The 142382-nt window shown below is 45.7% G+C and overlaps 4 protein-coding genes across 8 annotated transcripts in view; 2 read left to right on the forward strand and 2 right to left on the reverse strand.

Annotated features, from left to right (window-relative positions):
• Positions 1–638, reverse strand: part of CLDN1 (claudin 1) — a 10455-nt gene extending 9817 nt beyond the window's left edge. Inside the window, exon 1 of the mRNA XM_068200670.1 lies at positions 373–638. Coding sequence (XP_068056771.1) covers positions 373–595 — 223 coding nt within the window. The 5' untranslated portion in view covers positions 596–638. The remainder of the gene's footprint in view (positions 1–372) is intronic.
• Positions 639–12592: 11954 nt separating this feature from the next.
• Positions 12593–22656, forward strand: CLDN16 (claudin 16). Of its 2 annotated transcripts, XM_068200672.1 has the most exons (6): positions 12593–14360; positions 19045–19147; positions 19391–19555; positions 20611–20802; positions 21126–21272; positions 21351–22656. In XM_068200672.1, the coding sequence occupies exons 1-5, from the start codon at positions 14247–14249 to the stop codon at positions 21263–21265; spliced, it is 714 nt and encodes a 237-aa protein (XP_068056773.1). In that variant the 5' UTR covers positions 12593–14246; the 3' UTR covers positions 21266–21272; positions 21351–22656. The 2 variants fall into 2 exon arrangements, with proteins under 2 accessions (XP_068056773.1, XP_068056772.1); XM_068200671.1 differs by having other exon boundaries at positions 21126–22656.
• A 5887-nt stretch (positions 22657–28543) lies between these two features.
• Positions 28544–36273, reverse strand: TMEM207 (transmembrane protein 207). 2 transcript variants are annotated; one of them, XM_068200673.1, is made up of 6 exons: positions 35472–36273; positions 33212–33381; positions 31441–31478; positions 30977–31021; positions 30391–30530; positions 28544–29460 (listed from the first exon to the last, which is right to left on the reverse strand). In XM_068200673.1, exons 2-6 carry the CDS (start codon positions 33305–33307, stop codon positions 29312–29314), a joined length of 468 nt encoding a protein of 155 aa, XP_068056774.1. In that variant the 5' UTR covers positions 33308–33381; positions 35472–36273; the 3' UTR covers positions 28544–29311. The 2 variants fall into 2 exon arrangements, with proteins under 2 accessions (XP_068056774.1, XP_068056775.1); XM_068200674.1 differs by lacking the exon at positions 35472–36273 and having other exon boundaries at positions 33212–34596.
• A 20701-nt stretch (positions 36274–56974) lies between these two features.
• On the forward strand, positions 56975–108311 carry IL1RAP (interleukin 1 receptor accessory protein). Of its 3 annotated transcripts, none has more exons than XM_068200676.1 (11): positions 56975–57168; positions 74572–74639; positions 86204–86489; positions 87241–87433; positions 89158–89323; positions 90263–90334; positions 91479–91608; positions 92530–92678; positions 94948–95097; positions 95952–96095; positions 105701–108311. In XM_068200676.1, exons 2-11 carry the CDS (start codon positions 74573–74575, stop codon positions 106417–106419), a joined length of 2076 nt encoding a protein of 691 aa, XP_068056777.1. In that variant the 5' UTR covers positions 56975–57168; position 74572; the 3' UTR covers positions 106420–108311. The 3 variants fall into 3 exon arrangements, with proteins under 3 accessions (XP_068056777.1, XP_068056776.1, XP_068056778.1); XM_068200675.1 differs by lacking the exon at positions 56975–57168 and adding an exon at positions 58110–58930; XM_068200677.1 differs by lacking the exons at positions 56975–57168; positions 105701–108311 and adding exons at positions 58714–58930; positions 98792–102892.
• Positions 108312–142382: the final 34071 nt, after the last annotated feature.

The raw sequence follows: 142382 nt of genomic DNA on the forward strand, positions 1-142382 counted from the left end.
AGAGATGGGGGACCCCGAGCCCTGCACCTTCAACCCTCAAGGGACAGGCTGACTAAATTCAACGGGACAGAGACCGTGAGCCCCGACAGCAGCGGCATCCCCAACGCGACAGGCAGCCGGGCAAGGGTGAGGGGTGTGGGGACGACACGGACGACGAAGTCGGAGATAGGATACTGGACGTGCAATAGGACTGGCAAACCCAGTCCAAATATTTCAGCCTGAACTTCGACAGGACCGACTCTGACGCGGGGCAATGACCCTGCGGGACCGGTACCCCCCGCCCCGACCGAAGCAAGAGGCGCTGGGGCGGAGGGGACGGCCCCGACGGGACGGACACCCCGACATCCCCACCACCTCCCAGCCCCCACTTACCCTCCAGCTTGAGCAGCGAGTCGTACACCTTGCACTGGATCTGCCCCGTGCTCTGCATGGCGCACGACATCCACAGCCCCTCGTAGAGCGCCTGGGCCGTGACGATGTTGTCCCCCGCGTAGGATGCCATCTTCCACTGGGGCATGGCGGTGCTGATGATGATGCCGATCCAGCCGAGGAAGGCCATGACGAAGCCCAGGAGCTGCAGCCCTCCGCTGGCCATGTCTGCGGGCGGGGGGACGGAGGGCGCGCGCCGCTCTGCCCCGCGCGCTGCTCTGCCGCCCGCGCGCCGCCCCGCGCGCCTCTTGAGCCCGCGCGGAGCGCGCCCCCTGCCGGCCGCGCCCCGGCCCCGCCCCGCGGGGGCCGCGCAGCGCCGGACGCGGCCGGCAGCGACCGCTCCCAGCCTGCCTCCCTCAGCGCCCCGCAACGCCCCTCCCTGCGGAGGAGCGATCCCTTCTGCCCCCCACGGGGGGCTGCGTTGGCACCCCCGGGTGTTTTGGCACGTCGAAAGGGTGCCCCGGTTGCCGCCTCGTCGAGCTGGGGGTGCTGAGAACGTGAACCCCCACTCGCCTGCCTTGGGACCGGCAGCCCGCTGCTGTCCTTCACCGGCTGGAGCTGCAAACTTGGCTCTCCGGCTCTCCCTCCGTCCCTCCCGGGGCCAGCACAGTGGGCAGGGGAGTGGGGACAGGGCTGTGCCAGTTGCACCTGTCCAGCTGCTGTGTGTGTGACCCCGTTCCGCAGCCCCCTCAGTGCCGCCGGGCAAGGCAGGGGGCATTTCCCCCGGCAGGTTCGCTGCCTGCCTCCTGGACATGCAGCACACGTGGGATAACCAGCTACAGAGGAGGCGGCAGAGCAGCCAGGGGAAATACGAGTGCTCTGATTTTGAAGGGCTTTCAGAGAGGCAGCTGTGCAAACACTCATCATCCACGAACAAATCCAAACTTTTGAACCTACCGTTTTCATAAGGACAGTACACCTCTGCATTACTGGGAGAAATTTAACTTCAGTGACTTGCTAATGTTTTTTGAACCAGGGGATTACAGACCAGGAAGGAGTGCCCTCTGTCTTGGGTGTGTGTTTGTCCAGTTACTGTAGTTCCCCTTTCTCCTGCACGAATATTTGAATATTGACGCATCCGGACTCAAAGCAGGTTAAGTGAGGAAATGATGTCTCCTTCAGAGGGCACAGCATGGGCTGGGTGGTGCTGCCCGCCCTCACCACAGGCTGGATGGAGGGGTCCTTCAGCCTAGACCTGCTGTAATCCCAAACTCTGAGATAAACAGGTGATAATTCCCGATAAAGGTCCTGCTAGAGGTAGGGATGGGGTTGCATTGTTTTGACACCGTGTTTTGCTGCATTCTGATGACTTAGGAGATTTTGCTGGAGCTGCTTCCTGAGATTTGCAAACGGACAAACAGACCCGTGATTACCTGACCTGTCCTGTGCAATGCCAGGGGGGTCAAAGGGGAGAAAAGCCACTGCAATCTTGCTCCACCGGCCAGAGACAAAGCAAGGCTGGTTTGCTCTGAAAACACTTGTGGCTGCAGGTCTCCAGTGTCCAGGCTGCAGCACTGGTGTGATGAAATCCAGCCCAGTTGCCTGGTAGCAAACTTTTCCAATTATGTCTTTTTTCACTTTTGAAGGATTAGGGAACTGTGATTCTGCACGTGAATAAATGGTGTTTTCCTGTGTCTCTGCGGACCACAGTTTTATACTTCTGGGAGTGAAGAAGAAGAAAGCAGCAAAGGTTTTTTTTGGCAATGCAGTGATAACAAAGTAGCTTCGTTTATCGGTGTATTCATGAAGAACTCTGATACAGGGAGCAGGGAAACCAGCATGGTGCTGGCTGCTGGAGCTGATTCCTGTGAGGAACCATTCCTTGCCTGGTAAAGAGGCAGGGCAGAAACTCATGTGGACCTGAGGAGAGCGGAGTTAGGAGTGTCTGGATTTGATCATTGACATCTACGTAGTCATTTCAGTCCAACAGTGTCCATCTCCAAAGGAATGTGCAGTGTTCCTGGTGCTTCAGAGCACTGAACTGACTCACCCCTTTCCTGGCCCTCCTGCCAGCCTCTACCCCGACAGATTGGGCAGCTCCTCACTGACTCCTGCAAGGTCAGCTCTGGACAGGGTTAAAAGTTACCAAGACACTTTTAGAAGGCTTAGATCCTTTGTCTACAGGTTCTGAGCAGCCAGGAGGGGGAACAGAACCATTCTGTATAGGAAGGTCTTGGACTTCATACTGAACCTTCTAGGAAAGCACAGGGAGGAGTCCTGGGTACCAGTGATCTGATTGCACTGGTACTGGGAGGCACATCAAGACTGATCTTGGGGAAATGCATGCAACCAGCATGTGATGCATGTTGCAGCACCCTGACCATGCTGCTAGCTCTTGGATGGACTGAAATTCGTGGCCACTGTGTCCTTGGGAAAATTTGACTTGGGATTTATCTTAGAATTTATCCTGGTGGCACTCTGGGGACAGTTTGTGCCAAAGCTGTCTGTATTGTGAGTCTGACTGCTTGCTCATACCATAGGACAGCATTTGTGCTCAGTGTCTTCCCCTTCCAGAAGGACATGGAACTAAGACTGGAGGCAGCAATATTCTGTGAGGATTACTGTGGGATTGCAGCCTACACCTGCCTGGAGATGGATGCTGTGCTCCTGGGGGTCTGTGCAGCCATCCCGTTACTCTGTCCCTGATGGTGCTGCACTGGGCAGTGCTACTGGGTGACAGAGTGGCCTTGGGTCAAACAAAGCCAATGAAAGGCAATAAGGACACATATCCATGTGCTCTCAGACCTCCTGCAGCCCTCATAGGCTGCAGCACAAGTTGCCAGTGCTTCTTTGACCACTGAACATCTGTACACAGAGTTTACACAGTCCCCTCATGCACAATGCCAGCCTCATGAACACCCAATTTGTATTTTGCTTTCTAGGGACAATTTGAGGTTGATACTTTTTATTCATGTTTCATGAAAGGTTTCAAAACCCAGAAGTTATTTCTGTGGAATCATCACAAGGAATTTACATAGCAAGATAAACACTGAAACTCCACTTTTCCCCTTCATCACTCATCAATGTTCTCAGTGCTCTGGAATTTGCAGTGGATTTTACAGTATCCCTAAAAGCACCTAGTCTCCTCTTCTGAACTTCCTTCCTTTCTTTGAGTCATGAAATATCTGATTTCTTTTCTTGGATGATTTTCTGCTCTGCCTCAATGGGCAAAATAAAACTTCTTTTTACTCATAATCACTGTCTTTCCTCCTCTGCCTGAGGTTCTTTTTTTTTTTTCTTTCCATTGGAAGTCCCAAAGAGTTTTCACTCTATTTTCAACTAGTTTTTATACCTGACTTTTGGGAAATGCCATTCCTTCAGACCATTAATCTCGGCTGAAAGACCTGGGTTTATCCAAGATGTTGCAATCTCCTCTCTATTCTTTAGGCTAAAGGTACTCCCCTAGTGACAGTCCTTAGTGATTGGCCTGCTCTTAAAGTAAACATGCAAGTTGAATTTTTGTCCTTTATAATAGCATGACCAAGTGAGAAGAGGCATGTGCACAGACTGTCCCTGAAATCAAACTGGGATGTTTCTGTCTGCTGGTAGAGAGACTCCTCTAATTGTTCAGGGAGATTGCCCTCGTGTGCCACAGCCCTGGCTGCACCGGCTAAATGCTCAACACCTTGGTCATGTCGCTCCCTTGGGGGGTGTGAGTCAGAGAGCAGCCTCAGCGCTGTACTCAGCAGAGATCTCAGCTCTGTGGGTAGTAAACGATACCTGTTTCCTTTTCTGGCAAAAACAAGCTTTAACACTTGCCAGGACTTGCAGCTTGAGCAGCTTGGTTTCCTCTTCTCAGACATTTCTCGGGGAAGGTCTCACTGTGCATGCCTGTGTTTGTGAAGCACGGGCTCACCTGTGGTTATCTGTCCTTGCATACACTAAAGCTTGCCCCCAGACTCTCCTGAATTCATCCTTGAGCCAAAACTCATGTATGAGGGTAAACATCTGATTGTAAGTTATTATGAGTATGGTGTGCAGGTGCGCAGAGCAGCAGGTGTGCAGAGCAGGCACAGCTGCATTACTCTGGTTTCAGAGTGAAGGCACAAGCTTCACAATTGGACCAGAAAATGGGAATGGCCAGACAGCAGCACGCCAGCCCATGTTTCTGGTGGCAGCTGGTTGTAGAGCCAGGAAATAATGCAAGAACAATGACCCTTCCCCAAAATGTGTTATAGCCCATCCTGATCCATGTCTGAATACATCTTGAGCCGATGCCAGTACTTTTAACTTAGATTTTGTTCACTCGTTTTTCCTTTCATAAATTCAGCTGTTTGGTTTTTTAAACTTCTGGCACTTGCAGCATTCTGCAGGAAGGAGTTTTACAGATTTACTCTGTACTTCACAGGAAAGTGCAACATCTTGTTTCTTTTGAACCCTGTGACTTTCTGTTTTATTTGAAGTCGCCAAGGTTCTGGAGGAAAAGGGCAGACTGGTAGGACCACATGTGCTTGGCTCAGATTTACATTGTCTAGAAAAACCTTAAAAAGACTTTGTTGTTTATCTGCAGGCTGCTTTTTCTTCTCTCTCTCCCACTTACTCCTCCATCCATCCAGGAGAAACACCCCTGCTGAACATTAGCTCCAAGCTCTGTTTTGCAGGCAGCGCCCAGATGTCTTTGCCCAGATGTCAGGAGGATCCAAGACCTCTGCAAATCTTCCCTGGGATTAGTCAGGATTGTGTCCAGCCTGGTCTGCAGTGAGAAGCAGACTGTGTTTGACCATGGTGGCAGCTGAAGCAGCCAAAGATCACAGCTTTCAGAGCTGGAGAGGGCAACAGCACATGGAAAGCTTAACCCTTCATCTGCTGCTCACTCCTGCAGGACTGCTGTTCAGTACAAAGTTTTACAAAAAACTTGGAGAAGACTTCCTTCAAATGACTCCCATTGCAAGCACAGGGCAGTGAACAGCACCAAAACCAGAGCTTTTACCCACACAGATTAATTGAAACCATCATTTCCAGGAGCAAAACTCAGATTTCCTACTTGGTACTGAAATTTGTGATCAATGGAGGCAGCATCCATTGGAGGCACTGATGGGACTTATTTGATACTGATTACACACAGGGAATATATTCTGAAAATATGATTTAAAATAGGCTGTAGTAATTATTCATTCTCAAATAATTGGGACAGAAAAAGCATAAACCTATCTATGTTTGGTCAGCAGACATGACCTGGAATTCCTAATCAGCTGGAGATAAACCAAGCTAATAATCAACCCTCTTCTTGCCCTATTCTTGCAGTCATTCAAACATTCATATTTTCCCACCAGTTGTAATAAGGTTACAGTTTTGGGAGTAGTTTAATTCCATTCTTCACATGATGGATTTCATCTGGCTTTAGCTAAAATATGTTTATATGTATCACACTGAAGTTGTGTGAGGCTGGCTGAACTCCTGACTTCTCCTCCAAACCTCTCTCTAGTGAGGGCTCTGAAAGGAATCATGTCTCCTCCCTGGCTTCTCAGTTTTCACCTGTTACCTTTGTTTTTTCTTCTCTTCTGAATCAGCAACCAAAAAATGACTACAGGACCTGACACTGTGGCTCAGAATGTCCCCAAAACACTGGAATCTTTCTCGTCTGTAAGTAAGTGGTTTTGGCATGTGTAAAGCTGTACTTTGTGTGTCATTACCCACATCTCTCAGATCTCAGGGCTTGCCTGTGCAAGGCAGTGAGTTGCCAAGGAATAAAGGTGGTCCTGCACTTGGCTGCTCATGTGTTGTTTCCCAAAGCAATACTGGAAGCTCTGATGGAGATTCCATGGCACGAAAATCAACCCTTGGAGACCAAGAGATTGACCCGTATGGTAGGATTTATTTTGTTTTCAATTTTTCTATTTTAGTATTGTTCTTTCACTGGACATTCTGTACCAGAAGCCAGATAGAAAACAAAAGCAGACACAATCAAATTCCTGGAAACAATGAGTTTCATAGTACTAGAGAGGTAATGGTGGGAAAAGCAGGGAGTTAAATGTTATAGATAGAGGGTAGCTTTACATCATATCAACAACAAATGTAATTTTCAAAATGCATGAAACTAATTAGGGTGTCATCTTGGGACAGCTGTGGTGAGGCACCTGGGGAAGAGGTTCAGCAGTGATGTGGCAATTGGAAAGTGTGCCCTGTCAGAAGGGTCAGCCACAAAGTGTGGCCACTTTCCCCCTCATGTGCCACAAGGAACACATGGAGGACAGCACACTGTTCCTGGTGTCACAGTTCCAGGGCAAGAGCGGGGAAACAAGGAGAATAAGTGAGACCCAGGCTGCAGTGAGAGTGAGGCAGATCCATGTGTGTGTGTGAGTGTCATGTTCAATCCATGAGCCATGAGAGAAGTGCACCAAGGTCCTGACAAGATAGAAATCGTCCCTGGTACCATCCATGGAAGAGTTTTCTAAGTGCATTTCCAGGAGATGGGCTCTGTAAAGACCTAGTCCTTTCCATCTACCCATCCTGTTTGCTCTCATCATGTTCCTGATGCTTCCAAGGTCTTGGTCATGATCCTCCAAGACCAGTTATAGCAAGAATCACTTTTCTACCCAAATCTTACCAAGTGTCCACCAGGAACTCAGTGATAGATGGTGCACATGCTCATTTATGAACTTGATACCCTAGTTATGAAATGAACTTCCTGGGACTGGCAATAATCTGATCACCTTCAGAATCACCACTGAAAAATTTTCCTCTTTGGAATAACCTTAGGTTGTTCTTGTTGAAATCAGATGAAGGGAGGAAGAAGGCATTGGAATGATATTACAAAGAGATGGGGAGGAGAAAAGATGCCTAATGACTACATCTGAGGTACTCTACCACAGGAACTGCTGTTCAGACAGTCCTGAAGACAGAGTTACCTCTGTGAAGTCAGAGTTGCCACCATTTACGTTGCCCAACCACTGACCAAGTGAGCCATCAAGTACCTGTGAGTCTGGTTTTGGGGGCAACCTTCACACCAAGGAAAAGCCCAAGCTGTACTCAGCACTTTAGAAATTACTCAAAGATTCTCATCTCAGGGTACGGCTATGTCTCACCTTTTTGTGCCGGGACCACAACCTCTGCCTTTTTCCTAAGCCCTTATTACATGTCAGATAATTTGTGCTGGGAAGATAAAGTGATCCAGTGTCCTTCCTAGAAAGGCTCTGCCATAAATGCTTGCCAGATTTCTAGATCAGACTGTTAGGGCAATGCAAAGATTAGGAGATGAAGTTTCACATCTTTTTCAGGTTGCTGAACTTAGTCCCTTTCACATCTTGCTAGGAATTCCTCTGGGATAAGACCAAACCTATTTGTGCTGTCCTTGGACATTAGAAACATTCAAGATACACAGATTACTGCACTGTAGGAAATCTCATGACATGCCAGAAACAGTTAACAACTGCTCAGCATCCTCAGAGGTACCCTGGCCTTGTACAACCATTTTCCAACCAGTAGTTGTCTCTGGAAACTGAGAGGAGCAGAAGGATGGGATTTGTAAGTATTGACACTTAGTGTGGTCATTCCTCTTTAAGACACCCAAATCAGAGGCAGGTATTTCTGAAGCACTCAGTAGCCCCTGCCATGATACACGTGGCTGGATTTTTCAGTGGGGTTTTCAGTGGGGAGCAGAGTTAAACACTTAGAGAGTATTTAAATGTGGCCGGTTATTCTAATGCCTGTAAGGAAATGAAACTCTTGAAAAGCCTTGGCTAAGTGCAAGACCCATCTGCACTGAAAGCAGAGCTGTGTGTTGGCAGAGGAGGAGGGAAGGAGTTTCTTCCCTGGACTTTCCAACACACCCTTTATCGCTAGGACTGGGAGAGCACATTGGAAACCCAAGGTCATATTTCAATGCCTGGAGGGAGTTTAAAACCCAGTTATCTGGCTGGAGGTCAGAGGCTGGGGGTTTTTCTCTCACAGCTGTGTCCCTGCTGGTGAAACTCTCCCTTAAGCCCGATGTACACAGAGGCTTTGCCGATGGGTGTTTCGGAGCGCTCGGTGAGCCCACGCCCTGCGCTGTTGACAAAGAAGGTGCAAATGAAGCTTTAAACCTGAGAAGAGGGAAGGGATGATCTCCTTTGGGAGAGCATGGGTGAGGAACAACACATCTTCATAAAGAACAGAAACTGGGCCCTGCATGAACCAGGACCACCAGGGCAGAAGAGGGGCAGGTAAAAGAAAGAGGGAAAGGACGTGCTGTGCTTTCTTTTCTTTGTGCACAGAGAGGCTCCAATGCGGAGGAGAGACAGGACAGTGAGTGTGTCGGTAGGGACAGATGCCAGGCAAGCGGGCAGACACTGATTTTAAGAAAGTCACAAACCCAGAGCTCTGCAGGGAAAGTCCTTGCAGATCCTGCACCCAAACCTGGCCCCCACTCATCTAACCAGATCTCAAAACTCTCTTGTGTTCATGGTCTGTGAATCACAGTAGCAACTGTTCTCTCTGAGCCTCAGCTCTTGTCCTCCTGGGCTTTTTATAGCAGACCAAACATCCTGTTACCAAACGGTGCATGTCTAACCCCCTAGTTACTTTCATCCCTTTCTCGATGAGTCTTCTCGAGGGTCTTTCGTCACTCTGATAAGCAGGTTGGGGAGTATCAGCGAGAGGCACAGAGGACTGAAGCGGATGTTTCTCGTGAAGTGAGTCACAGGAGGGCTGGATTCCAGCCAGGAGAGCGCTGCAGGGCCAAGCGCACCTACGGCCCCTCCCCTGCGCTAAGGTGTCCCTGAGGCGCAGCCGCCCGAGCACGGACACCACACAGACCCCTTCCACCGCGACACCTTCCTCCTGTGCTTCTCTCTGGTGCTCTGGAGAGTGCCAAATGCCCACGCTGCTCTCCCTTCCCTTCCCTTCCCTTCCCTTCCCTTCCCTTCCCTTCCCTTCCCTTCCCTTCCCTTCCCTTCCCTTCCCTTCCCTTCCCTTCCCTTCCCTTCCCTTCCCTTCCCTTCCCTTCCCTTCCCTTCCCTTCCCTTCCCTTCCCTTCCCTTCCCTTCCCTTCCCTTCCCTTCCCTTCCCTTCCCTTCCCTTCCCTTCCCTTCCCTTCCCTTCCCTTCCCTTCCCTTCCCTTCCCTTCCCTTCCCTTCCCTTCCCTTCCCTTCCCGCACGATTGCTAGTAGTGGCACAGAGGTTGTGCTTCCCTTGCGTTTAATCACCCTGGTATCAGCGCACGGGAAAGTTCAGGCTCATGCTGGGAAAGACACGCTTGGATGAGGATGACGCCGCAGGGACGTGGCAGGGCATCAACAGCCCCCGGCGTGCCTGGGGACGAGGGCTGTGGACTGGAACTTGTGACATGCCGAGAAAAGGTGTGTCTGATCCACTACCCAGCTCCTCTGCCAAAACACACCTGCGTGGAGCTGGTATGCAGTGACGGGCACCGCGCATTCTCTGGCGGCTCTCGGGAAAGCCGAGTGGTCACACACGTTTTCACTGATAGGCATCTCACCACGCCCGGGCTGGGAGTCCTGCCCCGGTGCTAAAGAGGAGCGGGACTCCTCGCTCTCCATCTAAAGGCACTTAGTCAGGGCCTCGTTTTCCCCAGCTCTAAAACGGGGTTAGTAATACATCATTGAGATTATGTGTTTCTCAGGTGTGGGATTTCATAGGCAGCTATAAAACGAAATTTATTGTACTGAGGAGAACATGGTACTTTGAGAACCTGAAAAGACTGTAATGAAATGCTTGTTTAACATTTATTGATTTGTACTGACTAAAAAAGCTGTTTTAAAGCAGTGTGTGCAAGCGTCATGCCTGTGTATATAATATACAGACACACACATGTACAAACACGGTTTTTACTTAGCAATCCTTTAAGCTCTCATCTACCAGGACATGCCTTTGCTTTCCTATTTTCCTTTAATCTTATACATTGCCTGCTTGAAAAATCATAGGCTGCTCAGAAGTCTTACTATTTTCCTTGGGGTTACTGAGTTAAAGCCAAGCTAAATCCCAAGGTTTTGTGACTGTATGAGCATGGCTGAAGGGGTGCATTACACACTGCTCTGTAATTTATTTGTGTACACATCTCACATCCAAGGAGCACTGCTCTGGAGCTGAACACACTTAGAGGCCATGGATGGTAGTGTGTGAAGCAAGAAAATGGAGGTGGTACAACCAGGAGGGAGGAGTGGGAAGGGTTGGGCAGACAAGTCCATGGAGCAGAAGAGCTCTTGGGGAAACCCCTTCCAAAGTTCTCCATCACCTCTGACTCCTGAGCCCTTCCTGCTGGACAAGCCCCTGGCCCTGAACACAAGTCACCTCATGGGCTGCTTGCTGTTTGCAGAGAGGTCTGTATTTCATGCATGAACACACAGCATCACCACTTCCTTCTTGCTCCAGGCCCTCTGCTACACTACATATTAGACACTGAGGAAGTAAAGGCAGAACACCACCCTTCTATGCTCATGGGACTGCAACCTCAGTGGGGTGTTGCTGCAAAAATGATTTTGTCAGTAGACTGGTGACAACCACCTCCCAAGACTGGCAGTAGTTTCTCTAACATAAATAGCTTGGCTTTAACAGAGAGCACAGACCCCCTTGTGTTAATGAGTAATAAAAGCAATCGACCCGTGGTGCATTTGTCCCTGAGCTGGGGCTGAGTGTAGTCAAGGTGATAAAACTCTTACATTAGCAAAGTTTTGCTGCATTGATCCCACACTGAGTAAGAGCCTGACAAGGCCAAGCTCTGACAATCAAATATTAGGATACCCTAATGCTTTTGTTAGTGTCAAAGCATAGTTAGCATATGTAGTACAGCCTACAAATTCACTGGAAAGCTACCCTGCGTCATGCCAGCCAAGTTTTGGGTTATACGAAGGCATCTTGGGAGGTTATTTTGGGAGAGCTGTTTTCTGAGGCTGAGGGGACATCTGTCATGCAAGTTAGGAAAGCAGACCATGATGAGAAACTGCTACAGACTTTGCTTCAAGAAGATGCTGACTTTTTCTAAATAAAGAGTATTAAACATGTACCTTGCCATTTTCTACTAAATAAAGAGTATTGTATTCTTTCTAGTAACTACAGCAGATTCTATGGGTGTGTTTGAAGACACAGACCTAAAGAAGGACCAGATATTGGATTGGTCTCTCCACCAGGTGAAAAGCCACGAACCATCTTCATTATGCTGCACACTCTGGAGCAGCCTTACACCAGGGAAAACTGGAGGATCCTGATCTGCTCTGCTGTCCAGGCCAGGATGCTCCAGAGCCCCAAGCTAGATGCAAATGGCTGAAGCCACTTCCTGCCCCCAGTGACTCACGGCCGGGGAAGCACTGGCATCCTGCTCTAGGAAGGGTCACTCACCTGCCCTGCCCCAGAGGGAAGGTGAACACAGGGAGGTGGAAGGAGCTGGGGCAGCAGCACATTGCTGGGCATGCGCAAAATAAACAAGGCATCACCAGGATTACAATAACAGCCGTGGAGAGATGGAGTGAAGCACAGGCAGCACTGGTGCCTCCACTCCTTAGTGGAGTTTGCCTCTTGGTCTGACATCCATGGACATTTCATGGGCTGGGCTGGAAGAACAGAGTATGGTGTGCCCAGCACAAAAGCTTAGAAACACCTCTCTGGCTATTATCATGGGAGATTTTCACTTTCTACCTCTGTCATGCTCGTATTGAGACACTTTCACCATGCACCAAATAAGAGAAAATGTCCCCTTTCTTTCCACTGGGCTTATCCTCTCTGAAAGTGGCTTGCATTTGGGTACAGGACAGAAGGAAAAGGCAATGGCTATAATACATTTCATATGGCTATAATACATTTCCTGGTTAATCCAGGCTCTGTTGCTGTTAAACTCTGATCTTGACACTGCTAAGGACTTAATGCTGATTGTGGGAAGGATGTCTCAGATTTTTCAGGCCTTTTCTAGCTCACCACACTGCTTTTTCTGGGTTGCCAGTAATAACAACTTACTAGGATGCTTTTCAAAAATGAGTGCAGACAGAGGTTAATGAACTCAGAACAAGACAAGTATAGGAAGATTATGTGTGTTTTCATACCTGTCTCAGACAAATGCAATCTATATACATGTTTGTGCTAATGAAAGTCATGATCCTTTATGGGACCTGTGTGGCCACTGCCATGTCCCCATGGGTCAGAACTGTTGAAAACATAAAGCTACCCTTGTCACAGGGAGCCGTGAAGTGAAGATCATGAAGGTTTCTTTGACTTACCTGGACATTTGGATATCATATCCACATAACCACATCAAGACCTGCATCTGGGAAAGATGGAAGAAGAAAAGTTCCTCACTTGTCAGCTTCTACAAATGGAATTAGGAAACAGAAATCAGAAAGCAGAAAGCTGTAGCAGTAGAGCCTCCTGCATACCGTGGCTTTATGACCTGGGACTTTTGTTCTCCACTTAAGCCTCCCAAAGCATGTTCTGAGGACCTTTTCCACAGGGTGACCGCTGAGGAGTGGAGTGAGGTGAGCCTGGCATCGAGGGTAAAAGTTGTGATGTCTGTCAGCAAAACCGCCTCGTGAGGTTATGATTGGAATTATACGGGTTATCTATTGTGAGGATAAACTTCTCATTGCTGTGGTATTTGAAGGGGAATCCCCGAGAAGCAGAAGCTTTGAGCAGTGCTGTAAAGGTGCCGCTTGGCTCCATCTGGAGGTGACAGCTCAGATGACAGACACCGCCAGCTTGGGCAAGCAGCTGGAAGCAAAGCTGAACGCAGAGCAAGAGTCTGCTCCTCTGCCCTGTGTTAAATATTTGCCCATTCAAGGCAGGTCTTCAGCCTGTTACTGCTTCTCTTTATATTCAAAAATAATGATCATTGAGGATGCGATGGTTTCTGTGCCTTTGTACCTTTGGGGCGGGAGGAATTTCTAGTCCCACTCCCCTTTGGTTTTCCTGAAAGGTGCTCTGGAGCCCTGATGGCTTTCTCAGCACTGCACGAGAGGAGACACTGAGAAGCCTCTTACAGAGAGAGGCCCCAGCCTTCTGCCCCTGGCAGCCTGTGTGACCCCCTGCTCACCTGCAGAATCTGGCAGGAAAACAGAAGTTTGCAATCAGAGTAAGCAAGCAGGGAAATTCCAACCAACTGAAATCCTTCAGACTGGCACTAGTCTGAAAACTTCAAGATTTGCACATGGGACTTGTACTCATGCCGTGAACAAATTGAGGCCTAGGGCATGAGAGGTATTGAGGTTTGACTTAAATTCAGAATATAGAGTTCTGTATCTGGGATAGGAGTGGATGTTGTCTCTGAAAGCTCATGACTGCTGCCTTTTCCTTTTCCTCTCTGGTGACATTTCTGCATTGAACTAGATCATCACTGCACCAGAGACCAACAGGGTAACAACCAAGGGGTCTGGGATCTACACCAAGACACTTAATAATTGCTCCCTCCTAAGGCATAAACCACTGAACAGGAATAAATGTGTGTGTGTACACACGAGCGTTCCTCTCTGTGTCCCTCAGCAAGGCTCAAGACTTCTGCCCTGGAGAACAACTTTTGATTCTTTTTTCTAATCCCTATTTTGACAAAACCAGCCATGATACCTGCCTCCCCTGGCAGTCCAGGGCTGCAGTTACCTGCATGTCACTTGTGCACAGCCCCATTTCTCTTCAGTCAGGCATGACAAGAGCTGTAGCGGTGCAGGGCGGATTGGCTGCAGCAGCTCCCGTGGGTGCTCTCTCCCTCCTCCTGACCCCTGGCAGGTGAGCACTGCCCCTGCAGCCATCACTACCAGATGGCATCTGCACCAGAGAGGAGGTCCTGCTCTTCATGGTCACTGCTGGGCATCTGGGACACTGACACTCTGTCTCTACCCTGGCTTTAGGAACAAGGCTGGGCACTGTCGTTCGCACTCCCCTGGATGTGCTGAGCACCTGCTGGCATGAAGTTTTTCCTCCAATATGTGGGCTTCTTTTTTGCTTTTTTCTCTGCTGCATTTTTGGTAATATCTACCTGGACAGACTGCTGGATGGTGAATGCTGATGACTCCCTGGAGGTAAGACTGGGGTGAGGAGAGCCTGATCACCAAAACCAATGTGTCCTAGAGAGAGTTTGCTCCTGGTATCATTGCTCCACTCCACTCTCATGTTCTTTCTCCCTGTTGTGCTGGATGAAAGTGGATGAGAATGAAAATAACTACTGTGGCAAGAGCAGGAGAAAAGTGGTATTTTGTGAAATTCTCTTTGCCAGACTTTTTTATCCAGACTGGGCTCTTACTTAGTAAGTTAAGGAAAGATCTACAGGCTCTAGTTTTAAATGTGCATGAACTTGAGAAGAGTTATCCTGTACCTCCAGCCTTCATGGATATTTTGAAGATGTTTCTAGTTCTATAGTTCAGACTTCTTGGTGGAGACATCCAGCATGTACAACAATGCTCTTCAAGTCTTTTTCTGACCAGCCATTGAGCTACAGGGCTACCAGAAATTTAAGGGGAGCATGGGGACTCAATATCTCCTGGAACTCCTGTGGACAGTAGCACTCTCATATTAGAGAAAGGTATTGGCAAAATATAATTGCAATCAAGGGAGCAGATTGCTGCTTACAGGCAAGGTGTGCCCCAAAGCCTCCAGGCCCAAAATCATCACTGTTTCTCCAGCACTGAATGCTGCAAATTTGTAATTTTCTTCCCAGCACAGCCATTCATTTCTGTACATTTAAGCTGCAGGTCCACAGTGTAGGAATCTGCTCTCTAGCAAGTTGGATTGGTTAGGCAGTGAAGGTGAAACACCTTCCTGGACAGAAAGTTTGACTGAAGGTATCAGGAGGAAACTTTCCATCTGCTATCTGGCATATGAAACCATGAGCTCCTCTGCACTCAGTGATTGCAGTATTTCACAAGCTAGCCCATAACTTTTGTGCTTAAGACCTCTGTTTTGCTTGGAGGGTGACAAAGCCTGGAATCCTGCTAGTCTCCTTATAAATAATTTAGATGTAGATGCTGCTTGTAAGATTTAAAAAACAGTAATAATATAATACAGCATTTAGCTGCAGCACATGAAGGGGTGAATTATCCAAGAAGGATAAAACTAATAACAAGAAAAACTTTTTTTTTTTTCTGTATGTCACAAGAAATCGTGACAATCTGACTGTCAGAAACCCTGAAAGGTGGATGTAAGTGCCAAGATGATGATCCAATGCAGTGCAGTTCCTGGTGGTCAGCATGTCTGCTCAGTGAGCCTCTTTTCAGGACAAATAGAGTGCACCCAGTGATGCTGGATGGGATGTGACTTCGTTTGGGAGATATTTCAGATTCCTTTCAGGAAGTACTCAGATGAAGGTATCAGTGTACTCAGAAGAGCCAAGGGAGTCCAGTTGTGGGGAAAACCAGATGAGAGAAGCCCAGCTTCTGAGCAAAGTGAGTCTCGTAAAGAGCTGGTCCATTACCCTGAGGCTGTGTAACCTTGTCTTCCTGGCGCAAAGGCACCTGCGATGGGCTGTCCGAAGTGCTCCATTAACACCCAGTTTGGTCATTAGCAACCACTATTCTCACATTCCGGCTCTGAGTGTGAATACTAAATAATGGAGCAAAACGCCCCCAGCCTTAATACCTGACCACTGATCTTAATGACCCTAATGACTCACTGCCTCTCTAAACAGGGGAATGTCCACGGCCAGAAAGGCTAGAGTCCGCAATGACTCCTGTTTTCAGCTGGAAAAATGGTAAGTTAGGCAACTTTGACTCCAGGAGAAGGGAACTCCATCCTTCAGCAGCTGCTGGATCTTGGCTGGTTGCTTGGCTTTGACCCTGGCCCCCCGCAGCTGGGGAGGATGAAGCCCTCACTGTGGTCCCACTGGAAAGGAGCATCCCAGGAAGAAGAGGCCGATGAGTGCCAGGAGCAGTCACCCCCAGAGAGGCTGCAGGGGCCCTGACTCAGCTTTCACAGCCCCTCACCTCCCTTGAGAAACAACAGGTTACAGAAAGTTGTTTAAGTTAGTGACTCTCTGTGAAGCATCAAGACAGGGCTGGGTCAATTTTTGCGGTCGTTTGTAGTGGAAAAAGCCCATAATCTGCTTCTCAACGAGTGCTGTATTGTGTAGACAGTCCCTCCCTGTTGCAGGTGGATTATAAATACCACCACTACTGTTAAATGCTGCCTGTTTTACTCTCAAGCTGGGCTTGTAATCATTGTCTGCTGGCACCTTCTCGGAGTGCGGTAAAACACTGTGACTAACATCGCTTATATGTTTGTCTTCTCCGCTTTCCCCAGAAGGAGAAGCGTGTGCTTGTTCTGTAATTTTCCTTTTTTTCTGTATGAGAATCATTTTAATATTAATTATACATTATGAATAGGGTATCATTATATGTATTACAGTCATTATGCAGTTCATGTTTTACATGCATTCTTGTGTTAGGGAAAGCAGGTCGTGGCAATGTGTTTCGTAATCGGAGTGGGGGATGAGGAGCATGGCTGTGGTGTTTGGCTGCTCAGGGAGTCCTCAGCTGGGCCCTGGGAAGCTGGAGCAGATCTGCTACGGGGGGAGAGAGGTGATGGGGAGTTAGTGCTACCAACATGGAGCAGGAGTCCAGCCATGGGATGGGGAAATCCCCACATGATGCCCTGACCCCTGTCCCCTTTCCAGCAGTGAGTTCCCGTGTGCCTGAAGGTCTGTGCTGTCAGCGCAAGGGAAGATGCTCAAGGGTGGCTTGGGAGCAGATTAACAACCAGAAGGATCAACAGTGCACAAAGCAGAGGGGAGCAAGTGTTGGACCCTGGCAGCAGAACCCAGAATAGCTCAGCAGCAGCTCAGGGCAGCCAGAGGTCCCCACGGTGACACCTGTTCCTATCCCTCCTGCACCAGGCAATAGGACAATTAGCCCTGGCTGCACACAGGCCGTGTGGAGATGGGCTGGCTCCTGCTTTGCCTGTGCGGCTGTAGCAGGAGTAGTGACAACTGAAACATCCCAAGAAGCGAAAAACATTAAACAAGTTTTTGTTAGTCTGGGAAGGGGGTTATTTCACAAGCTAGACCATAACTGTTGTGCTTAAGACCTCTGTTTTGCTTGGAGGGTGACAAAGCCTGGAATCCTGCTAGTCTCCTTATAAATAATTTAGATGTAGCTGCTGCTTGTAAGGTTTAAAAAACAGTAATGATACCAGCAAGTGAGGAAGTAAGTGACATTATTAGCTGAATGCAGAGTAGTATAAATAAGCCTATGGTGGTTTGGGAGGAAAGAGAAATTATATAAACACAAGTGGAACAAAATGTAATTTAATAAAAATATGCTAATTTCAAGCACAGTCTGAACAATGGTGAGTTAAGACAGAAGAGGACCTGCAACTGCATTAAGAGGGCCATGGTGAAAATACATTGAATGTAAACACAGCAAATTATTTTACGATACTCTTTTTTTGAAAAGCACAGAATCAATGAAATTATTTTTTTCCATCACTGCTTCTCATTTTTCATCACATTTTTCATTAAATATGCCATGAAATTCTCAGAAATGTTAAGCACTTCTCATCTTCATGAAACAAAACATGTAGATTATTTTCATTCAAATATAAATAGTATCTCTTCTGCCAGTCTGAAGTAGCAAGTCATTTTTCCTCACCTTTGATCCAGACAGCAGTATCAGAGAGGAGGTGCACAGCTTGGCTCAGACATTGTGTAGTGGAGAAAATATTACATTTGGCTACAGACCTCAGTACATCCTGAATAAAACTTTATTATGTGTCCAAGATATGTTATTATCTGCTTTGTGATTTACACAGTGCAAGAAAAATGAATTTATTGCATCATCCAAGCAAGCCTGGTCCCCTTCCCCTGTGTGAAACTCATTTACTGGAAGAGTTTCTCTTTCCATTAACTGCAGCGGGTGTCGCTGGCAGAAGTGGGCGGGCTGGCGTCCAAAGCTGCACCGACATTAACTCTACTCCTCGTATGAGCAATTCCAGGAATATTTTAAAGGTGCTTGTTGCCATATTTGCATTGGTAATGGAAACGCCTCCCGTATTAAAGTGATTTATGGAAGGCTGGGCTGGGAATGGTATCTACGGCTCGAGGACAGCAGAGACGATTAACCACGATGCTGCTGCCTCGTCTGCCCCAGTCTGGATGTCTCAGTGATGACTGTGGCTTGGGCACACGTGGTCCCACGGCTGGCAGCACACCGGGAGCCCCAGGGCCGGGATCAGCACCGGCTGCCTCTGGTTTTCCAGCCAGTGTTTACAGCTGAGTCATTTGGGGGCAGCCCTCCCCAGGTGTCTGCAGAGGGGCTCACATCCAGACTCCTCTGCACTCCTCTCCCATTCTCTGAGCTGCTCCTCCTCCATCGGGAGGATGGTGTAAAGAAGGGGAGCACAGGCAGCAAAATCTCGGGTTGTTTGGTCCATGGCCCTGCCCAGCTCAGCCTAGACAAGAGTTTGGCAATGAGTGAGCAAACCTGCTCTTAGATCTTTCTGGTCAGCCACCCCCAGCTCCTCCCAGAAATTTCCTTAAAAATTTTTATCCTTACTAGTAGGCAAGGGTTTTTTCCTAATGCCTAGTCTGAATTTTTTTGCTCTAATGTAAAAACATTGTCTTTTTCCTCCATGCTTATGCTTTTTCTCTTCAAGCTAAACACTCGGGTTTGCCATCATTGTAGCTGGATCGGGATTTCTGTTGAAGGGCTAAGAAGACCACCTGCTGCGTTGGTGGATATTTTAACCTACGGTCTTTTTTGTCTTCTCAATCCACAGGTGAGTACAAAATGCCGTGGCCTGTGGTGGGAATGTGTCACAAACGTTTTTGATGGGATCCAAACTTGTGATGAGTATGACTCCATCTACGCTGAGCATTCTGGTATGTAAGAGTCAAAGATGTTTCTACAAGTGGTGGGGACACTTGAGTGCAGACTAAGAGTATCTGTTCTACTCAGTGACAGATAATTAGAGGCATGCTTATTTTCTCAGTCAGGTATTACTCCCAAGGGAAGCTGAAAAAAGCTGAACATCAGAAAAATAAATGTTCCTCTGGGATCTGACCCCATTACCTGCCCACTTTTCCATTCCTCGTGCACTGGAATGATCTTCTTTTGTCCTGCAGTGAAACTGGTGCTGACCCGAGCCATGATGATAACAGCAGACCTCCTGTCAGGATTTGGATTTCTCTTCCTGGTCCTGGGACTGGACTGTGTGAAATTCCTTCCCGATGAGCCGCTCATCAAGCTGCGCATCTGCCTGGTGTCTGGGGTTATGTTGCTCCTTGCAGGTATTTCCCCACTGTGTCCCCATTCTGTAGGATGCCCTTTAGCAAAGTGGGGAAGCGTTAAAAGCCTTTTATTTTGGCTGGTGATTTTCTGTAGGGGGAAGGATCTTTATTTGCTTTATTTGTGTAATGCAGCTTCTTCTGTTCACCACCTGCCTCAAACAGCATGTGGTTGAGTTTATCTGCTTTCAGTTCATGTTTTGACCAAGTGAGTTGGCTTTGAGTTGACTGACTTCCATTGATTGCTAGGTCACTGTGGAGCAGTTTAGGTTGTTGATACAGCAAAGAGACCTTGCTGTAGGTCTCTAGACCAATTGCTGAAAGACTAGAAAATCCTGGCATCCTGGTTTGGTTCCTGGCTCTGACACAGATTGTGTGACCTTGGGCAAGTCACTTAGCCCAAAATCTCTGCAGCTGATCTCTAATAAAATAATAATAACACGTCTGTCCCTTCTAGGTGATAAATACTCAACTGGATGAGGTGCTTTGCTGTTACAGCCAGTGGGAGAATTTTAAACACAAAAATAAATAGCCAGCTAGGTACCAAATAATATAATTTGACTTTATGCCAATATCAAGCAGCTACCTCTTCTTCAGTCTAAGCGGATTTAATAACTCACCCCAGCCACTGAGAGCACATGTAAAACACGTCAAGAGGCTCTTTTAAACATCTTCTAATTCACTTATCAAAGTTTGTCTGAAAAGCATCATCAACGTTCTTAAAATCACAACAGATCAGAAAACTGAATTCTGGAGACAACTTTACAAACAGCTGAGAGGGGAGGAGCTTCCTGCCTTTTGCTGCAGAAACCTGAGTGCTGCCAGTGTGCTGGAAGTGTGTGTGAGTGCCAAGCCATGAGGTGCAGCCTCTGCCTGGCAGCACAGGATATCAGCAGGAGCCAGGGTGAATCCACCAAAGATGGAGCATGGACGGTGGCCAAAACCTGCTGCCCCAGGAAGGTGTTCCCACCCTGAAGTCTGACCCAGCAGGCAGCAGCTAGAGCTTTAGATCTGATCCCCCATGGTTCTGAGTGTGGCACCTCTCTCCTGCCCTGCAGGTCTCCCTGGCATCACGGGCTCCGTGTGGTACGCCGTGGATGTCTACGTGGAGCGCTCCTCTCTGCTCTTCCACAACGTGTTCCTGGGCATCCAGTACAAGTTTGGTTGGTCCTGCTGGCTTGGCATGGCGGGCTCACTTGGCTGCTTCTTGTCCGGGTCCCTGCTCACCTGCTGCATGTATCTCTTCAGAGGTGAGGAAGCACAGCTGAAGCACAGCTCAGGGATAGAGCCATTGCTCAGGGTGTGCTACAGGTGCACAGGGTGGGGAAAGTCCTTTGGCATGGCTGCTCATCTCCAGTGGCGATATTTTCAGCTGTAAAATTGGAATAGTCTTAGGCAGCTCTAGAAAGCACATCAAGGTCTTCATGTGGGAGCTGAGGTGTAAGGATGACATAAAGTGTGGTGTTACTATGTCACATCTTGGAGTGCTGCTTTCCCTGAATAACAAAACTTTGCAGCTGAAAGCCACCAAGCACTCATTAGCAGTTCCTATGTCTCTCCCTGTGCCTCACAGAGACCAGTTCTGGAAGATTCCATTCTGCCTACTCCTTGAGGAAAGGCTATTCCTCAGCTGCGACCGTCGTGACAAACGTGCATTTGCCATCCTCGCAAACAGCCACCTCCAAAATGTACGCGGTGGACACAAGGGTGTGAGGAGGAGGTAAGTGCCCCAGAAAGAGCTCTGCTTTAATTTGTAGTGGATTGCACAGAGACTCAAGCTCTTGTGGTTGTGATACAGATGCAGGTGAATTTCAAGGATCTACCGTGTGCTACAATGTTTGCATTATGAGAGCTTCAAAATACTTTTCCTTCAAGAAAGTAAACTCTGAGAAGATCCTGCTTTCTGGAATCCTCTTGACTTGAGTACTGAGACCACTTGTATAAGCACAGACTGAAATAACCAACGCAAACTCTTTTCATCATGTGTCTCAACACCATTGGTGGAAGTGAGATAAATCAGCCATTCCTGAATCAGACCGCAGTGTTCTGCATGAAGACCCCCAAACTGCAAGATGGATCTGTTCCATGTCTGGCAATGTGTCAACAGAGTGTACAAAGGAGAAAATCCTGGCAAAGGGAGGGACTGACTGCCTGACCAACATCTGGACCCTGTGCACTCAGTAAGGGGGGTCTGCCCCTCTTACAGGCAGCTGGGGAGCTTTTCAAGAGATAAGAGCTGTGTTAAATGTCTGACCCTCTCTTTGGTCCATGAATCTGCCCTGAGAAATGATTGTAAATGTAGGTGCATTCTTCCCTGAAAAATACATCAGTCAGTGTTAAAAGGTACACTAATAAACTCAGTGAAATCTGGAAATTGCCAGCTTCATTCTGCTTAATAAAAACATTTATTGGACAAAGTGAACGAGGATCCAAAATCTGAACTTGTGCATTACAATATATCTACATTAACTGGAAGCTAGGATAAATGATACTAAAATCTATTGTCCCTTTCCATCAAAAGGTATTTAAACCTATTTCAGGACTGCTGTCCCCAGCTGCAATCCAGGCTGCCATAGGCTGGATGAAGTTAGGGCATCAGCCAGGTCTTCACTAGGGTGGGGGAGGAAAATCCCTGCATGGCTTAACATGTTCCCTAAGGATGGATGTGAACATTTTTTCATGCCTTTAACTGAGAGGGAAGCTGAGACAGTGTTTTCTTAGGGTTGGTAGGAACTGTCCAAATTCAGTCTTTTCTGACCATGGGCACCACACCATATCATGGCCACTGAAGGCTGAGAAAAGTCTCTCAGCACAGAGATTTATCTGCTTAGGAGCAGTGGAGAAACAAAGCTGGAGTCTCAGCTGGGAGTGCACAGCTGTGGGTGCTGAAGCACTACCAGAGGTAGGCTTCCTCCGTGGACTGCTTGATGGGGAGGCTGGATTTCCTTCTCCCAGACAGTATGAAGTGAAACTTTATGTTAAGTGGGCCAGAGGGAGATGGGCTGGCTGAGGTTGGAGTGAGCTGTATCCCAAGCAGCACTTCTGATAACTCCTGTGATGGAAAATGAAGGGCTGAGTCCTCTGATGGGTTACCCTGGAAGCAGCACCTTTGCTGCAGCACAGAACTGACCAGTAAGGCCAAAATATAACCCAGCCCTGGGGTTATGACCACCTATGACCACCTGGGGCCCTGGCCAAAACATAACCCAGCCCATAACCAACCCCTCCACATCGAGAAGCACCCAGGGCCTGGAACAGACAGGACAACAGCAGGTCCACATGGATCTGCTGCAGGCCCAGGCACCTGCACAGGGCTCAGAGCACAGCACAACCATCTCAGCAAGAGCCCTGGTGGCAGCTCTGCTGCCCAGGCCAGGGAGGCTCGTGCCTGCAGAGTTTGTGCTGCTTGGGCTGGCAGACGTTTATGTCAGCCAAACTGAGAGCAGGTTACTGCCAACAGATGAGCTATATCAAACAGATGTAAACACAGTAGGAGGGGTGATGGAGGCTTTTTTACAAGGTCCTGAGAGACAACGAGTACAAGAGTTATGAGCGATGTGATGAATTCACAGATTGTACCAAGAATGCACAAAGAGATCAGGAGGTGACAGGAATTTTTGTCTGTTATTGCAGGAAACTGAATTCAGAGCTTGGCAGTTGTTTGTTTTGTTTTAAAAACTTTTTAAAAGCCCCATCAGAAATGTGTTTTCTGTGGGTCTTTGGGGCAGGAGAGCTGACACTGCTGATGCTCTCTGCCAGGGCAGGGAAACTTGGGAAAATTTTTTGGTCTGCTTCCTGGGCTGTGTCCCTACTCCCCTGCTCCTTCAGAGACACAGTGGGAAGGAGATGGAGGGTGAACACACCCCAGAGCTCTGCCCAGAGGCAGAGCTGTGTTCAGTGACTGCTCCACTGCCCACATCCCCGCTCCTGCCCAGAGAGGCAAATGCTCCCTCAGCCTCCCCGAGGGAGGAGGGATGCTGCAGGCAGCCTCAGCCCTGCTCACCCAGCTCAGAGATGCTCCTGGGGAGGAGGTACCCAGCAAAGACATCAACTCTGAATCAAAAACTCCCCAGCCTATGCAGCCAGCACATCATCCCTGCCCACAAACTCTCAGGGATGCCTGCAAGCCTCTTGCTGCTGTTTTCCATAGCTTTTTCTGAGCACAAATGTTATTTCTTGCTGTGAAGATTTATTTCTTGTTTAGCAGAGAAGAAACGAAGGTGTAATTACAAATCTCAGCTCACTGATTTCTCCTGCTCAGTGATTGAGGAGAATTCTGGGCCTTTGTCCTAAATGGTCTTCAGTTTGTTTTAAGGTGGTGGGAGCTGTTTTGTGACTTGCTTTGTGACCTTGTGGGTCACACCAAGCAGTGGCTCAGTGGGCACTGAATGTCTATACCCTGATCAGGGGTGAATATCAAGGATTCATTTCTTTGGTACCTCCAGGCCTGTGTTCCTCCTTGGGGTACACAAATAGAACACAAATACTGCCTTAACTCATCCTCTTCAAATACACTTCACATGCAAAGAGTTTATGTACAGATATTCTTTGTATATCAAGAATATTGCATCAACACTTGTGAGCCTTTCTTCTTCAGTATCTGTATAGAATAAGAGTTAATGCCTTAATCATACTTCTATTCTAGCCAAACTCTATGGTAGGTTTTGAGGACCTATCTCCTGCACAAGAGGACCAGGAAAAGGTCACAGCAACTTTTAGTTTTGCTAGGTTAATGTTTTGTAACCAGTCCAGTACTACATTGCTTCATTATTCAAATTCTGCTGACAGCCTAGCTGATGTTTTGATCGGCTGTTAATATTTAATTGTTAATTCCTGTTTGATTGAATACTGACACTGGTTTCATGACTGCAGGATTCACTCCTCATTAGTTCATTATCAGGTCACAATGCAGATCTATTCTAGTTTAATTGTATATTCATTTGCAAGAAACCTCCCAGAAAGTAAACAGGACTTATTTTTTCTTTCAAGATCACAACCAGTCCCTAAGGCTAAAGATGTATCTGGTGAGCTCAGTTATTAAGTATTTCCTTAATACCTACCTGCATTCCATTCAGTAGCAGCTCACTAGGAATGACAATAGACTGATTTTCCCCTCTTGATATCCATTGTTGGCTTACCAAGGCTTTTTGCTCAATTGCAATTTCCAGCTGAGCTGAGGCTGAACATTTAATCCATCACTTCCGACAGCTTTTTAGGTTTCTCCATATTTTCACTAGCTTACAAGGGGCATTTTTCTATGTTTGGGCACCTCTGTCCTCATTTCCCAGGGCATAGGGAGAGTCAGGGATTTAGCTCAGAGCTGGGAGTAGCACCTTTCCTGCCTGTGTGCCTGCCCCAGGGTGCTTCCTTGAACTGAGGCTCCCCGTTGTCCTCTCCCCTGACATCTCGGTGCCCTCTGCCAGGGATGTGGCTGGTTGCAGGTTATGGAAAACAGTAAAATGTTTAGGTAAGATCTTTGCTAAGTCGATTCCATGCCTTACAGATAACTATTGATTTCCCATTTTGATACAGGCAAGTGAGGGAGATAAAATAATGACACCTGCAATGGCTGTCCTTTTCTGCCTGCAGCATCTTGTCCTCTCCCTGACTCGATCAGCCTTGCTCATGAGGGCTTTTAACATCTCCAGCTGTAATTAGTGCTCACTCTTACTGTGACCTTGTGAACTAGGCTGCCTCCTGCTGCAGCTGCATCAATGTTTCCCAGGATATGGATTTCCTGCCTTTTCACAGATATTGTCATGTGATTTTGGTGTGACTTCAGTGGATGTGAACAACTATTTCCAGTAGACAGGAGCAGCAGTGCAGAACTGTGCTTTTCTTACCCGGTGTAACATCAGTGGGATATAATAAACACAATTGCCTTTGAGTGTCGTGTCTCTAACCCGCATCCAGGTTCTGCACAGAAGGTGTTTTGCCTAGTGACCTGCTTTGGCTCCTGTGAAGGGAACCACTGCTCGCCTGCAAGGACACACAAAAGGCAGCAGCACAAATAGGACCAGCCCTTGGGCATGGGGGATTGATTTTGGAGGATGCCTAGACCTTTGCTGGTAGCTACAAAGCTCAGACCCCAGTGTACACCTGCAGCAATGCATCTTCAGCAGCTGAAGACTTTGTCTCAGCTTAGACACATCTACTTAGAGTAATTTTCTAAACTTTCCAGGCGAAAAAAAGTAAAATCCACCAAGAATGCAAGGTTTTCTCTCTCAGCTGGGGCCGGACTCCTACAGTTTGCTCTTCTGTATCTGTTAAATATTGTGGGCAAGTGATTAATGACTGAAATACTCTGTCCAACCGCTGTTACGGCAGCGAGAACTATTTTCTCCCTGTAGCTGCTGGGTTCCTGCTGTAAAATGCCTTTGAGCAAGGAAGAAAAGAGCCAGAATTGTGCCATCTAGTGACCCAAAGAGAGCGGGCATCTGTCCCCAGCTCTGTCCTCACCCTCCCTGCGCAGAAGTCTTCAGCCCATAACGCAGAATTTTGGATGACAATTAAAAAAAGAAAATTAATGAGCATATAGATTGTTTTCCCATCTTTCATGTCCAACCCTCCTGGCATTCCAAACTGATGCCCTGTTGTGGCTCAGCTACCTCTGGTTTTGCTTTATTTTGCCTGAGAGCCACTTTATGCCTTTATTATTCAGCCCTTAATCTGCAGACGTGAAAGTCCAGCCGTGTGCCTCACCACGCTCCCTTTGTATTTTGCTTGGTCACCAAGCAATTGTCTCCTCTGCACCACTCCCATTTTCCCCCTCAAGTCTTGCTGATGCGAAGTTCCCCCAGAAACACATCTGCCTTCTAGTGTTTTCTGCTTTTTTCTAGAGCTGTTTACCATTTCTTCTCAAAGTCAGCAGGAAGCGTAAATCAGAGGATGAGTGGCAGCCAGAGAGTCACAGCAGGACAAGTGCTTTTCCAAGGTGAACCTTATTCCTAAGGTGACGAATTATAAGGAAATGGTTCTTCTTTCCTTGCAATTCTGGAAACATCAGCCAAACTGCTTTACCTGCCCTCATTAAGAGCTGAGTACTTATAAAAATATCAATTACCTAGCAAAATCTCTGCTTGTGTAAGAATGGGAACACAGGTCTGGAGAAACCTTGTCCGTTCTGCTGGAGAACACAGGAGTGAGGTGGCAAGCTGGGAGAAGCAGCTTCCATAGGGAATAATAGGTTGGTGGGGCCACCCAAAATGCTTTTGTAGAAGAAAGAAACCCATCCTCTTCTCCATTCCAGTGATCAGGAAGCCAAGGGCCAGGGCCCTGAGCCCCTTCTCAGGGTACTTCCCTTCCTTACCCCAAGCCAGCAGCAATATTATTTTATGTCCTCCCCACAGCAGCTCTACATGAGCTCTTTCTTGCAGATACCTCCTGGCTTTCAGCAGTTTTTGGAAGCTCCTGTGGCTCCTGTCATGTCGCACAGGTACCACAGCACACAGGTTCTCCCACGCTGGTGACTCCAGATGGAGCCTGATCTTGTGACAGCCACTAGCTTACTTTACTGTGAGCCACTTGTCACAGTTCTGATGGAAAAAATTGATTCCTTTTGTGCATAATTAAAGCACCTCAAACATGAAGCTGAACGCACTTGAATGCACACAAGCAGCAGGGGAACAAACCCCTTCCCTCGAATGTTTTGCGTGCTAGAAGTCTTGCTTGCCCTCTGTTGGGTGGCTGGGGAAGGATTTAGCACCTCGGGAATCACTGGTCCTCCAGAAAGAGGGATGCAGAGGGAGTGGAGGCATTGAAACCTGAGCAGTCCTTGCTTGTTAGCCTCTCCAGCCATCTGATTAGAAGGTGACATTCAGTGAAATTAAAGGCAGCAATTTATTTAGAGCCAAGCCATTAATAAACAGGAGGCAGTAATGTTTTATGCAGCACATAATGCAGACAACCTGTGGAGTTCTTTGCCATGAAGGGGTCACTGAAGCTAACAGTGTGTAGGTGGGAATCAAGTGACAGCTGATTTAATGCCCACTAACAGGCTATGCAAGCTGCAGTGACAAACATAATCAAATCTCATGCTTCAGGGCATAAATTGAAGGGGTTGAGTGGTGGAAGCAGTTATGTACATGAAAGATCTCATCCTGAGAGGTGCTGATTACCTGCAATTCTTACCAAGATCAGCCAGCAAAAGGACACTCGGAAGTTGCTCGATTTCTCCCCTGGCTGAGTCTGTACTTGTTAATTTTCCTTATTAATAAACCCAGTAATATTTTAGCCTGCTGGCACAAACATTCATTTGGCTACAAGTGCCATTTATTTCCTTTCACACAAGAGTCAAACATTAAAGCTTCTTCTAAAATAAGATTTTAGGGAGATAATTTGCAGTGGTTTTGGCAAATATTTTTTTTTTCTCAAAATATGTTGTAATGCTTTATCTAACAAATGTACTTACATAGAATCATTATAAGAATATGATAACCTTTAGTGCATTTATCTTCCCAGTTCCCTTCCTGAGCACGGGAACTGGTGCTAACCTCACTCTACAGGTGGGGAGGTGCTCCATGAGGCAGCCTGTGGTCTCCCATTAGTCTTTTGGGATTTTAATCCCAGATGGACCCAGCTGCCCAAATTGGGCTCATGGCTCCATGGGAGTACAGAGCGTGGGACCAGGGCTGACATTACCTTCTGCAGCAGGAGAGGTCTGACTGCACCCCCAGCCCTTGCCACTGAGAGAGCAGAGGCAGAGAGGTCAGACAGGCTGAATTCAGCCTTCAGTGACCTGCCCACGACAAAGGACAATCTTTGCTTTCATCTGGAACCCAGCTAAGGGAAAAATTCAGCTTCTTTCTTCAGTAATTTGAGAACTAGTTGGCTAATATTTCCAAGGAATGACTTTGGTTGAGCTGATCCTGCTTGGGCACAAGGCAGTCTGGATGGCTCCTTAAAGTATTTTCCATCCTGTCTGCAGTGATCACCTCAAAGAAAATGGCATTCTTTATCCTAACAGATTTCTCCAGCTAAGTACTAAAGTACCTAAGCCCCTAATTCACGTCTCTGTGGAACTTCCACGTGGGTTCTGGGCCATTCAATGCCTTCTGGTCTGCAATGCTAGGGCAAGAGTAGCTGAGAACAGTCATAATGAAATTAAGAACAGCTCAAATGAGCAAACTCACTTTTTTTTTAAGGCTCTGTAACCAGCTCCTGCCACTGTTACTTCTACTTAATCCCTGTCTCTTGTTTTGTCTTCCCTGGCCATAAATTTGCTGCCTTTTGCACTAGACAAATCTGATATGCTGTGCTAAATATTTTAAAAGTGGCAAATGATCTTTCATCACAGAGTGCCATGATTGCATTGCAATGTATTAGAACAACATGACTTTGCCAGAGGGTGTTTCTTGGCACAGTGCCGAGTGAAGGAGGCAGCCCAAGCTTGAGAAGTAACTACCAAGTCATTTATCAACATTTGGTCCTAAAATACATGGGGTTGCACCAGCTCAGCCTTAGAGAGATAAATCTAGAGGCTGAGCCAGAAACCCCAAATGCCGACAGGCCTTTGAAGAAGCTTCTTGAAATCCAGAGATATCAAAATGTCAAGCTGAACTCCTGTGACAGATTCAACACATACTTTTGGCATTTATTCTGTTGCATTTAGTCTCGTCTTTCAGGTTCAGATGAAATATGTGCTGCTTTTCAGTCTCTCGGCCAACCTGTGGAAACGGCTGATTTGATCTCACACCCCTTTGGCACGATGGAAGATCTCTGATGAACCAAGTAGGATCACTGAAAGCCAACATGTGGTGTCTAGAGCTTGTTTTCCTTCATAACATCCTCGTAAGATGGAGGCAATTCAGTTTCCCCAAGGCTGAAGCATGGGACAGGAGAAGAGGAAACCTCTGAAGTCATGCAGGGGCTCAGGGATCCGGAGAATGGGCACGGAGGTGCTTCAGTAGCTGGGGAAAAAGCAAAGTCACAACTGTACAGCAGACAGGCGTGAAGGGCAAGTGTGGGAGTGAGAGGGGTGAGCCCAGGAGGAGCTGCCAAACCACTTGGAAACAAGAAAGGCACGGACGTAATTTTTGAAGGATGGCATCACAAAGTCTTTCACCACAAACTCCAGATACAAGAAGTTGGGACAGAGGAATTTGGGTTGGTTTGGGCGGGTCCTTCCTGTGGAGACACTGTCTATGACCACCCAGAAAGCAGGTAATATGTCCTCTGGGAAGGGCTTAGCCTAATGACAGGATTAGCTTTATTTTTCTTGGAGGGATGTTGTCTGGCTCAGCCTGCTGATGCTGCTGGCCATACTCCAGATAATTTCTGTTTGCTACACAGTCATTATAGTCCAGTCCTCAAAATCTGGGTGCTCCTGGGGGAATGTTGAGGGTGGCTGCCACAATGAAGAGCACCCACCAGGACAATCTTTTGACAGACCAGGGTGTGTTAGCCAGTCGAGCTGTACTGGGGTGGCTCAAGTTAGACCAGTACAGTTTTGCCTGTGAGAAATGAAGGACACATGCTGGAAAGGGCTGCCTGGCCCCAGAGCCTGTGGCTGCATGTCTTGGGCCACTGAGTGGCCTGGCACCAAGGAGAAAGTCCCACACACCTCCAGTGTTTGCCTGGCCAAGTCCCAGCTAGGCACCTTTAGGACACATGGACACACAGGGACAGCACCAAGGTACGGCTCAGTGAAAAGTGGATGTGGCTTCAGCCCCCCAGTCCATGGTCTGGACATGTCCCCAAGATGCCAGAGCTGGGCACCCCACCATTCACCAGCAATACAGCCCCTGGCTGTATCCCAGCTCCCAAGCCTGACTGCCTTTTACTGGGCCACAGGAAAGCCACCAGGGCCAGCAGGACCTTGCAGCAGGGACAGGACTAACCACAAAAGGCATCCGAGCTGCTGAGGGCAAAGACAGCCATGGTGCGTCGCGGGAGGCAGCTCCGCCACTTCAGCCAGCACTGCAGGCAGCAGCAGATCCCGCAGGACAGGAGCACGGCCAGGAAAAACAACACCAGGAACCTAAGGCAGAGGCAGCAGGGGAGGAACAGTACTGTCACCATCTGCAGGCAGCACCGACAGATGGCTGCATGTCTTCAAATTAACATATTCATTAACATCTTTTGCAAATAGCCGTTAAATGTTGTGGTTTCCCCACCAGCACACTGGACATGATCAAAGTCCCCAGAAACCAATGTCTCACTCCTGAGTGCTCAGCAGTGACTGCTGGCTGGAAATTCAAACATTTCTCCCTGACACAATCCATCGTTTTTTCCCAGCTCAGTTGTCAGCGTACAGTGAGGAGGATATGGATAAATGATTTCCATTAGTTTGTAAAGACAGAACATACGGACAGCCCAGGAGCAATGCTCTTTAGCTATCAGTCCCTCTTAATGCCTTTCCCTCCATATATCCATCAAAGAATATTATTTGCCAGTTTTTCCCCTTAAAGCGGATCTGAAACTTACCACACATACCAGCTGCTAAAGTTTTCATTGCTCTGTCCAACACACCTAAAAAGGAAAGAATAAAAGGACTTCCAGTCCAGCGTGAGGGGGCGGCTGTACCCACCCCAGCACACCTACCAACACAAAGACAAGCACCATCAGTAAACAGGAGATTGAGAAGTTTTCTTCCATGAAGGGAGCCATTAAAAATTTCTCTATGTGGATGGGAGCAATGCAGATGATGCAAGAAGCAGAGTGCCACTTGTTTTCTTTTCAACACTGGCACCCGCCACCAGCATTCTTGCTGAAAACCCAAAGGGTTGCCAGCCTCTATTTCCTCTTTTGGAAAAAAACCCAACCCTAAATGGCCTTGTTCTGGAATTCCTCATTCCTCTGCTGTGCTGGTGTGCCAGGCAGGAGCAGAGCACCCCTGAAAGAGCCTGGGGTGGGGGCAGCCGTGGGTGAGAGAATGAAGCCACACTCACCTCTCGCCAAGCTCACAGTCCGACCCAGAGTCTGCTGACTGAAAACACACATGTAAATGAGAGAGGGCAGGTTTTTTTTTTTTTTTTTTACAATTTACCAGTATAATTACTGTTCTTAGAGTGGGAAGTTGGAGGGGAAGAGCAAAACGAGTGCTGATCCTGCAGGGTTGAAAGCAGACCTCTCCTTAGGGATCTGGCTCTGTGGGTCTCTGCTTTGAGCTAGCCCAAATTGAAACAAGCAGAGAACCTCACCAAGAGCTCAATAAATTCAATAGCTTGCAGATGAAAGCTAGGCCAAGGAGAAAGCATTCCTTTTGATATGAAAGAGGGAAAGACAAGAGCAGGGAAACACCAGCTGGAGTCTGAGACCTGCTTGATGCACTGGGCTTTGCTATTCAGAAATACCTGATGAAAATGCTCATAACCAAATTCTTGTTCTGTGGCTCTTTTTTTTTTTTTTTTTGGGAGCTAATTGTGAATGCAGCAGTGAGAAGTTGCAGGTATTGCAAATATGCAAACCTGAAACTTGTTTTTCAGGTATATTTTCTATTCTCAGCTTAAGCCAGTTTATTTTTGCAAGTCTTGTTGATCTTAGCCTCAGTTTCACATTATCTGTGCAAAAAGTAACCAGAGCAGTTCATCAGTATAATTGAATCCAATTCAATAGATTCTTTTGGCTGACTGGTGTTAGGTGTGTTATTACAGTTGCCCAATGTTGCTACAAAAAAATTCAGATCGGGTATAGAATTGTGATAACACTGGAAAGCAGAATGAACCAGATAGAGGAATTTAGATTTGTTTCTCAGAAAAAAACCTATTAGAATGTAATTTGTAAATAATTACTTTGGATTTCCTTCTGCATATATACAAAATACTTAGAGATTTTTGACTTTGAATCAAACTGGAAGGCTCTGTTCTGAACTAGAAATTCGTATCAAATATGCATAACTGAAAAATCTCTTTTAAAATCTCTAATTAACAGGTTATTTTTGTTATGCAAAGCTCAAGCCACTGTAAACAGCAAGAAATCCCCCCTGAGATCTCTATAATGTGTCTGATCCTGTGCACACACTGCCTTCCAGTCCCTAGTTTCACCAGAGGTCTTTGGGTATAGTAAGTCTTTCATATAAAGCATTATCTGTGAAATTTCACAAGTGACTGAAACTCAAATGAGGAATAGAGAAAAAGACAGAAGCTTCAACTCTTCCAGATGTGTCCTTTTAAAACTGAGATAATTTGCCATGTCACACATGCACCCTGATGCATAATATTTTAATTATTTTGGGTTTTTTTTTTTGCATTTCAACTGATTATTAAATAACAAGTCAAAAGCAGATAGCTGATTGCTGTGATTACATGTACCCTGAGTATTCTTCATGGCTGAATGACAACCTCTGGCCTCTCTTTTATCATCCTTCAAACCAGCTCAACAGAGCCACCTTAGCGTAGTTAAACTGCAGCAAAGTGCATCTGCTCTGAGGCAGGAATCTATCACAGCAGCCAAACACCCACCCGTGCTGCTGAAGCCCCAGGCTCTTCCATTTCAATAGCCACAGACAGAATAAAGGACAAAGGCAGTAGTGTTTTCTCTGCATTAACTGGAATTTTTGTGAGCATTAAATCTTCCCCAAATTCATTAGGTCCTCAAAAAAAATCCTTCACAAAATAATAATAAAAAAAGAAAGATGATGACTAAATTATATAAAAGTTGGAACCTTCCCCCTCCCAAAATCCCTAAAATCAGCCTGGCCCCAGTGAAGGGTTTGGTTACCTGGAAGAAGGTTAAACACAGAACTCCAGTTCCTGCTGTGATCCATGAAGTTAAACACAAAGCTCCACGTCTCCGCATCATTAGTGTGAGAAACATTGGAAGAGCTTTGTTTGCAGCAGTGTTTTATCCTCTGTAATTTGGTGCTTTTAAAACTTCTCTGCACATCGTGCCTGCAGCCAGAGAACACGTTACCCAATGGCTTCCTGCGCCTCAGAAATTACCGCTAGCCAGGGAGGGAATCTGGGTTTGCAGGGACACAAACAGCTACCAGAAGTTAAAGGAACACTGGTTTAAGGTCAGCACCTTGCAGTTGTTTCGGTATTTTCCTAGCTGTTCACAAATTCCTGCTGCTGAGGCTTAGTTCCATATTAACCCACGGCTGCATTTAACAGGACCTGCTACAAATAGAGAGTCACTGGTGTCCATGCAGTGGGGCCACACTTTCATGGCATGCTGCCTTCAGATGGAATATTGGCGTTACAGAAAAAGCAGAGTTAGTTCTAAGCATGTCCTGTGCACTGAGCCTACCACCTCAAACCTGCACCAAGGATGAAGGAAACCCTTCCCAGCCAGAAACCTACCACCAGTACCAGTACTGCTGTTATGCAGCTGTCAGGCTTTGCCAGGAAAATGCAGCTTTAAAAAACCCATACATCCCCAATGCTTCTTACAAGCGACACAACATTTCACTGCACATTCAATTCCTATAGAGCCATGCAGGTGATGTGGTTAAACAGGGGTAGAAGATGGTTTGCACCATAGCTCTGATCCCCTTGGAAGGGACAATCCCAGTTTGTTCAGCAGCCAGTAATAGGTTGTCACTGAAGTTTACAGCCCGTGGCTGAAATGCACCATTAACTGTGGTTCTTCCAGATTTTAACACAAACGGTGTTGCCATGAATATGTTTAGCTGTCACTCCAGAGTTAAGTATTATGTTGGGATGCCATTACTTCTGTAATGATTGACAAAGCCAAGCTGCTCTTGAGATGTACCTCTGTGGCTTTGCTTCAGCTGAAAGGTCAAGAATCTAACCAGCTGTGATATACATGCACAACACGGTTTGTTATTTAATGTTCAAGTTTTGCATAAACCCAGGCCAAGCCCTGGTGTTCTCTAATGTTTACTTTCAGCTCAGCACTAATGAAAGGCGAGCTCCTGAAATGATGCTCGCTGAGAAAGCATCTCTCATGATGGTGCTAAGTGCATGTGCTACACAAAATAAATGGTCTGAACATGCTGTCCTGCTTCAGACCAATCCTTTTCAGTGCTGTTCAACAGTAAATTACCAAACCAATTTTTTAGCTGTTTTCTTAAAGAAAAAGCTCCTGCAGTATAAAAATGTGCACAGCCTTGCTGGGAACTATGTGACTCTTACAATTTCAGGCTTCAATGAGGTCATCCATCATTGAACTAATTTCAGTTTTCTTCCTCTCACAATTGCTTCCCTCATGTCAGCACCCAGGGTACTTTCAATTTAGAGCCACCAAATGGATCAAACCCAGTATTTCAGAGGGCAGGTACCTCGATGAGCTCCTGGTACTGAAAAATAACACGTGGCACCTGTTCTGGATCTATTTCCAGAGGAAAAGGGAAAGAATTGAATTCTATCACTGCTCAGCTCCTGGTCTTGAGGCAAACTTTGATGTTTTCTGCTGGTTGGACCCATACAGGATTCCAAGGGATGATGGCAATTTCTGAAGCCTGTCCTGCACTCTCTGTAATGATGTCAAGAGGAGAGAGAGTTGGCTAAAAGGGGTCTGTGGCAGCAGCTCTCTGGCCACAGAGAGAAACACACAACTTTCCCAAGCATCACCTGAGAAACTTGTGTGTTTCTCTCTGTGGCCAGAGAGCTGCTGCCACAGGGGTCCATGAATAGCCCAGTCTTTTGCTTCAGGAGTGATTCCAATGCTGAAAAGAGCTGCTGCTTCAGCAGGAAAACTCTCTGTGTCCATGATCAGCTGAGCAGCTTGAATACATGAGCCTCAGCACTTGCTCTAAGACAGTCAGGACTCGACACCAAAAACCCAGAGGGGTTTTGCACTGAAATTCACAGTGGGCTGGCACCCTCCTGCTGCTCCCTGCCTGCTGGGGCACTGCTGCCTTTGGGCTTTGCAAAACTGAGACCCATCTTCTGCACAGCTCTGTGTCCGAGGGCTAGCTCCAGTCTGAGGGATTTCTCCAGGCTTTTTGTCACCCCCCCATGAGGAGATACATGCGCACACACTTGCACACACACACGAAGACTCCTCCTCTACTTACTGGATGAAAAGTTTGGTATCTCTTTCCTCCTCAATTATATTCAGCTCATGGGTGGACTTGGGAGGCTGCTCCCTGATAGATGTTAACTCGTGGCCATTAGATTAACATGCTGTTATTTCCTCATCACCTTATGTCGTTGCTAGGTGACAAATGCATCTCCCGGGAAGCAACGGGAGCTACCGAAACATTCGGCAATTTATGACTGTCCATTATGGCTTTCCTTAAAGTGCCTAGTCCTTTCAGTGGGAAGATGTACAGTTCTAGGATCACTCTGAGGGTGACTTCTAAAGTTGCCACAAAAACCACCTCCGCTGGGGGCTGGCTTTTGCTGGGTTTCATGAAAGGCATGAAAGGGTGAGCAAGATGGGAGACAGGAGGAATTTGGGAGGAACTGATTTAATTTGTCAAGTCTGAGAGGGCCAGGGTTGCATCAGGGTTCTGAATTTCAGGAAACGGGCTCCAAACTGTATTTGTGTGCACTAGAACTGATGGCCTATGTTTCATTGGGTGTCATACAATTAATTTCAGACATGCTGTTAGATTAAGCCAAAATTTCAGGAAACATCCTGGGGATTTCTGGATCTTGGTAAGAGTGGGAGGCAATTAACTGGCAAACAGAAGCCCACATAAAACACCTTGCAGCCTGTAAGCACAGCTAGCAGCTTAAACTTGTTTCAAGCTCTTCCCAGGCTGCCTTCAGAGTGTTTGATGGTTGCTGGGGATGACTTCTGGGAAAGCAATCACCTTGCTAGGTTCCGATCAGCCTCCCAGAACAGTCCAGAATTAGACTGTCAAAGACTCAGAAAGAAAAGGAGACTGGCAGCAGGAGAGGTGGGACATGGTACAGAATGGAGAATACACAGAGATGTGGAAGAGAGACAAGGAACATCAGGGCAGTCCCACTCTCTACATTACGGTCAACTGACAAGTGTTAAGCATGTGTTCACTTTTTTATGCTGCAGTGTTTTCCCATCACCGCCACAATCAATTCTTGCTCCAGTTCAAGGCCACTGGGATCTCTCCTCTCCCTACTTGACTGCACCACCACGACCATCTCAGTCTTTGCTTCTGCAGCTACATCCTTGGCATCAAGGCTCCTTGAGGCTGCCACCTGGCCTGGCCTGGGATGGCCCAGCAGGCAAAGTCAGTTTAGCCCAGGAGAAGACCAGAGCAATGGGGAGGACTGAGCATTTCCTCTCTGCAACGGGAGAACTAAAGCAGCTTTGGTCTCATCTTCTGTAAATGGAAGCCACAAGGAGCTGCTCGTTCCCTACACACACACTGAGATGACTAAATCCAGCGCTGGGGAGAGCTTTTTAAGCTAATGGCCAGTGCTGGCACGGGAACAAATGAGAGCAAACCAACCATGAATAAATTGAGACTGGAAATGCAAAGAAGGTTCACCCCATCCAGAGCAGCAAGGTTGAGCAGCAGCTTGGCCGTGGGAGGAGTGTGGGCATGAAACCAAACAGCTCCCGGGACATAAGTCAGCGAGCTCCCACACGAGATGTAACCACTCCAGCTTGCTGACCCTGGGAGCCCTTTCCCCATCCCATGGAACCATCTCAGTGGGTTCTTAGACCCTCAAACCCCTCCACGTGCACAAGAGTCAGCCAAGGTGGCCCTGGGCTGGAGTAAAAGAGGAAGGATGAACATTTTAAACCAAGGCCTCGTAGAGCTGGCACGGCCTGTTGTCTTTCAAAAGGATTATACCCAGTTGCTGGTCCCTGATGAATGCAGCCCTTTGTGAGCCTGTGCGGGGGGATGAGCTGCACAGGGGAAGGAGAGCCTCGCGCACGGATTGAAATGAATGCCAACAAGGATGGCATTGTCCTGCTGCATCCTCCCCAGGAACGAGGCTTCGGAGGTCACCCCTCAGATCTGAGGCAACTGCAGCTACCTCGTCTTGTTGGACGGTCCAGAGAGTGTTTTTGTTTGCCTTGGTGTATCAGTAGGGAAAATCCAGCAGAGAATGGGGTCAGTGAAGGCTTCTGCCTGGCAGGAAGATAAAGAAAAAGGCATCTCCTCTAGGTTACGCATACAAGATTTCTCCTATATATGCATGCATATCCCTTGCTGAGAACTACAGAAAACTGAACTCAATAAACAGGTGTTCATATATTCAGGGAAGTCAAAACTTTACAACTCTCTGAAGTCCCAATATTGAAGTTTTGTGAGAAAGCGTTGTGATTTGTCCAAAAACTGCTGTTCCAAGCTTATAATGAACACCTGTAATAAATACTGTAATAACTGAAATATTAAGCTTATCTAAAAGGACTGAGGCAGGAGCTTTCTTACTCTGGAATTCTTGCACTTTGTGAATGTATATTTCCAGCAAATATTTTGTGTGTGCAGATGACTTTGGTGCTGACTCTGCTCTCACCATTAAATACAGAAATCAGTGTGCAGTGATTTCCTGTGAGCTGTGTTGTGGTGGGGCGGGGTGAAGCTGAAAGAATATAGAGAGGTGGCTATTTCCTTTTCTCTTCCAAGTTGAGTTTTATCTTTAAAACTCCAGTTGGAGCCTAAAAAAATAAAAGGTGCCAAAATAACAGGATTTGGGTAAGCCTAGCAGTTGTTTTGTTGTATGAGAATTCAGAGCTCAGAATTACATTTTAAGATCTATTGCACCTGAATGATAGTTGGGCTTCTCTTATTTCCAGCTTGGACATTAGGATGTGAGATAATTCTGAGTTTTATCACTGACTTCCCAAAAACCCATGAAATTCTGTGTGTTACAGCCCACCTGGAAAAAGAGTTTAAGAGATCTTTCATCTCAGTCTCTCCAGATACCACTGTACCTCACACAGAGCATATCAGAAATCAGTTCAAAGGGCTGGATAATCCTCAAGAGTTAAGAAACACAAAAGCAGAATTAAGGTTAAAGCTGATATAATTAAAAGCAGCTTGAAAAAAGAGAAAGATGAAGTATACCAGAAATACAAAGTTTTCACCAGCAGAAATTTTTTTCTTTTCATTTTCTACTATGAAATTGAAGCTGATCACAGCTACTTGAACTCTGAAGCCTGCTGCTGTTCCTTTGTACTCGAACAGGTCCTCTTACTTTTAATCAGTTAAAATTGTACGTTGATTTAATCATTAAAAATTATAGTTAGGCTTTTGTACTTTTTCATAATATGGTTTTTTTTTTTTTTTTTGGTTATTATTCGGTTGCTAGGGGCTAAGAAATTACAGTGAAAAAATTAAAATCCTTTAGTATTTTCATCCCTGTAATTTACTTAGCTGCTGGATGTAAAAAGACAACAAGAGAATAAATTGCTTGAAAGCAAATAGAGGCTTCATTTACCCCTGCCTTTGAGTTACTGATATCACATTGGACACCACATGGGAGGTTTTGGCTGAGAAATTAGCATGAGACTCTCTGGCACATCCTGAAACACATTTTCAAGGCAATTTTCCAGGCAGAACCGTTTAGCAATGAATGCTGAAATACAAATGAATGCTGGTCATTATCAGCTGGCACATGTGCTTCTTCAGCAGGAAACCCCGTGGTCCAGGGGCTTGCTCTGCAAGAGGGGTCATGTGGGCACAGGGATAGGGACAGGGACATGCCTCCTGTGCCCCCTGCAACAGCTGGGCTCCAGGCTCCACAGGAGCACTCTGTGCTTGTCCTTAAGTGTAGGCACCTGCTAACATTTCAGCCTAAGATGACAAGCCTTCCTCAGATGATCCAAATACCTTTACCACACTTGATTGCTTACCAGCCTCCCCTGCATCTTGAATTCCTTCCAGGTACCCTTTCTGGGTTCATTTTGAATTGTTGGGTCCTCAGGTGCAGCCTGTCCTCTGCCAAGCACCCCCAGCCCACCTGGGTCCATGCAGGGAAGGGCAGTGATTTCAGACCCTTGTTCCTTGCAGGCAGACTCAGTTCAGAACAGGCTATAGCCATGCTCCTGTGTGCCCAGAATTAGTGAGGGCTGACACCAGCACTTATGGATTCAAGAAACATGGAATCAGCAGGCTGCTCTCCAGCTTCCTATTGAGACAGATAAAATTTCAAATGCTCTGCCTAGGAACAGTGAGCTGATGCTTGGGGTGAGATGCTGTGTACATACCCACCTTGCGCTCCCCAAGGATGTTGGAGGAACATCTCTGGGATCAGGGTAAGGATGAGACAATGAGGCTCCTCTGGGTTTGCTTCCCCTCCCCATGAGCCTCCAAAGCCCTGTACCATGGCCAGGCTGCCCTCTGGCCACCCAATTCAGAGCTCACCTCCTCTCCAGGCTGGTACCAGGATGAGAAACAACGTCTGGAAGACCAGATGGAGAGCTTGCATCTTCCTCCCCACTCTGAAGAAGTTTTCTGCATGTATAAACACAGAGAGATATGGGGGAAGCTTCCAGGGCAGACAGGGACTGCAAATAAGACCACGCAATAGGAAGGCTTAGCTTAGCCCTTTCTCCCCCTCAACAGCTTTACTGTTTTACTTAATCTCCCACTTTTACATCTTCCCCAAGAATATATCTGAAAAACACACTCCTGTTTATAATTTCAACACAAACAGCCAGGCTCTTCACACTCCTTTCTTTTAACTCACCCTTTGATTTCCCCACTGGCTCCTGCTTCTGCTCTCTCGATTTCCCTCTGGCCAAGAAAAATTGTCCTAGCAACATGAATCTTCCCAAGCTCATTTCCCCTCCTTAGAGACCTGCTCAAATATACCAAAACCCCTTATCTTACTCTAAAGCAGATTTTTATAACCCCTCCATCTCCCACAGGTCTTTGCAGCTCTGGGAGCAAAAGATGCACAGTCAGAGCTGCCCTTGGAACAGGTGAGGTTAATCCTGTAGGACCTGTTCAATAGGAAGGGAAAATGAATTTCCCCTCCTCACTTGCTCTAATGATAATCTGTCTTCTAGGGCAAACTCCAACTGGCCAACTCCTTCCTTGTATTTGTGGGGGTCCTTTTTGTGCTGCAACAGCACTTAGATGTGCAGGGTGCCATGGGCTGCATAAATGTAGGGATCCTGGTACATATGAGTGCAGATGTCAGAGAGGGACACTTGCCAACTTCCACCTGGATGGCAATCAGAATAGATGCAGATCTATTTTGTAAATCTCCCCATTCTTACAAGGTATTACTCCTGCATCACCTCTTCTCTGTGCTACAGATATCAATGAGCTCTAATCCTATGAGAGGGGAAGAAAACACTTAGCTTCATTCCCAGCTGTGGTCCATGGACACACGGTTTGTGTGACAGAACGGAATTCCAGGGTCTCAGTGGGAGTGCTGAGGCTGGAACCCAGCAGTGCTGAGGTTCAGCTGTGTTGTGTGAAGTATAGCAGCTTCTACTCCTAAAAGGTATCCCTGAGGAAGGTTTTCTAGGGGAACAGCCTTACAGCAACACCAGTACAAACACTGAAAATGGCAGCTCAGACACTCACCTCATCTCCTGTGCACAGACCTCTTCTTCCTTGATGTTCTCATCCACACTCCTATGCTCTCCTTACTCTGGCAAGCCCTGATGTCAGGGACAGAGAGATTGAGCCTAATCCCATGAGATGCAGAGTTCCCAGAGCCTGCAGGCAGGGTGGATGGTGCTGGGTCATCCTTGGGATGAAACGTGGGCAGTCCAGTCCTGCCAGGCAGGATGTTGCACCAAGGGCCCAACACCGTGCACAGTGGGCCCTGAGTGGAGCATGACCATCTGTGAATTTACTATTCCTTCTCAAATGCTAATTAGTTATTTACATAAAACTTTGGAACATTTTAATTAGTTGTGTTAATTTAGAATTCACAGAAGAGAGCTATATAAGTCTATTATATGGGACGCTTATTCAAATGAAGCTTGAAATGGCACATGGTGATGTACTCACAAATCTCCTGCCAACACAGTGAGAAAAATGAGAGGGTGGCCAGGCTTTGAGTGAGACAGCAGGAGATTGGCATTTCTGATGCACTGGGTAAAGCTGAGAAGCTGGTCCTGGTTAGGGAGATGGTCCTTTCCCACTTGAGGTCTCAGTCTGACAGTTCCAGGTTCATATTGTCCCAATGTTGTTGCATTTGATGTGTCCTCCTCCTCCTCCTCAGGGGAGGATTAACAGTTCTCTCTTTTCTATCTTTTCTATCTGTCAACTACTTTTTTTTTTTTTTTTTTAACTTGTAGGAAGTCATGATTAGGTTTGAGTTGGTTTGGGATTATTCAAATCAGGCTACAAATGGCCGACAGTTTATGGAGCCAGAGGAATCAGACAGATGGACATCAGTTCATCAGTCATGTGTCCAAACCACCTCTTCCTTTAGGAGACTAGGTGATGCAAACAAAAGCACCTCAAATACAGAGTTGCCAGGTCTAGAAGCACCCCTTGCTCTGCTTCAGCTCAAACTCTGGTGCAGGCACCACAAGGGAGCAAACCTCCCTCCTGCTCTGCACAGGCTGTGAGCACTCCCAGACAGCATCACTCTGCCATCCCACCTGTGGGTCCTGCACTGGCAGTGAAGGCTGGTCCTGCCTCATCTGGGCCTTTATTCTCAAGGCAAGTGCAAAAGGCTTTCCTTCATCAAGTTCATCATTTTCACAGCACTAAACCCAGTTAAAGCAAAGATGCCTGTAAGTGGCTGGATTGATAACCGTAAATCCAGCTGTCTCAGGTTGCTACAGCATCTAAATTACCCCATCACCATTAATCCCAAGATAGAAGAAATATCCAAGAAGCTATATAAAATTAGACACTCTGCCTTAAGATTTCATCTTGCAGGGAAAACCATTTTCTGTATAAAATACAACCCACTTTACCTCTTGAGGTTTAAGACTTGATTCAATAAATCTGGAATTACAGTATGGAAAATCATCTTCCTTGATGGAAGGTAAGTGCCAGTATCACATCCAATTGTGACAGAGCTGCTGCCTGCCTGAAGAGCTTGAGGACAGCATGGAGCAAGGGAAACACAGTGGTCTATCTAAAACCTTATAAACAGAATTCTTGGGTGGTGACATTAAAAGTGAGAGGAAACAACAAGCTCTCGTGTAGTCCATGACAAAACACCTGTTTTCTTGGTGCTCACAAGATGTCTAGGAATATTTTTATGTCATTTTCTGAAAACAACAGAACAGTAGGAGCATTGCACTGAAACAGACCCACTCCACCGAAATCAGTGTGTTAGCTGGGCTTCCTGTACTCCTCTGGGGGCCCATAGTCTGGTGTTGTGCAGACTGTTGGGCACGTGATGCTAGAAAGGCCATGTTTGCCAGACAGAAAGAAGGTTTGGGCTGCATAGATTCCATGGATGGCTATTATTCTACACAAACACTGGAAAATGTGATTGTGCATAGCAGGGAGAGATCACAGAGGACTGCCATGAAAGGCAAGAGGAGACTGCCAGGAGCAAGTGACTGGTTTGTTGGTATGAGGGTGACGCTCGCAGAATAAGAAGCAGAGATAAGTCCTGCTGTAAAAGCTGTTCAGAAGGGGAGTGGAGAACACGTGGTGAAGTTCAGCTTTATGTTGTCTGGGAAAGCAGATGGAGCAACCTAAGGATGAACTAGTTCACCTGGAGATGAAATAATTAACCTGGAGGGGTGTGCTTCCATCTCTAATGGCTTCAGAGGAAAGGATCTGGTCACACCTCAAGACTGTGCAATCCTATGAGAGTAATTTGTTGATTTGATGGAGGCCAGCCTGGGATTGTTCAGTCTTTATCAAAGAAGATACTTTGAGAATCATTGCCATGATCAAGGCAAATTGGAAATAATCTCTAGGCAAGAATTTGCTTGATAACAACAACAGAAGGGAGTGAAGCTGGAAGGCATGGTCAGCCAACTGGCAGGTAGTTCATGGGTGTCAAATCCTTTAATCCATCCTTTTAAAACTCATCAGAAGATTTTACAGCAAGTGTATAAATGCCCTGTGAAATCCAAGGCTGCTGGAAATTGTTTAGGACAAGAGCCAAACATAATTCAGAAGAAAAATTGGACATCACTATGGAAAATTTGCAGAACAATATTTTTTGGAAAGCTTTTCTGTTATGATGCATAAACTAGATTCACACTAACAGAGGTGCAGAAGAAACATAACTCATAATTACTCTCTTACTTTCCTCTGGCTGTAGTGGGAGCCAGGACACCAGAATTGTGCTCAGCAAAGCAATCCCTGTTTCCAGTTTTGAGCTCTTACTGTTTATTCAGAGCTCACCCATTGACCCATCTTCCTGTCACAAGCTGATTAAGTGCACATGTCAGAAGGATTGCCAGCAATCAACAGCAATCACTGGAAAAGGAAAGGGAGCTGGAGGGTATAAAACAAGCAGCTTTTCACTAGTGACTTCATTGTGAAGGAGCTGGAAGTCATGGCAGGCCAGTGGCACATGTCAGGATAGTCCAGAGGAAAGATGAAATTGTTGGGGAGCTCAGTCAAGAAAAAGTGCCTGCAGCCTTTCCTTGACCTGAGCATTGGTCCTTATCTCCAGGTTCCTAAGGGCAGGCTCCCAGGCTGGGCTTGGGATCACAGGCACAGCATCACCTCTCTGTGCATGAGATGCTCCCCAAACCTCGCTCCTGCTGCCTGCACCCCAGAAGTCTGCCTCACACTACCCAGCATGAAACATGGAAGAGCAGCTTGTAGGAGTGACATGCTGCCTGTCCCCCTGAGTGGATGGAACAGGACCTGTCTCATCACCAAGAAATGAATAGGCTTAGTCTCAAAGTCTTCCATCTGCTGGATTAAAACTCTGGTTTTACTTAAACCAAGGAGGAAAAGACAGAGGAGGAATGGTAAAAGAGAGTTTGGGGTGTGGAGGTTGTACTTTTCTTTTGTTTGTAAGTTCAGTATTTTGTGCATGAGAAGAAGTGGCCCAGCATGGTAGAAACAGGTGCTGGAGCAAGTTTGTCATAGCATCAGAGCTGGGACACAATCTCCTGATGTCCCAGCCCTGAGGGCTGATCTGTGCCTCGAGTGACAGCTTTGACATCTCCCAGCCTGGCCAGGACTTCCCAGGACTGCAGGCAGGGTGAAAAAAAAAAACTTTCACAAAGGGGTAGATCTTTCCTCATCAGCTGGAAGGGTGAGTAGATCTACTCTACACTTCATCAGAAAACAGTTTTTCAAAGCTTGTGTACCCAGTTGATGAAGAACTGCACTTGGCAGATAGAAAATGCACAACACATCCTGTAAACCTTTCCTAAAAGGTCATCACAAATTAATCACTCTGATTAAGTTCTTATTTTTTTTTAGAGCATCATTTATCAGTTTCATTTAACATTACTTCAGTTGCTAGGGAACAATGATTGCAAACCTCCACCAAACAGGAATTTTGAACACTAATGTCTGGTCATCTAATTGGAAAATATTACAAAACTCAAGCTGAGGTCTACCCTCTCCAGCCATACTGCACAGTGAGACATGGAAATGTTCTGTATTATATATAATAACACTGTTTATTAGTCAAGACTAGTAAATGTAGGAGAGAACAGCAAAATCACAAAAGGCTCAGTAGAAGAGACTTGCAAATTAGTCTCATTACTCTTGAAATTGAACTGCTTTCCATGCTCCTGGCAGAGATACCTCAAGGATACTGAGATTGCCTGTGTATTGCATTTCAGATCATGATCATTCTGCTTTACACAGTAATGTACTAAGTCTCCATCAGGCCAGTGATGGGAAGGGGGATGTTTACTTAGTGATGTGTGAAATGATGAATAAATCTTCAGGAATTATTTTGGGGGAGAGGGCAGTGAGGGAAGAGCTTTATTACATTCCTGGATCACCACCAACTGCAGAAATCCAGAAATTTTGCACATCTTTCAAATACTGAGCATCAAATGGGAAAAAAAAAAAAAAAAAAAAAAAGAAGGTTCAACTCTGGTTGAAATTTCTGCACTACCAAAAATGTTCCTTCATTTCAATTAGTTCTTGACCTATTTTTAATCAAAAGAGCCTGCTGTGTCTTTCTGCCTCAGAAGACTGATATTGCCAGCAGGATGCTGCAGTCTCTGGTCCCAGCTCCCTGGGCAGTGGTGGAGGCTTTCCTCAGGGCCACAGGGTGTGGGGAGGCTCTGCTCCATGGGGCCATGGACTGCATCCCACATTGTCCAGAGCCCCTCTCCCCACTGCCATCCCTGCAGGGGACTTACCTGGTGTCACACAGGAGGTCTCAGATGAACCAGCAACTGGAACCCTAAGAATGAATCAGGCCCTTCAGCTCCCAGCCCAGGCCTGGCACAGGCTGGGTCATTGCACTGGACCCACTGTGGGGTCACAAAAGGGGACCTGAGCTGGCACTGAGGCACATGGCAGAGAGACAGGTCAGTAATTTTCCTAGATGAATATTTTCAAAGAAAAAAGATAGAGTAATGTTTTGAATAAGCTCCTGTGACATAAATAATAAATATGCAACATAAACTGTATATACAGACATATACACATACATGCATGCATTATGGAGAGCTCTTCTTTACTCATGAATTCCCTCGGGAGTTAGAAAATCACAGCTAAAAACAATCATTTGTATGCAGAGATAGACTGCACAGAGAGACAGAATTTTCTGTTCTTACCAAGACAATACTTTTTGGAAAAACCTCAACAAATTAATGTGAGCCATACTCAATAATTTTGTCTAAACAAACAGCAGAAGAGATATTTTCAAAAAGTAAGGAAATAAAACTCCTGATTTTTATATTTGTAATTTCATAATCTTTGATTTTATAACACTGTTCTCAATACCTGAGCAATTCAACCCTTGTATGACACTTCTAAAAATCTGAGTGTTTATTTCACTAGCATGAAACAGGGACAAGTGCTCACCAGATAAACAGGTAGAACTCTGTATATTTGATTTCAAAAGTGTTTAGAGCAATCGTTCCACTTTTTTGATTCATTACTGAAGCCAAAAGGTTCCCAGTTCTCCCAGGGAAACTCGTGTGTCTGACAAGTGGGCAGGTGAGCCCTGAGCCAGCAGCTCTGCCTGTCCCTGCCACTCCCTGCTCTCACCACCAGCCATGGTGGGCACAGCCAGTCCCACTTCTGTCCCAGCACTTCCACTTCGGGTTGCATCTTTTAACCACAAGGCACGAATCCTTGAGCAATGATATTCGATCTGATATTGCATAATCTACAGAGCATGAAAATTGGGAAGATTAGAACAGTGTCTACCACCAGAATGAGTTTGGTGATGCTGACTGATTTTTAAAAAAAAGCTATTATAAAAATAAATGTTTTCTCTGGACATTGGGAGGATGAGATGCTCCCTTTACGCTTGGTGGGACTTTCAATCAGTTTTTCTTGCTTTTTCCTGGCTTTTTGCAGCATCCCCCTGACTTTATTTCTGATCTTGAACATTGAAGGTTTAATCAATTATTGCTCCTCCTGCTACTGGAATCTAAGTGGTCCAATTGTATTTACTGAATATCATTAGACCAGGGTGATGAAGTAGCTCTGCTTGGATCTTTAATCCACTCCTCGTTATAAAAAACTCCATAAGATAGAGCTGGTTTTACCTGGAAGCACTGGTATCAGTTGAAGCCCTGTACACTGCTTGGAGGGGAAAAGGACTGATCTTCCACATTTCTCTTGGCTAATCTTAAGGTTACTAGAAAGAGGACAACTGATGTTTTGTGAATTACGGCTTTGCAAATCAAACCTTCTTTCTTTGTTGAAGAGAAGGCTGGGCTGTTCCTTATTTTGTTACAGAAACCAGAAGTAGTTGATTTGATCCACAGTACCACCAAACTTCATCTGCTGCACGCCTGAAGAGTTGTTTCAGGAGGAGATGACAGATGATACCAGCAATAACAAAAGCACAAGCCCTTCGGATATGTAACTGAAATGCAAAAACTTGCTTAGCTACTTCCAGAGGTACAAGCACACCTGGCTACAGCAGGAGAGGAAAACTGGAGAGCTGCTCCCTGGAGACTAGAACAGCTCCCTCTTCTGCAGGCAGGCAGGCAGGCAGGCAGGAGGCCTGTGGGATTCACAAGCTCTGCTGCTGGGTGTCCATGCTCTGCTGTAGGCAAGTCTCTAGCAATCGCCTCAGCTTGGTTTTTCACTGTACAGAACAAACCCCAGTGAAGACTTGTGCCATGGTTTTTCAGAAACCCAGTTCCACAGAGCCACAAAACTTCACGGTGCCAAACACTCCCATGTTAGGGCTCATCAGGAGTTAACTAATGATAATATCTGTCATAAATACTTTTGGGAATGGCAAACCATCAGACTGCATTGCAGTTGTGCCTCATTCTTTGTAAATACATGCTGAATATTTTTAACAAATAATTATTACACTTCAGAGTCTCCCCTTCAAGATATTCCCCAGAGACAAATTTTGCTTCACATCGAAAGAAACTGCTTCTTCATTCAACAAATTAAATGTTTGCCAGAATGGCATATTAAGAATCATAGAATGGTTTGGGTTGGAAAAGACATTAAAGATCATCCAGTTCCAACACCTCTGCCATGGGCAGGGACACCCTTCATTAGACCAGGTTGCTCAGAGCCCCATCAAACCTGGCCTTGAATCCTTCCAGGTATGGAGCATCCAAAACTTCTCTGGGCAACCTGTGCCAGCTTCTCACCACCCTCACAGTAAAGAATTTCTTCTAACATTTAATCTAAAAGAAACCAAACTCTCTGCCCCTCTACTGCCAGGCAGGGTGTGGAAGGGACCCAACAGTACATCAGGCAGGAACTGCCCTGAGCCTTCCTTGAATCCCCAGCAAATAATCCCACAGCTGTTTAGCCTTGAACATCTGGAACACTTATCCCATTTGGGCAAGTCATTAGTAAGTGTTACCTTACCTATATGTAAAAGAGCACTTAAACTTTTCCTTAATTTGCAGATTCCTATTTAAGGTTTAACTCATGATTAAACAACAAGCAATTCTTCTTTTAATTAAGATTTATACAGGTTCCCATGTGTAGATGAAGCAATGAACTCCTAATGAGCAGAGAGTCTAATTATGATCATTCTGTAATTGAAATAGTGGTGTGCCTCAGAATAAGACTGTTATTTTGCCAGATAATGGACTAATGAGCACCAAAGAAGCAGTAAAAAAGATCTGTAAAAGACTCTTCCAGTTCTTATGAGGACAGGCCAGGGTGTGAACACCTCCATGTAGAATTCAAACATGTATAATGGAATATATAATGCAATGCATCCAAAGATTTATATCAAAGTGTTGGAAGTGGCTGAAGGTCAAGGGCATACCAAAAGCAATGGAATTAATTATTAATGCCAGACAGAAGAAAATAAGCCAGAGACAGCTGCATGAAGTGATTTAGGAGACAGATTAAAAATATAAAAAGGGAAGTCAGTGCGAGGCAACATTGGGAAAATTATCACCATCCACCACAATATTGGTCCCATCGGCTGAAACCAGCTTCCTCCACGTTCTGATTGATGAACGCCAGAGTCCGATATTTTTTCTTGCCTAAATGACCAGCTCTAATCATGAGCTCCACACATTGCTGCTTTCTTCATCGTTCAGCTGGTCGGGAAAGAAAAGATAATTACAGAATGTTTGTTTAGTAATTGTCTGCTTCTATTTTGGAGTTTTCTTCTGGTGCTAACGAATGTGACTCCATTATGTCATTTATCATGTGAACAGTCAGGTTGAGGAACACTTTAAATCAGGAACTATTTTGGTTTGCATGAGAAATAACCTCACAGAACAACTGACAGCATGTGTGAGCAGAAAAATTCCATGTCTGAAAAGGAAAGGTTAGGTGATTTCACCAGATAAAAAGCTTAAGGAAATATCTTTTCACCAGCAGAGCGGAGTGCTCACGGAGAATGGAAGAGTTGTAGCCCTGTATTTTTCTTCACAAGGAATTCCAGGTTTGAAGTTATTTACCTGGCTTGCCAAGTAACATTTGTATTACCTTTTCTCCTAATACACTTTGCAAAGGAGAACTTACATTTCATTAGATGTGCTAAAAGTTGTACTTTAAACCTGACTTAAGTACCGGTAACACAGGTTGTAATTATATCTCAGTTGTGGCAAGAGCAGAAAAGTGGAGCTAAAGGAAAGAATCAACCAGACATCACCCACAGATATATCTGGAAAGTAATGGGGAGTCACAGCTTATTTATAAACAGCTCCCTCCCCATGAACCTGTGTTGATATCCAAACCACAGAATTTCCTGTGTTATACTGTAGCACCAGTACATGATATTTTCCTGACTTAATTCAGTGCACTTTTCCAGTGCACCAATCCAATGCACTTGTCCATTAGGGTGGGATCTCACACGTATTCCCCATCCACAGGGACAGGTGTAGCTCCTGGTGAACCTGAACATGGTGGCTTGGGCTCAGGCAAAAGGCTACTGGGAGCACACAGCCATGTGAGAACAAACTAGAAATTTCCTCCAAGGGTATTTTTCAACCTCAATTTGCTAGCTGATTTCACAACTGTGGGTTGAGAAAACTGACTGAAGTGACTGGCCAAAGAAAAACCCCCATCCATTTAATAGGGTGTTCTCCCAGTAACAGCAGAACAGAAGTTGTTTGACAATACTTTGGATAATGTCATGAAGACTGTAGATAACTAATAATAGCAGTGCCTCTTTTTCCAGAAATATGAAAGTCATAAAAATGATGGTTTAGAGGGACCAAAACTATTTATAAACTGAAGAAGAATTCAGTGAAGAGTTTTGACTAAAAAGGAGTGGAGGGGAGAATTTTAATGTGCTTGAAATAGAAGTCAAAATCTTAAAGAAAAAAATGCAAATCTGAAGTATTTTAAGTGGTTTAAAAAAAAGTTGAGTGGCTCAAACATGAAAGGACACCTTTTGTTTCAGATCAGATGAAGATTTTGTTTACCAGGATGAACAACCTTGATTTGAAATGTCCTCTAAGTTCAGCCTTCTCAGGGTGGGCAGAGGACTCCAGTTCACCCAGGATCTTTCATCCATGCTACATACAGAGAAATAGTAATACAGAGAATGTTAACTGAAAAAAATTAAAAGTTCTCAGGAGCATTGACTTCTATCATAGGGTTTATTATTCATTTCCTTTTGGCCAATTACTCTCTTCAGAACTGTCTCTGGCATATTATGAAGACTCAGTGTTAAACCTGGGAGGTCGTTTCACTTGCAGCCTGCCGAGATCATCTTTACATTGCTGGTTAACGACTTGTGAACTTCATTGTCAGATGCTGCTCTGAGACTTTGCATCTCCCAGCTGATGGCTCTGTGCCATGAGCCGAGCAACTGCTGGGCTTCGAGGGCGCCTCTCGCCCTTGTGAAATTCGAGTTCATTCTTTTTCTGCTCCCCGCGCTTTCTCCCTGCAAATTTATGACTTGCTAACAAATGCGTTGCTCTTGATTCCCTCCTCTTCAGTGATCTTTAAGATCTCTCATCTCATAAGGAAGAGGCAGGTGGGAGATCTGCTTCCAAAAAAAAAGAAGTTTCCATAAGCATGACTTGTGGAGTAAGGCTGCCTGTATATCCATCCAATTTCCATGGACTTAATTCAGTCTTTTTTGTCAAGTTTCTTAGCAGTCATTAACTGCCCTAAACGAAGTGTTTTCCTCAAGATGCCCACATTCCTGTGAGAGCTGGAGGTTTTACCTACACATGCAGGCAGCAGTATTTCATCATTCTCCATATATATTGAATATAAATTGAATACTTCCATATAAATTGAATACTTCCTCTGCTTGCCTTTACAGCTGTTCTCTGAACACCATCCACAAAACTAATCAAACATTACTGTGGCTCACCCATTCCTTCAAAAACCTTTGTCCAGGCTTGTTTTATCCTGGGAGGCTAACAATATTTGTTGCACCTTTGCAGTGGCACAGGGCTGCATTGCACTGATCTGGCATCTGGGAATCAATAGCAGTCAGGGTGGGAGGAATTACAGCATGTTCCTAGTAACTGTGCAAATGCAAATTTATTACTCCAAAATCCTCTTTAATGTAAATCCAGTAAGGTCAATAGAGGTAGAGCAAAACTGGCCATTCTGCTTCGTCTGTTATCCTCATTTTTATAAGGATTGATAGCAGCTGTTATGAGAAAGGAACTTTCAAATACCTGGAAATACACTGACCTGGGAAAAGAGCTGCAAGGATGCCAGAAATCACTCTCTGTGCAGATGGCTATTTTGCCTAACCAGAGCAATCAGCACTGCCAAGAACCTCCACCAGTGTGAACTGCTACATCTCCATTAGCAGTGCTGATTAACAGGAGCAGAGGGTCGTGCCCTTTGGTTAAAACATGCCAGTCTGTTACAGAGGAATTCCCGATTTTGGCAAGTAACAGCATCTCCCTTCATCAAGGTCTTGCTAACCTGCAGCTGCCCTTTCCAGCGACAGTGTAAGGTTTTCTGCAATTTCTTGAGTTTGCTCCTAAAATCTTCTGTTGCTTGTGTAATCTTTTTATGAGCTCCACAAAATAATTGTTTTCCTTAAGAAATCCTTAACATATGCACAGATAAACTCAGAGTCTAAAGGTTAATGTTGCTTCATCACTGTTGAAGTGAAATCAAAGATTTTAAAAGTCATTCTGCAGAATGATCTTGCATTTTTAGGGGAAAATAAACTGTTATTGACTATAATAATAAGACTTTGGAATATGCTAATGGAATTTTTTTCATTTACCACACTTGATGCTCTCTCTTTTTCCTTAACCATTGCAGTTTATTATCAGACAGTCACCCAGAGAAGTTGGGTTTTGTTCAGAAAAAGACTGTTGAGAAACTATTAAAGCATCAAGACACCTGTATAAACCTATGTCAAGACAGGAGGAACTCTTACAAATAGGTAGGATAAAAATACACTGTATTAAGCCTTTTCTTACTTTTATAATATCTTTTAATTGGCTCCATTTACCCAGGAAAGACAATGTGTTCATTCAGTGCCTTTTCCCTTCTGCAATGGTGTCAGCAAACCATCAGCCAGAGAAGCCAGGAGTTTGAAATCATCTCCAGAGACTACTCCCTGTAGAAATACCCATCAGTAGGGAATTGCCTTGATGCCAAGGCTGTGTTCAGCCTATCTAGCTTTATTAATCTGCTGACAGCCTGCCACTTCTCACTGGCATCACTGAGCAAGCAAGGTAAACTGCAGCCTAATTCATGGCCAGGCTGGAGGCTTTCTTCAAAGACTGACTGAGACAGATGCTGGTCTTGCCCAACAGAAATGCCAACCCAGTTTAAGTGTTCCTGCAACCTCCACAGTCAGCTAATTTACACAAATTCGGTGTGTTTGAACACACTGTGCAAAAGGATGTTCAGGCATCCTAAACACAAACGGTGTCCAACGTGTGTGTACTTGTGGGTCAGATACCAGCCAAAAGCCAAAGCCTTCAGTAGGATGAGAAGATATTCCTCTCCATCACTGCTTTGAAACAGCTTTAGTTTGTATGAAACACAGACTCATAAGACTGGAAATATCTCCGGCCTTAGGCTGTATCAAAACATGTGTGACAGAGATTTAAATGGACTTGGATGCAAGTCATGTAAGGTCAAGTTTCCATTTAAGAGCCATTTGTATTAGCAGTCCTACCACTGTAGTAACACAGGAGAAGAGACACTAACGATATTTAGCACATTAACAAGGACAAAAGCTATTTGCTACATCCTCAGGAATAAACACAGACACACTCATAACGAAGCTGTGCTTCCAGTCCCTCCTTGTTGTGCAGGGCTCCTGCAGAGGTTCACACAAAATGCCTCACTGGGCAGTGAGATCCAAGATGTGGTTTGGACATAGTCAATACAGCAGAGCATACACAATCTCTGTCAGTCAGGCTCACCTGACACATGCAACTGTGTCTCCTCATGCATTTTGGTGAACGTGCAGTCCATACCTGTCTGAAAGCCATGCCTGCCTGCTCAGCCAGGCACAGGTTCCTCGCTGCAAAATGGTCTCAGCAGAAAATGTTCAGCTCCATGTGTGGGTAACATCAGCTCCCTTGACAGAAGCAGATGGGAGGTCCATGTGCTGCTATGTCAGAAATATCTGTCACTCTCCCATCTTCCCTGTGTCCTGTATCTTAGGTTATCAGGTGTGCTCCTCTCAATGCCAGTTAAAAGGTAGGTGTCAAACACAGAAGGCACGTTCATTTATAACTGCACAGACTATAATTACATGTAGTCTAGGGCTTATTTCCTGAACTAGGAAGGAGGAAAAATGGGTTAGGTGGGTGTGAGTAACAAGCAAGAACATGTCTTTTAGAGGTTATGAAACTACCTTGATCTTCCAGTATCAGAAATGCTGGCTAAGAACAAACAAATCAGAAAACTCTGTGCAGGCTGAGAGTTGGGACAAAAACAAGGGAATTGGGAACTGACAAGGGAATAGTAACAAGTTTCTGATCGAGGCTGGGAATTTAGTATTGCAAGCAAAAATGGAGGAGAAATATGAGGTCACCACTACAGCTTATTTGAGAAAGATAAGTGCAATCTTGGGATTACCAAGTGAGATATTTCAGTGAGAAATGGGGACTTTAATGTCAGGGTATGAAGCATCAGTGAGACCTCCTCCCATTTAATACTCTAACTACTTTTGGTAATCCATATGAACTTTGAGATTAATTGACACCACAGCAGATGGAGGGAAGAGGTCTGAGGTGAACTGAGAGTCATTTGGGAAAGAAGATTGAAAAGCCAGTCCTCCATAGCTCAGCGAGAAAGGCAGACAAGAACCATCTCCATAAAAATACCTGAGTAAGGAGAAGTGAGCAAAACAGCTACTGAAATGAGAGCCAGTGCTGGTGCCAGAACATGTGGGGAAAGGTTCCTGACCAGCAGGGACATGGACAGCCTAGGAGAATCTCACAGAGGGGTAACAGGCAAAACCACAGAATTGTTTAAAATCGGAGCATGGTCCTTTCATGGAAAGGACCATACACAACATTATTCCTGCACAGCAGAGAACTGGGCTCTACGATCCAGGATCCTCCTGTGCTTGAAACTTTAAATTGCCTAAGGGGAATAGAACAGCAGCAAAACAAAGCCTTTGGCCACTTGTTACTGGAGGTCTGTGGAATATTTTCATAGCAGTTGCAATGCCAGAACCTCCAGTGTCCTGGCTCAACACCAACACATTCCTCTGCTATTTAAGTCCCCCCCGTGGTTTCTCTTAGTAATGCTACTCTTTGCTCCCTGTCCAAAAATTGTGGAACAATGCTGCCTTTTTGAGCTTAAAAATATTTTCTATTTACTGAATTGCTCTTCAAAACATAGTATAATTCACTCTAGGGTGTAACTGTGTTGTATTTTAACCTGCACAGAAATAACATGGGCAAGTGTGGAGAGAGGATGGGAGAAAAAATAGCAATACAAAAATATCCTTATGACAACACTGAGCCCAAGTGAGAAATATTATCCTCATTTTACAGTAGGAAATTTTTGATTCTTTTAATCCATAAACAAAAGGGTTTGAAACCTTTCCCATGAAAACACAATAAGCAGGTGTGGTTTGGGGCTTTGCTATCAGCTGTAGCTTTTAACCAGTCTCTGGAAATTTGGTCTTGAATCTTATTTTATGAGCCTTTCAATAAAATCTAAAGTTAAATTCTGGCTTTTCATCAAGATCAGAGAAAATTATTGACCCTGGCCTAAAGACCCTAATTTGCACTGGCAGGCTTGGAGTTCGGAACAGTATGAATTTCCCAGGGTGTGTGTTTTGGTGACTGTTAACCTGCAATACCACTATTGCAACAGTGCCCGGATCCTCCCAAACAAGAACCATGACATGTCCTATCCCAGATCAGTATCTATGGATGGCAGATATTACACAGAACAAGGAATTATTGTTATTTTATTAAATTCTTGTAACAATCACCAGACAGCTGAGCTACTCCCACAGCTGCATTAGGTATCATGACTAAAATATGCAACCCTTCTGTCATTTCATCTTCTATGAGAAAAGTGGACTGTCATATTTCAACATGCAATTTTAAGCACATATTTCTCAGTAAGTATGTTGAAAAATACAGCTCATAAATTGTGCCTTGCTATTCCAGTTTTGTCTATATTCAGTATTGCAGCCAAGTTTTAGAGACACCTAAAGTAGGTCCAGACAAGATGGGGTCCTGGAGCAGTGCAGGTCACATGGAGCAAAATACACACCAATCTGCCCCTAAAGTGGGGTAAATTAGTCTTCATAGAGCTCTGCCTTAACAAGTTGCTTTAATATTTGGATGGAATTGGGTTAGAGATGGCTTGAGTAGAGCTGATTCTAAACACAAGCCAAGTAGGCAGATTTTCAAGGGCATTCACCACCAGGACACAGAAGCTGCTGAGATAAGAAACTTTCTGCCTAATTTTGCTGTGCCAGAACCCTGGGAAGGGAAGAAGAGAGAGGTACAGGAGGAAGAGTTTTCCTGCTGGAGCTGCTGGAACAGCACTGCCTTCCCACCACAGCTCCTTCCCAGCCAGTGGCACAGCCAGCCTGCAGCCCCTGTCCCTCAGGGTGGAGGGGAGCTTTAGGTGTGCCCACCTTGGAGAGGTGGTGGGGCTGCTGAGGGCAGGGACCCCCTTTCACAGCAGCCATGTGTGCAGCAGTGCCTCATGCAGCCATGCAGAGGGATGGGGAGATGGGGGCTACCAATGGCTGTGATGCCTTGGCCAGACCCTGCACCCCAGGATAGGTTTGTTGCAGAGGAGCTTCATGAGGTGGGGTGAAATTTGGTCTCCTAGATATCCTGGAATCACCTTCTGAGGATAACAACCGAGGTGTTGAACTCAGTCCAGGTGTTGTAGCCAACAGTGCTAAGAAACGCTGCAGCACTTTCAGCAGACAGGAGTTTCCTTAGCGCTACAGGCTTTGTGTCCAGCCATTTCTCTCTGCTGTCAGCCTGCCAAGATGTGATAAAAGTACCAATAAGGGCAGGGGACTCACTGCCAGGATGGAAGAGACTCCAGGCCAACCTGAGAGGACAATGAGCTTTCCTGGGCAAGGGCACTCCTACACTAGGGGCTGCACTTAAAATTACTGGCCACATTCTCCAGGAGCAGGTGCTGGCCCAAATCTCTGCAGATTTTTATTCCTTGGACTCCCTGACACTGCCCTTGCAATCTGTTTCAGCTGCCCACTCCTCATCCATCAACAATTTCAGCCTCATCAAGGCTGTATCTGTACCAGCGATAGAGCAAAAACGGTGTCACTTCTCTGGGACGAGGTGGCATCAGAATGTCCAGGGAGCACCGGGAGGAAATTACTAGGAAGGAATCCCAGCACACCAGAGAGGAGAATGGGAAACTACTTTCCCAGGGGGCAGGCGGCCCGCAGAGCGCTCAGGGGCTGCGGCAGCAGCAGGGCTGTGTCTGCCAGCCCGCTCCACCCAGAAAGTGGCCAGAAAGTGTCCAAGGGCTCCGGGCGCCTCTCGGCCCCCGGCAGCCGCCGCCGGCAGGACGGCTCCGGCCAGGAGAGGGAGCCGTGGCCCCGCGCACCCCGCCTCGCACCCCGCCTCCCCCGGCCCGACCCGGCAGCTGCGGAGGGACGGGGCTGTGCCTGTTCCCGTGCTTGTGCCTGTGCCTGCTCCGGCCCCGCGCCCGCCGGCCCCGGCCCCGCTGCCCCGCAGTGACCGCCGCGGGCGGCGGGACCGCCCCGAGCGCGTACGGAGCGCGGCCGCGGGGAGAGGGGCGGGCGGGGCGGAGCGGAGCCCGGGGGCGCGGATCGGGCGCGACGGCGAGGAGGCAGAAGAGGAGGCAGAAGAGGAGGCAGAAGAGGAGGCAGGAGAGGAGAGCGCGGCGCGGCGCGCCGGCCACAGCTGTGCGCTCCCCGCGTCCTCAGGTGAGCCGCGCTGCCTGGGGGTGCGCGGGGGACGCCCGGGTTTGTGTAGGCGTGGGCGGGAGCAGGGACAAGGGACAAGGGAGCCTGTCCCGCCCCGCCCCGGCCGTGAACTTCCCCGCACGCGAAGGGAAAGTTTGTGTCGGAGGAGGCGGATTCCAGCCCCGGCGCGGGGGGAGCCGGGCGGCAGCGGCGCGCAGGCGGCAGCGGCCCCCGCTCCTCGGCTGGCACGGGGGGAGATAGGAAAGAAAGAAGAGGAACCGCTCGGGAGAGCCCGAGGAGCAGCGCCCGGCGGCCAGGAACGAGGGAGGACAGGTGGGCACGGTGGGAGCGAGCGTGCGGGGCCGGGGATGGGGGAGCGGAGCGGAGCGGGGGTGGGCGCGATGCTGCCGGTGCCGCCGCGGGGCCGGGGACCCCCGCGGACCTCGGGGGACCCTCGGCGATCCCGCGGTGTGCGGGGACCGAACCGAGCTGCGGCTCCGCGGATTTGTCTCCGCGGCTCCTGCAGCCGGGCTGGCGATGCCCCCGGTCCCCGACATGCGGAGGGATTTGCTTCAGTTCGCTCCCGTGGGCCGTGGAGATCTGGGTATTCCTGGCTGGAGCGCTACACGCGCTGAGAAATGCAACTTTAATTTTCATCCGGATTGCAAATTATTGAGCCTCTGATACCTGCTCTCTGCTGTCAAACGGGTCTCTGAAATGGAAATGGGGAGAGGAAGGGGTCAGGCTTAAGCCTTAGCAGGGAAATAAAGTGGAAGAGACGTGTCCAAGAAAACAGACTGGAAGCGATTAGATGCTGGCAGCAAGATGGCCTTTGCTGTGTTTGTTGGGGGCAGTTGCCCCCTTATGTGAAGCAGTTTTTTTTTTGGTGGTTTTTTTTTTGTTTGTTTGTTTTTTGTTTTTTGAGGGGGGTGTATCTGGAGGGAAATTGGATGGTTTCCCAAAAATGAAGGGGAAAAAGGAAACCATCAGTGCTTCACTACTTCAGGTGTCCCTTTTCTGTGCCAATGTCGCTTTCCCCTGTTACAGTGGCAGTGCTTGTTCCTCACTCTGGGCTGGTTTCTTGCAGTGTGCCTGTATAGTGCTTGGCACATCAGAATCCTGATCTTGGGACCTTAGGATGTCACAGTAAACTGAATTATAAATGCCCTCTCACATGCACTCTCTTTTCATCCTGACTTCTGCTTTGTAAATAGGTAGTTATAGTGCTTGGATAAAATTCTGGTTGGCTTTACAGATCTTTCTTTTCTTATAAAATGATGGATTTTGTTACATGCATTCAGTTTTTTGTCCTAGGAAAGGCTTTTCACTTCTGGATTTGTAAGATTGCAGCAAGCTCCTTGTATTTTAAAAACACTTATCTCCTTCGTAATTAAAAAGTATTATTTTCCTGACACTCCATTTTTAACTGTGCCCCTCTCGGGCAAGCAGAAGTGTCACCCAACGTAAGCTTCCATACCTAGAAGGATTGTGAGGTGTTATTTATTAACTGTACTGTGGAGAGTCCATATCTCATAACTTAGAGGGTCATTTATAACAGGTTGCTTTTGGCAGCTCTGGAAGATTTACTTGCTGTCTTGTATTCCTTGCAGGAAAGGCATCCCTTGTTTTTGCGGAGAGCATCACTCCAGCCCATAGGCTCTTGAGTGGGCAGGCTTGGTGCTGGAAAGGCTCCTGCTTTCTGTCTCCATTGCCTGCCTGTGGTGAGCAGGAGGGGGCAAGCAGAGAGGATTAAACTCTAAACCCCAGATATTCTTCCCTGGATGTAGGCATGGTGTTGTTGCTGGGAACACCTTGTCTGAAGGAGCAGCTAAGGATGTAGGATAATGAGGGACATGGAGAGTAAGCCTGAGAGGACTTGGGGTGGTGGAAGCCTGCAGGGCACTGCAATGACTGGGAAATGTTAAGCTGGGAAGGTGGGAGCTGCTGCGTGGAGCTGGAGGGAAGGGGCTGTGGGGTGAGAGGTTGTGTTTCTAACTCCGTGCCTCTGTGCAAGGCAGAGGGCAGGGCTGCATCCACAAAGCCCTGGGATTGCTTTCCAGGTCTCTGCTTCTAGCTTGAGTTCAAAGTGTCTGCATTTGATATGATGCTTGCTGATGTCTGTCCATGCCTCCCCAGAGTCCAGAAAGTCCTCTGATCCCTCCAGGGTGTGGAAGGAAAGCTTGTATCTGAACACTTCTGGGCTCTCCCTTTCCCCACTCTGTTGGTCTGTGCAGGTATTCTGCATTTGAGCATGAGCACGTGCAGTGGAGATGAGTACTGCCCTGTTCTGGGCTCCAGCAGCCTCCTCCCCAGGTCAGGTAGCGCTACCCAAAAACACCTGGCACCACAAAGCACACACAGATAAGAGAGACTTAAGAGGGTAGGGGGAGTGGTGTAGCAGCCTGAATACTTGGAGGTGTGGGAAATGCCTCCCTGCTGGCCTCAGAGCTGTAATTTTAAGCTCTAAAATAAGCATTCAGGAAGAATGAGGCAGAAAGATTTTGTCCTAACCTTATTCCTTCAAGACCTGCGTGAACCAGATGCTAGCTCTAGGGAGGAAGAATTATATTCCTTCAGAATAAGAGTCCAAAATTTGAGTTTTTATTCTTTCTTCTCACTTCTGTTTGGATTTCTCTGTTGGTTATTTTGGCAGGCACATGATTCATATTTCTTCCCTGGGTCCCCTCTCTTGTAAAGTGTCCTCCCATTTCATTTCAGCAAGACTCTGACTTGCAAAAACTTGTCATAAAGCCCTTGTGACTGGTGGTGTGGGAGAGGAGGTGCCCCAGCCTGGCTCTCAGAGCACAGGTTGCATTAGTCAGGTGGACAGTTAGGAAGATTCTATCAGCATGTGAATGCATTCATGTCTTTTTTTTTTTTTTTCTCACCATACAGTAACGGGGAGTGCTTTGGGAATAAAAATAGAAATAGGGAAAAGCCTATATAAGCTGAAATCTGTGAACAGCGCCACGTTATCTGGGAACTAAAACACGTTCTACAGTGGAGCTCTGCTCTTCTCCTTCCTCCCCTCTCTTTCTCTTGACACAGCTGATGGATTTCAGTGCCCCCATGAGCAGAGCCTGTGTCCTCTGTGCTGCCAGGCTGATGCAGCCTGGCTGGTGGCAGCTCTGTACCTGCAGGTGAGCTGGAGCATCTCTGGCTGGGCAAAGTGGGACAGATGCGAAGGCAGAAGGAGGCAGAGCTGGCTCAGGTGTGCCATGCTTGAGCTGACCCTTCTCCACACCCTGCAGGAGGCTCGGGGGCTGTGTGCAGGTGGGGCTCTGCCATCCACGGTCTGTAGCTGCTTTGTTCTGCTCCACCATCAGCAAAACGTGCGGCTGAGATTCACTGCTGAACTGGAACAAAGCAGCTTCTTCTTTTGGGAGGTATTTTAGGATTTCTCCCCCCCCCCCCAGCACACAGCAGTGCTTTTGCCAGGCAGAGGGCTAATCTGACGTATCTCAGCCACAGCGCTGGTCTGTGTGAGGCTTTTGCACGCGATTGAGCCAGATGAGCTCAGAGAGAGTGCAGGAAGGGAACTGATCTGGGGAAATTACTTCAGTGGTGCTTGTGCTTTAGGGAATTTCGATCTTGGCCACTGTGTTAACTGTGTTCAGCCTCAGAGGTCCCAATAAGACACATGCACAGAACATGATATTCATAATTTAGGAGTCTGATTTTACAGAAAATAAAATACAGGAAAACGAGTGTAAAAGTGTGTGTATTTTGTTATAGGGTTCTCTAAAAATAGTTGCTTGTAAAACAGTATTTTCACTACAAGTGAAGAATCATGTCTTTAGTTAGTCCTTTGTTAATCTAACAACTCTCAGTTTCCTCAAATGGGAGTATATCCCCAGGAGTTCCTCTGACAAAGGTTTCCTCTGAGTCTGGATGATTATCCAATTACAATTTAAAGAAAATTACAGCAAGGATAATTGGCTAAAGATAGAAGTATCTGAGAGCGTTAGGGAAAGAGAAGGAGAGAGTGAGAAAGTGAGAGCTTCACTTTATCATATGAGTAAATGGACATTATTTCAGTCCTTAACTTTTGCAGTGAGTGGATTCAAGGTCCCTGGTGTTTGGATCTCCCTCCCTCTTCCTCCCTCCTCTTCTCTCCCTCCCTCTACTCTGTCTTCTTATGTGTTGACTTGATATTTAGATGAAAAAGTTACATTGATTCTTATGGAGTCTTTTTACATTTACATGTGTTAACAAAAAGAGACTGTTAACTTAAACACTCTATTTGCAGCAGAGAATGAGACATTTCCATGAATCCTGGGCTCAGGCAGGGAAGTGGTAGGTGGCTCCTTCTCCTGGGAGCTCTAGGAAGGTGCCAGAGAGCCATTAGCTTGGAAATCCCACTCCGAGTAGGGCCATCAAGAGCTACCAGCTCTGCCTAGGTGCCCCCAGAAGACCCACTGCCTTGCCTGGCAGGAGCCCTGCATGCTGCAGCACTCCCATCCCGTGTCCATCATGGCTGCTGAGAGCCCTGAGCTGCCATGGCAGAGTTGGTTCAGGAGCTTTTGAGGCTGCCTTCAAGCCCACTCACTCTTTTTCATTGCTAACAGCTTGTTTAGACAAGGCTGGGCAAGCTCTGCTGTTTAACCCTTGCAGCGCTGGCTGTGGGTCAGCGGCTCTCTGGGTGCAGCTGGGAGCTCCTGGGTGCAGCCTGGCAGTGCCAGGTCAGGGGATGGAGTTGGGCTCCCCACGCAGCTCCCTGGACAGCTTTGCTGTGCTGCAGCTGGAACATGAAGATACAACGTGAATCATTCTCTTACACAAATACTTAAGAAGCCTCTTCAGCTTTACTAAGCCAAGGTGTTATCAGAACTACAAGAGGGCTTTAAAATAAAAGTAAAGAAAAAAGAGTAAGTTTTAATACCTCCCTCTTTATCTGGGAAAGCTGCTGGGTTTGCTTTGTTTTGTTTGTTTGTTTGTTTGTTTTGCTCACAGTTTTCTTTAATCCCTTGCATTACTGAAATAAAAATGTAGTGGAGTATCTTGCCTATCTTAGGCCTGATGCTGTTTATTTAGAGGGATGTGAGATTTTCCCAGTGTTCTGAGGAAGATTCTTAGGTATTTGATTAATTTCTGCGTAAAGGCTTGCAAAATTGTGACTTTAATGTTTATCCTTAGTGCTGACAGGATGTTGTGGAATTGTTTAACTGTATATTTGTAACAATTATACTGCTTGGCAAGAAAGACATGTTTTCTTCTCAGAGGGAATTTTTGTTGGCTTTCTTTTTTTTGGCCTTTTTCTGCCTGTGAGTTGTGGTTATAGCTGCCTTTCTTTATCATTTTACTTTTTGTTTTAGATGTAAATAAAGAGCTAATTGCAGTTAATCTCAGTGCAAAGGAATGAAATTTTAAAGCGTGAAAAATAACGCCCATCTGTTGGATTTGCAGTAGCATTTTGGGGTTTGCCTTCTACTTGGAAGGATGCCAAAACTTATCTTGCTCAATTTAAAGTTTTCTTTGCAGTATTTAAACTGGATTTTTAATAATGTATAAAAACAAATAGAAATTGAAATAGCTTTTCAAATTATGTTTGGTCATGTTCTCTATGTGGTGGTTGTTAAAAAGTGAACAGCTATAACTGAAATGAGTTCAAATCCCACCACCAAATTCTATAGGAACAGGTTGAAGACCTTCTGGAAAAGCATCCATTTTTCATGGTAGTGTATTGCATTTCTCTGTTTCCTGCCTGCTGGGGCTCCATGTGTCCAACTATGGAGCACAAAATTACTTGTGTAATTACTTGGGTTCCCAGCCCCAGAATTACTTGTTCCAAGGGACCTGTTCCTTAAGTAGTTACTATTTAAGATAGGCTCAGAACCCCAGGTTTTTGTGGTGGGTATGTGTTACTTCTAGCCCCATCAGCTCCACTGACTCTTGAGCACAGGGAATTAATCCATACTTTGCTCTCATATGTTATCTTTCATCTCAGCATCTCTAAGCACTTTAGAGATATTAAGATGCACTGCTGTGGTCTGAGATGGGGAGAGGCTGTTCTAAATGTGGCTGGAGAAACAGAGGCACGGATTTCAGAGGCCTCTACTAATGCACTCAGTTCAGGGGCCAGCCATTTTTAAGTTCTCTAATGCCTGATTAGCAGGGAGGCACTACAATTTTTCATGCACTGCATTTGGTGATTAATGCCTATATACAGATTTCATGTTTATTAGTCAGAAACTCATATTTCTACCCTAGACTAGAGACTGTTTTAAAATCTTCAACCTTAGAGACTTATAGGAGCCTAGTAAGTGGCAGTGTAAGGAGTCCAAATTCCTAGTTATTTTTTCTCAGGTTAGTCCTGTTGCAAAAAGTAAAACCTCACCTCCCTCCCACTATGGTAACATCCAGAGCCCCACCTACATGGATTTATTAGCAATCTGTTGAGTCAAAGTTCTGAGATGTGTAAAAAAAAAAACTTAATTTGTCAGTAAGAGCCATGCAAATTCACTCTAATACAAATAATTTGATTTGTTCTGTTGAGAAACAGCCCCTCTTCCTTCAAGCACAGATACCTCCCAGCCCTTGTTTTAGAAGGGATGTGGGTAGTGGGAGGAGGATGTTGCTGCCCAGCTGGCAGGCTGTGGAGGTCTTGAGGGCACCCAGCCTCTCTGAATGAACACAGATGTGCTGCTGGATCCCAAAATGTGTTGCTCTAGCAAATTGTGCTGGTTGCATTTGAGCGGATGCGTTGGGGTGACTGAAGGACAGAACTCAGACTCCACTGGAATAACATCCCTATGGACTTGGATGGGATTTCCCCCATATCCATTCTCTTAAAAAAAATAACCCTAGTGCATTTACCTTTCTCCTCCTTCCTTGTCCTCTCTCATGCTGCTGTGTGGAATTTCGGGAGCCTGTTTAACTCTGTCTCCTTGGGAGGTTTCACACACACAGACTCCCTGACCCCATGGAGAGCTAGAAACACTTTTCTCCAGGCTCGCTGTGTCTTCCTTTTCTCCCATTGCACAGGGGAGCTGTACCTTGCATTTCAGCCCTGTTGAATAGTCCAGCAGGGTAATGTTTCCCCCTTAGACATTTTTTTTGCCCCCTCATCTGTCAGGTGCAATGACTCTGTAGTTGCTGACATGAAGTGTCAAAGAGCAGGAGGGAAACTCAACCCAACTGTGTTGGGTTTTATACAGCCTGGTTTTTGGTGGTGATGGGGGGCCACAAAGGTGGCTTCTGTGGGAAGCTTCTGGAGCTTCCACCATGTCCAGCAGAGCTGGTCCCTGGTGACTTTGAAGATGGACATGCTGCTGGCCAAGGTTGGGCCAATTGGAGAGGTTGGTGGCACCTCTGTGATAACATTTGGGAAGAGGATCAATTCAAAGTGGGGCAGGTGCAGTTTTTCTTCCAGTCAGAGAAGAGGAGGAGGAGAGGGAAACAATGTGGAGACGCCAGGGTGAGTGGAGAAGGAGGGGCAGGAGGTGCTCCAGGTGCTGGAGCCGTGAATCCTCTGCAGGCCTTGGTGAGACCATGGTGAAGCAGCTGAGCCCCTGCAGCCCGTGGGGATCCACGGGGGATGCAGAGATCCACCCACAGCCCGTGGGGATCCACACGGGATGCAGAGATCCACCCACAGCCCGTGGGGATCCACGGGGGATGCAGAGATCCACCCACAGCCCGTGGGGATCCACGGGGGATGCAGAGATCCACCCACAGCCTGTGGGGATCCATGGGGGATGCAAAGATCCACCCACAGCCTGTGGGGATGCAGAGATCCACCCACAGCCCGTGGGGATCCATGGGGATGCAGAGATCCATCCACAGCCCATGGGGATCCATGGGGGATGCACAGATCTACCCACAGCCCATGGGGATGCAGAGATCCACCCACAGCCTGTGGGGATCCATGGGGGATGCACAGATCCACCCACAGCCCGTGGGAATTCACAGGGGATGCAGAGATCCACCCACAGCCCGTGGGAATTCACGGGGGATGTAGAGATCCACCCACAGCCTGTGGGGATCCACAGGGGATGCACAGATCCACCCACAGCCTGTGGGGATCCACAGGGGATGCAGAGATCCACCCACAGCCCGTGGGGATCCACAGGGGATGCACAGATCCACCCACAGCCCGTGGGGATCCACAGGGGATGCAGAGATCCACCTTCAGCCCCTGGGGAGGTGCCCATGCTGGAGCAGGTGGATGCTGGAGGAGGCTCTGATCCTGTGGGAGACCCAGTGGAGAGAGGGGCCCTGCTTCCAGGCTGGAGCAGCCTGGCCTTGGGGGATGTACCCCATGGAAGACTGACCCATGCCACAGCAGTTTTGGGAGGGCTGTCTGCCCCTGGGAGGGACTCCCATTGCAGCAGGTTTGGGAGGACTGCTGCTCATGAGAGTGGAGCCACGCTGGAGAAGTTCATAGAGAACTGTCTCCCGTAGGAGGGACCCCACGGTCTCACAGGGGAAGGAATCCTCTCCCGGAGCAGCAGAAGAAAATTTCAGTGACAAACAGACCCAAAACCTCCCATGCCCTGTCTCCCTGTGTTCTTGATGGGAAGGAAGCGGAGGCTGAGGAAAAAAAGGTGTTTTAAGGGCTTTCTTTTACTTCTCATTTTCCTCTTCTGACTCTGCTGGTAATAAATTCACTTTGTACCTCTAAGCTGAGCTTGTTTTGCCCTTGGAGTGTTTTTTCCTGGACCTTATCTAAACTCATGAACCCTTCATTAATTTCTTTTCTCCTCTGCCCAGCTGTGGCACGGGAGGGGAGGGTGAGCGACCAGCTTTTGTGGGTGCCTGGCATTGGGCCAGAGTCAAACCACGACACCAACTTCCCAAAGATAGTCAGTGATTGCTTCCTCTCAATGCAGAGATGTGGGCCAGCCCAGGGCTGGGGTCAGCACAGATTTGAGAATATGAAGGCATCTATATCCTGGCATTGAAGGTGCTCAGAAATGAAAATTTCAGAGGCTTTTCAGATTTTTGGCCCTTTGCAGCAGGGCTTTAGTGCATAGCAGTATTTCCTTGTGTCTCTGCACCTCGTAGCCTTTGGAAATGTCAGCAGCGCATGTATTGCCTTTTGTTTGTCATTCAGCTGGAGAAATGAATTCATTGCCCTTGTGAGACCAATCATATTCTCCCCAAATAATTAATATTGATGACAGTCACAGCATACTGCTGCCTGCAGCTCCATCTCAGCTTTCCCACTATGTAGGGGCTATGGGTCACAGAGCAGGAGGCTCCCGGACTTCAAATTTCAGGGTGCTGTTCTTTGAAGGTTGAATTTCAAGACACACTGATGGGGCCCGTGCAGGCAGAGCCTGAGCAAGTTCCCTGTGATGGTGCAACTGAATATTTGCAGAGGAAAATGTTAGAGATGTGGGGAGCAAAAGGAATACATATCACAGGGGGAAGGATTGTCTCACTCTTGTTTCTCTTCTCCTCCTTTTTTCTGTGTGTACACAGCTTTTTCTAGTCCCCTTTGCAGAATGCAACTATACTATGCTGGACAGAAAGGGACAGGTATGCCAAAGAAAGCTGCTCTGATGGTCACCAGGAGAACCAAGTGGGTTGGGAATGTGGAGGGCTGGAAGGATCTCCAGAGTGCTGCTTTTAAGTGAGGTGCTGTCTTGGGGGAGGCTGGTAGCTCCTGGGCTTTCTATTTTTATATTGCTTTAAATTGATTGATGTATAAAGCACACTTGGAGCAGCCTGTCTGAGCTGCAGGACAGGGATTGAAGTATCTTGATGTCTTATTCTTATTTGCTTTTACTTGTAAGGTTAAATGGGATTAAATTAACATGATTAATATAAGTACTAGGTGTGGAAATGCTGTGAGGCCCAAACTTGAAAAAGAAAAAACTCATCTGACTTGCTTTTACCCTTGAATATGTTGCTCATCTCAGGATACTCAGAGTCACTTGAGGAAATCATTCTCTTATGCCTCAGGAAGAGCTGGGGTTCCCCACTTTCCTTGGGCAAACCTGGTGGTAGTGCTGGACACATTGCAGCTGCCTGGGGAATTTGTGGCACCACAGGAAAGCAGATTCTTGGGAAGGGAAGTGAAAGACAGTGATGTGCTCTGGAGCATGGTGTTACTTGGAAGAATTTTGCCTGTTGTGTCCCTCTCTGGAGGAGCAAGAAGGGAAGGATGTTGTCTGAATATGGAGCAGGCATCCTGAGAATCTGGTGCTGAAGCACTTAGTGCTGTGAGGGGAGGAGATGAAGTGAAGGAGCAGGTACATATCTGCCAGTAAGGGCTTGAACTTAAGAAAAGAAGCTCTTGGAGTGTTTTTGACCCTGAGAGCCTATTGCAGGTGGCACTGAGCAGGGCTGGGTGCAGCCCCTGGCTCCACAAGGGAGATGTGGAGTGGGGCTGCAGGGCACTGGTTGGACCAGGCTGGGCTTGCAAAGAGACACCTCCTGGGAAAGCTGCTCTGCCGTTTGAGAGACCTGGGCCTGTCCTGAAAAAGGCATTAAGCCCATCTGAAAACCTGCTCAAATCTGCATTGTGTTCTCTGGATTTAGAGATTTGTGCTGAGCTAGCTTGGGGCTGCTGCTATGCAGTCATTGCACAGTGTGGATATGCTGCTGTGTCCACTGGGGCAGTGGAACAACCTCCTAGGGAGGGTAGTGGAGCTGCTTACATTGTAAAACCATTAAAAAGGTCAGGAGGCAGAATGTATAAATTAAATGCTTGTTGTCAGATGTCTCCAAGTGTTCCGTGACAGTTAATTGGAACTTCTCTAGTGAGGGGGATCTCACTTTGGATTCCTTAAGTCTTCTCAGGTCTTTGGGCCACACTGATTGCAGATTTCCTTTCTTCTGTGCAAAGATTGGTTTTTCAGTTTATTTTGTGGTAGCACAATATGTGTGTGTTTCTCAGAACTCTCCCTTCACTATAACATAGCTGTCCAAAATAGAAGCATTGTGTCTGGCTTCATGGAAGATCTCAGCTCTCTTTGAAGCACGGTTGGAAACTTTTCATTCCCTGGCTATTCACACATAAAAAATAGACTATCTTAGCTGGATACCTTTTGCTTGAGCACAGAAGTGCTCTTGTAGCTATAGTGTTTGAACTGCTCAGTGGCCAGCACGGATCCATTTGTAATCTGTGCTGTTTGATTTTATAGCTGTGGCTCTACTTGCCCCTCTCCAGCCCACTCCACAGATCTCTAGGCAATAGTCCTAGCTGCTTATTTGACTTGTCCAGGTGTGCACATTTTGTAGAGGTGACAGAGAGCTCATTTATTTTCAGTGTATGAAATGCAGTGTGCTCTGCCTGCTAAATTGGTGGCAGAGTATAATCAGTGGCACCCTGGACTCAGCAGAGCAGTGTGCAAGATCTGTAGCATTTCTGCTTTTCCAAGTCCTGAGGGGCCCCCAGGAGAACTGCAAAGGGAAGCAGGGGATTACAAATTTCTTCAGGTACATTTTCAAGCCCCCCCCCCCCCAACTTCTCTCCACATGCCTAGATTGCACTTCTTTCTTTTGTGAGGGTGAAAAAAAACTTCTTCCTCTGAATTCTCATTGTTAGCGTTAAATCTGCTGAGCCAAAAGGATGCCAGGAGATGGTATGCAAATGCCAATAGCAAATCACAAATTCCCTGCCTGGAAATCTCACCTCCGTGTCCCAAACATTGGCACTGGCACTGGCAAATCTTGCACTACCAAGGAAGCTCCCAGGAATGACTCACTGTGAATGAAAGTCTCCACACTTTTTCCCGAGCCACTGAGCTTGAGGGGAGGCTGCTGCCATCTCTGCCCTGGGGAGCTCTTGGTGCTCCTGGAAGGGCAGCCTTGCTTCTGCAATTTGTGCTGCTTCATTGAAGGAGAACTAGCTTGGGATCACCTCCCATGGTGGCTCTGGAGCATCACACTGCTGAGCTTGTTCATCCCCGTGTTGGGGATTTTGTAAAATGTCGTTATTAAAAAGCCATCAGGCTGCAGCCCTTGGCCTGGATGTGCAGGCAGGAAGCCAGGGAGGGGCCGTGGTGGGCGACAGGCAAATGGAGCCACCTTGGACCCTGGTGTCATGTCCTTGGCTGGCAGTGAGCTGGCTGAGCCACTGGTTAAGAAGACTATTTCCAGGTTTTCTTGCTGTGTGTTTGGTTTTGGTTTGGTGTTTTTGTCCTTCAGGGTAGTCAGTAGCTCTGGATGTAAAGCTGTGTGCCAATGGTCAGGTCTGACCAAGCAAGGCAGAAAATCCTTTGTGCTGGTGACAGGAGACACCTCTCACCAGGGCGGCTTTTCCATCTGACTCCCACTAGTTTAATTCTTGTTCCTCTCTGCAAAAGCAGGTGTATAATATCTGCTGTGATTCTAGCTGGTGAAAAGCTTTCAGGCCACTCAAATTTCAGCATTTCCTGTAGTTCTGATGACATAAATTACTTTTGTTATAGAAATATTTCAGAACAAATTCCTTTCAGCCTGCTCTGCTGTCAGGCATGCGATGGCCTGGTGAGTGCAGCTACCCTGGCACAGGTGGGACTCCAGCACTGATTTTGAAGATCCCTGCCTTAGATTTGTCACCAGTAGATGCAGTGACTGGGTCACACCTATGGCTCCTGTGACATCCCTGATTGCAGGGCAGGCTTCAGCTCTGCTTGATTCCTGCTGAAATGTGCCTGGCTGTTTGGGAGCTGCTGCCAAGACAAATTGGGCTCCCTGCCCGCAGGAGAGATGTGAATGTTTTTTTCCAAGGACGGCGTTGGGGCCCTCTGGTCAGTGTGCCTGAGTTTGAAGTGATGAGTGTGGCGTAGCATGCACGAGAGCAGGGAAAGTGCTGCGAGCTGCTTTTGGTGCTCATCATCAAACTGCTGCTGGATTCCTCCCTGCTCTGTTCCTGGGAGCCGTCTGGGGATGAAAATTGCCATGAATGTGGTTATTCCTACTGGGGAGTAAAGGCTGGACTTCCAAAAGCCATGGCCTGTCTTTCTGCCTAGGTGTCACATTCTGTTCCTCTGGAGGGCTGTCCCTGGGGCTGACCAGTTCTGTGCAGGAGAGGCTCCCCTTTGGGCAGGGTCAGAGAGACACTGTGCAAGCCCTGGCTAAGTGGCACCAAGATGGTTTATGCTACAGTAATTCCTCCTTTTGTCTGACTTACTCCTGCACATACTGAAAAGCAAAAGTGTTTCCTGGGGGGTTGAAGGGCCTTTTCCCATTTTCCATTAGTGTTTTTGCTGTTACTTTTCTGCAGCTGCTTTTTCAGGCTGCCCTTTGTCTGCCTTTTGGATTCTTTGAATTTACTTGAACTGTACATCTATTTTTCCCCATAAGAAAACCCAGCAAACTCATTGAGCAGCCTTGTCCAATGCTGCTGTGTGATGATGCAGGGACCCAGGGCTTGTGGGCACGCTGTGATTGGGAGCAGAGAGCTGAGCCCCTTTCCTGAGCACCAGCTCTGCTCTGAAGCCCATCAATCAACCTTCATCTCCAAGTCCATATGGCATAGAACCAAAGCATTTCCTAAGCTAGCCCACTCCAGATTTTGCCAGCCTTCCTGTGTCTGTATCCCATTTTTTGGGGCTCTCAAATGCTTTTGAGTTGGGACAGAATTACAGAAAGAAAATACTATGCAAAACGTACTTTGGCTGAAATTATTTATTTTCTCTTTCAGAAACTGCTTTATTTGATACTCCCTTGCAGTCAGAGCACTTAGTTGCAAGGTTCCGAAGGGCGCTTTTGTTCTGCAGGCTGTAGTGTGACTTCTCCATGAAAAGCAGAAAAACCTATCACCTCTCCCTAGAGGCCTCTGGTTAGGAGGGACAAAGGCATTTTTCCTAGAAAATGCAGCATTGTTCTGTAGAATTGGTACAGTGTCTTTGAGAATAGGTGTGCTTTGTTAGTAGTTACTTTGAGTGCAGTTCTCTTCGTTAATTACTTGACATCTGTCTTTGGTTTTATAATTGCTGGTAAAGTGCGTGGGCTTTGCAGAGTCCATGCTGCTAAAGGCAGGAGGGAATGATGCCTTGCTGAGGTCTCTTTGGCAAGGGTGTTTTATTAAAAGGTGTTTTATATAAAAATATTCATGTTTTTTTTTTTTTCTGACAGGCCACTTGTGACCAGTATCAAATGAAAAAAATTAAACTTTCCACCCCCTTTGATGTTAAGAGCATGTGACACTTCCATGATTGTGCTTCCCCGCACCCCACTTTTCTTTGCTCCTCCATAGACAGAAGGTGAAAGTTCGAAGAAAAAAAGTGCTCTGGAAGGAAAAGTGAATGATTTCTGATTTAAAACAAAGTGAACATTTCAAGTTAAGTCCTTAAAAAAAAATTCTAGCAAGAGCTGTGATGGATCATTTTCCCTAACCACTCTATGAGTTATTATTAAAATGTTAATTTATGGAGACATTAAGAGCACCTCAGAGTATATTGGTCTCGTGAGAAGTTCCTGGAGTGCTGAGGATGTATCAGAGCTCTCCAGCTGCCTTCTGGCTGCTCTGATTGCCTGCTTTCTAGCTGCAGTGTGATTTCTGAGCTGGTAACTCTCCTGCTCACTGATTTTATTCTCCTTTTATTTTTATTTTCACTGGGTGGCTGCAGTTGGGTGAAGCCTTCTGCTGCAGCTTGGGTTTGTACTCCCTGGCCTCTGGCTCCTTCGGTTGCAGCCACAGAAGCTGGTGTTTGGTGCAGTTCTACAGAATTGCGCAAAAAGTTCATCAGACGCCACTGGAATTGCATCACAGGCAGGAAAAATGGCAACATGCTCTGTCCTGTCCTGTCACAAAACACAGAAGCAGGTTGCTGGGAAAGGTTGAGAAAACTCTTCTGTTCCTGGCAAGACCAGGGTGGGTTGTAGTCCTGTGGTGTGAGGTTCTTAAGGCCATTGCAAAACCCACCGATCTCTGCAGCAGGACGCAATGCTCTTCTCCTGTGTCACCACTGGACTGCTGTGGGAAGACCTTTTTATTTGGGGAGATATCAGAGGTTTGGGGCTATTTGGGTTTTGGAGTATTTTTGAGTAATCGTGTGCCACAAGAATGGAGCTGGGCTGGCAGATTGTGGCCTGGTCAGGGCATCCAGGAAGGTGTGATGCCTCCCCTTGACCAGCCCTTGACTCTGTGCCTGTCCCTTCCATGGTCCTTTGCATTTTGTGTAGAGTGGGAGCAGCCAGGGCTGTGGTCAGTTGTGTCCCTTCTCTGTAATGGAGAAATTGCTGTGATCTGACAGGCTCTGTGTCTGTCTGTCTCCACTGATAAGATCTCTGGAAAGCCTGGAATGAACCAGAAGTAAATCACTTTGTGTGTAAGGCTTTTGATTTTATAGCTGGGTAGAGCAAGAAAAAAAGGATTTTCCTACTAGTAGGCAGAGCATGGAAATCTTGGATACCTTGCTCATGGGAACGGAGACCTGGTGGCTCTGTGAGACAGTTGAAAGGAGCATGTTCCTGTGAGCACATCTAATGGATGTAAATATTAGCTCACTGCAGAGTTCATGTATCACCGAGTGAAGTGTAGTAGTTTATTTTGGCCTCAGGCCACGCAAATGGCCTTGCTCAATACAAGGGAAACTCATCCAAAGTCTGTAGTTGTTCCTGCTTGCTTCAGGGCTGAATTCAGTCTGATTTGTGTGAAATGCAGGAGAGAGTCACTGGAAAATAAGGGTGAGTTAGGACACGCTGTGCATTTAGCTAATGACAAATGGAGAGGGAACCATGAGGGATCTTGATTATGGGAATGATTCCCTGCCACTCTTTACACCCCCTCTCTTTGAGCATCTCAATTACAAAAAGTTCCTTAATTCCTACCAGAAGTGCAGCATGTTGGATCTCTCTGTCCAATCTGATGGCATAAAAATGTTTTATCTTTCTTCAGCATTTCCAAGGGGTAGGAGTACTTAATATTGTTTCTTCCCTATGGAGTCTTAAGTAACATTGGGAGCTGGTTGTAGGTGGCAGTAGAGAAGGGTTTGATAAGCAGCTGGCATTTCACTTTGGAGGAAGGTGGTAGGGGATGATCAGCCCTCTCAGATGGACCCCAGGGAAAAAAAACCCTCACTTTCTTCCTTGCTTCTTGACCATGTTTGAAGCCTGATGGCTTCAGAGGCAGTGTGCAGCCCTTTCCATGGATTGTGCAGGGAAGAACAGGCATGCTTCAGATTTCCTTTGTCTCTTTGAGATGAGCCCAGCAGAGGGAAGGCATCGCACAAAGGCTTTTCAGATGTAAGCACTGAAAAGGAAGATTCAATATCCGCTGCTGGGTTTTGAGTAGTGCAGTTCACGTGTCGCATTCTTGTTAATCTCTGCAATCTGTGCAATTTGAGGTGTCCTCTGCTTATGCTCAAAGCCCTTCTGTGTACTGCATATATTCTGGACAGGTTTTTGAGGGAGATGTTTAAGGGAGCTCTGTGGCTTCTCTCCCCACACTTTTAACACACCCTGATGGAGCAGGTTTCTCTGTCATCTCATGAGCACAGTATTCCTGACAGTATCACCATGCTCATTACTGCATCTGCCTGGCAGAGCTGAGATGCTTTGATGAAGTTCAGCCTTTTAACCATCTCTTCTCCCTTTATGATCTGACAGCATGCAGGAATATCAAATGTGACCTTAACCCCTTTAAAGAGAGCATCTAGTAGATGTCAGTTTTCATGACTACCAGCTTATAAATTGCATCCTGGAAAACCTAGAAACAGAGGGATATTTAATTCCAGTGAGTGAGCAGCTCTGAGAGCCGAATGCCAGATACTGGAGTGGTCAGCCAGTGAAACTCTGGCAGTGTACATTTATCTCAAATTACAGGAAATTGTGTTCTGTAGTGGGAATGGAAAAGTTTGGGATTGTTTTCTGCTTATCACTGCTGCTTAGAAAGTATAAACCTTTGTTTAGATCCTTTCTAAAAAGTGTACAAACCTGGCGTTTGTTTACTCCTGCGAGTTCCAAGGAGGGTTTGACTGGGAAGAGCTGGTGAGGCCCTGTCTTGCCTCCACTGCCTGCAGGAGCAGGTTGAAGTAGGCTCTGGCAGCCAGCCCCTTTGCAGGTCACTGGCAGCACACCTTGCCAATTGGGACTGCTCTGGTGTGGCTGTCCTGTCAGTGTCGGACACGCATTCAGTGCAGATGTGCCGCAGCCGCTGCCAGCGCTCTCTGCACTTGTTCTTAGAGATGACCAGGAGGTCTTGGCAAAGGACCTTCTTTTGGGAGTCAAAGCGTGGGAACTGTAGCGTGCAAGCATCCGTTTGACTCCTTGTGCTCCCTGATATAGACTATTCTGATGACTTAAATCAATGAGCTGGACTATCCTCTTCAGAGCCATCACCTCCCAGGCTTGGCAAGCTGTCTGCAGGCGGAGTGATGCGGCCATGCAGGTGCTGTTCTTAAGGAACCTTCATCAGATAAAACAGGGATGTACCAAAATTAAAGGATCACTGGGTGAATGGAGGAATAAACACATAGACTTAAAAAATGGCCTGCAGTGGTAAAACAGTGTCAAATAACCAGGTCTGTGTGCTTTGTCTCCCAGGATGAAGATGGTCAGTGTCCTGCTGGTTTCACTCTGGCTGTCCATGGTCACCCCTGGCAGAAGCTCAGGTAAGGATGTGACATGTGATGGACCTGCCCACTTACTGTGCAGAGAAGAAAACTGCAGTGAGTTTTGAGCATTTACAGTATTTCTGGATTAAATGGTTGTGTATAAAATACTTCAGTGAAATGCATGAACACAGTGTTGGTTCTGGGGGGCTGTTGTACCATGCTCTGTGTAGAGACAACCAGTGTGGTGTGAACAGATGCATGAGCAAATAGCAGCAGCACTTCGACCCAAAAGTGCTTTGCAAACTCCAGCTGTCCCCTTTGTCAGTATCATTACTGCCCTTCTGAGAGGGGTGAATCCAGGGCTCGGCCCATGGAGCTGCCTTGTCGCTGAGTTGCAGGAAGGACCCAGGCTTGAACCTGCACTCTGCTATCCCTGGTTGGATCTGGAGGGGACTGAGATCCAGCTCTCCAATTCTGACTCATGCCTTAGCAATGCAAGGGGAGAGGGGATCTTCTAGAGTAAGAGGAGCTCTGATACCCGTCTCACTGAGTCACTTTCCTGACAGGAAATATGTTGTCATGCTCGCAGCTCCTCTGGCACTCGTTCAGCCCAGCTCTTGTGAAGAGGCAGATTGTGCATGTCTCGGCTCCGGACTTCCTATTTGGGGGTGGAAGGAGACAGCATGATTTGCAGGAGGCAAGTGGAAAGGGGAGGGAGGAAAGAACAGGAGCTGGTTTTATGGGAGGAAATGTTCAGAAATAAGGGCTGTACAGGGGTTTGACGAGTCCCCCCATGAACTCTTGTCCCTCTGCAATGCTGGCAAACAAGCAGTTACAATGTACCCCGAGCAGATGAACAGCTCTTCTGTCATTCTCCCTTGGACCACACTGAATTATTGTGGGCCACATTCACAACGTGCACTTCAGCAAGGTTCATCTCAGTGCAGTGTTCATTGCAGAGGCTGAAGCCTGGGAGGTTTTTCTCCTTGGGCTGCCCAAGGGCTGCAGGCACTCACAGTAGGCTGTGATCTTTAGTGGGGAATGTCCTGTGCTGGCTAACAGGGGCTGGGTGGAAGTGGTGAGCAAAGGGGAAACGGCAAAGGAGAAACAATACACGGCCTAGGTCTCCTCCACTAAGCCCTAGGCAGTAGGAGTGTGTGGGGAAGGAGGGACCCAGCGACATGGATCTCAGCTGCTGGCTGGGAAAATCCCTGCTTTGCTTGTGCTTCTGGACGAGCTGTTCTGCTCTCCACCAACGCAACATCCTCCTCCTGCTGAGGCAGCATTACAACACCCCACGTGCAGTCATCTTGGGATTTTGCAGAAATGAGAGGTGGGTGCAATTGAATCAGGATTGCCCAGGAAATGTTAGAGCAGCTCTAAAAGCTAACACAGTTGGCTGGGAAGAAGTTGATTTCAGAAATGAGCACCCTGGCATTTGGGTCACACAGGCTTGTGCCAGTTGATCTGGCAGAACCAGAACCCTCCATGCATTTCTGCAGGGCATTTAGTACTTTTTAAACATTTCTTCTTTAGCATAGATTTGCTGTACAGGGTGGCCAGAACCCTTGTAGAGTGCTGCAAGAATGTAAGTCTAGTCTCAATACATGAGACACCTGATCAGTTAAAATACACTTTTCCTGCAAATCCACTGCAGTGTATGCATTTAATTTCCTGCAGATTTGTGGGTGTCAGACACACTCTTCAGTTCAAAGCTTCTTTTTTGTGCCATGGACAACCAGTTCAGGCTGTCAGAATGTCCTTTGTTATTCATTATGGGCTTGGATGGCTCTTTGTACTTGGATGGAGGGGCAGCCGTCTGTGCAGCCCTCTGTTTCACTGCAGGGTTTCCTGGGACTGGCACCAAAAGGAGACTGGAGCTCGTTTCACCCTTGCAAAGTCATAAATACATAGCAGAATGGTAGTGGCCTTGTTCTGGAAATGTTACAGCATTTGGGCTTGCTTTTCCGTCTTGGAGCAGGGTGTGTAGGTGGGGGGAGCAGAGCTGAACTTACCTGGAGCGAATGCAGAAGGACTGTGCACAGTCTACAGGTGCCCTGGTGATCACCTAACATCAAGCAGGGCCCTGGCGATGGGTAGCTCTCACTGGGGAACCTGGTTCCTGGGATATTTAACATGTGTGACTTGGTAGACATTTGTCATTTCAGCTGAGTCCTTTTCTGTGTTTTGACTATGAAGTCATGTAATGCTGTATTGTTGAGACCAGTTCTCTCTCTCCAGCCCAGGATGGACTGAGGAAGGCTGGAGTAGGGACAGGAGTCGTCTTGTGGTTTGCTGCCACTTTTCCTGCCTCTGCCATCCTTCCCAGTGGAGCAATCTGGTCAGCAATACTGACCAGAGACTGCCCAAGCCAGGGGTACCAGCTCTGCTGAGTCCCAAGTTCTGTGAGCTTACAGAGGATGTGAGGAACCAACACTTGCTAAATTTCAAGCTCTAAAGTACCAGCATTGCTCTGGATGCAAGTCGCACTTCCATCCAGTTAAGCCACTATGGCTGTCAGTCTCTGGCAGTGTGTCAGAAAGCTTTAGCATTATGCTTCACCCTGCTTCCTACTGGAGAGACAAACCCACAAACTTTATTTCCCCTCCAGATTTTGCCTACAGCACTATGGCTCTTAACATCTGTTCTCTGGGCTCTGCTGTTTCTGCTGCGTATGGAGGCTGGTGCTGAAACAAAATCAGTTGCTCAAAGGGAGGTGCAAGCTGTATGAGGGAAGAAATGCGATCTGACTAGTGTAGAGTAAGAGATGTAGAGCCTGAGACTGAATTTGTGCCTGAGTCTTTTGTTCGCAGATGCTGAACACGTGGGCAGATCTTTTCCTAGTCTTGAGAACATACATGATCTGCAGTGTATGGAGTGCACGAGTGCATCACTCATGACCTTTGGTCAGTGTTTACAGGGGAAGTCAAGGTCTTCTGCTTTCCTTGCCTAACTAAGCCATCCTTAAGATGGAACTCGTGTTGTAGGATGCTTAATGAACCCAGATGTTCTGATAGCCAGGGAAGGATAACAAAACCGATGGACCCGGGTCTGGTTGTACAGTAGTTTCTTTGGCACTACTGAAGTCATATAAATATACACTGGCTGAAGAGAGATGAAAAACCAGTCAGACAAAGAACATAACAGCCACTATGAATACAGAATAATGTTATCTTCTTGTTTCTGAATGAAGCTGGCCAATGTTAGATACCAACTTAGAAATAAGATGTGGCTGTAATTGTGCTTCTTGTTCCATTTTTCCTCTCTGCTAACCAGGCTGCTCTCTTCACCCTCCAAGAGCTTTTGTAGTGTGAGGGCTGGGGAGATGACCATGGTTGGGAGTACTATCTTAGGGAATTGCAAAAGCAGAAGAATATGCTGCCAGGAGAGGAGGAGCAGCCTCATGCTGATTATCTAATGGACCCATGTAGTGTGAGCAGGTACCTGTTGTGCATAAATAGCCCTTTGGTAGGGGGAATCATCATGTGTGCATAGGAAATGCCTCTGTAGCTCCCTTGGGGGCTATCAGACAGGCTGTGTGGTAGGATGAGCCCAGGACTGGGCCAGAATGATACCCCAGCATGGCAGGTAGTGGCTGGAAAGCAGCCAGGAGTTTCTCTCCTGGGAGCTTTATTTCAGGCTTTGCTGTTATTTGCTGGATTGTGAACATGTCTATTTACACTCCCCCATATCAGAGGCTTTCAGCCACTTTGGTTTTGCTGCTCTGAAGTTGGCTCCAAAGTGCCAGACGTCATCAATGCTTCTGGGTTCAGGTGGTGGCTGGAGCAGTGGAGTTCTGGCTGCAGTGAGAAGGAAACAGAGGTCTAGCTCCAGAGGTCAGAGCCACTTGCCTGCACTGTCTCTCCCAAGTGCTGATCTGCACTGTGGATCTCTTGCTTAGCAGAGAGGCAGAACAGTTACTTTTGGCCAGGGGAAATTTGCAGATTAATAAGTTACTGTCTGTAAAACACTTTGAAGATGGAAAGCCCTGTGCAGCTCCTCAGGATTATTGCTATATGGCTCTTACTCTACTGATGGGGTTCCAGTTGCTTTATTTTCCTTATGATTTGTGACAGCCCCAGAAGCTGAGAAGCTTATTTTAGTGTATAAAGTCAAAAGAAAAACAGATTAAACTGCATTATTGTTTTCTAAAGAAACTAAATCCCTCCCCCACCATCATCTCCTGGGATTTCCTGACTTCCTCCTACTCTTCCAATCTCAGCTTCTTGCTGTCCTAATTTAGGACGTGATTTTATAACCATCCATACCCATCTGTGAGCTACTGTGGTTGTAGAAGTTTATGGCACTTGGGGGTATGAAGTCATTGACACTGAGGGTGTTGAAAGCTGCACAGCCCTGGAGTGGATGGATGGAGATAAAACCCGTGGAGCAGAGCTGACCTGGGTGCAGACGTGTCCCCACAGCCACCAGCCTCCCTCCACACCAGCCAGAGCTGTGCCCACTGAGGAGATAAAACCTCACGTCTGCTTCTTGTCAGCTGAGGAAATGGGTTGTGAGGGGTGAGCTCTGTGCAGGCATCATGGTGTGACCTATCTGCATGGAAGTGCAGGAGCGTGGGGAGGAAATCAGCCCTTTCTGGGTGTGTTGCAGATACGGTATTGAACAGTCACTTTTGCTCCCGTGTGGGAATCAAACAGGACATCAGGGAGCTGTCATGTCCCCCTGCCACAGCCACAGGGCTGTGCTCTCACTGTCAGAGGTTTTGTGGCACCCAGGTGACTCTGCTGGACTCTTGGACCCTTGTAGTGCATTTTACTGCCTGCTGAGTTTGTTTGGTTCTCATCCTTGTCCAAGGACAACTGCTGCAGTGTCTTTGTAATGCAGACATCCCTGTGGGATGGACAGGGAAGAATTGCTGACTGTATTTTAAAGCAGGCAACAGAGCACCTGGCTAAGTGCACTAACTGGGCTGCGTGGGTTTAGCTAAGCAAGCCTGTTGGCAGAGCCAGGAGTTAGCCTGGACCTTGTCAAGTCCCAGTGTGTTGTCCCAGGCACTCAAGAGCCCCTGCCAGCTTAAGCACAGCTCAGCAGTGATGCTGATCAGATAAACCCCATTCTCATGCTGCCTCTCCTACAGATGACTTTGCAATGGGGTGTTCCATTTCCTGTCCCTTTCCTCTTCCTATGCTGCTCTGCTTTGCTTCACGCATAAATTTTCTCAATGAAGTGGGATTGAAAGTAGCTGTTTGCTCTTATCCTTCAGGGAAGCAGTTCATGCCCCTACCTTTATTGTTTTGATCTCAAATTTAAAGAAAGCCTCCAGAAAAATATGTCAAGCTTGCTAGAGAAATCTGAATATAATTTTTTTTTTTTTTTGGCTCAGTTGCTGGGGGTAACCAAAATACTCTGCCACATGCAGTAAACAGCTTTATGCACAGATAGAGAGTGAAGTCACAGAGCTCACTGTGGGGGAGTTCTAAGAGACACAAATAAAGACTACCCCATGTTACAGGCTGTGCTTGATGAGATAAGGCGATTCAGAGTCAGAAGCTTTGGGCTCCATTACAGGATCATAGTTTTTTGGATGTCTTGCTTTGGCTGCTTCCCCTGAAGTCAACAGACGTTTATGCAGTCAACTTGTTTTCTATGACTTTGGCAGAGGCAGGTTTTCACACATGTTTAAATTAGACATTCAGGGTCTAAAGTTAATCAACTGCCATGTACAGGTGCTTTTCAAAACTGAGCTCTTCTACAACAGAAGGTCCTTTTCCTTCTTCTTTTCTGAGCTGCCCTACCTATTCAAATGATAAAAGCACTTGGAGAGAGAGAGAGACTCCATCCTAGTGTGCAGCATCCAGAGAGACTTCTGTGGGGGCATCACAGCTCAGTGGCAACACAGGATGAGTATGATGAAACTTGGGAGAAGTGTAAAACCATGTCACCAATGCCATCACAGCAGAACTACATGGATGGGGTTGGGCTGTGTAGGAAGTTTGTGCCAGGACCACTTCCACCTCCTTGCTCTACTGGAGAGGCTGTGGGAGGAAGGCAGTGGGGTTATGAGAGGCCTCTTTGGATGTGTTTCCACTGGAAGTGAGATTATAAATTTCTGCAGAGTTGGCACAGCTTCTAGGTTGAGCCTCCAAGGCAGCATTCAGTTACAACCAGTTTTTAGGTGTTCTGTGGCCACCGTCACTGCTGCAGAAGTAGTGAGAGCAAACGGTGACAGCCAGCTGATCTTGGCTGGGCCTAACCCAACTTCTGTGTCATTCCCACCCATCTCAGCGTGTTTTGGTTTGTGCCTCTTCTTCCAGTTAAGGGCAGAGCTTCTCATTTTTGTTCCATGCTATTCTTCTGCCCTGTTGTACGGTCAGATAGGATACTACTGAGCAGAGCACACAGCCAGGGATCAGGGGGTGGTCTCGTGCAGGGTGAAAAAGGAAGAATGAAGACACAGTGGGGAGAGTGGGTGCTCTTGGCACTGGCATAAATGGGAGATGCACCCACGTGTGGTGTTGGCCACAGCTGGTGCCTCCTGTGCTCACAGCACAGCTTCTCCATTCAGCCTTGGTTCCTCTCCTTCCTTCTCACTGACAGAGTTTGGAAGATGGTGGTAAGGAAAATTTCTTTTAAGGTAGTAATGATTAATGCTTGCTTAATTGCTTTGTGTGATCAGCTTTTTCTGCCTTATTGATGCTGATTTGTGCATCATGATAACAGGCTGGCCTTGCTGTGCCTCCCGGGTAGAGGCTGACTCATAGCAGCTTTGCTTTAAGGTTATGCAGCAGGGACAGATGAAGAAAGTAGGAAGCTGTTGAGATATGACTTGGCAGCCCCGAAAAGCCAACTGTGTCATGGGTCAAAACAAAAGAAGTGTGGCCAGGAGGTCAAGGGAGGTGATTCTGCCCCTCTGCTCTGTTCTGGTGAGACCCCACCTGCAGTGCTGTGTTCAGGTCTGGGGTCCCCAGCATACAAAGAACATGAATCAGTTGGAGTGAGTCCAGAGGAGGGCATGAAGTTGACCTGAGAGCTGGAGCACCTCTCCTATGAACAAGCTGAGAGTGCTGGGGCTGCTCAGCTTGGAAAGGAATGGCTCTGAGGAGACCTTAGAGCCCTTCCAGTATGGAAAGCTGCTGAAGGACTTCTCACAAGGGCATGTAGAGATGGGACAAGGGAGGATGACCTTAAGCTTAGGGAGGGTAGGTTTAAATTTGATATTAGGAAGAAAGTCTTTGCTGTGGGGGTGGTGAGGCACTGGAAGAGGATACCCAGAAAAGCTGTGGATGACCTATCCCTGGAAGTGTTCAAGGCCAGGCTAAATAGGTCTTTAAGAAATGTGGTCTAGAGGGAGATGTCCCTGCACCCACAGCAACGGTGTTGGAACCGGGTGATTTTTAAGGTTCCTTCCAACCAAATCATCCTACAGATCCATTTTATGCTGCAGCTGAAGTGGTGTGAGGAACAGGGATGATTAATCTGGCAGCACTGATGGCAGTGTCCTGCTGCCACTGCATGGTCCCAGTCTGCATGCAAGGCAGGCCCCCTCAAGGCACATGAAATCAAAGTGGGCATCCTTATCCTCACCCTTCTGCCGTTGCCTGCACTTTGTCTTCCAGTTCTGGAGATGGGTTTTTCTTCCACCATGCAGCCTTCCTCTATCCTGTGTGACCCTCACCCCTTTTCCTAAGCAGGGCTGTGCAAACAGGACCATTTCTTGCCTTTTTCCCACGTTGTCTGTCCCAGGTAGGTGTTGTGGGTCATGGCCTCGCTGTGTAATTGCAGGGCATTCAGCAGTAAGAGGGGTCAAGGGAGCTGCAGTGCTCTTGATTGGTACTGAGGACAAGGTGGCTTCTTTCAAAATCGTTTTGCAGAGGCATTTCTAGGAAGGTGCATTTGTGGGATGGTGTATTTTTAGACAATTTTACTGTGTCCCTCAGGTATATGTGTATTGCTCCATTTGCTGCAGCATAGAAGAGATGTGGAGTTGGATATAGCTCCATCTTCTCACTAGTTTCCATTTGTTAGAGAACCTCTGGAGTCACAGCATGAATGCTGGTCCCAGTTGATTTAATCAGGAGCCGCGCTTAACTCCATCAGGTGTTTTGTACAGGAAAGATTTCAAGAGAGAAAAAACCCACTTCTGAGGCTTAGCCAGTGAAAACAAGTGTGAGTTTTTACAAATGGCACAGCACCATAGAGGTTAGTGCTGTTTCTCACAATTAGAACTGGATCCTTGCATCCTTTTTCTGCAGTGCTCCCTCAAATCACATTGTTGCTGGAATCAGGATATATCAATGTGTGTATATATATTTTTTTTTCCTAGGGGGACTGCTTTATGCCAATGAAGGGTCAGTCATGCAATTTTATTCAGGTTATCTCAAATTTAGACTGGCACACAAGTAGTTGCATGCTGATGTTAGTAGCAAGTAGGCTCTGAATATCCAGTAGACCTTAAAATAGTGGAAAGAGCACAAAATGTTGTGGGGAGCTGTTGGATGCAAATAAAATTATAGCAATAATAATGTGAATATCCCCTCTACTTAAAGATGTGTGTGGACATGTTGCCCCATCTGCTGGGCTCTGCTGCAGAAGTGCCAGCAGAGCAAAGGTTGCTGTTGTCACAGGGAGAAGAGCACCATCACAGCTGAGGAGGAGGAGGAGGAGGCTCACAAAGGTGTGTGTGAGGGGTGCCCTGCAGTTCTCACACATTGTATCAGGCAGAGCTCAGCTATCTTGGGAGTAAAACACCCCAAAATGTAGAAATAGCAGTGGAACTGTCAGCAGGGCACAGGGAGGAGGGAAGCTGTGCAGAGCGCCACCATTTCCGTCCTCGGTGTTTTATGTGTTAAGGACATTTTGCTGCAGCCTGTGGTGTTCCTGCCATCTCTGCTCTGCGTGATGGGTCATGGCAGTACTTCCTGAGCCCTCGGAGTCGTGCTGGGTGGCTTTGCCCTGGCAGCTAGGAGTTGTCCTTGCCTTGGGAGGGAGGCACAGCTGCTCCTGAGCTCTGGGTGTAGCTGTTCATCACCAGCAGTTATGTGCTGTGTCTGGGGTTCAGCTCAGAGCTTACAGTAGCCCAGGGCAGGGCACGTGGGGAGCCTTAGCACCACCTGTTTGCTGTGACAGCGTTCCTGAAGCCAGGCCAGCTCTGAGACAAAATCTCCAGGTACAGCTCTTACAACAAAATGATAACAGTCCTCTCTTCCCAAGCCAAGAAGGCAAGGCCTGGGCATTGTTTTAGAGAAATGTAGGAAGAAAAATAAAGAAAATAGTTGTATTTATTTTCAATAACTCATTCAGGTTGAACGGGTAAGTAGTTTTACAGTGCTGATTTATGGGCTGTGGCAAAATGCAAGAGCTGCTCATGATTGCAAATTTCATTGATCTTACCTCCAAGAATTTCAGTACAGTAATGTTTTATATAGTTTCTTCTCTCCCCAGTCTTGCCATTTGAAGTAATAAGGAAGATTTGCTTTTATGCAGCCCAAGAGGAGGCACAAGTCAGATTCTGGGAAGAGAACCTGGGCATCCAGATTTACGGAGCCAGGTCTGCTCCTTTCAGAGGGGAGGCCTTTCTTTACAGAAAAAAATGCCCTGTCTCCATGAGTAACAGTCCATGCTTTACCATGCAGTTAGCAGGCAGTCTCTGCAGGCTCATTTGTCTCATTACCACTCTAAAGACACTTGACCATGCCCAGTTCACCAGCATAAAGCAGTCTGCTGATTCCAGTTTGCCCTGATCATGGTGGTGATGGCTCATTATGCTCCTTCCCAGGGTGTGAGGCTTCCAACAGTGGTTTGGTCTTTGAAAACGAGCCTTGGCACTGCCTGTGGTAGCAGCCATGGTGTGTGATGCTGTGCAATTTGAAAGATCTGTATGGTTTTGGATGATGAGCACTCTCTAGATATTTGGGTTTGGGGTTCCTCTGAACAAATGCTTGTGTTCTGGGTAGCTTCACCGCCTCTTCCTAGCCCAATTCATTCTCTTCCTCCAGAAGTATCACTCTGTCATATGGGTGTTTGGCATACTGCAGGAGGAGCAGTGCAGCTTGCATTTACATTTCTGTGTAAACCTGCCAGAAAACATTTCTATTCTTACTGGCCCAGATTCCTCCTGCCCATGACTAACGATTGCTGAGCCATAGGAGCCATCACTGCCTTTAAGTGCTGCAGGCCTGTCTTCTCAAAGGTTTATCTCTGCTTTTTTTAATTAAGTATGAATTTGGGGGCAAGCTACATTACACCGACTATTTAGGGAAGAATAAATGCCAGAAATCCTGCTTTGGGCCTGTGAAGTCAGTTCAGAAGAATTCAGAAGAATTGGGCTCAAAGAGCATTTTGTATTCTGTTTCTCCTCTCAGTCTGAGTTCTTCTAGTATCTGCAAATGGGAGAGGCTTTGCAGTGCTGTCTCTGGTGAGCCTGTGTGTGATGTGCTGAGACACTGCTCCCAAGGACTGCTGCAGGCAGCACACCCCTCTCCTGTTTGACTCATTTTGGGTTCTCAGACATCAGGCTGCCCTAGCAAATGCCTCCCAGCAGCTCCAAGAGAGGCGCTGGGAAGCGTGCCATGCTGCCTTGTCAGCGTGGGGAGGTAGGAGGTGCAGTGACAGCAGCTTCTCCGTGTGTCTCAGTTGGCTCTGACAGTGCAGGTTGCTCCCAGGTTTGCTGACACCTTGGGACTGTGCTTTGCTTGCACCGAGTCCCTGCCTGCCTGCCTAGATATCCTGATGGTAGGAGGAACGGAGTGGAGAAGAGTCCTTGGAAGAGAAATGGGTTTGGACTGTGCTTTTTGTGGTGAAACTGTTTGCCAATGACAAGAATACTTTTTAAAAGAAAGTAATTAAAGAAAAAAAGCTCTATACAGCTTTTTCTCATGCTGGCTGTTTTCTATGTCAGTCCAAGTCTGCTGTGAGCCACACTGAGCCACTGCCTGTTGTTGAACTGTGCTTGGGGTTTGCACCTGGGGATACAAGAGAACCTGCTGCTACCTGCTCCGTACTGTCCCTTCTGCCCCCTCAGCTCCACTTCTAAACTTCACAATCGACAGTCTTTCTGTGTCACTTATTACTGCTTGTACTCACTGTGTTATCCTGGTGTGCACAGGTGTCACATCAATCCATCACAAGAAAGACAGTCCTCACTTTTGGAACCCATAGTCCAGCTTCTTCTGGCAGGGAAAGTGACCCACAGCTCTAAGGGAGGGTTGATGTTTGATTTCTTTTTTTTTTTTTCCTCCTATTTCAGCACGTCTGTTTCCATCTTCCCTATCATTGTGTATGGATGCACACACACCTCTGGCATTGTTGTCATCCAAATTTTATCTTCCCACATAAGACTTTTGTGGTAAATTTTCTTGGAGCTCTGTAGGAAGCCTGGTTTTATGCAGGAATATCCTTTTCTATTGTCCTGATGAGAGATAAATAGCTTGGCATAAACGTAGGAGGTGTACAAATGAAAACAGAAGTTTCCAGGTTCTCTGGAAATGAACACAATGTTCTTGCTCTGTTTTATAAAAGCTCAGTTTGCTTTCATTGAAAACACTGCAGTTTTGTTTCTGATTTTAATGGGGACAGAACCAAGGGCTGTGGGGAGCACGGGCAGAACTATTCTCCTCCTGCACACTTGCAAGCCTAAGGCACCTTGTTCTTCCTGGCTGCAGAACGCTGCGATGACTGGGGTGTGGATACCATGAAGCAGATCCAGATTTACGATGGGGAACCTGCCAAGATCAAATGCCCACTTTTTGAGACCTTCTTGAAGTACAACTATAGCACAGCCCATTCTGCTGGCTTAACCCTGATCTGGTACAGGATCGCGCAGGACCGGGATCTGGAGGAGCCCATTAATTATCGTCTCCCTGACAATCACATCAGTAAGGATAAAGACACCCTTTGGTTCTGGCCTGCTCTTCTCAATGACACTGGGAATTACACCTGCATGCTCAGGTAGGTTGTGTGGTGCAGTTTCTGTACGTCTTCAGTGCAATCAAAGGACTTTTGTGGAGGTGGGGAAATGATGCTGTTAGCACCAGAACTTTCTGTGGGGAGACTACCATTTACAAAAGCAGTAATGGGAAAAGAATGTTGCAATTATAGGACTGCTCAGTGCTGAGCCAATTTACATGGCAATAATGCTTGGAGCCTTGCAGACACTAATGAGCGTGCCTCTCCTTGCTGCAAGTGTCCGTGAAAATATTATTGCTGAGCCCATGGCAAAATCCACAGGCACTCACCATTAAGAAGTGATCTGCATGTCTAGAGTAAAAATAGCTTCAGATGCAGGGGTAATGTTTTGACTGCACGCTAATTTGGCAAAGATTCATGAGATTCCGATTTCTAGGAAATTAAAAGTGTCTCAACTGTGGTGCAAAATGAAAGTAGCATCTGCTGTGTGTAAGAGCTCTTTTCGATCTTCCTCACGTTGTCTTTTGTCTGTGTCTTTGACCTTATGATCTGCTTTAGCAGCAGGGGAGTGGATGTTGCTTGTTAGTCATCTTTATAGGCTTTTGTAAGCTTGTGTGGCCACTTCTGGTGGGGTTTTCTTTCCCATTTATAAATGAGTCAACTAAGGCTGTACATAACCTCATCAGTACTATGATGCTTGTTACTGCAGATATAATTTCTATTTCATTCCACTCCACTGCTGTAGGAGTAAACAAGTTTCAACTAATCAGCCCTGTTCTCGTCCACCCTTCAGGAACACAACCTACTGCAGCAAAGTTGCTTTTCCCTTGGAAGTTGTTCCAAAAGACCAGCATTCTTGTGTGAGCCATTCCATAAAACCCACTGAGGAGATGTTCTACTTGGAGCATGCCAATCAGAAGATCACATGTCCAGATATTGATGGGTTTTACCCTGCCAGTGTGACACCAACTGTCAAGTGGTACCTGGTAAGAAGAACTTACTTGGGCAGCAGGGGGATGCAGTGGTGTGTGTGAAAAAGCAGTGGTTGGCATGACAGTCATGGAACTGTGTTTTAGAGTCTCCCCAGTGAGGATACTCTTAATGAAGCTTTACTAATTTTAAGAGCTCTGCTTCCATTGAGTTCAAGGGTAAAACTGCTCTTGGAAAGAAATTGAGAGCTTACACTGAAACTTTTTTGACCAGCATGCACAAGTGAAAAATATTCCTAAGAGGGATTTAGGTGGCTCAGTTCAATTATGGGCAGTGTGCCTGACCTGCTGTGGGTGAGTCTCTCACTTTCCTGTAAAAGAAACTGTCATTCATGTTCCCTCTTCTTTAAAAAACCCCACCTGTTAATGAAAATTGCATCCTTTCCAAAACCCTCTGAGGTCAGGAAGTGAAGTTGTACATCAGGCACTGCAAAGACAATGGGTGTCCTGTTTGACACAATTCAGCAAACCTCTTTTCTGAAGACTGATACATCTCTACCCCACCCTCCAGACTTTTCTGATTATTAGACTGTCTCCAGTCATCCTCAGGCTCTTGCCTACAGAATTACTGCTCAATTTTATTAAATTTGATTTCACTCTTTCTCTCTAGGTGGATGCCTTTAGTCAGTAGAGAATAAGAAGTCCCAGGGGATGTAAAGTCTGGGAATTATGGGAGTAAATTCTTTAATAACATCCTATAAAGTGCTTTTGGATTTCTAGATAGAAGATTTTGTATAAATGAATTTAATAATAAGGGAAATTGTCAACAAATGTATGTGCTGATTTAAAAAAAAGAAATTTAAAAGACCCAAAAGGAAAACCCCACCTCTAAAACCCTTCAGGAAAAACTTCCTCTTGTATCAAGAGGAGCCATTTCACTCCAGTAGTTTAAATGCTTTACTTGTATCATTCATTGAAATTCATATCTCAGCAATCAATTAGCAGAATGAAACAAAACGCCCCTTGGAAGTAATTTTTCAGGCAGCAAGTCATCCCATGCCTAATAAAAATCATTAAATATGGTATATGACCCCTGTCCTAAACTGCCCCATTAGGATGTATCAGATTTGGAAATGTACCATTCAAAAATAATCTCTTAGAAAATGTGCACATCTTTGGGTTTTATGACAATCAAGATGTTATCTGCATAGCCTCTTTCTGAAAAGGGATCTCCAGCTTGGTATTTTGGCAGTTTTCCTGCCTCGCCTGACAGAAAGAGAGGAGTTATTAAGGTTTATGTACTATAGATTCTGGTTTGCTATTTGCAAATTCTGGGGCCTCATCCTCAGCTGAAGACAGCCAGGAGAGCTTGATTAGTCCCGAAAGATGGACATCAATGGGGTACATGTCCTTTAGTCTCAGTATCCATTTGTGAATATGTCATCATTTTCTTCTTATCACTTTTTACTTTATTCTTCACTCTGCTGAGGTGCTCACTTTGATTGCCAAGGTACTTCTGGATCAGAGATCTCTCCTTTATAAAATTGTCTGTGTTTAAAGAGGGATAAAGTTATTAGGGTGATCTGTTTCATCACTTCATTTTCAAGGTGAACATAGCAGTCTATACTCCAACATGCTCAAAGTTCATGGTATTTAGGTCTGACCTACATCATGATCCCAAATGTCATATTAATAGTTTAAGTCAGATCTTTGTAGAAGCATTTAAACCAATACCTGTACTTTTGAGTCCCAAACTCAAGTGTTTTTCTGCCTGACTCCAGGACTGCAACTCGGTGGATGGCTTCTATGAGCGATATCCCCAAGGGCCCAGGCTTGTCATTGGCATTGTCCGCAGTGCGTATAAAGGGAATTACACTTGCATTGTCACATTCAAGGACCACGGAAGAACCTATAATCTCACCAGAACCATAAAGATGAAGGTGGTGGGTAAGAATGACTTTAAAATGTGTAAAATGCATGTGGGTAATTGCAGAAGTGGTAAAAACAGCTGGAAGAGTTTGTTGCAGGATCCATTTGTAGTTGTAGACAAATCTGTGTTACCCAACTGACCTGACGGTTTTTTTCTTGCTGGGGTCAGACTTGTGTGACTGTCCAGAACATACTGCGGTAGATGTCTCTCCTACCACCTTGTCAAATGCCCTAAACACAGCGTGGCCAGCCTCGGGCTGCTGAGGTTCAGCCCATGAGATGGCCAGGGGTACCCTCTGCTGGCACGTGCATGCATAACCGTGGCACTCCTGCTCGTGGTCTCCTGTGCCCTTTGCTCGTCACTATTTGTGGGATTGTCGCTTCATAGCCAACTTGTCTTGATCTTCTTGGAATCTCAAAGCCATTTGTGCTGGGGTTGAGACTGCTAATCAGCCAGGCAGAGCTCCAGGTACCCACTGCTTGGACACATCTGTCCCAGGCACAGAGGCTCAGCCTACCTGCCAGGAAATTGCAGAGTTTAAAAACCTAGTGAGCTGTAGGATACATTCTGAGTTCCATGGAAACAGTTGTTTTAAGGGTTGAAACAGATACTTGTGACACAAAATGAGGTTTGTATTTTGCTTTTTAGAAGCAGCAGTAAAAAGAAACTGGTGCAGGTTATGCCTTGTGGGAGATGAGAAGGTTGTGGAGCTCTTCTCACATGAGAGGCCCAAACTAGCTTACCTAAACTTTGGAGGAGTCTTAAAATCTGGACCAGGCCTCGAGTTTGGAGACTAGGATTAGATCTGTGTGTGCACAGACCTCCACGGCAGGAATGCATCACGAGTTAGACTGGGGAACGTGCAGTGTGGCGCGAGGGCATCAAGGGTGAGGCTGCAAGGATTCCAGGTTTTCATGAAGTCTGGGGCCCCATGGGGGCTCTGTTGTCTCCTGCAGGATCTCCAAACAAGGCCTTGCCACCACAGTTCACGTCTCCAAATGAGAAAGTTGTGTACGAACTGGAAGCAGGTAAAGTGCAACACTCACAGCGTGCCAGGGGGACAGGGAGACCCAGCCAGGCACAAAGCTCTCCCCTTCCACTGCATCCCCGGTGCTTTCCCTCACAGAGCACTCAAGCTGCCACGGGTTGCCTGGTGGACAGTGTGGGATGCTAGTTTTTGATGGAGAGCACAGCTTTAAAAGCTGATTTTTTGCAAGCACAACTAAAGACAGATCTTCAGGCATGATGATACAGAACTGCAGGTGCAGAAGCAGATGAAATGGGGACACTCAGCTGCTTAGGAGAGTTCCTGTAGGACCTTGTTTCAGCTCTGGCCCTGGCAGTTGTTTGCTGCCATCCTCCCTCATTCACCCCTAGAGTGGCTTTAGTCTTCTAGCCAATTCTTGCTCATCTCCTCTTTTTTTGGCTGATGACTTCCTAATTAATGACAGCTCTCTTTCTGCTGACCTCCCAGCACTGGGTAATGGGGTACCACACCCTTTCCCTCACCCCTTCCCCCACACCGTCACTTTTGCCTAATAGCTTTTTGGAGCAATTCCCTATATCAAATGGATTGTGTCCCATTACATTGCTGTAATAAATGTGGTGGCAATGATGATGATTAGCACCAGAGTCTTCACTTTAAAGAACAGTTCTTTTGGCTCAGGTCAGATTTCATCCATAGTCCTCTGTAAGATAAAATTACTTACTTATCACCAAAATATTCACACTCCCAAGTCTGATCTTGAACAGAAGTCAAATTCCTGAAGAAGTATTTCCAAACCAAAATGCTTTTGTGGAGCTTCATCCTTCACTTTATGGCATCTGTCCCCTGTGCAGTAGCATTGATTAGCACTGCCTGGTTTTCCAAGGAAGTGGTTGGCATGGAGCATGTCCCTTTGGGTGGGTCACTTCATGCAGTCAAGGAATTTGTAACACATTTGAGAAGGCAGGACATCTTTTCCTATTTATTTGTCTGTCACAAAACCATATGTCCAGGGATGTTGAGCTGTTATTACAGTTTATGTCAGAAAGTGGATGTTGGCCTCATTTTTTCCAGAAGGGAGGCAGAGCTTAGGCTGGTAGGATTTTGGAAAGCACTAAAGTGAGGGGGGGTCTGTTCCAGCACTGCAATTCCTTTTCTCCTAGGAGATGATGGTCCTTTCTTTGCAGGTGATGACCTTATCCTGCCCTGTGAGGTTTTCTTCACATTCCTGAAGGACTCCCGTACTGAGGTGTGGTGGACCATAGATGGAAGAAACACAGATGACATCACGGACCCCAAGATAAAAGTCACACAAAGGTATCATGTAATGTGAACCTTCATTTCTAACCTGGGTCCTGTGTGGCTGCAGGCATGTGACAGTCCTAATGGAGTGTGTAGTCTCCCTGTTAATCAGAAGCCCCTGTGTCTGCACCATGCTGTGATGAACACCAGGACCTCCAAGGAGGAGGCCTCCAGACCTGGACAGTGTCATATCTTACAGATGGATTTGAGGGAGCTTTGTTTACCAGTTCACATCATCATTTGTTCAGGTCCTGCTAGTGATGCCAACAGCTACTGTTGTTATGGGACTTATAAAACAGGGGTTGGCAATTCTATTTAGAGGAGTGTTCCCAAATAGCATAAGGGATAAAATCATTTCAGAAAAACGAGGCTGAAAACAAAAATGTAATATTATACATAGTATTGATTAGGAAGACTAGAGATTCAATCACATAAAGAACCCAAATGAGGATCAAAGTCCCATTTGCTGGATGCTGAGTTACAAGTGGAAGGCAGTCACTGCCCTAGCTGATTTGCAAACAAATGTAGAAAAAGGAAAGGCAAAAGGAAATACTGTATGCTCATTTTGCAGACGGTCAGTTCAGGCAGAGAGAGACAAAGTGACTCATCCAGGACTGCATAGGGAATGTGACGTGAGCTGTGAATCTTGAGTTCATGAGATCTTCTTGTTTATAGGCAAGAACTTCCATTTCCTCTAAAAGGCAATGTGGCACAGCTGCAATGAGAAAATTATGAGCGGTAAAATAAATATTAAGGAAAATCAGATAAAGGAATAGCTGCAGCTGTATTACAATCTGAAGTGTATATTGATTTATAAATCTCAAGTTATGTGTTTTGGCCTTTTTAAAGGAAGAGGTTATATCAGGGAAAGGAATATCTGTCACTAAAAACTTGCTGCATTTTCACATGTGTAATGCTCTAGTTTTTCTCTTACAGTGAAATTACTAGAGATTTTGAAGACAAAACTCTGGTAAGGACTCTAACAGTTGCAAAAGCCACAGCAGAGGAGCTGAAGCGGAATTACACTTGCCATGCCAGGAACGCCAAGGGCGAGGAGCGCAGCCAGGCTGTGGTGCGCATGAAAGGTACGGCGCCTGCAGCGCAGGGCTGTGCAGGGGGGCTGCAGGGGAGGCTCTTGCTGCTGCCTTCAGCCTTGCCCTGCAAAACAGTAAGGGGGCAAAGAGTTCCATCAGGCTTTTCTGCCTAACACAGTCTGTTCTGTAGGCACTGCTGTCATACTGCACCACTTCTCGGAGGCGGGGAACAAAGGACCCCCCCATGGGCAAGTTTGTGGGTAGAGAAAGGACAGATCTGTTGTCCTTATCCCACCCCTGTACCACAACTGAAGCAGAGCTGAGGGCACAGGCTACTTGCAATTATTTCAGGTTATTTGGTTGTGTGAGGGTTTTGCATGACACAACTGCTACTAGTTGGCATCCTCCCGAAGACAGTCTGCACTCGCTGGCATTGCTCAGGGAGTGAGACAGTCACACCGTGCTGCTCGCTGGTTTTACTCCTTGCTGTCATGATGCTGCAGTCTAGATACAGCCACCTCAGCATGGATGGTACAGACTGATTCAGCTCTGTTCTGTGTGGGCTTTTCCAACATCTTTTTTTAATCAAAGATTTGATTCTTGTTTCCCAGACCCACCTCTCAGTAATAAAAGCTATGTGAGGCTTCCTGATTAAGGTGGATTTTTCTGCCTCCTTATCAGCCTCATCTAGAGCTTCAACACCTGCTTTTATTGTAAGCCAGAACTCCCCTCTCCCACAGGAATTGCTGCCATGGCTTGTGTAGCTCACAGCAGACATCTTCTTCCCTCTACTCTGCATTATAAGCATGGGAAAGCTCTTGGAGATCTTTACTGGAACATCTTTTTCTTCTTGGTACTTGTCCACCTTCTATTTTAGTCTCATTCCATTGAGACAAACCTTTTCTGGATTGTTAGGGGGGAACAATAGACCAGACACATAACTGAGAAGGGCTGAAACCATCTGTCAGTGAGTTCATACACCATATATAATACTTCTGGGGTGATAATATTTGTACATGTAGCAGAAGTGAATCTGAAATACTCAAGATTCTTTCTCTAAATATCAGTGCCTAAATACTGTTTTCTAGTCGACTGATCTGTACTATCCTCCCCTTTTCTCCCCACGTCTGTTCTTGGTTAGTTGTCTGGGTTTGCTCTGAGCAGACATGGTTACCCATCACTCCTTCTTCCTGCTCTACTCCACAGTAAAGTCCAAGAACCATCCCTAGCTGCTGCTGGCAGAGCAACCTTATGCTAAGCTCAGTGCAGCCCATCCCACTGCACATCCCACAGGAGCATCAGGCATGCCAGAACCTAACCCCTCAGCTCCTGGCTTTTAGCGAGTGGCTCTATATATTGGCTCCAACTCTTTCATTACATTAGGTCATATACATTTCTTGCTTTTTCTGGATGATTTCCCTCTCCTTCTCATGTACTTCTGCTGCTCATCACCTAATGAACATTGATAAATTCCTTCCATTTGCTATGTTGTAATTCAGTTTTATTAGCAACTTATTAAATATTGGAATTTGGTGGTGTTTCCACTCCCTGTTGTTCTGTTATTGTGCAGTTTGCCAATTTGCACATCAGCTGCCACCATCAGAGTTACCCAGGGATACAATTAGAAATTTTCTGTCCTTAGTACAAAGAAGCAGCAGTGGTGTGACAGACAGTGTATGAGTTGGAGGAGGCCTGTGATGTTCTGGCTTGATGCCCACAGGCTGCCCTGCTTGCAAGCATTTCAGCTTTTCTGTAAGGAACTCTGATTTTTCTTTCTTGGTAGAAAAGAGTCAGGCCATGGCTAGTTATATCCTGGGTGTCAGTCTGGAACAAGCCACAAGACCTGTGTCTGTTTGATAGGGAGGGAGGATGGTAACCATTGCCTTTATTTTGCTGCAGATGTTTTATCTGGATCTCTTAGAAGTCAGAGCAGTTGTGTTCCTTTAAGAGTTTGCTGATACTGCTGAGAAGGTCATGTTCATGTTCTGGCTTTGGACTGTGCAGGTTTCGTCCACCAACAGGTCATTCTATCACCTGGCTGCTCCCAGGGCCTCACTCAGACACAGAAGTCCAGCCTGTGTTACGGACTTGCTCTTCCAGCATAACCAGACATAATAACCCAGAATGGGGCTCCAGGGTGGCCAGCCATCACGTGTCCTGTCAGAAAAGCCTTGGCTTGGCCACCTAACTCTGAAGGGTCAGCCTGGCTCCTGGCTGTTCCCCTGTGGTGTTTGGCTGCACATGACACAAGCTTGTTCCTGCCCAGCTGAAAGTCCAACCTGTTCTTTAACCCTGACCCCCTGTCTATTTTTGTGCTCAGTTGTAGCACCCAAGTACACTGTGGAGCTGGCCTGTGGCCTGGGGGCCACCATCCTGCTCGTTGTGGTGCTCATAGTCATCTATCACGTGTATTGGCTTGAAATGGTCCTCTTCTATCGGGCTCATTTTGGAACGGATGAAACCATTCTAGGTAAGGAGTTAAAATGCTTTCTTTTATTTATCCTGCTGCAGGCCCTTTATTTTCATGTAGGAGTTTTCCTATAAGCTATATTTAAACCTCTTCACAGCATAATGACATTTTGACCTTCCACTTCTTTATCTACATGCAGTTGTGTGGGTCATTGCTCATTAGAGCAAGAGGAGTCAGGCTTTTGGCTCAGGGAAAAGGAGAAAGAAGTCCTCTGTATTCTCTGCAGAGGTGGAGCATGGACATGCCAGGCTGCCCAGGGCCCTGCCCTGCTAATCTAGCTATTATCATCCAGCTGTATCTAGATTGTCAAGATACGTCATCAGGTTTCAATAAGTCCCTTGTTTCCCTGGTGACTCTGTGTAAAGGATTCATGATCTGATCCAGACTGATCTGCTTTAAAATGTGGGAAGACATCCAAAAGGATCGATGTGGAAATCACCATTCTGTCCTCAGTTCTTCCCCGAGTTACTGGGAGATCATTGCTAGGGACTCTGAGGTGAGATTTCCTCCTCTGGAGGAGGAGGAGGGTGTTTGAGCCCTTGCAGCTTGTGGTGTGAACCTGCCACGGGGGTGCGGCAGCTCTCAGAGGGTGTAGGCAGGGTGCAAGTCTCTGTCTGGGGGGACTGCTCGTGTGGATAAACAGCAGCAAGAGGGAGCAGAGTCAAAGATGTCGAAAGATAAAAGAAGCCTGGACAGAATGGGTTGGTCTGTGGAAATCTAGTGCCTTAACCTGCAGAGCCTGGGCTCCAAGTGAGCCTTCCTACCTGCTTCTCTTGCAAGTCAAAGGCCCAGCATGAGCAGTATGACAGGTGTCCCTTGTGCCCTTTGTGTCTCCCTGTGCTGCCACTGCCCAGACGGGAAGGAGTACGATGTGTACGTGTCCTACGCGCGCAACGCGGAGGAGGAGGAATTTGTGCTGCTGACACTGCGGGGAGTCCTGGAGAACGAGTTCGGGTACAAGCTGTGTATCTTCGACAGAGACAGCCTCCCTGGCGGAAGTAAGTATCTCACAGGGAGCTGTGCTCCATGCACGTCATCTTTATTGTTCTTTGAGGGTATTGATCATTGATTGCAACAAGCCTATCCAGATTATGTTTTGGTTTTTTTCCCTGTCACTGTTAATAAACTCTTTTTAGTGTCTTCTAATGTTTTTGCTTCACATGACAGTGTTGCAGATGCTACAGGCCACCAAAATGGCTGCTCTGGGGATGGTGGTTGGTTGTTTCAGTTGCTCTTTCCAGGAGTGATGTGCAGGAATGTCAGAATGGGGAACTGGAAAAGTGACCTTCATGCAAGCCCTCTGAGCTGCCTTAAAAAATGGGATAAAGTCAAGACTAGAAGAGGCAGGGAAAGTGTTATACTGGATCAGCTCACAGAGGGTAATGGAGAATCCTTGTGAAAACCAGGAGTGTCTACTTCAGGAAGGAGTAGAAGGTGTCAAAATCAATGAGAAGATAATGTGCGTCCCATTCATCCTTGTTAATTAGGGAGTTTGTGTCTAATATGACATACAATTTAGCTGCTATTATTAAAAGGATTTCGTTGCAGGTAGTGAGACTCATCTCTTCAGTAAGATGTAGTCCTTTTTTTACTATTTTGAGATAAATCATGCGAGGTTCTGGACATAATGTCTGTTTCAGGGAGGCAGGGAATTGCCAAGAATGGAAGTTTGTGAAGCTATCCAGATACACATACTTTCACACAAGTTCCACAGCAAGGGCACAAATCTAGACAACACTCTTGATTTTTAGTTTTTTGGAGACTGAGTTGGTTGTATGATCCTGATGCCTCTTAAAAGTTAAAAATCTGAATTTCTGCCAGTGCAGACCGCCCTGCTTTGAATTCATGGGCTTTGGCTCAGGACCCCAAAGTCCTTTTTTTGGTGACAAAACCTGTGCTGGGAAAGTCCATTGGGGTGTCCCTTTTGAGTAGGAACAGAGGGGACTGCTGAATTCTCATCTCACCTACCTGACAAAGGGAGCAGAATCAGTCTGGGTTCTGTTATCTTTCCCTCCTAGATTGTTGCCAGGATCTAGGAGCACCTTAAAGTTTGAGGGTAAATAAATATGTGTGTTTTAGTGAGACAGCTGCAATCCTGGTGCTCTTCCTTCTTGAAGAGAGCCTGAATGATGTGGCAGGGCACCCTCCAGGCTCAGTTTGCTTGATGCCAGTGTCAGGGTCAGAACAGGTTTGCTCTGAGCCATTTTCACCAGATGTCCATCTCCCTCCTGTTCCCTCTGCTGCTTCTTGCCTTGTTTACTTTAGAGAGTGTCATTTTCCTCCCAGCACTGCTCTCCTGGGCTCTCTGTCCCTCACCTTACCCCCAAACGTTTCCATCTGTGCCCCACTCAGCCCTTGCCAGCCTCAAGCCAGTGCCAGCCCTGCGGAGCACTGCTGGAGTGGTTTGTCACCGCGCTGCCATCCGCGATGCTGCTGGGGCTTCCCCGGAGCTTCTTAGCCAGGATTTGACTAATCTCCTTCTCAGGAAAGCACGGCAGGCCAGGAAATAGCTTTTGGCAGCTGGTGTCATGCCTCCAGAGTGTGCATCTGTGTCATGGGCAGAGAGTTATGTTGTCCTTGATGAAGAAACAGTGGGAGATGGATTATCCCATGAGTTAGCTGACAGGAACTAATCAAATGTGCCTGACAGCTAAATGAAGTTGTCTGTCAGCATTATTTTATTCTCCACTGTAATTTCTGACCAGTCAAGAGTGTTCCCTTGTCAAGGAAGTGTGGGAGATCTTGCAGCAGAGATTCACCCAGATTCACACTTAACAAGGGATTTTCACATTAATTACAGACGGTGGCCAAGGATGGTCTACCTGCAGATGTTAGAAAATTAAAGAGGATCCACAGTTACCATGACATTTCTCTAGCTCAAAAGATGTCATTTTTGGGACACTTCACTAAAAGTCCTCAGAGTCAGTTCTAAAAATGCTCTAATCTGCTTTCATAGATGACAGCAGCAGGAACAGATGGATGAGTAACGGGAGTTAGGACGTTAGCATTACCAAAGCAAATTATCCCATGAGGACACTTGGGGACGGTGTAAATACTTTCTTTGTGTGGGGAAACTGAGGCAAGAGGAGTGAAGGGAGTATCCAGAGTCATTCTGGACATCTGCCAGATGAGGATGTAAGTGTAGACATTCAGGCTTCCTGAAGCCTCTTCAGGGTGAGTCTTTCCCTTGAGTTCATGTGTTATGCAGCTGCTTGTTTGCCTGCTTTGCTCCATAGAGCCTCTTTTTCCCTTCTCATTAGAAGGAAGCTAAATCTCAGCCTGAGATCAGCAGCCCTCTTGGCCACAAAGCTTCCTCACAGCACTGGGTGGTGTCACTGATGTGTAGTACGGTGGCTTTTAGGTGTAGCTCTCTTGGATATCTCTGAGTAACATGGGGAGGAGGAAAGGCATCCATAGGTAGTCTGGAGTGAAGGAGGCAGCTGGGAGGAAATTTTCCTCCAGCTGGGAGGAAAATTATTATTGGAGAATATGCCACTGTATGGGGTAGTGGGAGCCAGCCCTGGTGTAGGAAGTCCCACCTGGAGTCACTAATAGGGTTGGGGAGCACCAATGTAGTCTAGAGAGGGCCTCCAAGGGATTTCTTGTCCCTTTCAAGAGTCACCTGGTGTCACAGCAGCAGCTCAGCAGCATGTTCTTGGGCATCACTAACCACCTCAATGTTTCTTTCTCCCAGTTGTCACAGATGAAACCCTGAGCTTCATCCAGAAAAGTCGACGTCTGCTTGTTGTCCTGAGCCCCAACTACGTCTTGCAGGGGACACAGGCCCTGCTGGAGCTCAAGGCTGGCCTAGAGAATATGGCCTCCAAGGGCAACATCAAAGTCATTCTAGTGCAGTACAAAGCCATCAAGAAGAGCAAAGTGAAGGAGCTGAAGCAGGCCAAGGCGGCCTTGAATGTCATTAAATGGAAAGGCGAGAAATCCAAGTTCCCAAAGGGCAGGTTCTGGAAGCAGCTGCAGGTGGAAATGCCAGTGAAAAAAATTAGCAGGAGTTTAAGCCTTGATGGGTTGATGCATATCCCTGAAAAATGTTTGACACAATCAGAAAACAAACCAAAACACACCTCAAAAATCCATAAGTTAGGCCAGGGAGTGGGGAGAAACTCAGGGTTTTTTCCGTGAAGGACCATGTCCCAAGCATTTCAGAGGATAGTCATGTTTTCCCTGCAGCTTTGATATTGCTCTGTCATTAAGAGAGACTGAAGATGCAAACACCTGCTTTCTGCAAATGTATGTCCTTGTTACCCACACAAGCCCTGGGCTTAAGGTCTAAATTTGCTATCTAGGTGGGATGCATCCAGCACCTTGTGATAGCATGGCCAGTTCCTATGGGACCTTCATTAGCATCCAGGACAGAGCTTCTTTCCTGTCCTAAGTGACTTCACTTCTTTCTGTTCCTCAGTCCCTGTTGCAGAGACTGAGGAGCAATTTGGCAGGCAGCTCCAGTGTAGAGCCTTTCCTGCATGTCCCAGGTCTGTAGTCCCAGTCACTTGTGGGATCACAGACTCGTGCTGCAATGTGGGGAGCGTGGACTTTTGAAGCTCCTCATCTTTGTTCCCCAAATTTCCTTTGAAGCAGATGCATCCAGGTTGTTTGGCAATGGAAAATGGGTGTTACAGAAGCATTATAAAAAAACCCCACAACTCTACTGGGTGCTATTTGTATTATAGCACATCTAGTAACAAGTGGTCAGTCTCTGGGACTCTACAGTCTCACAAGTGCCCCAGATCCTTCAGAGCTGCATGTAATCCAGGGAAATCTCTCATGAATACAGGCTGTGGAGCATGTGAGAGATGTTTATCTGTAGAGTAAACTCAGGGACTTCACAAGCACTACAAGGAACCCCAGTGTACTACTGAATCTGCCTACTCTCTCTGCCACTGGCTGGGGGAAAGTATCATGCAAGGTGCTTCCAAGGTCTTTGAAATGACATGGATATAAGTCCAACTCAGAAGTTCACCCCAGAAACTTACTTGAACTTCCTAAAAACTACTAGTTCTGTCCATGTAGGTAAGACTGTGAGGACAGGCTGAGAAAGCTGGGGATGTTCTCCCTGGAGAAGTCTCCTGGGAGACCTTTTTGTGGCCTTTCAGTGCTTAAAGGGAGCTTATAAGAAAAGTGGGGACAGACTTTTTAGTAGGGCCTTTTGCAATTATCCCTTTAGGGACAAGGGGTAATGGTTTTAAATTAAAAGAGAGTAGATTCAGACTACATTTAAGGAGGACATCTTTTACAGTGAGGGTGGTAGAACACTGGCTCAAGTTGCCAAGGGAGCTGGATACCCCATCCCTAGAACCATTCAAGGCCAGGTTGGACAAGGCTGTGAGCAATCTGATCCAGTTGAATATGTCCCTGCTTATTGCAGGGAGTGTGGCCTTTGAAGGTTCTTCCCAACCCAAATTATTCTATGATTTTATAAAGACTCTGTCTTCAATGCCTGGTTTTGAATCATTTCTAATTCAGGGTTTAGGTTTAAACTAGCTTTGGCTTTACAAAGCAAGTCTCTCCCCATCTTGATTCCAGCCCAAAGCTGCAGAACAGAGAGTGTATCTCAGCTTCTGCAACATTTGCACAAAACAGAAGCACAAAAACCTGCTGTGTAGGTGTCCTTGCTTCAGCAGGAGAGGGCATGGTGAGTTAACCCCCCTCACACAGTTCATGCTGAGGAGGGGAGTTTAATCTCTCTTATAGGACAAAGCAAAGCACAGTGGGGCCCTGGTATTGACTGGTGCTATGGTTCACAATGTTTTCAAATAAAACCTCAGGCTCTGGGGGTGTCTCCATACTCCTGCAGCTTTTAGTTCAAGGATCTGCCCACTTAATTGTGGAGTTCAGTATTACACACCCCAAGTGCATGCTTATTTTTATTGGTGATGGTTGCTCCTGAGTCACCTTTGACTCATGCATTTGTTCTGTTGGTGTCCAGTGGGTGAGGCATAAGCATTCGTAATGGCACTATAAAAGCACTACAATTAGGAATCTATGCACTCTTCACCCAGCTGAGCTGGGAGCTTTGAGGGCTTCCAAGTAAAAAGCCCAGCCTTAAAGGTGTGGGACTGAATGGTGTCAGGAAAACCTTCTGCCCTTAGCATTTTATGATTAATAATGTTATTCCAGGGCTGCAGGGAGTTACAGCCCCCCGTGCCTTTAGTATGTTGTGTTTAGGAATGGTACCTCACAATTCAGGGCTCCCCCTGAAACCATGTGCCCCTCATTTTCCCCCTCTCCCTCCTTATACAGAGGGAGGGAGAGGAGAATTGGAGGCACAAAAGATTAAGATCCTGCTGTGAGATAAGAAAAGTTTACTGGAAGCTGCATTGAGATAAGAAAATGAACATTAGCAACAATACTGGTGATAGGGGGTACAAGAAATGAGCAATTCCCATGGGAAACCCCCCTGCCAATTGACCATATCCAACCATTCCTTCTGCTGCTCTGTGCTGGGACCCTTTAAAAGAGACCCCCTTCCCTCCACCCCTTGCAAATGCAAGGTGGTATAGAATAACTTCAGTCCTGGATGTGCCCCCTCCTGACTACTGCAAAAGCTAACCCTGTCCTGGCCGGAACCAGGACACTGTACAGATGTGTAACAAATAGGGCTTCTTTCTCACCGTCCTCTTCATCTTTCCCACCCCAAGTAAGCTTTGATTTAAGCAGGTAAAATTGCAGTCAGCTTCACTGGAGGCAGTGGAGCTCCTCATCTGCTCAAAGGTGCTTAAAAGTTTTATTATGAGCTTTTCTACTGCGGTTGTCTGTGGAGGGACAGAGCTGCTTCCCACACTCCAGAAAACTTCATTTATAAGAGACAGCACTCAAATCTATGCTCGTCTTGGTGAACCCATTGGAAGCCTCTCCTTGTGCCCAGCTTCACCTTTTTGTGTGTGTTTTAAGCATCTCTGTAATCATCTGCTAGATCTGCAGGCAGAGGGAAGGTCCTGAAGCCAAAGCAGAGCAGTGTTAGGTTCCCATATGATTTTTAAAAGATTGCCTCCCAAATAATCATAAAATGAATTAACATCCCAGACCCCACTACATCACATGTCACTTTTGCCTGAGTTACCAAGAGATTTTATGCTGATGTTTTAGTAATTCTGATTATTTTAGGAAGTTAAATCCACTTCATGTATTTTGCTGATTTTATTGAAAGAGTTTTCCAAATAATTAATAGACCTGGACTTTCTCAGGAATACACTGCAGTGGCCTTTGGTGTCATTGCAACCCCAGAACAGGGTTACTGAGAGACATCAGCAAAGCAGCCACTAGGTGAAAGGTGTGATGGTTTGGAAGGGGCCTGAGAGGTCAGAGGGAGCAGTAGTGTGGAAGGAACAGTCCAGAAGCAGGTTCCACTCACTCAGGAGCTTTACCACTGGCTTTGCTGGGGTATTTCAGGCCAAGGGTAAAGCCCAGTCCCAACTGTAAAGTAGATCTGCAAGCGCCTCGGATACGCCTGTCATTTCATTCTATGCCACGTGCGGTTTCCATTGTGGGATTCTGTCACAGCATCCATCTGAATCAGTTGATTCATTTGAGTTTCTGTGCTCTAACCTAACATATATCAATATGTAGCTCATGCAAAGTTCCTCATTGTTTTTTCATCGGGAAACAGCGTGGCACAAATTGGAAAAAATATCTTCCCTTCCTGTTCTGTTTGATGTTGTACAGCTGTTCCAGAGTTTTCCCTTTTCTGTATGTTTTTACCTTTGTGTGATTTGGTCTGTGAAGTGTCAGTATTATTTTATTTTGCTTTTCAATAAAACATTTTCATTTTTGCATTTCAGTCCTGTGCATTTCTCATAAGAACCATCTTCCCATCACATCTGCAAAATGCTGTTAAAGAAAGATGATTGTGTGTAGTCCAAGCATCAAGATCATTTGGGGCTCCTCCTTGGAACGTGACATTTTCCTGGCTGTTTCATGCTGTGTCTGCAGAGGCACCTGAGCTCCCAGGACCATCCAAGCAGAAATACAGTGACACACAGCATTCAGATGTCTCACAGCAGTGGACATACACACACAGAAAGTCTCTCATCTGAAGAGTGCTCACTTGGCAATCACAAGACAGAAAGATGGGAAGGCAACATAATCTCTGCTTTAAATATCTTTAAATATCAAATCAGAATTTTAGACATCTGCCAAAACCACAGAAATCAAACTCACTCTCAGGCTACTTTGCCCATCAGTTTCTAGGTTCAGTCAGCTTCATATTTTCTCATCCAAGTCACTTTCTTGTCCCTTTCTCATGTTTTCCTGCCTGCAGGTAAGTTGAGAGACAGCCCAGCACTTCCAGACCACTAGCAAAATGAGTACCTGTGACCATCCATGGATTTGAGGTCTATGGGTATGGGATCTGTGACCATAATCCTTATAATCTGTTACACCTTTGGGGTGCATTGGGGAGACACAAGTAAACCAATAAAAATATGCAGTGCCTTTTGCAAACATTTAGTAAAGATGGAAGGTTTTTTAGTAAAAAGCAGATAACCAAGAGTATTGAATCTCCGAGCCCCTGCTCTGTTATTGCTGCCTGTCCCATCCAGTGCTGTTTCAGTGGGAGGGAAGATCCTACCTGCACACTGTGAAGTGTCTGCTCAGGATTTTTCCTGAGCTGGGTAAACATTGCAAACTGAACATCCCAAGGTATCCTGGTCAGCCAAGTCTAAATGCATCCCTTTCTTAAAATCAAATATGTCTTTGGAAATTTGAACTCCTTCCTTGCAAAAAAAAACAGTCTCAAAGGAAAAGAAAAAAAAAAGGTGTGGAAAAACACGAGTCTCAAAAAAAAGTCTCAAAAATGTTGCAAATTCAAAATTGATAAAAGAAAAACAGCACTGTCTCCTCAATCAAAACATTTCATTTTAGCAGCATCAGAGTCATTCATGTTAATTGGACCTGGGCTTTTTGAGCAGGCAGGTAGACCTCCCAGGGGCTGCTCCTGCTTACATTTTGCTGTGGTTCTGTGACACCAGTTTCAAAAAGACCTTTCAAAGATCAAAAGAGCTTTTTCTTTCAGAAACTGTTGAAACCCGGATGTTTTCAAAATAGATTTCAATCACTTGTAGAAAAGTTTGAATGAGGTCTAAACTTAGGAGATTGCTGCCAATTCTTCATGCCTTTGAAATAGGGTGGTAAGAATGTGTCATGGTGATAAGTGACAATTCTGACAGAACTGACTATCATCTACTTTTGGTTTCAATAAATCAGTGTTTTCCTATGCATGTTGGGGGTAAAAATCCCACCAAACTTTTTATACAAGAAAAAAAAACCCTCAAAATAATTTGATTTTAATTCCAGTATTTTATTAACCAAACAGTCCCCTACTTTCTCCATTAGCATTTTACTGTATGATCATTTTTCCTATCTGGGTCTCCAAATAATCTAGTGACAATGAGCTTTACAGCTAGTCATACTTCTTTGAAAAGTGCGCTGTACCATATTAAAATAAGGTGCAACACAGTACACCTTCTGCTGTGAGATAAGAGACAGCCAAGTGCTGGGAGAATTAAGAGGCATTGCCATTGCAGGGAAGGAACAGTATTTTATTCATATAAAAGAGCAGTGTTCTTCTGTCAGGGAGAGAGGAGAGTCTCCAGCCTGAGGAATGAAGGCTTTAGCAGTGTGAAATGGAAGGGAAGCAGGAGGTAGCTCTTCTTCCCAGAGCAGCTCTTTGAAAGACATTCCTAGAGGCAGATTTTTCTCTCTGAATGTGCAAGAGCTCTTACTCTAATGATCCTTGTCTTGCTTGAACACCAATTTGTCCTTGGGTCCCCTGTCATCTCAGGCACCGGCACTGTGAGAGTATGGGTTTTTAAAATATTTTACAGTTTTATTACTCAGCTTTTGTTAAATTGCTGCGTGCCACAGCCATATACTTGAGCCTTTCCACTGCTCACCCTTTAGCCACTACACCTTCAATATACTTTCTGCGTCCCAAGCCACATGTAGAAATCCAAGGACATCCTTCATGTTTGCTGCTTTTCAAAATTGGTAATAAAAGAGATGTTGCTCTTGCCTGGCACCATTTCAGCTAAGCTTCCTCCTGAGCTTTACAACTTGCAATTAATCCCAAGAAATGCTTTGAAGGACAGTATTTCCACCTCCCATGATGCTTAGGGGAATTGGCTGATATTTTTGCTTTTTAAATGTGGAGGTTTAAAGATGAGAGAGCATGACAGTGGGGAGGTGGGTCAGCCCCTGCAGTTTGAGCTGGGGCAGGATGACATGATTGCTTTGATCCCTTAACGCAAAGAATTGCTCAAGCTGTGGGCAGGTGGTTCCCAAACAAGACCCGCCCTTTATCAAATGCCTGCACTTCTCTGGGCTTGACTGATGCTGGACAGAAGTCAGAGTACAATCATGGCATATCCTGGCTTCTCATTTACCGCCTCAGCCTTCTCAAAAACCCACTGCACAGCAAAAATGCTGCCAGCAGGAGTGTGGGCAAGTTGAAAGTCACGGAGCTTGTGCCAGGTTTTCCTCTGTGGGAAGAGGGATCTGTGCAGGTGTGCCACCAAACAGCTTCCTTAGCTTTTCTCTCCCCACTCCCTTCTCTTTGTGCACCCCAATTCCTCTACCCTTGTACTCTTAGATACCACTGAAGCCGTGTTCGACTTCATCCAGAGGAGCCGCAGGATGATCGTGGTCCTGAGTCCCGATTACCTGACAGAGAAGAGCATCAGCCTTCTGGAGTTCAAGCTGGGCATCATGTGCCAGAACGCCATAGCCACCAAGCTCATCGTGGTGGAGTACAGGCCGCTGCAGTGCACCCACCCCAGCATCCTCCAGCTGAAGGAATCTGTCTCCTTCGTCACCTGGAAGGGGGAGAAGTCCAAGCGCTCCGGCTCGCAGTTCTGGAAGGCGCTGCGGCTCGCCCTGCCGCTGCGCAGCCTGAGCGCCAGCGCTGGCTGGAACGAGAGCTGCTCCTCCCAGTCCGACATCAGCCTGGACCCTGTCCAGAGGAGAAGGAGCCGGTTGAAAGGGCAGCCCGACCCACGGGGTGCCACTCCTGTCACTCTCACTCACGGGGGGACGGCCTCGGCCTCCCAGTCGAAGGCCAAACAGCGAGCCAAGCACTTCCTGACGTGCCGGTGTTGTGGGACCCACTGCAATGGCAGCAGCAGACACAAGCAGCAGGCCGTGGCTGAGCCCAGGTGGGACAGTCATCTCTGCAACCTGGGCTCGGGCAGGCTCCCGGCGCAGGGGCTGCAGGGCAGGGGTCGAGCCGAGCCCCCGCCGGCACAGGGCCCCGCTCTCGCCCTCTGCCATTACAGTGACCTGTCAAACAACAATGACTTCTACGTGCTCTAACCCACAGGCCGAAGCACTGCTGCTGCTGGGCCAGTGAAAGAAACTCACTGCGGCCTCAGGATATTTTTACCATGTCACAGGCTGGCGCGGTGCCATTAAGTGTCAGTGCCATGCCTGCATGGAGGACTGCAGCAATACCACTGCTGGTGACCTGAGCCAGGGACCTGCAGCCATGCACAGAGCAGCGGCTGGGGGCTTCCTGCCCGGGTGCTTCTCCAGAATTTAAATTACAAAGTGGAGCTGAAAATGTGTTTCTCTGGTGTTGCTTTTCCACACCGTGGCTGTGTTTGCAGCGGGGCTGCTGCTGGGGTTGGATGCTGGAGGGCAGGTCCCCAGCTGGGGCCTGGGAGGGAGGGAGCAAGGAGAAGCCATCCTGCTGGTAGTAACCTCTGGAGAAAGGGGAGCAAGCCTGCATTTTTGCAAAGGCTAAAACTTTGCTAATGAGGGTAATGGGAGCCCCTGCCACTGAGTTATCCACCGTGGTCTAAAAGAACTTGCTCAACAGTTTCAAGACAAGCCCTTTCTCTCTAAATAAAATTGATTTCTTTAACCTGCTGTTGTAAAAAGTTCCACAGGAATTGGTAAATGCTGTATGTTCTCCAGGCAGCGCCTGGAGATATGTTTTACCCAAGCTGGCTGAGGTCCCCTCCTGTTCCCTGAGCTTGCCATGGGCTCCTGGGCTTGGTCCCTATCTCTGCTCCACCATATGAGAAATTTGTTCTGTCAGTTGAGTGGCCTTCCATGCAGCAGGAAAGAAAACCATTACAGGGAATATGATTAAAAAATTCTCTGAGTAGCCAATGAGCCCAGGGGAAGGAGCAAGACCTGAAATGCTCACAGAAAACCTCCGGCGCTGAATCTGAGGGGCCAAAACTCAACCACACTTCGTTAAATAACCAAAAGAGCCTTTGAACAGTTTCCCTGGGGCTGCTGTTTCATCAGTCTGTTGAGGTGGCTGTCAGCAGTGTTTCCTATTCTTCTCCTGCACTGAAAACTTAATTTGCCTCATTCCGCATTGTGTAAAGACTTCTCTCTCCACCAAGGAAAGGTGCTAATCCTGGCAGTCCGTTGCTCGCCTTCAGCTGATGCTTTGGCATGACAGACCGGCTAATACACTTCATTTGTTTTCTTTCCCTGAGACCAAAAAAGGTCTCCTTCACCACTCTAGTCAGTCCAGTAATTGTGTATCAGATTGACAAGCAATTATTTTTCTTCTGCCTTGAAAATATGATCTGAGCCCTTGGGGTACAGGATCTGGTGGCCCCAGGACCCCTATCTGATGGCCTCAGGTGAACTTGCTGGAGCTGTGAGGAAGGACAAGGCCATGTCTTACCCATTTTAACAGTGCTGAAGTCCAGTTACAATTCATATATCACTTTCCTTCCCTCAGCAGACCTCTTCCTCAGTATTGCCCTGACTTTTTTTATCCTTTCCTTCTGAGATCAAGCACAGCTGACATCTCTCCTGTTAGAAGCCTCTGTGAGCTGAATCCTAACAGCTTCCTGCAACAGACTGAGAAATAGAAACCAAAAACCCTGGTGCTGAGTCAATCTAAATAAAACAAGGGCAACAAACCTACCAACTCCTAGGAGTTAAAAATTCAGACTCTGGAGAAATTTCCAGGTGTGGATTTCTCTCTAATTTCCATCAGAAACATTGTAAATTACTCAGAGAAGCTTTGTCTATATGTGGCTATTCTCAGTGATCAGAGGAGAAGCAGGCATGAGATATTTGGAAAGCAAGCTGACACATTGCAGGATGCGTTGTAAGACGTAATCAAAATGCCATGAAATTACTCCAGTTGTTTACAATTAAATGTGGGATGGTACTGTCAGTGAGTCTAGTAGTCTGCTGAAAAGTGCAGCTACAAAATAGAAATAATTTGTAATCAATCAGCCTCCAGAGTCAACATATTTGTTATTTGTTGGCATTTAAACAGCTTTTATTTACGGACTTTGCCCTTATTTGAGTATGGTATTGTCTTGGTTGACTACAACAATGCAAAGATAGAGGAAACAACAACTGGAGGTCCTCACAGATGCATAAAATGGCCAAATGCAGCCTTTTGGGGCAAACTGTCATCTCTTCATGAAAGAACAAATACAAACTAGTAATGACCATTGCTTTTCCTGATGTTTCAACAGAGCCAGTGCAATTTTACCACTTCTTTTCTGACCTATCAAATGGATCTAGGGTCTTGTTTGCTCTCATAACAAATGCTGAGACATGGTGGATTTCCAGAGTGTGCAGAGATCCTGCCTCCCAAGGCCAAGATCCCAGAGGCCAAAGGCACATCTTGTTGGAGGGATGTCTGAGCAAGGTTGTGGGAAGAAGCCCTGGAACCAATTTCCATTTTGTGTGTCTCTCATGCTAAGGAAGGTGTTAGAAATACTCTATTTCCCATCTCAATGTCCTACTTTAGGACCAGAACAAACTCGTTGCAGAGTTGAATTCTACTCTCTGAAAATCTGTTAAAATCTGTTCATGTCCCATCTGACACCTACTGGTGCAGATGGACTGTAGTCACTGCTCTCTTCTCTGGTACACATGCATTTGCCAGTTGAATAAAAAATGTAATAATTTCCAAAGTTAACTGGCAGCACAGTATTACAACCTCCTTCACCCCACATGGTTCTTTCAAAATAACAGTTCAGCAGGAGCAGAGTTAGTATATATGTAGAATTTCTACTATATCTTAAAAATAAAAACATTAATACACAGTTGAATATCCTACCTATGGCATGCAATGGTAGAAGGCTACCAGGTTATGACATGCAGAGACATTTGTACAATATTTCCACTGCTACCTAGAGGTTTTTAAACTGTGGAAGGCTGGTGCTGTCAGGAGGACACTGAACATGGGTAACTAAACAGGGGACACAGACAAGCCACACGGTCCATCTCAACATCAGCCTGTCTTCACTTTAGTGACTACAAAGTTCTGGAGCCTAGGAGGTCTCTCCCTAGCAAGTGCCACTGGACATGCCAATAATGGGCTGCTCCTCACATCTGAAATACCAGATGAATCACTAACCTTCAAGAACTAAAAGAAATTCTCTTTCTAACATCAAACAGATTTTTATTCTCATCTGTTACACTAGATGCTGATCTCAGAGCATCTGATCTAAGTGTATTTATAGCAGACATTTTCCCAAACAATTACAAGATTGTGAAGGAACCAACAGATACCAGAAATAGGGAAAAAATGCTTCCAACCTTTAATCCTTGCTCCACATTTATATTTTATCTTCCACATTTGCTTCACCACCAATATCTATGAAGGGCAGCACCTCCTCTAGGACGGTGTTTGCCCTGTGTGACACACCCAGCCTAGGAGTTTAAGCAGAGCCATGTCAAGCAGGGGAGGGCAGACCATATCAGGGTCTATAGGGGGATATATGTGCTCCCTGCTCACCACCCAGGCATTGGGCCTCACCTGGCATCCAAAGAAACGTGGTCCTGTTCTGGAAATGCACAAGTTAAAACATTATGGACCGAGCAGAAAGCAACATGAATGACCCTGCAGCTGCCTGCCCAAATCCATGTGAAAGAGGTGCTGGAGTTTGACTGCTGTCCACATGGATGTTCACACTGGATACCATCACTGGTCATGCTGGGAAAAGGCTGTGCCTCTTAAATGGCATCATAAACGTACCATGCAGGCTCTTTTTGGAAAGATGTTAATGACAAATAAAGATGCTGCAGAATGGTTTACAGAAGAATATGACTTGAATTCTTTGTAGCACCAGACACAGTAATGGCCAGACATCAGGGGACACAGCATTTCCATTGATGTGCCTGTAATCAGGCTAATGATTTGTACTTCATTAAAATGTATCTGCCACAAACTCATTTGGCTTGAAAACACTGACAAGTTTTCCAACTCATCAGTATTTGTTCAAGTGAATATTCAGCCTCAGCCTTAATATTGTGCCTGATTGTTGTGTAACCTGGGTTTTGCTGGGTGATGGTTCTACTCCTCTGCTGCAGCAAAGAGACTTTTCAGGTATTTTTCTGTCTGTGGGAGTACTTGCACTCTATTTCCGAATCATCCGACAATCCATTGCCCACTAAAGGATTGTTTTCCAAAGGGTTTTCTTCCTTTTCTTTGCTATTAATAATTTTCAGACCATAGGTGGCAGAGTGTCTCTCCAGAGTGTTGCCTGGCCTGAACCAGGAACTGAAGTCCCTGACCTGCAGATATTCACTGCTCCCACTGACACTCTTCATCCCACTGCATCTCAGTGGGAAACCGGACTTGATTGCTTGTCATGTCCAACACCTTTCCCAAGGAAGTGCTACGGCTCAGGTGTCTCTGGGCATTCCACTGGCATGATCTTGGACGAATTTTTTGTTACAGTGCACTGTGCCTGCTTGGGGCCAGTTCATCAGGCAAGGCAGATCACGTTGCATGCTTGGTGAAGCGGGAAATAGCGATGACAGGCAATCCTTGTTCCATCTGCCATGGTTATTAGCAAATGATGTTTTATTTATCTCCAGATCAGCAATGAAGACACTGAGACACTGACTCCCATCAGAAACTTGTTCAATAATGAGTTTTTACCTTCTGAGATCTATAGGTTAATGGATGAAGAACCAAAAGCCTGCTATTAATGTGTGCAGGGTGATGCTTACAAAACATTACCACATCTAAGTACCCACAGTTACCAGCCAAGCTGGAAGTACTATTGATGGAAAAAGGTCATTTGGGAATACCTGATCCCATTGAGCCATTTTCACTGGCTACTGCTGATTACAGTGACACCTTGAAATTCCACTTATGGGCAGTTCCATATTGATCAGTCTGGGAATGAGCCTGCAGTGCACTAGATAGAATCACAAAGAACTTGAGTTTTACATTCATAGCAAACCCCATTTCTTTGATTTTATTTTTTTTCCTCCTCTTCTGTCCTCAAGCAGAACAAAATCAGCACAAGACATCATCAAAATTTTCCATGAAAATGGAAAACGTGTGATTGTCATTTAAAATTATATTTTATTTAACATAAATGTTTTGAAAAGTTTTTAAACAAAGCTCAAAATGTGCTATACTGAGAGTATCAAAATCAGTCTGGTATTTTACTTCTGTTTTGCTTACAGCATGCTTTGTTAAGACTAGTGCCTTTTAAAACATTTCAACTTAAATGAAAACAGCATTTTCCTTTGGAAAGCAGATTTCATTATAAACATATCATATCTGCATTGGTTATAAATGCCCTTTTCTGCATATTCACCCAGCACTCTCAGTTTTCAGTATTTGCAGTTTCCCAGACTGCTAAGATTTATTAAAGATTTAGGTCAGTGCTGCCATGAGCTCCCTAACCAGCCCTCTAGCAACTGAAAAGCCTCGAACTATATTCTTACAACTTGCTGGAAAAATCAACATGTTTGCATATCAGACTGTATCAGCTCCTCAAATCACACTCATGTTTGTGTATCAGGTCCAAGAACTTGGCTGTGGATAATACCTTACTTGCTCTCTCCTCTGTACACTGCCAACACAAATGGGGATGTCTGTGCAGACAGCAATCCATGCCTTCTGCTTTGCTCTCACTCTTTCCATGCACACTGTTGCCACTGAAAGAAAATTCTGCTCCATTCATGCTTACATTTTAATTGCATGCTCCTTTCTGGAGGCAAGCAAGAGTAACATCTATCATTATGTTTCACATCTCTGCCTCGAAAGCATCTGCTCCATTTGGGGATGCAGGAGAGAGCAGCTGCTGGCTTCCATTCGGTGTCAGCCTCCCTGGCACGGGTTCATTTACCTGCATTTAACATCAAACAGCGTTCCAAACTCACTCACTATCCATTTCAGATCTGCATACATGAAGAAAACCCACCCCAAACCAGCCAACAAGTATCTGGTGTTTCCCCCTGACTGGGCTAAGTTTCCCCTCAGTGACTGGGCTAAGTTACCCTTTTCCCTGGGGACACCCTGTTTCTTTTTGTTGTTATCAGTGAGCCAAACCTCTCCCACATGCTGCCTCTCACTCCTGCCAAGCTCCTACACACAGACATAATTGGGAAGATGCCCAGAGCTCACTCCAAACTTAATGCTTTGCTGAGTCCAGCTCAACTGCTTGCAATTCCTCTTACATGAATTTTATGCCAAGGGGGGACCCAAGGTCACCACTTTGTAAAACTAGATCAAGATGATTTAGCTCCCATCTCATTGTCTAATTTAGCTACCCCTCTGTCTTGCCTTAGTCTGAAGTTTCCAGGTAACCATTGCCATGCACACAAGCAGCATCCAAGTGTTTCCAGCTGCTCTGCACGCCGCCCTGACTATTAGAGAGAGACAGACTTAGCAGGTGGTTGTACTCCATCCCAACTTGCTTGCTTGCTTGCATTCTCTCACTTATTCTTCTCTGAAGTACAGCAGCTTATCTCCTGCCCTTACACCCCTCTGCTCCATCAGTAGCCAGATAATGCAGTCTCCAGCATGTTCTTCCTCTCCATCCTCCATGGCTAAGGAAGAGTGTGCCAGGTGCTATGTGGATGTCAGGGGACTCCTTCTCTAAGGGACTTTACTCTTATTTTTGTGCATTCCCAGCTGTCTGACAGCAAACTTCCTCAAGGTACACTAAATTTGTTCAGTTTGGCCCTGCTTCCAGTGCAGAGGTCAACACAACAGATGCTTTGGAGCACTGACTTCATCGGCAAGCCTGGCTCACGTCTGTGTGCAGACGTCTGTCTGCCAGTTACCACAAAATGCTGGAGCAGCCAGATCGGAGCAGCTTGCAGGGTGTCACCTCCTGTCACCGGCTGTTTCAGCTGGGTGAGTGGCTTATATTTAGTCTCTAGTAGGTGATCTTATGAAAGGATGTGGGACAAGGAAAGATGTGGCAGAGAAAGTAGATCACATAATTCCAATTAAAATATTGTATTCATCCTGGCATTTCCAGTTGTACTTTTATAGTTTTATTTATGAAAGGGTTTTTTTTTTTCTTATTTCTTTCTTTTTCCTCTTTTTTTTTTTTTTTTTTTTTTTGGAAATACAGTACTTGGCAGGCAAATAGCAGCTCTCCATTATATTACTACAAAGTGAAACTGTCACCACTCATTTCACAGACTAAAGGCAACTTTTATTATTCTCTGTTTAGTCAATGCTTTTACAGAAACACTGGAATAAGGAGAGAATTGCCCAAAAGCAAGCTCTAGGGCTTTTGTCGAGAATTCCTGGCTGCCTGGCTGCCACCTTAGCAGCATTTCCCATTGTCACCTTTATCACTGAATTGGACCGACTTCATTATTTGATTTTTTGTTGCTTTCCTCTCAGGTTGGCATTTGGCCCTTTTTTCAAAATACCTTGTGCTGCAACCTCCCTCCTGTTATAACTAGGGAAAGTTTGAAGCTCTTGCTATCTCTCATTCCTGTCTGCACAAGCAGAGCAGACTGGATTAACATTAGATTAGTTACATTAATATTTTCCTTCATTTTTGAAAGCTAGAAGGCACTGAATAATAAACTAACATTGCTAGCAGGTGGAAAGGAAATTCTTTGCAACAAGTCCCACCTGTAACAGCTCCTTTACTGCCTCAAGCAGTAAACTCTCTTCAGGTCACCCCATTAAATAATCAGTCAGCATTTATTAATCACACCAGCTGTGTCTGATGAATACAGCTAGACAAGCTAACCCTCACAGAAATGTCTGAGAAATGGGGCTGGATTGAGATATATTACCAGAAGGTCACCAGAGATCACTTCTCCTATGGACCACTATGGTAAAGTATGTCTTATTACCTCCCTTGATAAAAGATTCTGAAAGGTGGATATCTGAGTGCTTCCTGATACCTTAGTCTAGGTAATTGCCCCTGGTTACATGCAGGCTTCATAACAGAGAAAGAAATTTTTGCAGCCATTAAGCTCAATTTGTTCAGTTGAAATGTGATTTCTATCTTGGCTCTGTGGAAAAACTGAAGGAAAATGTGCTGGTGCTTCCCTGCCAATTTCAGAACAAGCTCCTTTGAGTTTCGGGGATGCAGACTCCCAGGAGCTGCAGAGTGCACTAGGCAGGATTGCTCACTCACATATCCTCATGTCCTATTGCATGCCAAGTGTATATTTTAACTAAAGAGCTTAACAACCTTCAGTGTTCTTGCTCCCTCTCCACGTTTTGTGAGGTTAACCCTATTTATGAAGCTCCCCTTCACTAGCAGTTTCAATGCACAGGCTACGGTGGACAATCCCAGTCTGCATCAATCCAGACCATTTTGTTTCCTCTCTTGATCCCCTCCTCCCAGCTTTTTACTACTCCTTCTCTCTTGACCTGTTTGATGTTGAAGAGACATACAGAGAATCTTGCCTGGCACTGTATTCATGACTTGCTGTGCACAGAAGTAGTCAGAAAATCAGTAATTCTAAAGATATGGGATCTGTACCAGCGAGCACCTTCCCCACTGTGCCATCAGCCATAGCCAGTAGGGGCTGTTTTAGAGATGGCCAGTGTACCACACTTTCCTGAAGTGCCTCTGGGGTGGGGAGAAAATGTGAGTAGGTTACTTTGTCCAGTTCTGCATTTTCAGGGATCTTTGTTGCTCCTAGTGTAAGGACTAATGTATGAGAGTGAAGGGTTCATTTTGTTTTTCCCTTGTAGCTGGAGTCTTCTGGCAGCTGTGCTTCCCTGTTAATCCTATATGTGCACTCATCTAGAGACATTAGTGGTGTTGCCTACAGCTGGAGTCAGACAGGGCCCTTCAGGTGCAGAACAAAAGGCAGGTTATGCCCACAGGAAATACAACCAGCAGTTTCCTCTGCACTAAGCACATCAGAAAGGTCAGGAGATGCCTTGGCAGGGGCCCTTCAGATAGGCTGGCAGCTCAGGGCTTGCCTGGAGATAGTCCTGCTCAGAGCACTTGTGCTGGCATCCACCTCTTGTGTGCACTGGGCTCATTGATATTTCTGCCACAGCCCAGCATGCCTTGCCACTCTGATAAGGCAGCTCTCTGGAGACATCTTGCTTGCTCTGGACATTCCTGGGAGGAGGCGTCAGCTCTGGCCACGTTATCGTGCACATCGGGAGCACTGTGATATTTGCTCTGTGCTCCTGATGGGAGCCCTGCTATCTCCCCCCTCCTCCTATACACACACACACACATACACTTCAAGCTGTCCAGTGTATTTCAAGAGAGCAGAAAGTATTTGCTAAAAATATTTATGCAGAAGTTATTTATGGCCTGGCCCACATCAACCCTGTGGCAGCCGTTACACAACGCAGCACAAAGGAGCCCTTATCTGGAGGAGCACACAGTCAGTTTTGCAGTCCACAAGTCACCAAGAAGCAATTCCAGTGGCTTTTCAATCAAATCAGGAACTTGAGGCCTGGATGTTCAATTTAGATGTCAAGTCTTGTCAAGCAGGCTCTGCCAAGCTGCTGTCTCATGCTTCCCAATTTGAAGGGGACTCTGGTAGAGGGGATCAGAAAATGCTGCACCATTTCAAGGAATGGCAGCTTTTTCTCAAAAAGCTGGAGGTAGGCAAAGCAGATTTCTTTAGATGGAATTTGGTTCAAGATTAGAATTCTTTTCTCTCTCCGCTTTCTGTAGAAAACATCTCAATAGCCTATAGAAGGGAAAAGAGACTTACCCCTTGGCTGACATTAGGCACATACCCACAAGGCTGGGCACAGAATGTAGTTCACAAATGCACTCTACTGCTAGAGCAAAAATTTAGCAAAAGTTTTGGTTAAAAACCTAATAAAGGTATGGGGAGTTTATAAACCCCTTAATTTTAAAAAAGAATTACTCAAAAATTCAGTGCAAGGGAGATGCAGCCTTCTGTCCTGGACTATCTCCACCTTCATGGAGTTTTTTTTGGACTACATTTATGATCTGCAATGGCCTCATGGGTGCTGATCTTTAAAGGTCTGTACTAAAACTCCCAGTGTCATCTGTTATGCTGGAGACATGAGCTTTTGCAGGTAAGAAAGCAGGAGATGCTCTTGATATAATGAAACTGGTGGGACACAAATGTACCAGAGGAATGACAGAAATATCAGCACTTCCCTGCCCAGCTGCTCAGTGCTGTGAGTTACAAGTGATTATAGCCCAATTCCTCAGTTAACATATGAAAGGAAAAATAATTGAAAGCCAGGATCTCCAATTAGGATCACACACATTGGTTCCCTCTTCTCCATCAGGTCACTAACCTCAAGGAATTCAGGTGGATTTGACATGCTTGTTTTCATCAAACCCCTGCTGCCAGGTGCTTATGGTTTCATTATCCATTCAGTACTAGTGACGGGATGCTCTGTAACCACTCTCATGTCCTGGATCTTGGAAAGGCTAATCACAGAGCCTCTCTTTGCCCTCTTCTGAAGTATTTTGCTTGCCCTTTTACCATTCCTTTGAGACCTCTGATGCTGTCTTTGCCTCCTCAAATGCAATAACTAACGGTTCAGAGGTCTAATTAAGCAAATTCTTTCAATAAGCACTCCAGGGGGAATTTCAGCAGCCCTTGCCATTTTGAATACATGGAGTTTTTTAAAGTCTGGATATTTCTTGAAATCATTCTTTCACTGTGCTCCTTCAAAGTAGCCTATCCTGTTATTCAATTTGGCCCGCTGGAATTTACTTGTTTGTGGAAAATAGAACAGGATTAATTTTGAGTCCTTCAGTTTTAATATGCTTTTTTTCAGATGTTTGCTCTTTTCCTCCACAAAGCATTAAGTCAGTAGCATCTTTAGTCACAGCCTATTCCTCTTTCCCTTGCACCTCCATCTCCCTCCTTTTGGATCACCAAGCCAAAGTGTTGCCTTCTCAGGACTCTCATTAAAAAAAAAAAAAGGACACAAAGAAACCTTCAGAGTCAGAGAATCAGGTGGGATGTACATGCTGTTAACACCTGTCTACTCTTGGGAAAAGCTTCATGGGACTACTGAAAGACTTTATCAGCAGCACTTGGGTACAGGTGGACAACTCTGAAGAGAATTTGTGCCCTCTTATGCATTTACTAATTTTAGTGTAGTTAGATCAGCCTTGAGTAGATTTCAGCAGTGTGACTAAACTTGTCTCTGTGTGTTACCTGGGTTCCCCAGGCTGAGGGGAATGCCATCCTTGGAGCTCCCCCCAAGGAACCTCAGTGCTGCCTCAGCTGTGTCCAAGTCTATCCTGGGGCTCTGCAGAGCTGGAACTGCCTGGCAATACCCATGGCTTTGCCACAAAGGACGCATCTCTACAAGAAATGGGCATGAAACTGACTCACTTAGGTACAAATATGGGAACTCAGAGAATAAATACTTCTGATTAACCCATTCTATTGATTTCAGACACTCCTGAGCTGCTCTGTAGGATAGCTGTCACTGTTCTGAAAAGACCTACACATTCTTTTCCTGATGCTGTTTCTACCTCTTGGACATGTCAAGAAGAGCTAAGATGTCTGATCCATGAAAATCAAATTATTCCATTCTAGTTTTTCAGGTCTAAATCAGTTATGAGCTAAGATCAGTAGCAAACTAACATGCAGTAACAAACTCTGTGCCAGAGACTATCAAACATCTGCTGCTGTGGTTTTCCTTCCTCTGAAGCACTTGGCTATTATCAGAAGCAAGATCTTGAACACTTGGTTATGGAGTAGTCACACCTATGTCTCTAAAGGGTCAAACCCCAGGAAGTAGTTTTTAAAAGCCTCAAAATCCCTATTTCAGACTATCAGCATTTTCTAGGTGGTCTGAAAGAATCCCTCCTTTGGAAGGACTGTCTGCATTAGTGTTCCGTCGGCTGGGATGGTAAAGCCAAGCCTGGATAGACACCCGCACGCGCTGCAGATGATGGTGAATGCAGGTAAACAATCTGCCCACGTGAGAGCAGCCCATGTGCTACAGACACCTTTTGGGTGTACTGGTTTTGAAGCTGGTTTCTAACTAACCTGAAAGAGCTGCTCGAAGGGACAGCACCTCTCTGCAGGCCATCTGGTGGCTGCTGGGGAAAGAGCTCTCAGCAGGATCACTGCATTCAGACAACAGCCCATCTTTTGGGATGTGGGCATTGCAAGTCATGGTTATTCTTGGAGGAATCAAGTTAAAAACCAGGTAAGACCACTCTTAATTATCTACTGGCATGAATCAAGCCACCAAATCCATGTCAGACCCCAGCATAGACAGGGGTCAGCAGAGTTTGGGCAGCTGTAGCCTAGAAAACCTATCGGAATACCTTTGTGAAAGTGATCTGGGTGTAGAAAAACAAATAAAGGAGCATCCTTAAAAAACTACAGATGCTAATGTGAAGCTCTGGGTATCCAGTATGGATGTGGAGCTGACAGATTGGCAGTGGTTTCAAATATGATTACAGACTCTGTGTGAGTCTTTCCCAGTTTCTTCTAAGTCCTGCAGTATGTCCGAGCATTTTAATAACCCAAGCCTAACATTTTTCCTCTGCTAATAGTATCCCAGCTGATGACACAGCTTTGCAAAAAATCCTATTTAGGATTGAGTTCTTAGGCACAACTGTAGGTATTGTAATAGTCTAATGAAGTATGTCTAGAAGTCAGTGACTGAGAAGTCATCTAATGCAGCCTCTTCTCTTTCATTCAAAAATTAGCTGGGATGGACTTTGTCTTTTATTTTGTCCTTGTTCTGGTTTGTGTGTTTGGTTTTTTCCCTCACTCTAGTCAGTGGTGTCTGAGAATGGTTCCAGCCTGCCTGAAATATTCCTGTAAATAAACCTTTGCATAAAAGCTCAAGGCTATTTCTGGGCTCAAGTTTTCCGTTAAAATTAATTTATGTTCCCCAGGCTTTTTTTATTGAGTGAGCATTAGAACACAAAATGTCTCTCTTGTCTTAGTATTTGCAAAAAAAGCTAATATCAAAGCATCTAGACTGAATTTGAGTTTCTGTAAAATAGTTTATATATAAATACACAGGAAAAGTGGTTTTCAATCACATGCTAATAATCCTATTTGTGGTCACAAAAACTGGCTGAATGAGAGTCTCCAAACGGAAGTTTGATTTCTTTTAATTTCTGTGATACGAAGGAATTTAACTCCATTTGCATTTCTGGATTATCTTTCATTATAGCAAGTCTCTCTAATTTAGCAAAGACAGACAAGCATCTTCAAAACAGAAAATATAAGAATTTATTCATAAATTTAAAGGAAAAGTTTTCTCTACAGTGTTTTCCAAGAGTTTGCTTTTCATATAGCACAGCAATTGCAAAAATCTAGATATCTATTCTAATCCCTCTCTTCCCTTGCTACTCTTTAAACAAAGATCAGTATTGTTATTTTTCCAAAAAAGAGCTTTTTTAATAGTCACGCAGACTGTATCTTACAAAGTCTATGGCCCCATAGATCACAAAATATGAGCTCATGTTCTGATGAATTGTCAGTTGTTTGCAAAGGGCTCGTAGGCAACATGGCTTTGGAAAGGAATTTGGAGCAACTATTTTTGCTTCCATTATTCTTCCATTTCTTTTCCCCCCAAATAGTCTCTTTTCAGTTCCAAGGCATGTGCAGACTAGAAATAGCATCAGCCTTCGGGGATTTTCCTTTACTAATCCCTTGGACATTCATTTCCCAATTTAGGGTGTCTGTTCTCAACTTTTCTAAATAGCATCTCCTTCCCTTGCTCTATCCTGCATGGACAGGCTGCCTCGGGAGAGAAATATTCTCAGTTGGGCCAAACAAAGTCAGAACAGCCCCACTGCTTGTCTCCCAGCCAGCTGATGTAGCTGGACATGAATTTTATTGATGGGAATAGATGGTACTTGATTTCCTGGTTTATCCTTAACAGTCACTAGAGGGCAAAGCAGGTCTCCATAAGCAAACCTGCAACCCTCAAGGGAGGCTCCCTGGCTCTTGCCTTTGTCTCATGAGGCTCTGATGTGGTTCTGTCTGCAGGGACAGAGCTGGATAACCCCAGCCTGATTTCTGACTTACCTGGTTTGGGGCATACTCAGGTTTGCCCAGAGACTGCAGTTCTCACATGTTTCTGGTTTTGGACACAGTGTTGGCACCTATGATAATGTTTTGCTTATATAAAAGCATCTTTCAAGGTCAAGGTCCTTGCTGTGCAGCTTCCATCCAGTCTTCCATCTTGCTACTAGGAGATGCCAAGGCTGTTTTCCCTAGAATGTCCTCCTAGCCAACTGTGTCTCAGATAATTCAGGATGCAGAGCTCAGACTTTTGTAGAAAACATGTAGGTCTTTCTTTAACTTCTGATTACTTTTTTCATCCCAGTAGCCCTTAGGTATTTACTCTTGCACTGAAGTAGTGAAGTTTACTTGGCTTTGTGTGAAAAAAACACCTCCTTTGGTCTCTCTTGAACATGCTGCCTCATTGCTTCACACCATGTCCTCCCAGGCTGATATCAGAAGCAGAAAGCTGCAGCCACCTTTTCATCCTCAGCCAGCCCGTTGTGAATTAAAGTAGCTGTGCCATGTTCTCACCTATTATTTTTCTCTTCTGGGGTTAAAAATTCCTAATGTATGCAGTGGTTTGGACATTGATTAGGTCATTCATCTTGCATGGCAGACCAGAAACCACCCCTGGAAATCAGTGTGAAGCAAACTGGGGAAAATTTGACTGAAAGAGCATAGGAAGACCCTGGGAGAGCAAAACATAGAGATGACAACTCCAGGGCAATAAAAGAGTTTTCTTTTGAAAAAACATGACTGCAGCCTCAATATGTGAAAACCCACCTAAGCCGGGATAACGAGAGATGCCAATGAAGCCTGAAGTATCTCCTGTGTAGGAGTAAAGTCTGTTGACGTTATTCCAAAAGTAAGCTGTTTTCATGTTGGTGTGCACTGAAACGTCTTTGGAGAGTGTTTATGCAGCAAGAAGCCCTGACTCTTTAAACATGAGACTTGTGCTGCTGAACTTCATGATTCTCAGTATCTTGGTGAATATTAAGCCTTCTGAATTAAAATCAGATGTGTTTCAAAAATAAGTGTTGGGCTTCAAGACTTGCATTGAACACACTTCAATCCAAACTGTTCCAAATTTGAGTGAAACACTTAAAAACCACCTTCCACTGTTCTCACTAACCTGAATCCCCATTTTTCAACCAATTTAGCTGGAGGTTTTTGAGTTCTGAAATTGAAATCCATGTCTGCAGTCACAGCCTCCTTCACACTATGCTGTGCCAATTACTAAATCCTTCTCATGTGTAGAGTGGTGGTTGCTGTGGGCCAGCCTACATGGCAGGGACAGTTTGGCTGATGGCACCTGGTGATACAGAGGTGGATTGAGCCCCACGTGGAAAAAGCCAGCCCTGAGCTGACAAGGGATTCCATATGAGTGGCAGGGTTTCCCTTTCCAGGGTGCCAGCCTGTTTTTTGCTGTGCAGGAAAGGCTTTTCAGTCCATAGATGTGATGGCAAACTCATAAACAGCACCTCAGGTGAGTCAGTGTTCCCAATTCTGAGCCAAAAATCAACAAAGCCTGTGCTCAGGCCTGGCTGTTGGGAAATGATAATTGCTTTTTGAGTTGTGGACATGTCTTACACTGAGCCATTTAGCTGAGATCTTCTATTACTCTGAAATGAGCAGAGAGGATGTAATGGTCAGGGAGGTCTATGACAATCCAAAGGACTTTCCTGTCAACAGGATCCCAGATTTGCTCCCATGGGCACCCAGCTCCAAGTGGTGCTCTCAGCAGAGACTGGTGAACTAGTGGTGAGCAGTACATGTATGCAGAGTGGGGCCAGAGTGTGCAGGAGCTGCTGAGCCACTGGCTGGAGCTACTGTGCTTTTGGGAAAGACCAATTCTCCCAGGTCACACTGAGAGTCCTGTGAAAGTCAGTGGGAGGATGTCTTTTATTTTGATGTATTGATGTTTGACGTTACTGCAGGGAGGACAAGGATCTAAGACTCGAGGGTTTTTTTTTTTACTTTTGCCAGTTTAAAGTGGGGTAGCTGAATGCCTAGTCTGGAATTTTTGTTTGCAAAGCAGCCACAGCTCACACTGAGCACAGAGATAATTGTAAGTTCTCATCACTTCTGGAAAATGGGCCATTAAATAGGTCATTAAGTATAGCATTAGCTGCCTCATTTCAGCCACCCAGGCTGAAGAAATTGGGCTGTTGCAAGGCAAACAGAGGCTTGGATTGGTGCTGGGTGCAGGCTGGCTGGCCATGCTGTTGCCTCCTGCTGCACCACAAGAGCACAGGCAACCTGGGAGACTTCAAACAGGTGTAATGAAATCCACACTGGCATTTAATAAACTCCTTTCTCAGGAGAAACTAAACTTTTACTGAAACCATGTTTTCAGAACACAGAGGAAATCCACAGCCCCACAGGACCTCTGAAAGTGGTAATCAGAGTTTGATGGTTTTAGATCATTGATTCACAACTAGTTCCGGTTGGAAGGTCATTCAAGCAGTGACTCCTGGTATCCTGCTGTGGAATGGGCTGACTTCTGTCCCTTTAGGAATCTGTTTGTCCACAGGAGAATGCCCCTGTGAGGTACCCCATGTAAGTGGTCTCCTGTGAGCACAGGGGTGGCCATACCAGTTCGGTCCAAAGATCCAGCTCTTCCAATGTGCTGTATCAACTAGTGGATCCATGTAAAAACATGTAAGAGCTTGGCAAGGACATATGAATCTCCCAAATGCAACTATTTGCTGTCTAGGAAGGGTCAGAGCCAGAAGGAGTTTCTGTCTTGAGCAGCTCTATACATTTCTATTTCAGGAAGTTTCTCTGTCCTCCTCCTTCTCCCACAGACTATTGCATCCACACCATCCCTAGACAGGAACAAATGAATCTGAGAACTGAATTGCAGAGAACAGACATGAAGAACAGTTGGAAGCAGTAGGAGAAAGCAAGCCAGCTTTCCTCTGGCTCAATTCCTCCTTGATGCAGCTGTAAGGAAGCCTTTTCCCAACATGCTGGGTCTTTGCCACTGCTTTGGATTTGCTAAACCAAATTTGTGAAGAATCAGAACATACAGAAAAAATCATTAGTGAGGAATTTAGCATGAATGTGAGCAAAATAAGCCAGCTGTGGGGCTATGGGATGACCCCACCCAAACCCGCACGTGTTCCATAGGTCCCGGAAACAAACGTGAAAGCTCAAATGGCATGATTGTGCTACAGTGAGCTCTCTTCTTTGAAACATTTAATGATAAATGTTTAAACAGCTGCCCTTGTAGGATTCAGGGAAGGAGAGCAGTAAGGCATTGTCTTGTATTAAAGCCACAACTGGACTTTGGCCAGAACTGAGGAATTTGTAGGTGACATGAGTACATTTTTCATGCATTTTGCTGAATCCCCTGCATGGTGTAACTTTCTCCGTGGGAGATTTAGCCAAACAGTCTGAAGAAAAGAAAGAAATGTGGACAAACCAGCTTCTGTGATTTATTGCCTCAAAGCCATTCAGTAGAGATTGTCGCAGCTGATCATAAACTACTTATTTCCTACTTCAGTGGAGGGGAAGGAGGGTACTGGATGCACATTTTGCCCAGATAGAGATCTCTATTCTTTAATTTATCTCGCACACTTAGGACAAATGAATACTAGTATTGATCTTATCTCATGCTTAATTTCTTGTTTATTTATTTATTTTCTCAGTCCTCTTGCCCTCCCCTATTTTTTTCCCCACTCCCTTCAAGATGGGAAGTTTTTAACATTAGCTTTCTATGTCACCAGAGTGTTGATAAAACACATAAATTAATAGCTTTAGTAGCCACAATGCCTCATCTGGTGCAATCCCAGAGAATAGAAATACTTGAGGACTACTGACTATGTTTTCCTCCCCAAATATCAGTTGAGGTTACTGATCCATGGATTTAGACTGCTGTGAAGCCCTGAGTATGTATCTGCATTCGGGTTTCAGTTCAGATCAGGAGCTCCCTGTAAAATTAGTTTGGTTTGCATTGTGGTGCCATCTTAAGGATGCTTGAATTACTGTCCCTTTGAAAGAAAATTGTCTGGAATATGTGGTTCCCTACTCCATTCCAGGCACCACTGGGAACCAGACTGTGAATGGCTAGAATTAAAAAAGAGGCAAAAAACGAAACAGCAAAGCCTCAAGCAATAAAACCATGAAATGCATTTAATGTGAATGTCAAATCCTCAGCAAAAATCTTCCTGGTCCTTGGCTCTGCTCCTCTTAGATAATCCTATTTGCTAATGCAAATGTAGTCTTAGAAAATCCACAGGTGATCCTCAGTGAATTTGAAGGCTTCATGTCTAAGCACTTCCAGTATAACCATAATGTAAATGTACAAAATTAAATGAGTCCAGCTGTGTTGTGTGTTACCTGCAAGCTCTGTGAAATGCAACTTTTTCTGTTGTCACAGACAGGAATTGTTAATTATCAGTGTTCTTTTTAAAATTTCCATATAGATAAAATTCTTATTTCTACAATATAGTAAATTGTTGGGACTGGGAATCCCTCATTGGAAAGGGAGCAAATCTGTGATTCTTCTGATGGACCTCTATGTGCTATGGGACTTCAAGAGCAGCTCTGAATTGTACAAAATCCCACGCCAAAACATTTTCCACATGTTTAGAAACCTATTTATCATCAAGGTATCCATCCTTTGGGGTGTGATCCTGCCCACCCACAGCACCAGTATCCTAGCACTGATGATGGTTTGTTCTTCATCCTTGGGGACAAAAACCTACTGATCATCACACAGGTGCAAATCCCCACATCCCATCACCTCCCACAAACTTCCTCTCTGCTGCCCCTTCAGACGACTTTAATTAAATCCCTCATTCATCCTCCTAAGGTGCAGTAATTGCAGTGTTACAGGGGCAGATGGTGCAGCATGGGGGAAGCTGCGCTGGTGGGAGTGGGGTTAAGTGTTCCTCACCGTTGCACTTGGATGTCTGTGCACCCCACTCTCTTACCTGACTGCACACTTTGGGGCTTTTTTTTTGTGACAAAGAAATGAAATCGACTCAACTGAGATTGATTCTTTTCAGAGGGAAGGAATGGAAAGCAAGTGAGACAGTCTGACACACACACACACACACACACACCTGATCCTCACAAAGCTGCTGTGCAGGCAGGTGCATGGGCAGTGATTGTCAAGCAAGGTGTCCTGCTCCAAGCTGAGTCAGAGGATGTGGAGGACAAAAGGCAGAGGCTACCCCTGCCACTTCACTATTCCCAAGGATTAAACACCCCCCAGAAGTGAGCTGCTGGATAATTTTGTTCAACTATTGACAAGATCACTGAGCTTGCAGTGGCAGACTGGGAAAGGTTTATTTGTTTGTTCCATGGGGCTTTCCATAAAACTACTGAAAGCAAGATTTTAATCTTTCTCTCTCTAACAGACACTTGCACACAGGTGCTAACACCCTCACCCGCTGCTACCCATATTTAAGTAATAAGAGACAATCACTTTGCCTGCAATTTTCATACCCTTAAGCAATGCAGTTACCATAAATATTTAGGAGGAGGTTCATGATGATGCTGTAAATCAGAACCAGATTTGATGTCTAGATCTGCAATACATTTTTTATTGTAAATATTTTGTAATTGGAAAAAGAAAGGATGATGTAAATCATCAACAGTCCTGCTTTTTTGCCGAACGCCCCTTTGGCTGAAAGTTTGCTCTCTATTAAGCTGTGTTACTTCTTCTATAATCCAAGACTTTAAATATTCTTTTTGCAGGATTGTTAAGGAAATTATCAACAATTGAAACGTAAAGGATTAGCAACTCTGACAAAATTATAATCTATTGAATTTACTTTGTTCAATTTAATTTTTATCTCTGTGAGGCCTCATACACTGAAATGCTGTGTCATCAGCACCCAAGACACTCGTTTATTGGGATTTTTTTATGTGTTACACCCTCTCTAGTGTAATCTGCAGAGGGCAATGCATGTAACTGCAGTTGCCCTTTAGTAGATGTCTGAATTTTGGGATCTATCCTTTTCCAGACCATCATGGTAGAAGCTTTGCCCTCTTCATGGCCACTGTTTTACCAGGCCTTTGTGGACACAGATTTCATGGAAAGAAAACTGATACAGAGAGAATTAATCAGCCAACTGTCCTTACAGACAGGAGATCTGCATGTGGAAAATTCTTACAAACACAGACCTTGAAACTCAGTGTAGGGCTTTGTGATTTAAGGGCATATTTGAACTTGGCAAAAATAAGCGACTCAGTGAATATGAATAGTCACAGCCTCCGTGTTTGCAGCTTATGTATCACTTCTGCAAACACAGTGGTTTATAACTGACTGAAAGGAGAAATACATCTTGCAACACCCACCAGCTCCTGCAGCCTGGGTGATTTCCCACCTGAGCACCTCGCTGGTCTATTTTTATCCTGTGAAGAGGTTACAGCACCTTGCTGGCCATGATTTCCTTTACCTAACAGGTGCTGGTCATACTTTATTTTGCAAATGAGGCATCTTGTGAACTATCCTGAGAGTAAAGAATTACTAGAGCTGAGGGGGAGGAGGTGAAAGGGAAACAAAAGGAAGGAGGGCAAAGAATGACTTTGCAGCCAAATCCTCCACTATTGAATCTTTGTTGGCACAGAAAAAAAACCCCAAACATCAGAAAAGTCACGCTTCAGTTCTCTGCTGTTGCATTATCTTTTTTCTTTTCTTTTGCTACTTCAAAATACCTACAAGTATGCTACCTTCCTTGAAGCCAGCTCCTTGAAAATGAAGTGTACATTTCAAAGACTGTGTACAGTATAACTCTTTGTGTTTGGCTTGGAGAAATATTTGTTGGGTGGAAAGGAAAAAAGGAATTTAAGTAGTTAGTAGTAAGCAAATGTTCCTCCAATACCTGCTCAAAACACATCTAAGGACATGTCTTGGCCATGCTGGACAGAAGTTGCATCTTGTGATGTTAGAAGACAGAGCTCTTGACAGGGAGTTGCAAAATTAACCACCCCCAAAACCTGTGAGGCACACATCCAGAGAGGATTAGGCTCACACTTGTTAGCGTGGCAATGCCCATGTGGAGATGACAGTGAGGACCGGTTGCCTCAGCATCTGTCTCCAGCCCAGGGCAGGGTCCTGAGCTCCTGTGGCACATCTGTGCTGCTGCCACAGCTGCCAGGAGCTGGTTTGAAGAGTGCTCCATCCACAGTGGAGCAGCAGTGAAAATATCTCATCTTGTCTGGCATAAAGCCACTAGAGCAGCAATAATGGAGAAGTCTGGGACACTCTTAACTTCCCAATTGTTTTGCTTTCAGATAAAAGCAAAATATTCTCAGTCATTTCCCTGAAGTGGGGCCATAAAGAACACATCTTTAATATCAATGATGGTTAAAATTGGATTAGGTTGTTCCTGTGTTATGACAATCAATTCAGCCATGTTAGGCACTGCTGCTGTCAATGGTGCTGTATTGGCATTTAATTTCCTGTAATCCACAATTAACTGCCATTTCCCATTCAACTTTTTACTGGCCATACAGGAGAGTTATATGGGGAATGAGTGGGAACAACTATTCCATCTTCCCTTGAGTCCAATATCACAGGGGAAATCCCTTCTCTGGCTCCCAAAGGGGGATTTTACATTAGTTACCTTTGAAGGAGATAGAGTGGGGGTGGCAGCTTGCAGCTGGTGAAGTGATGAAAAATCCAAAGCAAAAGTTCACTGCCTGCTCTTATCATCAGTCCAGGACCTGCCCTTTAAGATGTGTAAGCCAAGCCTCTTTATTGACTCCAAACTTCTTTGAGCCAGAAAAATGTGTACAGATGGGGACCCAGGGCCCAGAGGGAAAACTGAAGACTGCTCAAATACTGCTGCCAGTTTGGGTTACAAGTTGCTCCATAACACCCGCTGAAGTCACCAGTGGTGAAAGAATGGGAGGGTTTTTAATTCCAAACTTGACAATTTGATAGTAAATCTCCCTTTTTTTTTTTTTTCTTTTTTTTTTTTTCCTTTCCTTGGATGCACACATAACCCCAAAACTTCTATAACAGGACTTCTGGTGAGCTGGCAGGAGAAACAATGATGAACTCACCCCCCAGATGACAAGGTCTACCTGCTCTACATTCCCCAGGCAAACCAGGGAGGACAACTGATTTGGATCACCTTTTGTTTGCTGAGCATGTACAGATGAGATGTTTAGCTCAAATAAGTGGGCAGGACTGAACTTTATTAGCATATATTTGTTCTGTCCTCATTTCTTTTCCTTTGGACTCAGGTGCCAAAGCACGTTGCCACGATGAATATATGAAGGCCTTGGAAAATTAGAATTAAATGCGTGTATTTTTGTAAGTTGAGACATCATAGAAAAGGGAGCTCTAAGTCTAGTGTAAATAGCTATCAACATACTTCTGTTTGTTTTTCAGTCCAATTGTCTAAGTGTGCTATACCTCATGTTTTAAAATAATACCTGAGCTGAGCTGATGCTAGGCTGCATCTCTTTTCTCTCTGGATTCCTAAGCAGCACGTACTCAGCCAAGGAGAACAGGGTGGGCACTTGGGTCTGGTGTCCAAAGTTTCCATTTACCACCCACCCAGTAGTTCATGGCTGGGCCAGGGGTGAAGCGCATCAGGATTTTGTGTCTTGCTTGGGCACTGAACAGAGCAACAGAAAAGCTTTGCCATGCTTTTGTGTTTTGTTTTGCTTTCCTTTTTTGTTGTTTTTAAATTTCCATTTTATTTTCCATAATTCTCTGTGAGTTAGCAATTCCCTGGGCATATTTGGGGTTAGCTTAATAAATTTGGGGTTGCTTGAGCCAGGACTCGACATCTTTCATCTACATTCAGAGAAGCTGGAAGACTTTTCCTAAGCTTATGTGAAGTCTCAAGTTCATGTAACCACCTAAAAGAAGCTAAATTTTATGCATGCAGAAGAGGTACCTCAATGCTTGAAATAATTTCCAGGGAATGATAATTTCTCACAGATTGTTTGACCTTCATCATCAAACAGTCAAAAACTTATTCAGTTTTTGACTGATTTTGGCCTGAAGCTGTCCCACAGCAGAACTGAATATTCCAGGACAAGTCAGTATTTCAGCATATTTTGAATTCCAGACTAAAAACAAATGTGGCTTCCCCTGAAAGAAGTAAAAAAACAATTATTATTTAATTTTTTAAGACAATCTGGAAATAAAAAAAATTAAATGTTGAATGTAAAAGTTCTTCTGTGGTTTAGAAAAACATCATTCTATTTTTGGGTTTTATACACTGCTTTTCCATTTAGATGAAAATGATATTTTGGTTGACAAGTAGCTCAGTTAAAACCTCCCCTCTGGCTATCTGACTGTCTTTGTGCTCCTCTCCTGTACAATACATGCCCAGTAGAAGACACAGGAACAACATCAAAAGCATCATCTTGATCTGACCAGGCAGAGCCTGTATCCTGGGTCCATGGTTGGAAAGATGCAGCTTCTGGAATCAAAGTGCTCCTTCTTTGACCTGTTACAAAGGATTTCCAGTTAACTCAAGAACAGCAGCTTTTCTGCCCAGGGACCTCTGAAGTGAAGTATTCCTTGCTTTCTCCCATGGGAAATAGAGGAAAATATGGCCAAAGAAATAAAAAAGCCAAGGTCAAATCTAATTAAAACTACATTTTCCATCACGGGAACAATCAGGCTGGGAAATCAGTGTTATTTGACTTTATTGTGGCCAAGAATACCACAAGATACATGAAAAGTCTTGCACTTGAGATAAATGTGCATCTGTCTCTTCCTGGACGCACACACCTATCTCCAGAGGTATCCTAAGTCATACTAAGATATTTGCACATAATATTAAACCTTCTGCCACCCTGTTTGTGCCACAAAGATATTTAACCCTAATCTGTACTAAAGATCTAAGTTCCTATTGAAGTCTAGGAGCCCAGACAGGCTGAAGGACGTTCCTGTTGTCCTTCTATGGAGTGTGCGTTATTCCAGCTCAGTTACTGTGGCTGGAATGTTGCAGCTCTGAGCAGAGGTCTGCTGAGCCAGCCTTGATGCTCTTGGAGATGAAAATGTGCAAGCAAAAAAGCTGCCCCCGCAGAGGCTCATTTTTGAGAGGCGGGGGGCCAGGCTACCCACACAGGCATCCTGTCCATAAGGCAGCAGGTTCCAGTGGAGGTTGGATACCTGGGACCTGCCAAAGATTGTAGAAGCATGTCCATTTTGCAAGTTTCAAAGCTGCTGGGAAGCAGTGAGTCAGTGGAGGGATCTGATAAGTTCTTTGTTAGAGGCTTGTTCCAGTTCTAATTAATCACATTCAATAATAATTCAATTAGTGCCATGAGTTAAAAATTACCAAGTTAGCTGCACATACTGAGATGGACACATTCAGGGCTGAGAAAAAAATAGTCTGGCAGAAATGAGAGGCATTGAATAAGGCAATGATCTCCTGGGACATTTCTGGAAACTGTTCATGACTATTTTCCATGTCCTCATTCTCCAAATGCTTCTGGTATTGCTTTCCTTCCCTGACCTGTGCTCTCCATGGCAGATCTCACTCACATTTTCTCTTGCTAATGGACATGAGTGGACACTTCTGGTGTGAGTGGGTGCTGTGGTTAGAGAGCAGACTGGAACCTCTCCTAGAAACTCAGTCCACTCTGCTAAGAGCTCTCTGTACATAAAACAAAATGAAGTCCTGGTAAGATTTATACAGACAAAACAACAAGCAAAAGGAAAATAATTGAATAGGATCCATCTTCCTGAGAGCCAATGGTCCCAGGAGTTCAGCTGCCAGCCCTCAGGCTGCTGGACACCACACTCATATCTACCAAGAGAAATACACTGAACATCACCATCCCTTTGACTTCTCCTATTAGCCATTTCTTCATGTATTAATTTCTTTTAGTTTCATGTATTTAATCTCTTATAGATTTTAGAGCTGTTGGATTGTGTTCACTGCTTATATTGCATCAAATACAACAGGGTTCTAACTTGGACATTTTGGCTGGTAAAAAAGGAGGTGAAGTGAAAGTCATCATTCCACACTTTATAACATTTAAAAGTTACTGATGTTAGTATGCTGAAAATGCAGAGAAACTTCTATCAAGAGGAAATAAGAAATAACAGACTAAAAATACTCAGTGATTCTTTTATTAAAATAAAAACTGAACAATAGAAATCTTTGGCAAGCTAGGTCCATAATTTGCCCTGCATCTTTGAGGTGAAATGCCTTTGGTTCCTTTGCTAGGCATTTCTTCCTCTATTTTCCGCTCTCAAAGTTCTTTGGGGGTGTTTCACCAGAGGAAAAGGGAGTACAATCAGAATATAATGGAAATCTGAATTGTTATGTACACACACACACTGATATCTGAGCCAGCACAGCAGCAAGGTGCCATTGCTGTCTCTGTATGCACCGAGCTGGTACAGCTCCTACAACACCTGCAGAGCAGATCCCCAAAAGCTGAGAGTGTTGGTGAATATTTCTTCTTTTCTTGTTCAGTCAGTTTTCCTTTATTCTGGCCTGGCAGTGCTGTCATGAGGATTCTTCCCTCAGGTTGCAACATTTCTTTTAATTTCAAGAATTAAGAGCACTTTTTGTTTCAAACCAAACTTGTCTTGCCTTTACCTGAATATCTAACTGTTGTGTAGACAGGCCTTTATACCCAGTGTATCTCCATCTGGCACATCCTCAGCAAGTCAGAATATTTACCTCTAATCTCATTTTGCATATAAAAGTACAAACAAATTCCAGTTGCAGTCAGTCAGAACAATATATACCATTTTGGACAAATGATTTGGAAAGAGAATTACTGAGAGCTGTTTTCCCATATGTCATCAACTGAGATACAGCTGGGGCAGTGCTGGTGATGGGGCTAATGCACAACATGGGTGTAACTAATGAAATGGGAACTCTGAAGAGGGAGTAGTGGCAAAAATAAACCTCTAAACCTCTAATTCAGCAGCCAGATGAGTAGGGGGAATGATTTATTCAGCACACACTGCCTCTGTGGCTTCCAGCACAATAGGTGCTGATGTGCTGTTGCACGATGATTCAAAGTCCACTCCAATAACAGGAAAAGAGATTTCTATTAATTTCTTTGAACTTTCAATTGTCTTAGAGAGGCAACTGTTTATGGCTCAAGCCACAGCTGCAGAAAGCTCTTTCTAGGATAGATTAAAATGGATGGGCACTAAGGAAGTAGGAGGCTGCAGAAACCCCCCAGGATCCCAGAGTAATTCCACCACTTGTCTTCTAGTGGCCAGTGGTACTACTGACAAAAGTGCCATCACAGCCCATAAACTGCTGCTTCTACACACGTGTTGGGGCCCTGACTGCACCAATTCATTGTCCTGATCAGCCTCACCTCCACCCGTCACAGCCCTTGCTCATCAGCCCAGGGATCCTATTTAGGCTCAGACTGGGCCACTGAGCTCTGGTTTGAGCTATGCTGCAGGATTGGGGTGGTCTGTATTTTGGCCATGCACTTTCCCGGCCATGAATCCCACTGATCCAGACTCTGGTGCATACAGTGACTTCTGCCCTGGCTCTGGATGTGCCTTGCTGCTGTGGATCCACCTGAGTCTGACCTGTGGTTTGACTTCAAACCTACTTCATCACCATGGATTCTCCAGCAATCTGAATTCTCAGCTGCCTTACTTGGGAATTGTGGATGGGCTCCTGGCTGGTGAGGCCCAGTGCTGCCACTCAGTCCTTGCAAATGAGCTGGGCACCTTGAATGCAGAAGATTTCAATGCAGTAGCTGAATTTTCTAAATCAATTGATTTAGCCGTGGAATTGTCCAGGCAGTTTTCAATGTGGGTAAGTGCATCAGAGATATGCCTTTGCTTGAGGGTTTCCTCTCTATTCTGACAAAAGGGCATTAAGGAATATACTGCTCCTGCACCCCATGCAGACCTTGCTTTGGAGAAGGAGGAGTTGCAGCAGCCTGTTTTCAGCCCCTGCCTCCTCTGCACACTCCTTAGCTGGGTGTGGTGCAGGAATTTGGCCCTTGACAGGACCCTGCACTCACAGAAGCCAGCCTTGGCACAGAGAGTGTCAGGTCTGTGACCCTTGCAGATGTCAGTAGTAGATGAATAGGCATGACCAAGACCCCATAGTATGCCAAGTTTGTAAACTCTTTTTGTCAAGGGTTATCTTTTCAGTGCATATGGAGCACCTACCTTTGTGTGGTTTTGGTCATGATTCCAGGTGCTGCTCAAATGTAAATACTTACTAGAGTAATGCCCAAGCTCCGGCTGCTTTTGTTTTGCTTTTCATAAGCTCACATACCAGAAAGGGCTGGAATTCAGGATTTACCAATAATAGACCCTGCTCTAAAGGGGATGCTGTTGTCACTGGCAGTGTGTAAAGGTGGGTGAGGTATGTTAGCAGATAGACATGGTTACTCTTGGGAATAAATAACTAGGATTGCTTCTGTGAATGCCTTGGGAAATGTTTAACTGTCCTGCTTGTTGAAAATACTTGAATTTACATAATCCATGAGGTTGAAATGATCTCTGAGATCATCAAGTCCAACCTTTGATCAAACACCATCATGTCAACTGGACCATGGCACTGAGTGCCACATCCAGTCTTTCCTTAAACACCTCCAGGGATGGTGACTCCACCACCTTGCTGGGCAGCCCATCCCAATGTTTAATCACCATTTTTGTGAAGAAATTCCTCCTAATGTCCAACCTGAACTTCCCCTGGTGCAGCCTGAGACTGCGTCCTCTCGTCCTGTCATTGGTTGCCTGTCAGAAGAGCCTGACCTCCACCTGGCTGCACCTTCCTTTCAGGGAGTTGTAGAGAGAGAATGTCCCCTCTGAGCCTCCTTTTCTCCAGGCTAAACACCCCACAGCCACTCCTCATAGCTCCAGACCCTTCACTAGCTCTGTTGCCCTTCTCTGGACTCGCTCCAGCCCCTCAATGTCCTTCCTGAATTGAAGGGCCCAGAACTGGACACAGGCCTCAAGGCGTGCCCTCACCTGTGCTGAGTACAGGGGACATGTTGTCCAAGTTCCTAGTTCTTGAAAGAGTTGTGGGGTTTGAAAAACTAGTTTTTGTTTCAAAATCTATTTTGTCATGTGATTTAAACGAGTTACTTTAAGGGGGAAAATTTGTTCAAATCAACCTATTGTGTTTTGAAACAAAACCAGAGCCCTTGCTGTGCAAACAATGGGGGCTGCATTGCCAGCATCTCCCTTGCCTCAGCTGCAACAGACCATGCACTTTATGCCGCTCGACTGGAATCCAAACTGTCGTGTCTGAGTGCTCAGGACAAGCTGGTTAAAGTGGTCTGAGATCAGAGAACAAGGCTGAGGGCTGTTGTCCTCCAGGGAGAGGGATGAATCCTGGGGTTCAGGGTGTCCTGCTGGCTTTGGTAACTGGCAACATGTGGGGGTCAAGCACTCTTCAGTGTGCTCCTTCAGGCAGGGCTTGCAGAGCCATCCCAGGTGATGCCAGTCTTTAATTCAGCACCAAACAGACTAATATTTCCATCTGTCATATTTGACAGAGTTGCTTTGTGAGGGAGCTCACAAAGCTCCCTCACAAAGCATTTTTCGTGAACTGCTGCTTTATCTTTCTCTTCCTTTCCCCATTTTCTTCTGTTTCATCTTCCTCTAACTTCTGTTTTATTTTTCCCTCTGGCTAGCCTGCCTAATCTTTATTTTTTGCTTGAAAGTCTTTTACTGTCTGAAAGCTAAAATTGTGGAGCATATGGGCACTTAATGCAGGCCACCTGTGTGCATCCAGGGACTCTACACAGTCCATGAATTGTCTGCTTGACAACCTCAGTGTAAAATGTTCTGCAACTACAAATGGCAGATATGAGTCAGGCAGCTGCCAAGACATGGTGGAAACCCTAAATTGTTGTGATTTCTTTCTGTCCTGTAAATGTTGTTTATTTGCATAAATTCAGAGAAGCCTCCTGGATTGCCTCAAAGCTGCAGCTGTTTCACTGAATTAATCTCAACCATCTCAACTGTTTTTTGCTGCAATTTTGCCAGCACCCACTGCAGGCACAGCTCTAGGGCTCAGCAATTTGTTTCCATATGTTCTTCACACAGCATGTGTAGTAGCACCCAATGGTGCAAAATGTTGCTAGTGTGACAGATCCAAAAATTTTACATCTACTTATTAGGTGCTTGGAGTCTGGTCCTACAGTATTATTTTGTACACAATTTATGCAGTGGAGCTTAAACCTGCAAATACAATGTAAGCAGCAGATAGTCATAATTATGGTGTTAATAAGTGGTGTTTCATAAGTGGTCTCCTGGCAAGATATCCCCTGTAGGCTGTTATGCAAGCCATTTTCCCTTTATTAATTGTTGCTAATTATGTTTTCACCGTGAATGATCCATTAACTAACTAAGCTAGTTGGCAGAGTTGAACAAGAAAAAAGTATTACATTTGCTCACAGAATAAGAAAAACCATAACTCTTGGCTGGGTCTCTCACTGCTACTTGTTCTCCACAGCTATGTTCCTTATCACTGTTTATTGCCTTCCAGGCCTCACAGGCTGTACAGCTTGTAAAGGGAGCATTCAGGTGATATCATCTGTTCCCTTTTTCTAGTGCAAGTGATTCAAGGTCTAAATTTTTTATTCAAAGCAGCCCAGCTTTTCTATGTGTAAAAGCATATTATAATGATGGCCAAGATGTGATTTGAATGCTTTAACAGGTAACAATGGCATCAATCATCCACTTGGAAGGTGAAGTTGCTTTCAAACAAATCTGGATACCTTTCCTGGAGGTACTCATGAAGGAACTGCTGCAGGCTTCTCTTACAACAAGAATTTAGTTTGTGGAGCTTGGCTACAATTACTTATCCAGAAAAGCAGTGGCACTAGTGGGCAAAAACTTCAATTGAAGACTGATGTCAGTATAAACATATACAAGAGACAGGCCTAATCTGATTGTGTTTCAACATCCTAATAGTATTCTAAAATAGTTACTGAGTAAAGCAGACTCTATAAACAAATACAACTATATGTTTAGATAATCCCTATCTGTGTCTACTGAACAGTTTAAATAATTAAGAGGGAACCCAAAGGGAATTTGGATTTATGAATATGCTTTTTTTTAAAGCAAAAATATACAATATGTTGTCCTCAAATCCAAGGCTCAGAGAACAAATGGTCTTTGAAAATATACCATGGTAAAAGACCATGAGGAAAAGATCAGGGTGTTAACCAAGCCATTACAAACAAGTGGTGAAAAGAAACTCTGCAGTTCAGTTTAGCAACACAACTGGGAAAAGAGCAGCCAGGCTGAGACTATTGGAGACTGTCAGCACTGTCACAGTAGCACATGATGAACAGCACAGGATTTGGAAAATCTGCATGAGCTGCCTGAGCAGCCCCCTCACTGCCAGCATGTGCTGATGCTCCACAGGAAGGACTTGAACCATCTACAGAGAGCACAAGGAAAAAGGGCAGTGTGAAGAATGTCTGGGAAAGCATGAGCAGAATTCCAGTGCTGTCCTGCTCTGGAGAAGAATTACAGAGCCTCCCAGTGCACCTGGAGCTGCTCTGGAACTGTACCACTCCTTGACTCAGGTGTATTTCTGCAAGAGGAGTAGGGAACTTGGTTATTGCAAATACCTAATGCTATGATGCTTGTGGGTTTATTCCTTTGTCCTGCTACATTGTATTCCCTTTGATTAAACGTATTTACTTTGCTCTTTTCTTGTTATTCTATTTTAAAATCCCAGTTAAAGCTTCCAACTTGTTTAACTAAAGGTTAAAGACAGCAGAGGTTAGGGATTGGTCCAAAATTGTCAAAATTCTTATAGATCTAAGAGGTGTGTCATGTGTAAATATACAACTGCTTCTTCATTGAGGTGTCACTCATGGCCACAGGGCAGGTGCTCCCCTACAAGGGTGAAGGCAAGCAGAGGGCATCCAGATCTCTCTTTTGTCCTCCACTCTGCAGGGAGACCTGGAAAAAAGCTCTGTGCACTGATTATTTATCTGGAAATCAGGAGGAATCGTTGTGAGTGTTTTAAATGGCCTTTAGGTGAAGAAGCTTGGGATGATGTATTCAAGATGGGAAGATATTGGGAAAGGTGAATATGAGCAATGCTCTTCCACAATGATGCAGAGAAAACTGTTCTCTGCTAAGTCTAGGAATCTTTCACTTGTGCAGGTGACTACAAAGCAGGAAGAACTAAGGACAGGGAGAGTCACTTCCCATCCATTTGTCAGTTCAGTTTGACAGTGATCAATCTCCTCCACATCATCTCCTGTCTGTGTCTATTTGGTGTATAAACATAAATTTGCAGGCTGATTGGGACTATAACGCTGAATAGTGGGGCAATAGGAGAACAATCAGACTACTGCAAGATGCCCAAGCCTAATTTGGCCTCTGGATCAGAAATAAATGGTCTGTTATTGCAAGTATTGTTCATTGAATATAGATGTACTAGCCTAGTCCCCAAGATTGCAGTTTGCTGGAGGACACTGGTTTGGAAGAGAATAGATTAACTAAAGAGTGATTTTTAAAGGGTATTTTTCCTTTAAGCATGATGAGGGTGTTGAAATTATTGATAACCATTTTAATATAACTAGAGTCTGAGAAAGAACTTGGTGGATAAATGCCATTTCAGATAAAGGTTTCAGTAAGATTTGCTTTCAAATACTTTCAAATGTATAATTTTTCACAGATTCACTTCTTGAGCAGCTGTTCCAGCTGGATGGTGAATCCCAGACAGCTGCTTTCAAACCCTGCCTGCACAGTAGCACATACTGCAGCCAAACCAGGGTTGCACTTGTGCAACTTGTGCGTTGCACCTTGCATGTCTGTGCTCTACACTACAACTTGTTTTAGTAAGAGAATACACTACACTGCTCTGGCCAGAAGATGGCAATGAGAAATGAAGTTTTACACTTTATTTTTTTTATTGTACTGTGATGCTGCAAGCTGATCACAGTTTATATGTCAAATCCTTCCAGGCAGATTTTTTTTTTTTTTAAATAATTAAAAATACTGCAGCTTCACCTCTACACAGATGAAACCACCAGTGGGCTGTGTCTCAGCACATCCAGCAGGAGGGAACAGAGGTGCAAGTTTAAAATCAATTGTCCCTTAATTGGTCTTTCATATCTGGTTTCCATGGACTGCACAGTGGTTGTAAAGCCCCAAAAGCATTTAGCAGCTGTGTTTTAAGGTCTTTGAGAAGGCCAGATGGCTGAATATTCACTTGAGTACTGGGGTTCAGGGTAGCTCCTCCCCTGGAGCTTCAGCTGAGAGGTTTTTAACAGTGTAGGGGAGATTCATTAGAATGTACTGGTTTCTAAAGCAGGAATGTAGTTTTAACACAAGGTTCATTGCCAGAGATTCCTCAGCACCAGTGAAAATGAAGCTGTGTGGTTGTCCTTCAGGAGCTAGAGGCTCAGAGGAATTATTATTCACCTGTTTCAGGGACATGAGGGTGTTGTTCCTGGTGTGGCAGCTCTGGCTCCATCATGAGATGTATCCCCCAGAGCAATTTATGCTGCATTTCTTCTGGTTTTACTCTCACCTCTAGAAAGACTTAGGTTCTTCATACAAGATAAGAAGTTCATGGGACTCTTCAAAAGATGATGTTTGCCATTAAACTCTTGCTATTATTTTTATCATGCTGACTCCTAATACCCATCAGAAGTAGGAGAGTGGAGTTGGCAGAGGCAAACTCACAATGGCTGAAGAGGAAATAGTATTTCCATGATTGACTGCAAAGCTGAGTACCCAAAAGCAGAGGGGTTTTACTGCTGGGGAATAACTTACAACCAAGCAGTTCTTCTGACCTGAGTGAATGATCAGTTATTTCAAACTTAGCAAACTGCACTGTCTCCTTTGCTGATCCCCAGAAAGTGAGATGTGTTTCCAGGAGGAAGATGGACAGCAGGAGAATGCTGAAGAGATCAGACTAGAAGAGAAGGAAAACCACCAAGGGGACAAGGTTAGAAGTCAGTGTAAAGAGCCGGGCTGACAGCTTGCCTTATTGCCTGATCCATGTTGATTCCCTCAGGCAATCTCTTGAGACAGGAGCTCATACCCCACCATTTCACAGTCCTGCTGAGGTGTTTTTAGCTATCCAAACTGACTGTACCTCCTGGACCTGCTATTCTGCATCTCCTTTTTGGGCCAGGATAGCATTCAAAGCTCTCCCTGTAGAGGAAGGGAGCTTATCTGTGGTGTGTGTTGTGCACCATGATGGCAATCTAAGTGCAAGTGATTAATTTTAGCTTCCTTGTTTGCTCTCAATTCAGCAGTTACAATGAAGACTCTCCAGTGTCCTCTGCTGTTCTTTAACAACTCAACCAGACCTAGTGTCAACAAGGAAGCTGCTAATCAAGGGCTGCTGGCGTAAATGATCAGACCCAGGACAGCACAATTAATGCACATGCCTCCACAGGTGCCCCATGCCCATTCTGTTTGCCTTTCCTTAGTTTGGCATTAACCTGGCACAGCCATCCTCCTCCTGTGTGGGCTGATGATCACAACCCTATGATTTTATGGGACTGAGAGTGTCTGAGTGTACCATTTTCTTTGCTTGTTCTCGTTTACCAGGGCTGAGAATCAGATTTCTTTAGGGACAGTCTGAAGAGCCTTATGTCCCTAGTGGGAAAACTTTGGTTAAATAGTCCAAATTGGTTGGTTTGTTTCCTGGGACACCTTCTGACACCCTAATTCATGTTTGGGGAGGGTTGACTGCAGTGGTATATAGCAGGATGCAACATGAATGTGTTCACTCTCCTGTGTCACTTCATGATGAATTGTGATCTTTGGAATTACTCTGTCCCTCAGTGATTGCTCAGTGCTGGGATTACAGGAGCAGATCTGTGGAGCCAACACAGTCACTGTTTGTGGTGAAGGCTCAGCCAGCAGGATGATGGATGTGAGGCAGAGGCTGAATCTTTGCTGTGATACCAGGGCTGTCTGTCAGAGGCAAGGATGTCCATCCATCCTCTCCTGCCTGTTCCCAGGCACCACGGACTCGGTGTGGGTGTGGGGATAACAGCTGGAGGTGAAGGTACAATCAGGAGCTGTGTGTTTCGGGGTGTGTGTTCCAGTTTGCCCTTCTGTGCAGACAAGGCTTGTCCCTGGTCTTTGACCCTGGCACATTTTGGCTGCGGGCTGTGTGGTGCTGGGCTCTTGCTCTCCTACCTCATGTAAGACTACAGCGAAGAGGCAAATCCGACCAGGGAATTTCTCTGCTAAGGAGAAGTGAGCAAAACCAGAGACAAGTGCAAAATGCTGCAAATATAGGTTAATTGATAGAAAAATACCGCAGAAAGGTAAAATACTATCACTTCTATCTTTGCATTTCCCCATTTTTTCCCCACCGTTTTTATTTGTTGTTCTGTAGTTTCTGTTTCTTTACTGCTTATATGCCTCATTCCAAGCTTTCACATGCAAATGTATTTTGGTAGGAGGTGTAGAGTCTCCACTGGACTGACATGAGTTCTAGTCCAGCAGGGTACTTGCTGAGAAGTCTGCTGGAAGTTGAGTCTGCAAAAGTGAGTCTCAGCTATACAGGACATGTGTAGAAAACCACCATGGGTGGACGCTTGCTTCAATATTTTTTTGACAGAAGAGAGGTGCCAAGCAATCAAAACCTGTTTACACCGTGGCAAGTAATAAGTCAAGGCTCTGATATTTTAAGCAGCGGGTTGTGTAACATTCATAAAGGAAGAATAGGAGTTCTACCAGCCATGCTGGTTATTCATCATCTTCTCCATCAGTTTAGCCAGTCTCAGATATCCAGGTTGTTTCTTCCTTCTTTTTATTTCTTAGTAAGCATTACTTTATTTTTTAGGGAGCACAGAAATAAGAATAGAGAATGAACATAATGATGACAAATGGTTGTTTTGGCCTTCTCTGGGAAGACTGTGATAACCTTGGTCTGGTCTTTGTGTATTCCTTCTGCCTTGCCATATGAGTTCACTGAGGTGGCCCTAGACTGGCAGACCTCCAAACTGGCATGTGTCTGACATTGTTCAGTGGGAACACTCTGTGCGGACTCAGGCACGCTCCTCTCCTTGGCATCAGAGGAAAGAAAACAAAAGGCCTTGGTTCCAAGTTTGTTGGCTTTATCAGCACACATGACTGCCTCCTCCATCTTCCAAAAGCTGTTTCAACCCCAAGACCAGACCATTGGTACTGTCTGGCAAGTCCTTGCTTACCTGCAAGCCATAGACAGTTGGCTTCCTTGAAGCCGATGAGTAATGCTTCCCTGCTGCAGGCTGGCCATGAGCATGGAGAAACAGTTGAACATCCATAAATCACTAATTATTGTCTCTTTGTCCACCTCCTTGCTCAGCTTAAGCAGAGTTTTTGTGCAAAATTGATTCTTCCAGGGCTTCTGTGGGCAGTTTAATCTTTCAGATGAGAGAGGATGTAATGGATACTACTGATTTTGAGAAGAATTCCAGTTCAGGCACAAAATGAACCACAAGTGTTCTATTTCAAAGCCTTTGATGCAAAAATCCTTAATTTTCGTTGTCCAGTGATTTTTTTTTCCAAAAAGAAAACAAAGGATATAATGTCAGTGCCCAGCATGGCAGAATCACCTGTTTTCAGCTTAGCTTTAGGGAGAATCTGTCAATCTGTAATGGTAAAAATTGTTATCAGATTTCTCAGGTTGCTACAAGGGATTAGTTACAGTGGAATTGTAGAATAATGCAATCTGAGGAGAGGCTTGCATCCATGATTAGCTAGTGCCTGTTAGAAACTATGTGAGAGGAGAGGCTTCCAATTCAGTCTTTTCCCCATGTTGAATCTATTGGTTGGGTGACCAACTGGGAAGTATTAAGTTGGATGAAAGCATCTGGTGCCTCTGATCTGTGTTAATGGGGGATAGCAAGAGACAAACTATTATTCCACTCACATTAAACATGAAAGAGTTGCATTAAAATGGCCTAGGAGAAAGGAATTGCTTGTGTCTTTTTGATCAGTGGGTGGTTCTTCCAGATTTGACACTGGCATGTGTGTGACTTGGTGCATCCAACTATATTTTTGAACAGCAGTAGGAGTTAAATTATCCTTTCAAAAGAGAATGAACACCTAGCTGGGGTTAATGCAGAAACATCAACAAATGACTTTGTGCTTTGAGATGCCTGAGGAATAGCTGCAATTTCTGGATTCTGCTTCCAAATGCATTTGGACAAAGGTAGAAAATGTGAAGATAAAAGCAAAAATCCATAAT

This window comes from Anomalospiza imberbis, chromosome 10 (assembly GCF_031753505.1).
Source record: "Anomalospiza imberbis isolate Cuckoo-Finch-1a 21T00152 chromosome 10, ASM3175350v1, whole genome shotgun sequence".
NCBI lineage: Eukaryota > Metazoa > Chordata > Aves > Passeriformes > Viduidae > Anomalospiza > Anomalospiza imberbis.

Coding starts and splice junctions, on each gene's coding strand:
- CLDN16 (XM_068200671.1), top strand. CDS start 14,247: ATGAAGTTTTTCCTCCAATATGTGGGCTTCTTTTTTGCTTTTTTCTCT. Junction 14,361..19,044: donor ATGCTGATGACTCCCTGGAG/GTAAGACTGGGG, acceptor CTCAATCCACAG/GTGAGTACAAAATGCCGTGG. Junction 20,803..21,125: donor CTGCATGTATCTCTTCAGAG/GTGAGGAAGCAC, acceptor TGTGCCTCACAG/AGACCAGTTCTGGAAGATTC.
- TMEM207 (XM_068200673.1), bottom strand. CDS start 33,307: ATGTTTCTCACACTAATGATGCGGAGACGTGGAGCTTTGTGTTTAACT. Junction 31,479..33,211: donor TGTGTTTAACCTTCTTCCAG/GTAACCAAACCC, acceptor GTGTGTTTTCAG/TCAGCAGACTCTGGGTCGGA. Junction 31,022..31,440: donor GACTGTGAGCTTGGCGAGAG/GTGAGTGTGGCT, acceptor TTTCCTTTTTAG/GTGTGTTGGACAGAGCAATG.
- IL1RAP (XM_068200675.1), top strand. Junction 74,640..86,203: donor CACCCCTGGCAGAAGCTCAG/GTAAGGATGTGA, acceptor TCCTGGCTGCAG/AACGCTGCGATGACTGGGGT. Junction 90,335..91,478: donor TGTGTACGAACTGGAAGCAG/GTAAAGTGCAAC, acceptor CTTTCTTTGCAG/GTGATGACCTTATCCTGCCC.